The 139129-nt window shown below is 53.6% G+C and overlaps 5 protein-coding genes across 6 annotated transcripts; 3 read left to right on the top strand and 2 right to left on the bottom strand.

Moving 5' to 3' along the window:
• Positions 1–2246: 2246 nt before the first annotated feature.
• Positions 2247–11997, top strand: LOC147528195 (uncharacterized). The gene is made up of 2 exons (XM_086617754.1): positions 2247–2724; positions 11822–11997. Exons 1-2 carry the CDS (start codon positions 2247–2249, stop codon positions 11995–11997), a joined length of 654 nt encoding a protein of 217 aa, XP_086473880.1.
• Positions 11998–22079: 10082 nt separating this feature from the next.
• LURAP1 (leucine rich adaptor protein 1) lies at positions 22080–26468 on the bottom strand. The gene is made up of 2 exons (XM_086617660.1): positions 26256–26468; positions 22080–22959 (listed from the first exon to the last, which is right to left on the bottom strand). The coding sequence occupies exons 1-2, from the start codon at positions 26466–26468 to the stop codon at positions 22270–22272; spliced, it is 903 nt and encodes a 300-aa protein (XP_086473786.1). The 3' UTR covers positions 22080–22269.
• Positions 26469–27493: 1025 nt separating this feature from the next.
• On the top strand, positions 27494–41297 carry POMGNT1 (protein O-linked mannose N-acetylglucosaminyltransferase 1 (beta 1,2-)). 2 transcript variants are annotated; one of them, XM_009988392.2, is made up of 21 exons: positions 27494–27637; positions 30788–30896; positions 31301–31416; positions 31726–31791; positions 32222–32335; positions 32996–33113; positions 33415–33513; positions 34036–34163; positions 34735–34805; positions 35111–35186; positions 36634–36717; positions 36870–36911; positions 37124–37182; positions 37734–37806; positions 38102–38230; positions 38568–38693; positions 38843–38907; positions 39283–39327; positions 39490–39625; positions 40136–40245; positions 40537–41297. In XM_009988392.2, the coding sequence occupies exons 1-21, from the start codon at positions 27527–27529 to the stop codon at positions 40637–40639; spliced, it is 1980 nt and encodes a 659-aa protein (XP_009986694.2). In that variant the 5' UTR covers positions 27494–27526; the 3' UTR covers positions 40640–41297. The 2 variants fall into 2 exon arrangements, with proteins under 2 accessions (XP_009986694.2, XP_086473193.1); XM_086617067.1 differs by having other exon boundaries at positions 27494–27641; positions 30759–30896.
• Positions 41298–49866: 8569 nt separating this feature from the next.
• TSPAN1 (tetraspanin 1) lies at positions 49867–54101 on the bottom strand. Its single transcript, XM_009988391.2, has 7 exons — positions 54045–54101; positions 52619–52825; positions 52117–52191; positions 51280–51378; positions 50753–50890; positions 50191–50274; positions 49867–49920 (listed from the first exon to the last, which is right to left on the bottom strand). The coding sequence occupies exons 1-7, from the start codon at positions 54099–54101 to the stop codon at positions 49867–49869; spliced, it is 714 nt and encodes a 237-aa protein (XP_009986693.1).
• An 8878-nt stretch (positions 54102–62979) lies between these two features.
• On the top strand, positions 62980–136773 carry PIK3R3 (phosphoinositide-3-kinase regulatory subunit 3). The gene is given in 20 exon segments (XM_086617274.1): positions 62980–63249; positions 63251–63296; positions 67777–67872; positions 68119–68196; positions 77449–77469; positions 77472–77579; positions 80960–81161; positions 81529–81614; positions 126366–126477; positions 128802–128899; positions 130210–130222; positions 130344–130363; positions 130366–130523; positions 131341–131350; positions 131353–131465; positions 132237–132379; positions 133523–133699; positions 134539–134613; positions 134973–135143; positions 136572–136773. Coding segments are annotated over 20 exon segments (2199 nt in total).
• Positions 136774–139129: the final 2356 nt, after the last annotated feature.

The raw sequence follows: 139129 nt of genomic DNA, 5'->3' as shown, positions 1-139129 counted from the left end.
GCAGACGAGCAGCTCTGACCCCAGGCATCATGATGCTGGGGCAGGGGGACATCAGGATGTGTCTCATTGCAGGATATGACTCCACGCAGCTGCCCAGATGTGTTTCTGTAACCAGTCACAGCTCTGTCACTTGTGAGAAGAAATTTTAGGAGGCTGTAAAATGGTCCTGGGGGACAGATATCACTGTGCTGTGGTCCATGCACACTCCAAGGGGGGCAGAAAAGCTTTTTCGTCCACATTTTCTTTGCTCATGGGCTGTACAATCTGCCCATCACCTACCTGAGCCCTGGTGATTTTATTGTAAGGGAAAGATGTTGCCATTTTATTCTATACCCTTCCAACCCCCAGGTAGCTGGCAGGATTGCTGCTGGCTGGTAACACATACACACACACACACACACACACACACAAAGTTAATTTTTTGCTATTATTTCTCAGAAGCTCCATTTGGCTGCATTCAGGCCTAATGTGGTGACTTCCTTGCCCTCGTGACAGTTATTTCTTACATGGGGAAGCTGCATTTCTAAAAAAAAAAAAAAAAGTATATATGAAAAATAGACCTGTCATTTATTTTCACCTCTAAATATAGAAAGACAATTTCCCCCTCTCTAAGATTTCCTCTTTATCCTCTTTAAATAAGTGCCCCAGTGAAAGCCCATCGCCGAGGCGGACGCGGAGATGTGTTTGTAGGGAACTCGGACCAGGGACAGGCTGGCTCCCACCAGCACACCCAGACAGCTAACCAGGGAGGGGAGACGGCGAGAGAGCTCAGTCCCAAATCCCCCAGGCTTTCTGCAAACCAGGCATCCCGCCGGTGCCAAAACTTGGCTGGGCGGGAGCGGGGGGCTGTGGGGAGCATCGTTCCCTCGGGATGCGGGCGGGGGGATGGACGATGTCTGCCCTCCTCCCGCCAGCGCCCGCCATTCGGTTTGTCAGTGCCGGCAGCGCAGCTCCCAGACAAAGGCTGTGCTCGGCGCCCACGGCCGGGCTGGAGCCGGGGGCTCGTCCCCGAGGGGGCACCGGACCCGTCCGCAGCGCTGCCCGAGCCCTGGGACACGCCGGCCACCCCCGCGCACACGCGGAGCCGCCCGCCCCGCTCCGGCTGCTCCCCGCCTTTCCCTCCGCCTCTCCGGGAAGAGCCGGCGGCCGGATCGAGGCACGGCGTTCGGCATCCAAAGGATTAACTCCCCGGGGAGCAGCAGCGGAGGCCGAGCCGGGCGTTACCGGCTTCGCGGCGAGTTGCGGAGCGACCTCTCGGCAGCTGAATCCCCCTCGGGGCCGGCGGCCGGCGCGGCTGGGAAGGGCGAGCCGGGCTGGGGGGTGGGGGGACGGGAGGGAAAGAGGACGGGGAGGGGTGTGCACACACACACAGACAGACATACACACACACAGACATACATGCGCACACGTACACACGCTCACACACACGCACCGCCGGCGGGCAGCGGCACCGGACCGGTTGCTGTTGGCGGGGAGGTCCGTAGGGAGCCGAGCGCCGAATAAAACGAGCCGGAGCATCGGGGGAGCGGATCGGTTCGCTTGGAAAAGTCCTTCAGGTAAAAAATAAATAAATAAATAAATAAATAAATAAAAGCCGAGAGCGGCCGCTCCCGGGCTCGGCTGCCCTGCGGAGAGCGGGCGCTGGGCTCGCCGCTGCCGTGGCTGTCGGCTCTGACTCTGATTTTGTTTTTAAAGGGATCGATTGGGAGATACCGGGAAAAGAAGTTGGTGAAAGCCGGGCTGGCTGTGTGCCGCCCGCTCCGTCGCACCCCGGGAGCGGCTGAACTTTGTGGGGTTTGGATATACATTTCTCCTCTGCAGACACTTCGGGCAGCGTTACTGGGAGAGTCACGGCACCGCACTCCTTGCGCCTGCCAGAGCCAGTCCGGGGGATGGCGAAGGGGCAATTTCTGTCTCTCCAAGGATCGTCACCTGTGAAAAGAAGCTGGAGAAAGGCAATTTATCTTTCTTTTCCAGATGACTGAAAATACCTACAGGATCCTGCCCCTCCAGCTTTCATCAGTGAGTAGCTTCAGGGATAGGCAGCTGAGCAACAAAAATGATACCAGTCAAAATCATTCCAGCACCTACTTTTTCCCAAGGAACTTCATGCCCATAAGGGTTTGCTGCGGGTATTTCCAGGAGTGAGGACCGACATAACACAGATACATCCCTGCCGGATCATGTAAGAATTTGCAAATGAGAAACTTGCCCCAGCAAGACCTTCTCTGCCCAGTTTGCAGTACATGATTTGGTGTAAGCACAGCAATTCTCGCCTCTTTCTCTCCCTTTTAAACCTCTTGGGCTTGGAGGTATCTTTCCTCGTTGCAATTATGATTATTTGCAACATCAGTGCCATCAAAGATTGGAGCACTTTCCTCTCCCAGATCCTCCCCAGCGTTAACAAGACTCTGAACTTGGTACAGCAAGTGGAAGCCACCACCAGCTCGGTGGTAAGTGTCCTCCAGGACCCCGAACAGGACAGCTACCTGTCCAACAGCCAGTCGATGAACTCCAGCAACTTCACAGCTGGCCTGGACCACTTGTTCCAGTACTCATACTCGGACAATGACCAGCTTTACAAAGAGTACAAACCTCCTCCTCGGGACGCCATTCCTCTGCCCAAGGCTGTCCTCTACCTTCTCATGGCAGCTCTGGTGGTGGTAGCAGTGGCGTACGCCATCGTTGGGCATCTCATCAAGGACCTCCTTCATGACTTTATAGGTGAGTGCAGGCATTACACGTTTTGTGCATGTGGTCAAAAAGAGCCTGGTGCAAAGCCTGTGGATGCTGGCTGACGTCTCTCCTTTGGTCTGGGTGGGTTTTAGACCAAGCCTCGACCCTTTCACATTTACAAGAGTGTTAGTTTATTTGATGTGCTGCATTCTCCAAACCGAGCTATGTGTCCGTCAGCTTCCCAGAGAAAATCCTTGAGTTTAGCCCCTTTCCTAAAGAAATAAGGCTTGTGCATGTGTGCGTATGTGTATAAATGTGTATGTGCGTAAGTCTGTGCTGCCAAACGATTGTAAAGTCCATTGGCCAGTTTCTCCTGAGCTTGGATTACAAGTCTTCAAAATGAAAAGTTTCATGGCAACAGATACCTGAGCACAGGATAAAAACCCACTAGTGCATTGTGAAAGAAAAGCTGCCATATGAGCTTAACCCCTTATCAGACAGCAGAGAATCCACAGACTCCTAGGAAACAGAGCTCAGCAGTCTGGCTCCCTTGTACAGCACCCAGCACAATCATCACAGACTGCAACAAATCTGTACAATGATGGCCCGAAGAGTGCGCATTTTTACGAGGTTTGGCTTCCCGGCTCTTTCGTTTCATCCTGTTGCTGATGAACAAAGTCCCTCATCGTCAGGGACAAGACCTCAAATGCTCCGCTGGCTGCAGCTGCCATGGGCAGGCAGTGGTGCCAGCAGAGGTGCTTGGCTGCTCACGGCAAGCTCTTGGTGATACAAATCATGCTCTTTGCCTGATGATTTGTAAGGCTGGTGGTGCCAGGGCATGCAAATGTGCCTGATTCACTTCCGAATTGCTGGTACTTTTGGCCCCTGCACCCCAGTAACCAGCTCGCCATGTCCTTTGGGGGACAGGGCCCCACTGCAGGGAGCTGGTGGCTTTCCAGCTCGGACAGGGGGACAGGAGGGATCCATAGAGGGGTTTAAGCTCCTGGATCCTGCAGATGTGCATACCCCCTCAAAAGTTCTGGGGAGTGATGTCCTTTGCAGGGGAGCAGGGCTGAAATCCCTTTGCACACCCCTTCCTCCAAATGTGTCCCCCAGCCAGGGATGAAGTCCTGCGGGCTCCATCTCTACAGCGGGAGGGGGATCACACTCAGGAGCAAAATCCACGTGTTCATTCATGATTCCCCTTTATTTCCCTGCTCCTGGAGGAGGAGGAGATACACGCTGGCCAAACGACTGACAGGTGCCTGCGGGGCAGGCAGCATCCATCCCTTGCCGATGCGAGGGCAGTCCAAATCCATCGGGCAGAGGGTCCCAACCAGGCAGGGGCTGGCAGATCTAGGACACGGGTATTTGGGGAGGACGTATTTGGGACAAGGAGGGTCAAACCTCCTGGCAAGGAGCAGTGCTTGGGGTCTCACATGAGGCTCAGCCAGGTAAACGGCAGGGAGCTGCTGCTGAGGAGCCTTTCTTCACCCCAGCTGGAAGGGAACAGATACTGTCTTAAAGTGTTAAATATAACACTTAATCAGAAGCTTGCTGGGTCTCCCGCTCATCTGATTTAACATTGCCTTTCCAACAAAGGTAGGCAGCGGGGGCAGCACCTAAAAATATACGCGCTCCTGCCCTGAGATGCTCAAAGGACCAGGTCAGGGCAGGTTAGAAACCCGCCGCGAGGTGGGACCCGGGCCAGTTGCAGAGCCCCTGTGGAGCAGACACCTCCTGCCCTGATTGCTGGGGTCCCTGATGCAGGAGAGCGTGCATGGGGGTGTTCAAAACCACCCCTCGAGTGGGTACTGCAAAGCAGAGCCAAAATCCACATAGATGTTGTGGCCCCCAGGGCGGGGAGAGAGGCTGAAGCCACGGTCAGAGGCACCCGAGACCCTGCTGTGCTATTTCCAGCGCAGCACCAATGCTCCCTGGTGACCTTGGGCACCTTTTGCCCCAGTGTGGGACGGAGTCAGGGGGGTGCCCCTTTCCTCGCAAAGCCCTTTGCAAAGGGACTTCCACAGCCTTTCCCAGCACCTTGAGTGTCCCAAAGCTGGACAGGCACAGGGAGAGCCCTGGGATCTGCCTGCTTTTTGCCACTTCGGAAGAAGCCCTTTCCCACCTGAATGTCCTCACTAAGGGCCGAGCATCCTCCCTGCCCCAGCTGAAGGTGACAACGCTCCGAGTTAGGATCAGAAATCCAGATATGAGCTTCTGTCCCATCCAGAGAGGAGAATGCATTCCCCAAACTCTAGCAGCACCCCTCGGTGCAAAAGGCTGCCTCCAGCTTGTCCTATTTAGCACTCCGGGCCCGTCTTCACACCATTTATACGCTTAAAATGAGCCAGTCCTCAGAGGAAAGTGGATGAGACCGTGTTTGTTAACATTGCCAAGCAGCAGCCTTTAAAGAGAAGGTTTCATTTGAATGACTTTGCATAAAATGACTTCGGGGACAGGACAGAGGGACCGAGGGATAGTAAATAAGAAGCTGGTCTATTAGCTGCTTTAACACAATGCCTGGATTTATATACTCTGCAGCAGCTCCAGCCTCCACTATCAGTGTTTCTGTGCTAATCATGTTTAGAAGGATACAGAGAGAGATGGAAATAAGATGCCAAAGGGCTGGAGCCTGTTTCAGGGAGATTAAAGTGAGAATAGTTAATCGCTACTTTAAACAGTCACTCGGAGACATCAAGGATGGTTTGGACTCCTCAGTAACAGCTTGTCGGACATAGCTGGGGGAGTCAAAGCATCATCAAGCCCCATGTGCTCATGGGGGCCATGAGAAGTGGGTGCTGGGCTCAGTTCAGGATGGCAGAGGGGCTCTCAGGATGCTGCTGAACTCTTCCCCTGCAAAATCTGAACAGAGACACCGAAACCTCTCTTGCAGACACTTCTTAAAAATTCAATTAGAGCTTGTCTGGGCATCCCCGGGGGGAGATGGATGCTGCTGCAATGCCCAGTGGAGTGGGGAGGAGTAGAAAACGGGAGGCTGCATCAGAGGAGAGGGAAAGATGCATTGTTGGAGAGGAGGAAGGCAGAGTTCCCCTCAGCCAGGGTGGGGGATCCTGCCTGTCCTCATCCCCCAGAGCACCTGGATATGGATAAAAGGGCTCTGAAGGAGCCTGTGTTCAGCTCTTCCTGGAGACTCCTGGCCAAGGAAAGCCCAAAATACTTGAATATCTCTCTAGTCCCTCCCCGCTTGCTCTGAGCTGACAAAGTCTCACGTTTGTGACTTTCCTAAAACTCATCAGGCGCCTCTGCTGGGGGATGATTGAGAACCCCCCGAGGCGGGAGGACAGCTCCTGCGTGAGAGCAGCTCAGACTCCAATACCAGTTATGACAAATTGGGTCGAAGCATTTGGAAAGCGGCTTAACTCGGAACGCTGGAGAGCTGCCGGAGACGGCGCTGCGGCGAATTGCCGGCTTAGCAAATGACAAGCCTGTCACCAACGTATGAAGCGCCTAATTACTGCAATCCTTGGGAATCAGCCCGCCCTCCCTCCTCCGTCCCCAGCAGTTCACTGAACATCGCCCTTATTTAAAAGCAAAAAAAAAAAAAGAGAGAAAAAAAAGGGAAAAAAAGTTTGACTGGAAACAAAGCTGTTGCCATGGAGACCGCGGCGCGTGTGATCCCCAGGAAAGCATCTCGCCGCTTGGTGGGGAGCCACACGGAAAGGGTCTGTCGGTCTGCGTGGGAGCTGATGCTTTGTGGGAAGACCTTTGCTGGTGTCACCCAGTCCAGCCGAGTCTCCTCTGAGTTGCTGATCTCCACAGGAGACCTTGAGGAAACTTTTCCTTCGGGAATGGGCCCAAGGCAGGGGTGCTGACGCTGGCAGGACTGTGCTGGTCGATGGCTTCAGGACTGCTCAAAACCCTAAGCCAGTCTGGGGGCGAGGTCTTTCTTTTCTTTGCCCTTTTGACCCACCAGTTGTATTTTGATTTTTCAGCCTTATCTCCACATGCCACATTTCAGGCTTCTTTAGGAAAGCGTCTCCTTGAACAAAGAAACTGTGCATGAACGTAGTGTTGCTGAAAATAGCTTCTGGGTGATCCTGCAGGGACTCAGGATCCACTTTTAATTGCTCCCACGCAGAAACACAAGGCTCTTAGGGTAATTCAGCCTATGTCAGGGATCGCAGATAGCGTCTCAGTCCCATCAGAGAGGACTGACTTACATCTTCTTTTCTGGTTCTGTTCTGAGGATGATCCATTTCCCTCTCACAGTTATGGGAAAAGAAGAGACCGTGTGAGGTTCCCTTCTGTTTCCCTACCTCAGTGCTAACCCACCTCTGACACTAACCCCTCTGCCTCAGTTTCCCTTTCAGTACATGGAGGTGCATTAGAGGTTCCTTAGCCGCTGTTTTAGCGGTGCTGGTGTCTGGCAGCAGCTGCCATAGGGTGGCTTTCACTGGGTTAACTTCCACTCCCAGCTACTGTAATAACAGGCAGATACTCCATCCCTGCATCTGTGGGCTGTGGGCTGCAGCTCTCCGCCGGGCAAGCAGCCACAGTGGTCTGGCCCTCAGAAAAGCAGACAGAGGTGACCCCACTCTAGGATGGCTGCTTTCACCACCAAACCTTTGAAGCATAAAGCCTGAGCAGTGAGATGGCTCCCAGCGCACGCGATGCACCATCCCACAGTGGCGTTTCCATTCCTGCTATTGCGTGGTCCGCCGATGGGCTGCATCAGGTCCCTGGGGTGAGGACCGTGCCTTTCTACTCCTCTGCAAGTGCTGGTCTTCCTTGAGCTGAGACCGAGCAGGGCTCCTCACCCTCGGGCCATCTTCACTCTGCCCCCGTGGCCAACACCTAAGGCTGGAAGATGCAGAAAGCAACTGACCACCCCAGGAGCATCCCTGCCTCCCATGTACCACACCTGAGCCATCACCTCTTGGAGACCCGCTCTCTGGAGCTGCAACGCTGCCCTTCGGATGGGACTGTGATCAAATGCAGGCTTGGTCCAGGGTTATATTGGTGCAGAGAAACTATTTTTAAGAGAGTATTGTGATTAATTGAATGTCTTCTCTGTGTCACCCCCTTTCCCCACCAGACCCTTCATGCCGGTGACAGCTCTGCAGAGGGACAGTGTGCTTACCTGTCCCTCAGCAAAGCAGTGTGCCTTGGTGCTCAGGCTGCAGGACAGTTTTGACTCAGCCAAGAAATTTCTGCGAAACAGAGAAGGAAGAACAGACTCTGATAGCAAGTTAATTTAGAAATATGTGGATCTAGGGGAAAAGGGGGACTTCTTGGTAACAGATTACTACTGACAGAGGCAGAGATTCTCCAGCAGAACAAACCTGGCAGATATCTGCTGATTTTGCTAATGAATAAGCAGAGTCTGCCCTGCAAATGGGACAGATACGGTGTCCAGCTGCGACTGTTGCATCACGTCAAAGGCATGAGGGATACCCTTGAACTTGTGCCCGTTGGGAATGCTTTGACTGGAGCTGCTCCTGCCTTGCTGCAGGGTACGAGGCGATCGCTGGGTAGGGACCTGTTTCAAACAAAGAGGTCTTCTGCTACTGCTGCTGGGAAAAGGGCTTTTTTACCAGCTGTTTTCACACCCAGCTCCATTTAAAGCATGTAAAACTAGAGCACGAGTTTGATTGTTCATCTAACATGTTTCCCCTTCCGTTGCTTTTTTCCATCTCTGCAGGGAGTGTGAAGGTCTCACTCACCGGGTTGCATTTAAATTTCAGCCCTTTCTCCCTGCTCCCTCTGCTCTTCTGTCAGGGACATCTCTTTTCCAGTGGCTGAAGTGCCTCATGGACATCCCACCCTGTCACCGATGAATGCAGAGGACCTGGCCAACCCACTGGGGTGAGGCTGGGTGTAGAGCATCCCTGCACTCCTGTGCACACCAGCAGCAGATGCTGCTCCCTGCTGCCTGCACTGTAAAGGGTTTCCAAGCAAGGACACTCTCTCATTCCACCAGAGGGGTGAAACACGTTGGGAAATCTGGGCAGCCCAGATGGTATTTTTCTGCCCCCTTGGATCAGCACACCCTGAGGGTCCTGCTTCCAGGGATGCTGTCAAAGACTCAGGCAGAGCTAGGGAGGTGCAAGGGCACTTTGTATCACATCACATCACATCACTCTGCTGTTTAGGGAGAGATGATATTCCACAGCTCCTGATTTACCCTGTCTCTTCTACCCTATCTGCTCTCCCAGCTGCTTTGGATCAATCACTCCGTATTGATCTCACCCCATCTCAGCACTTTCCACCTCGCCTTTAGCCCTGCAAGACCTCCGCAGGCACGCTGAGCCTCGGCAGCACCGGCGAGCAGGGAGAGGTATCTCGGGGTCAGATGCAGCTCCCCCAGCCCAGCTGAGAAAGTCACTTTGTCCCTCTCTTTTATCTGAGGTGTTAATATACATGCCCATGTGCATGCTCTGATTTTGCAGCATGTGTTAAAAGTTCCTGCCAGGGACTGGTCGGGGCAGGCAATGCTTTTGCTTCTCCTTACCTCCAAAGTATGACCTTCCGCTGCCTCGGGAGCGTATCGTGGAGCCCTTGCTCACCCCAGCTCTGCCCTTGGGTGCCCCAGGTCCATTAGGTGGCCCAGTTCAGCCTGACTTCACTTCTAGCTACAACATGTGTGAACCTGAATGTGGACTTCGCTGTCAAAGAGGATTTTGTTTTCCTCTCGGTGCAAATTGTGTCCATTTTCTGTTGCTCATGCAGATCTCCTGCCAGATGTAAGGGATGGAGAGAGAAATACCTGTCATGATGCTAAGGGCTTCAGCTACCTTCAGTCGGTCACCACTGTCCCTCAACTTCCGACCTCTCACCACCCTCCATCATCCAATTAGAACCCCCTGCAGGGTTCTTATCCAAGGTTTCCAACGCACACTTGTGCTTGACGTGAGGTTGTGCATCCCATCCCATGCAAAGGTCCTTCCAAGGTTTAATCACACTAGGACCAAAGACGTGCAGGTCGTCTCTCCTCTCCCCCTCATCCCTCCCCAGCCATCCCATGGGGGACCCCAGGGGACCCCAGTTTCTCACCCACAGTCCAAGCAAGCCGGGGAGGAGCACACACGGCTGGGACAGAGGCGCCTGGCGGTGGCTGGCAGGGGAGATGAGGGCGCTGACATTTTTATGGTTGTCTCTGCAGGGTCCTGCTGGCAGGAGATCCTCCTCCAGCTCCACGGGGCCTCGATCCCTTCTTCCGCATATGGCAACATGCTGAAGTTACAGGCCATAAATGGCCACAAATAACGTGTAATTGTGTAATTACTTCACTCCTTACTTACACAGTCAAATCATAAAGGCATCGCAGTAAATACCCTCTAATGACAGCCTAATTACATCTTCCTGCAGATTACTGGGTAATTAGATCCAGCAGGCTCCAGAAATAATTCCCAGGGAAGCAGCGGTTCGGATTAGCGCCTACAATCCAGCCCGCACTTACCCGGGAATTAGACTGCACTGGCCTCACTCAAGCTGCCTTCCCCAGGCAGCCACGTCCCCTTTGGTGACGATGCTCTGCAACCCTTTTCCCACAGAAATGGCTTTTGCTGAGCCTGCCCGGTTCTCTGTTTCTGCCTTTACCACGGTGCCGTGCTCAGCTGCCTGCAAGTGTCCCCAAGGGCTCATTGCTTGGCCACCAAATGCCACCTCCCCTTGCTCGCAGCCATGCAAAGCCACGGTCTTTGCTTCCCATTGCAGCCTTCACCGGGTGGCTCCTGGGATGTTTGGGGACCTGTCACTTCTTCTACAGGTTATTCCATTTTTTCCCTGCCAGACCAGCCCCTGCTCCCACTGCAGTTTTACCACTGACGTCAAGGAAAATGAGCCGAGACCTTTAATAGTATTTGTAGGAGGCAATCTTGTTATTGCCTTCCGGATTCTCCTCGCACCAAGCGGCTGAGCAGGGGCTGGCACAGGCCTGGGAGATCTTGGAGGCAGGAGTGGGGGGTCCAGCCGGTGTGGACCCAGCCTGGCTGTGAGGCAGCGAAGCAGCAAGGCAGCGGCAGCAGCCGGTGGAGTGTTTGGCTTTGGTCTAAATCCAGTAAATCCAAGCAAAATGGAGGCTACAAAAGAAAAAGACCTAAATGAACCTCCTAGGCTCGGCTGGTTTCCTTGGGAAAGGGTTGTGATGGGGAACCCACGCTGTGGTGGGGGCTGTGGACCATGCAAGTGAAAGCTAAAGGCCTCAGTTGGGACTCAGGGCAGACTCAGGGCTCCCCAAAAGCCTTTGGATCACATCTTTGCTGAGTTGCCCAATCACTCTTACCAGCTCTGCAGTAGTCATGGGGACTGCGGTGATGCTTCTCCTGCTCTTCCCATCACGCAACTGACAGACCTCACTGATGTGGTTACGGAGGTGAACAAAAAGGGAAGATCAAGAAAAAACAGTCACTCTCTGGACATGACTCCTGCACCCAGTGTGGTGGGAGCTCTCTCCTTAGAGCCTGCACCCATGTCCAGCCAGCCCATGCCAGGCAGCGGGGCACAAGCCCCTCTCCTCCTTGCCTTGTCCCTATGGCAGAGGGACATCTCGGTCACATCACCATCCAGCAGTGACCACTGTATTTTGCAGGGGGATTGGTCACCCCAGGGTGGTGACAATGGCTGAATCAGCTCAGACCAATGTCCTGGAGCTCTGGGGACCTACCGTAAGTGCAGCCTCGAAGCTGCCCTTGGAGGTTTGAAGCTCTACCCTGGCTGTGATGTACTCCCGTGGCTGATAAGCCATGTCCTCGGCCGTGCCTCCTGCCTCATTTGGATGTCACACAGTTTTTTAATTATCCCCTCCATTTCCTACAGCAAAAACCCTCTGTAGGAAATACACTGCTATCCCGTGCTAGAGAGCCCAAATGCATGCTTTGCTTCGGAGACACTTCATTTTCAGTTTCAGGATTAGCAGGGTGATTTCATTTGCCTAAGCTGGGAGAGATTCCAGAAACCATCAGCCTGAAAACCAGCCCTGAGCTGGGAAGAGCAGAGACCCCAGTACCGGGGGAGTGGGGGGGGCTGAAGGGGCAGGGGTGAGCAAGAAACCCTCCTGGTGGGGTGAACACCTGGAGCACAGGGTAGGATGTAGTGAGGGGCAGCGATTTCCCAGCCAGCTTTGGCTCTGGGTCCAGCTGGAGGTAACCAGGGGCTCATTTTGTGCTTTTCCTTCCTCCAGACTGGATCTTTGGCCCCAGCCCAGATGACAACAGCAACAAGAGCGACATCAACTGCATCAGCAACAGCGTCAACGAGATGAGCGAGATGCCCGAAGTGCCACGACGCCGGGACCGCCAGCCCCAGGACGTGGTCATTGCCATCGGCGAGACCTGCCACCTGCCACAGCAGATGTGACTGGCACGGTGATCAGGCCAGGCGGAATGGAGCAGAGCAAGGGAGCGGAGTGATGGAGCAGTGGGACGATGCAGCAGGATGATGCAGGACTGAGTGACAAGAGGAAGGGATGGGCAGAACCAGCACCATGGAGCAAAGCCCTCCTTGCCCTGGGTTTGCCATCCTCTAAGGACCTTACCAGGGTGGGCGACATTGCCCCTTCTCCTGGGCTCGTCAGTCCTGCCCTGACATCTGCCCATGGGTTCATCATCTCTCTTTCTTCCCTGTGAATAGCAAAAAAAAAAAGCAAATGCAAAATACACCCACCAAACAAAGCTGGCAAGAGAAACAAGCCAGAGAGGAGACGGGCGGTCCTTTGGCGTGTGGCTGTCCCGCGGCACGGGGATGGGGTGGTGACAAGGGCAAAGGACACAAGGAGGCTGCACGAGAAATGGGATGTCCGTGTGTCTGGGGCAGACGCAGGACGCAGCGGGGAGCTGGGGCTGCAGCATGAGCCAGGGGCTGCAGAAAGGCACCGGAAGGCCAAATCCAGCCCGGTACATGGATGACCTGCCGGGGCCAACACTCCTTTCCTTAGTTTTGCAGCTCCAGCTCACAGCCCGTTTCGCTGGGTGTGTCCTGCGACTGTGGGGCAGAGGAGTGACAGTTCCAGCACCAGCCTGGGGCCACCTCCCCCACCTCTGTGCCCAAGGCCAGGCCAGGGCCACCACCTCCCTGCCACCACCAGCTCTGGTTGAGCCCAGCATCCCCTGACCAGGAGCACTCCTGGTCAAATCCCTGTTCTCCAAAGAAAGTGGCTGAAGGGGAGGGCAGGGACCCCAGCACTTCATGGGGGAAAATAGCCCCTACATGGCAGGGGGGTTGAAACTAAACGATCTTTGAGGTCCCTTCCAACCCAAACCATTCTATGATTCTATGACTGCATGTCTTGGACTAACCCCAGCGTGTCCATTCCCCTCGTCACCCCCAAACTATCTGCCACCACGAAGGGTGCTGGCTCAGCGCTGGAGTCAGCCACATGAGCATGCATTGATGGAGTGGGGACACTTCCCTCTTCTCCCTTGGGTGCCTTCCTGTTCCCTGCTGGGCACTGCCGCCCAAAACTGCCCCTTTCTCTTCCTGCCACTTCTCCCTGCCCAAAGGCATCTTTTCCCGTTGCTAATTCCAGATAGATCCCTGTTCTCTCCTTTTGAAGGGGCTGAGGTGAAGCCATCAGCAGCCAACGTGGGGAGAAAGCTCCCAAACCAAGTAGGAAAAGGAGCATCCTGATGGTTTCACTGGTATTTTAAGGCCAGCTCTTGCCCCACTCGGGGTTTTAAACCAGGATCCATCATTTCTCTGTATAGGAGAGCAGAGGCACCGGGACCAAGCTTATTTCTTGGTCCCGGTGCCTCTTGCTTATGAAGATCCCTTCGATCTCCACATCTTTCCTGAACTTAAAAAAAAAAAGGCTGTACTGATGGCCTAGAGGCCCAGTCTCAGGAAAAGGTAAGTGGTCAGGACTTCTGCCTCTGTGTCCAGGGAGGCAAGCCCTGCCTTTCCCAGCCTGAGTTACCCAGTGCACCCCTAATAGCAGGGGCCAGAGCATCATTTTCCCCTTCTGAAAGCAGTTAGGGAAAATGGACGTGGTTTCAACCTGCTGCTCTGGTGGCTTTTAATAAGAGCCATCACCAGTGGTCCCATGCTGGGGCTCTGTCAGCTTTGCAGCAGGCAAAGGAGGTAGTGACAGTACCACAAACCTCCCCCCAGTAATTAACCGTTCCCCATCAGACACACCCTCACTGCCACCATCGTTTTTCTCCCATTTTTTTGGCCCTGGGTTTGTAACACGGCTGCTCTGGCAGCTGCCAGCCGGTTCCTGCGCTGGGGCTGCCAAGGGGAACCAGGCAGCAATGCTACGGCAGCACAGGGGGATGCTGGGGATGATCTCGGGTCTGTCGGTCCCTGGGAATAGGGCTGCAGCAGTGGAGCTGGTTGTGGGCTGGGGAAACTGGGAAGGTCCAGATTCCTGGGGAACAAGAGATTGTATGGAGCAGAGGGACAGGTTGGTTTCCTTGCCCCTCTGCCCTTTCAATATCTGGAGGCTGAGCATTGGGGCCACCCAGGTCCCCCCAGCCACAGCTGCAGAGGGACAGCGAGGCTGTGAGTCTGGCACAGACACTGCTCCCAAAGGGACCAGTCCCTGCCATGTGGACAAGCCACTCACCCAGCACGACTGGTCCCCGTGCAGCTGCAGGCAACAACCTCAGCAGCTCGTCTGCATTGGGGACCCATCGCCCACCAGCTCCTGGAAGTGAGGTGGGGGCCTCCCTGAGGATGCAGGCAGCCACCGCCGCTCCAGCTGAGTTCTTGCTCTCTTCCCAAGACATCTCGGGTCCCACATGCTGTGGTTTGACCATGGGCAGCTGCTCCTGTGCCAGGCAGCATCTCTCACCCAGGTCCAGCGTGGCCGTCACCTACTCCAGGCCACTGTCCTCCGAGCAAGAAGAGAAGGAAGGAGCCAAGCTCCCTCCTGTGGCCGCGTGCGCCGGGTCCCACCGGGCTGCTCAAGGTTGGGAAGGGACTGGCAAGGAGCTGCCCTCAACCTGCTCCCCTCCCCGGCCTCCTGGAGCCAGGATCCTCCTTTGAAGCCCCTCTTTTGCAAGGAGGGATCCTGGTGCTCTGTTCGACCCTTGGACCGACCTAGCCCTCGGGTAACGTTACGGTGGTGTGCATGGTGGGGAGCCACCAACCATCTCCGTGACCAGCCACCTCTCTGAGCCGCAGGGTCACGCATGGTTGACAGCAGGACCCAGACTGGCACTGGAGCTGTGCAGGACCCCATGGCTGTACCTGCTTTCTCTGCTGGCCCCACTGGAACCTGTCACACACCAGGGCAAACCCACAGAGGAGAGCAGTTTCCCACACCACCTTCCTTCGCATCCTCCCGTCCCCACGTCATCGCTGGTATCTGGCATCTGCCGCCTTCCTCTTCCCCCTCATTTGGGGAGGGGAGCGCTGTTTGGGGGCTAGTACAAATGGGGCAGCAACCTCATCTGCTCTCACCCACCGGGACCCCCGCTCCGAGCTGGGCTGTCCCCCCCAGCCCTTTCCTTGTCCCCCACATCCTCTGAGCAGGGGATGAGGGTATGGCCATCCAACATCAGGAGCCCAGGGAGAAAGTCCATGGGAAGAGATGCCTGGGGCTACTTTACCCAAGGGAGGTTTTGGGGGACACTGGGAGGGAAGGGGGCTGATGAGAGTGCTGACCTGCTCCGACTGCTCCAAGTTCCTGTGCTTCTTCAGTACAGGAGATTGCTCTTTAAGTCCATCTTTCCTCCCCTAAGAGCCTTAGGGAGCAGGGGGGAGAGATGCTGGTGCTTTTCATAGCAGCTATAATCCCCGCTGTTCACACTGCCTGCGCCCTCCCACCCCAAAGCCCAGGGCTGAGCCTCTGAAACAGGGGTACATGCCCAAAAACTGTCTCAAACCCCTTCAGTTCCCAGCATCGCCTGTCCCAGGGCACAGATCCCAGCTGGGGCTTGTTCTGGGCTCAAAATCCCTTCGCAGAAGGCATTGGAGGGCCTCAAGCGTTGCATCCCCCCTCCCAGTTGCAGCACTCTGCCAGGGACAGACAGACAGACAGAGATGCATGGATGAGCACCAGAGCAGCTGCCCAGTCCCTCTGCTCTGCTGTGAGACTCATGGAGCTGGAACCAGCTCCGAGAAAGCTTCTGAGAGCAGGAGGAGCTGGGGTAGTCTAGGGGTTTCTTTCCTTTCTAATCCCTCCTGCCTTTAACAAGAGGGAAACTGAGGCACGGAGGGAGCAGGGAAGGGGCAGAGTGCTCCTGGCCCCGCAGCGCAGGAGCAGAGCCCTTTGCAGGGAAACCAGTGAGCTTTAAAGGCAGATGAAGCTTGGATGTAACCACAGAGACCTGAGCTTCAGTGTTTTATCGGGGTCATTTTGGTGCTGAGGTGGCTCGTTTCCCCTACTCGGGCTGTGCCTGCAAAGCCAGAGATGGTGTTTGGGCCATCTAGGCTTCATCCCTGGGGAGAGAGGGGACTGGGGAGAAGGGATGTGAAATGGAGCAGTGGGAGGTGCGATGGGGCGGGAGCAGGTGTCCAGAAGAGGCATATTCCACCTCCTGTCCCTGTCCTGGTGGCCAGCACTGTGTCCCCACCCCCAGCCCTAGTCCCAGTCCGCCCCAGGACTCATCCGTGGAGGACAGCAAATGCTGCAGCTGCTTCGCTCCCATTTGGACACATTCCTTTCCGGTCCTGCTCTCCATCCTTCCCCAATGGGGATATATTCTGACATCCTCCTGAGAGGTGGCCATGTAGCACAGGGCCATCAGCCCTGGCCAGGCAGTGTCCCTGTCCCCCCCACCAGCCCATGCTGCCCTCCTGCTGCCCAGTGATTTCTCCCTTAAGCAGCTCAGCTTTTACGTCTCTCCAGCCAAAAGTCCCCCCTGACTTTGCGCCCTGCCAGGGAAAACTCGACAAGTCTTTTAACCTTTTACTGTTTCTGTCTTACTGCCCACAGCAGATGCGATTTTCTCCAGCCCCTGGGACCAGGGGGTCTCTCAGGAGAGGGCAGGAGGGGAAATCCTACCTAAAATCTTTCAGACCCTGCCTGTACCACTTTCCCCCAGCTGCAGGGCTGGCCCCCATCTCCCACAGCCTCTTTGCAACACATTCGCTGTAATTTTCCCTTTAAACACTCCACTGGAGAAAAAAAAAACCAGAAGGTTCTTCTAGGTCAGGCTGCACTCAGACGGTGAAAGGAGATTAATTTCTCAGAAAAGCAATTCAGATTTTTCTTCTCCTCCCCGCCAGGGACCCAAGCAACGCTGGTGGGCAGGAGGCAGTGGCAGGAGCACACACCTCTTCTGGGCACACGCAGCTTTTGGTGTCACCCCTGGGGTGGCATGGAGCAGGGACGTCCCCAGGTCTCAGCCCCGCGTGGGAGGTGGGGGGGGGAGGACACGCACCCTCTTGCCAAGTGATGAGTCACACAGTGGGAAGGAGACAGGGACCCTCAGGGGTGAGGGTGGGTGCCCACCACCCAGGGAGAAGGAAGGGGAGAGCTGTGCCACTGCTCCTTTTGGCACTCAGCGTCCCTGAGCCTAAGCCCATCCTTGTCACCCACCCATGCTCATGTGCCCACGAGGCCCCGAGCAGTCACGCTTGTTTTTCATTCCAAAGGAGTGCTGGGAAGCTCTAAAGCTGGAGGATTAGTCTGCAAAGCAAAGGCCTGGACCGCTGCCAGCCTGGGCAGGGAACAGCCGGGAACGCGTTCCCCAACGGCTCAGCTCGCTCCCGGCTCACACTCCAGCTTTGTCCCCATGTTCACCAGCCTCATGGTCACTCAGCCATTGACACTGAGAGCAGGCTCAAGAGGGGAGCTCTGGGGTTCCCACAGGTGGGGAGAGGGCAAGAGGTGACCATGAGACTTCCGCTTGGCGCCTGAGCCGCCCTGGGCAGTCAGAGCATCCCTTGCCTGGTGTGGCTTCTCCAGTGTGTAATAGAAGTTGAGCACACACTGCAAGCGCTTTCCTTAGAAGATGGGCACTGGGTGGCATCTCTCCCTTCTCCTGGGCTGCCTCTTGGCACAAAACCTGTAGGAGGTTCCTGCCTTGGAGACCTGTAACCTTAAGACAGTGGGAAGGAAAAGCTGGAAAACGGCTAGAAATCCAGGACACAAGAACCCTCTGCTGGGCTGGTTTAACCCCGTACTAGGGGCTCATGGGCAGGGTGTAGGGAGTGGGCTGGGAGAGAGGTGCTGGCGGGAGGAGAGCTGGCTGATGAAGCCAGGCTGGGTGTCAGGTCCCCCAGGACCTGGACTGAATGCAGTCCTGAAACGGAGGCGGTTTTGGCATCACGAGGCTCTCCCTGGGGATCACTGCTTTGCTCCAACCAGCACCAACGCTGGTTCTTTCCCAGGAGAACACTCTGGCTGCCAAAATACATCAGGCTGAGAGCAAAGCTTGGGGCCATGACCAGCTCCTGCCCCATTTGTTGGCCTCTCCTGTCTCACGCTGCCTGCAATGGGTCACAGCAAGGTTCCCCAGGGGCTGGGGTGGCCTTGGGGGACAACCTCCACTGCCACTGGTGTCACTGGGTCACTTCATCGCACTGCTCTGGCTGGAGACTCTCTCAAGGGATTGGATTTCCACGCAGTTCACTCCACAAAACAGCCCGTGCTCAGCCTGGGGGAACTGGCAGGAAGAACGCCGACAGCCCTGGGTTAGACTTTCTTCATCTGGACCTTTTCTTGTCTTTTCACCTCCGAGTAGCTGGTGCCAGAGGCAGGGTCATGGCAGGGAGGTCTGAGACGAGCCTTGAGAAAAGCCAGTGCTTGTGCACGGCCCCAAGGATGCGTTTTAGAGCAGCCCTAATGCACAGTTTTCCTCCCAGCATCTGATCCTTGGGTGATGCACAGGGAACTGTAAAAGGGACAAAAGACCATCCGACCCACGGCACCAAGGAGGGTGAGGGTGTCAGGATCTGGCCCCATGGGCTGCACTTGCACCCACACATCCCCTATACCTGCTCCCCAGGACATTCCACGGTGATGCACCCCATGCCAGTGAGCCCCAGGGTTGTGTGGGGCCACAGGGCTGCCAGATCAAAGGCCACAGTGACTGGATGCTACTTCTCCTCCGACCATGGGGACCAGGCTGTTCCTCCCCTGGGGAAAGGTTATTTTCCTGCTGCCTTCCCACAGGAACAAACATGAATTGTTTAAATGGCTTCAGCGTTCATGGGACAGGTCCTTTCGGAGCCAAGCTGCACGCAGGGAGGGGAAAGCCCAGGGGACTTTTTAATAACTAGCAAAGGGAGCTATTAAAGTGTTTTACTGCCTTGTTAAGACACTCTAATCTCTGTGTATATCTTGGAAAAAAAAAAAAAAAACAAAACTGGCTTGCTGGTGTTTTTATTGTAACAGAGGTGGGTGTTTTCTGGCACTGGCCAGGATCCCGTCGGCTTTATCAGCTGGTTTTCTTACCCGATACTGGCGCTGAACAGCCCAAGAACAGCCCAAGGGCAGCAGCAGGCAGGGCCAGGCAGGAGAGAGGCCGCAGATCTGCGCTGCAGGCTGATTTTCACCCACGGGTGCTCTGCACCCCATCACCACACCCACCTTTCAGCCAGACGGAGGTCCCTGGGGCGTTTTCCCACGGTAGGTTTGGGATACGTTGGGTCTGCATGTGCCTGGGAAAGCCCAGAGGTGGGTGACCCCTCATCCCACAGCCCAGAGACGGGGCAGGAGATGGCAGGAAAACTGTGAGGTCTCATCCATCCCTCCAGCTCCAAGGGCTGGGATTTGGGGGATACCCAGATTTTGGTGCTACGGGCAACTGAAGCTCCTGTAAGCTAGGCTGAAGAGTCCATGCCCTGGGAAACCCCAGCAAAGGCTGATTCACGGTGATACAAAGACAACCGACCACCAGGGTCTAGGTTTGGAGGAGGAACGGGCTGGGCATTTTGTTTCTAAGCTTTTCTTCATTTTACTGTATTTTATTTTATTGTTTACCCCAGCCCAGCAGAAAATGGGGGAAATCTTGCCGAGTCCTGCTGGCTCCAGCATCCACCCCTCCATCTGCAAAAGCTCATGGTTTCAAAGCCAGGAGCCGGAAAGGATGCTGAGGCTGTGACGGTGGGGCTGGATAAGCAGCTTTGCGTTTGCTTTGGAAAGGCTGATGTTTGCATGAGCGTCAGCTCCAGTGGTTTTAAAGGGACCCACCCAGGAGCAAATCCCAACAGCCTGAAATCAGAGCTTTGGCTGATTCCACCCTGGGCTGGGCTGGAGAAACCTCTGTCCTACACCCAGACCCCCCTTGCACATCCTGGGTGGAGGAAGCAGAACAAGAGAAGCAAATGGAGATCCCAGTACAGCTAACAGGGCTGGAAAATACATCCTAGCAAGAACTGCCCTGGACATTTGGGGTAGGAAGGGTGAAGCTGCCATCTGTAGCTGGAGACATAGTTCAGCTGAGCTCAATATGCCCCACCTCCTGGATATCCAGCCTTACCAGCATCCTCACTGCTGGCAGATGTGCTCTGGTACCCAGCTGCTGGAGGAAGCGTGATTTTAGATGTCACCACCCTGGTGTGAGGAGGGACAGATCCCTGGACATGTGGTGTGTGCCTGCTTCAGGACTTGGGGCTAAACCTGCCCTGCCTGCAGTGCTGGCAGCTCCAGCGCGTTTCAGCCCGAGGCATCCCCCTTTCCTCCAGAAACGCCCGTAAGCTCAGCAAAGCACCAACAGCGTGGCCTGGGAGAAATGCTACCATTTATTAAGCCAGCTATTTTTTGTCGAGAACGATTTTAACAGCACTGGAGGACTTATCCCGTCTGCCCCCGGGACCCTCAGCTGATTCATCGCATGCAGGGCTAGAAGGAAAGCGGGGGACAGCCAGCCTCGGGGGATGCAGTAGCTCAGCAGCGGCGGTGGAACTACGGCAGGGAGCCACGAGCCGCTGGCAGGCGATGGCAAGCCAAGCACGGCTGTGCCGTGGGCAGGTGGGATGCTTGTGTAGGGCAATCTGGTCCTGGTTCACTGGGATTCCCCTAAGTTCTTGGCAGGTACCATCTCTGGGAATTTTGGATGTTATCTTGCTCCCCGTGTCCATCCAGGGAAGGCCTGAGGATCTGCAGGGGAAGGGAGGGTGCTCGAGGGTCTCAGCATGGAGGGTAGTTTCCACTGAAGGTGCTGCTTCAGAGATACAAAGCTGAACCTGTCGTGCATTCGACAGCCTTCCTAACCACAGCCAGCTCACATCTCGCGTCTAGAAAGAGTCACAGCCAGGTGTTCCCTCTCTCTTGGCTTCCCACTGACATCAGGAGATGTTGTTCCCACTCCCACCACCCCAGCAAGGAAAGAGCCAGGCTGTGACCCATGCAGGCAGCAGAACAACAGCACCACAGCGAGAGCAAAGCTATTACAGCACTCGGCCGGGGACAGACCCACTGACAGGCTGTGAAGCCAGGACCCTCCAGCCTTGTCCACACGCATGGAAGAGTCCCTCTCCTTGAGGCAGGGGGCTGCGGGATGCTCAGGTCCTTCCCTGCATCTTCTGGTGAAGGCAGCAGGTCCTGGCCAGGCTCTCACACAGCTCCATCTGCAAGCCATGCTCTACAAGTCAGCGAGCGGTGTGCTGAGAGGCATGGTGGGTGGACAGCAAAAGGCACAGGCAGAAGCCAAGGCTAAAAGGACAGAGAAGATGTCTCCAGGACAGGGTCACTGCACATCCACCCCAGCAGAGGAGTCACGTGTTTCTGGTTGCTGGTAGGGGCAGAGACCTGGCACATTCATCACACAGATGGAGAATCCCAGCCATCCCCCCCATCACGCTGCGTCAGAGGAAAGCACAAGCCTTTCAGAGTCTGAGCCCTGCAGGCTCTGCCAGGCTGCCCGGACGCTGCCACATCCCGGGTTTTCCACAGGACCTGGTCCCGAGGTGGAGAACTGCATTTCCATCTCCCAGCCAGTGCTTTGCCCTTCTCATGCGATCCCACGAGGAAGGGCAGTCTGCACCGTGATCCTTCCTCCGCAGGGCACGGATGAAGGCTCCCTAGTCCAACAGGAGCAGCTACAGTGACAGCCCTGATCACGCTTCAGATTGGCTTCACAAAGGTGATTAAACCAGGCAGGGCTTCACCTGCCGGGAAGGGGGTTTTAGCATCCACCATGTGCTGTGGCCAAACCCCAGGTGCCCCAGGTCAACTCTACCCTGGGTGGACACTGGCCTTGAAGACGATGATGGATGTGAGCATATCCCACAGGAATGCCCTGCTGATGGTCCTGCCCTGCAGCTCGCACCAAGCATGCTGGTGCCACCAAGCTGCGAATGCATAGGAGCAGCTCCTGTCCTCTCTGGGTAGTCAGTTTGGGGGAAGGGTCCCCAGTTTTTGCAGACAAGAGGCTGAAGATTAGAAAGAAGATGTCCCAGGAGTCCCGCTGTCACAGGTTTCCCCACCAACCCTTCCCTGCTACCAACACCAAGGACGAGAGAGGAGTGACCAGCCACCTGCACTCACCACCCCAGAGCAAAGAATTAAATTTTCAGGGACCCACCTCATCCCACCTCTCCCAGAAATTCGCTGCGGGGTGGGCACCCCATGCCTTAGGGCCACATCACCAAACACTGACAGGGAGGTCAGGGGAACAGTGCAACACCACCAAGCCAGCCCACTTCCCTCCTCAGCCCCTCCAGCTCTCCCAAGCAGAGCCAGGCGAAGCAGAGCAGGCAGCTGGGAGAGCTGGACTGGGAAGGCAAAGCCACAGGCTACAAGAACGTCACATCGTCCTGAGACTGGAGCCAGCGCCAGTGGGCATCGTACTCCAGGTGCAGTTTGCTGTTGAGTTTACAGTTCTCAAAGTCAGCCTCAGCTTTCCAAGCCTTCCCACCCGGGTTCCCCTTCCCCAGCCTCTCCCCAGCCCCCAATGGCAATTTGGTGTCTCTGCCTGGTTCCAGAGAAGGCGGCTGCTGTCCCAGATACCCGTTGGCCACCTGGGGCTCCTTAGCAAACCGGTGATCCTGGGGCAGCCCAGGTGGGGAGAGGTCCACGTGGGGCCACTCGTGCTCTGCTTTGCCCTTCTCTTGCTTTGCAAGACTCCTCTCAGGGTCGATCCTGACCCAATCCTGCTCCGCCCTGACCAGGGCTCTGCCTGGCACAGATGCGGCGGCAGTTTCAGCGGCGTTTTGGGAATACTCATCCATGTCATCAGCCAACGTGTCCAGGTAGCTACCGACGGAGATGCTGTCCAGCCTGTCGTTGGGGTCCTGCAGGCTGTCCCAGCTGCCCCGCCGCGAGGCCACCTGGCTCTCCACCAGGCTGTACTGGCTACTGGCCAGGCTGCTGCAGCGGCTGGTCAACGTGCTCCTCTCCTCCAGCAGCCACTTCACCGCCTCAATGCCCTCATTCACCACCACCAGCTGCTGCAGGATCTTCACATCGACCGCTCGCAGATAAGCCTGCCAGGGAGACAGAGAGAACAGTGTTTTTGGTGGGGACCAAGGTGACCCTGGTAGCCGAGGGCCCTGAGGCCCAGCACATTCCAGCAGAGGTGTCACCACGGTGGCTGCAGGACTCCCAAGCTGCTTGATGAACAGCATGGCACGGGAGAACACACTGCAGGGAACCATCCCAAGGGACCCTGTCCAAGACCTGGGGACATGACCATTGGCAACCAACAACTTATGGCACCCACCGGCTACCAACCCCCTCAGGGAAATAAATCCAGGGTGCTTGTGTCACTGTCTCCTGTGGGGACAGGGGTAAGCAAGGAACTGGAAGCACTGGGTGCAGATCTGAGCCCAGAGCATCCCTCAAGTCCCAGGAGGCAGCTGGCAGGGCAGGAGAGACCAGGCAGGAATGTGCCGGGACATTGCTCAGATCTGGCTGGACCATCAGCACCTCCCTGGGCTGTTGTGGCCGGGTCCCTTCATGCATTTACTTACCCCCTTCTAGGGTATGATCCAAGCCTGGTGACAGTGTGACACAGCAGGATTTGGAGCCTAAGCTACCCGAATCACTCCCAAAATACAGGAGGACAGTGTAAGGGACAGGCATTGCTGATGACAGCGCTTGCCTCACCAACTCCTGCCCCTCCAAGCCTGGGGAAAACTCTTTGCAAAACTCCAGTTGCTGCAGAAACATCTGTTTTCCTAATGGAAAGCCCCGCGTGCCAAGACATTCCTGTCTGTGTGATACTGGCCGCCGAAAGCCACTGGATTTCCCCTGCGCGGGACGCAAATATTTTGCCAGGAAAGGGAATAAGGCAGCGGCAGGGGAAGAGGGAGAGAAAGCCATTGCAGGACAGATACAGGCAGCCTGGGAGCTGCGGGTGCCCATGGACTCATCCACAACCACACCCCATTCCCATCCCCATCCCCAGCAAGCTGCAATGGAAATCCACACGGCCCCCTGGGATCATTTCTAAGCACAGCACCTGGTCCCCAGCATCCGGTGTCCTCAGAGTCACCCGCCCGCCCACAGATGACCCACTGGTCCCTTGGGACCCCCGTCTCTGGTCCCATAGCAAGCACAGCAACAAAAGCGTCTGAGGAAGGAGCCTGGGAAAACTGCAGCCAGGGCACCAGCACGTGACACCTCTCAGTCCAAGGAACCCAAAAAAAAGGGCGCAAAGATTTGTAGAGACCCGACATCAACCCCCATCCTCTCCCCCTGCTCCTCAAGAAGGATTTAAACAAAAAATAGCAGTGATGTGCCCGGATTGGGGCAGGAGCCAGCTTCAAAGTGCAGAAACTTCCTTTCTAGGCAAGTTATTTCAAAAACTGCCTACAATGGACTTTTCTGCACACGCTGCTGAAGCCTTGGCACGGAGAAGACGTCGGAGGAGGACGGCTGGGAACCTCTGCTGGGGGAGTTCCCCTTTTTTCCCTGCCACATGCAACTGTGGCTGTCAGAGATGCTGGGGGAGTTGCCCCGAGAGCAGAGGGTGGGAAAACGCTCCCCGCTTTCCATATCATTTGCTGGAAAGAGTCAGCTGTTGATTTGCTGCTATTTCAGGCCAGCCTGATCCCGTCTGTTACACCCCAAGAAACCCCCTCTCCAGCAAGGGAAGGTTAGTGTGGGAGGAGGCTGAGATCCAGCTGCTCTCTATATTCCTCCAGCTGTGGTGATGGGTACACCACATTGGCCTCGTACCCATTCCAAAGCTTGCGCAGTGCTCCCCACCAGGTACCCACCAGGATCCAGACCCGGGGTGGCAGCAGCATCTGAAGGGGAGGAAGGAGACCATGGTCCTGAGTGCGTGGCAGGGGGTGGAGACCCGCATGGATCCCTGCTCCGGGATATGACACCTTGCACTGCTCCCTGCCTCAGTTTCCCCATGTGCATTCCTCAACACGATCCTCCCTTACATCCAGAAATGTCCCCCCTTCTTTCAAAGGAGATTGTTACACTCCTCCCCATGCTCTCTAGGGGCAAGCAGAGATCCCACCAGTGGGATACAGTCTCAGTGCCCTCCCCAACATGGAAGAAACCTGCAGGCACCCTCTCCCTCCGAGACATCTAGCTCCAGGGATAAAACATCCTCCTCCAACCAGGAGGAGAGAGTGGGAATTTGCTGTTTTCTCCTCCCACCACCTCCTCCCAGGCCAGCTTCTCCTCTGAGCACTGGGTTTGCTGGTGTATGCTGCAGGGTGGAATTTCGGTTCCCGTCCATGGGGATGGGGAGATGGAGGGAGCCTCACGCTGGGCTTTTGGGCTGCTGACCTGGGTGTGAGGTGTCCCCACTTCTTCACCGGCCGTCAGGGCACGTTAAGGAAAAGCCTTTCTGAGCCAACATTAATAATGCACGGCCAAAGCCAAGCCTTGCAGACATGGGCAAGGCAAACACCACCGCTGCTTCCTTCTCCTCCTCCTCCTCCTCCTCTAAGCAATCCAGGGCCTGCAGACCTTTCTCCTCCGGTCAGAGGGCAGCCTGGAAGCTGGCGCGGAGGGAAGAGGGAAGCTTTTACACCGATGGGGAACATAGAACTGGCCAAAGCACCGGTGCAGAGGGCTCGGGATGGGGGGTTCCCCAGCGCCCCAAGGGGTAGGCAGGGGTGCAGGCGTATTTAGCCCATTTCCCTATGGAAACGGTGCCGGTTCCCGCCCGCTCGGAGTGTGTGTGCGTGGGAGAGTCCCTTCCCCCAGCAGCACTTGAACCCATTGCCCAATCTCGCCACGTTTCCCGAAGGCGCAGGCATCGCCGGTATTTCCTCTCTCCATGAAGAGAAGGAGGCGAGAAAGCTGCCACCGGCACTCCCACGGTCCCCGGTCCCCGGTGACAGTCCGACCCTTTACTAGCCACCGGAGAAGCCCCAGCAGGAAGCGAACCGCGGGAAAGCTCCCAGCGATGCTTGTGCCTTGTCACTCAGGGGGTGACACCCGTGGGAGGGGGAATCGCCACCATGTCCTTGGCGAAGGTCCCTGCCCTAAATCCCGATCCCGGGACACGCCGGGCCCCGCCGGAGCCAACACCGGGGGGGTGCGGGGGGTGAGGGGGACAGGATCGAGGTGGGCAGAGAGGTCCGTGGGATCCCGGGGGGAGGATGCTGCGAGGCCCCGAGGGCAGAGAAACACCGGGAAGGGGTATATGGGTGGGGAGGAGGGGTGTTAACCCGCACAGGAAAGAGCGAAAGGAGAGGGATCCCCAAGACGCAAGCAGAGCGCGGTGTGCTATTAGTGGGCTGTTACCGGGGGGGGCGGCAGGCAGTTACCGGGGGGTGGCAGGCAGTGCCCCCGGTGCCGCGGGACTCACCAGCTCGAGGCGGAGCGCCCGGAGGCGGTCGGCGAGCGGCGGGCGAGCACCGCGGACCGGAACCGGTGGTGCCGACGGTGCCGGCGGTGCGGGTGCGGGTGCGGGGGCGGTCTCGGCCCGCAGCCCCCGCAGCAGCCCAGCGGGCGGCCGCCGTCCCACCTTGCTGGCCAGCTCCCGCAGGTCGGCGGGCAGCGCCTCCCCGCCGCCCTCCATGCGGGTGGGGCGGCGGCGCCGCGCGGGGCGGCGGCCGCGCTGTCACCCCGCACCGAGCCCCGGCCCCGCCCCTCGCCCCGCCCCCCGCCTCCACCTGCCCGCGCCCCGCACCAGCGAGGTCCGCCGGGCAGCGCAGAGCGGCGTCGGGGGGCGGAGCCTGGAATGGGGCCGCGCTGGCTCCGCCCCCGCGGCGTCTCCGCGGCGCCGGAAGCGGCGCGGCCCAGCTGGTGCTGAGCGCTCGCGGGGCGGCGGCGGCAGCGCCAAGCTGGGTCCGGCCCTGCCCGGCCCCGGCCCGCCCCGCCCCAGCCTCCGCCTCCCCGCACGGACCGTGAGTAGCGTGGCCGGGGCGCACCCTCGGGGCTGCACCGCCCGGCTCCCGGCCCACCCCTCGAAGCGCCTGCCTCTGCCCCCGCCTCCCCCGCCGCTGCTCCGGGAGGGCCGCCGCTCCTCGCTGCCTCCGTCCTTGGACGTTTGGCTCTTCCTCCTCACCGGGAGCGCCTGGGTCCTTCTCGCGACCCCTCTCCTGAGTCCTGGGTCCCTCCGAGATACCCGCCCTCCTCCCTCCGGCGTCGCCGCCGTCCTTCCCCTAAGGGCTCTCTGTCCCCCGGTCCCCCTCTCCCCACCCAGGCGGCTGCTGGGCGGTCTCCGTCCCGTAACTGGTGCTCCCCGCCCGTCCTGGCGCCGCTGGGGAGGCGTGTGGTCCGGCTGGGCCCCTGGTTCTAATGGGCATCCCACCCCCGGCCCGGCAGGCTGTGCGGGAAGCCCGCCCTCACCAAGCACAACTCCCCTGCCCCAAGGGTGCCAGTGTCTCCAGCAGGACTATGGCCCAGCTCTGGTCCCCATGCCTGGCTGTGCCCCTGCTAATGGGGATGATGCTGCTTCACGTATGGCCGCCACTTGTGCCAGGCCCTGTCTTTGCTGGGGAGAGCGTTTGAAGGCACCAACCTCACCCTGCGCCTGTCCCATCCCGGCAGAGAGCCCTGATGGACATGAGAGCAGAGCAGGGCGCATCCTGACCCCTGCCCCACGCGGCTGCCTCTGTGCCGGCCCCTGTGGCTATGGACGAGTGGAAACCCAACCCCGCCATCAAGCCCCACAAGAAGCGGAGCTGGTACCTTGCCTGGAAGTACAAGCTGATGAACCAGCGCGCGCTGCGGAAGCTGTGCCAGGTGAGTCACCTGCAGGCCTGTGGTGGATTAGGGAGGATAATCTATAGGGTTTACAATCTTATGGAGCAGCTGCATGGGCGGAGGTGGATCTGCTGACAGGCCTGGGTAGTCTAACATGCTGGAGAAGCATAACTTGTTCCCCAAAAAGCTACCTCCACTGGCTTTGCGCTCATGTGAGGAAGGGTCTGCCGTGTCTAGCAGCTCCTTCCAGCTGCAGGTGGACCTGTTGGGTGGCTATGGCAGCACATACAATCGTTCAGGCATCCTCAGGAGGCTTTCAGCTGGAAACCTGACTGATTTCTCCCCATCCTGGTTCCAGACCTGGGCCGAGTGCAGCAGGGCTCTGCCTGCAGTGAGAAACCATCCCTGCCCCGTTTGGTTTGCAAACCAAGCCTGATATAAGGGTCAACAGGTGGACAGATAAAATAGGGCTGGATAACAGGATCTCATGCCCTAGAGGCAGCTGGCGTCTGGGAAGGCTGTAGGCGTGGTTGCTTGTGTTGTAAAATGGCTAATCCTCAGCAGAGCTGGCGTCTTGGGGGGTGTCTGGTGGCATAAGGACAGGAGGGTTTGGCCCCATGGCAGAGAGCTGCAGAAAAGTAGCCATTCCTGAGATGAGCAGAGCTCAGTGAAATCTGGCAGTTGGTTTCTGTGGGAGGGAGCAGGGGAGGGTTTCGCTTGTGCCTGGGAGGACAGAGGCTCACGAGGGCTCCCTGGGGAAGGAGACTGCTCAGTCCTGTGTCCGCTGGGGTGCTCAGGGCTTAGGAATGGGCCTGGTTGTTCAGGCAGACATTACTCATCACATGGGGGCAACGGGCTAGAGCCTGACTGCTGTCATCTCACTCTTTCGTGGCACTGGTGTGGCTTAAAACATAGGTGAAAATTAGTTTAAAATATGTAAACTATAGCTGCAGCTATGGAGTAGCCAAGTCTACAGCAGCTGGGCCTCTATCAGCAGCTCTGACTGAGCCAGCCTTGCCAGACCTGGCTGCTGGTCCCGCTTGGTGCTGTCTTGTTCGCTCTGGTCACCTGCGCTGCTTCACTGCCTCTCCAGTACTGACCAGGGTGGAAGGTCTGGGCAAGTTGGTAAGGTAACCTTGCTGCCAGCCACCAGGCACAGCCTGCTCCTCACCACGAGCTCAAGGCTCTATTCTTGCCTAATTAAAAGCTTTCTGTGCACAGATCGCAAAAGGTGCTCATACTCCTGAGTAAACAGCAAATCAACAAGCCAAAATGCCATGGTGATGTTTACGTTATCATGTTGTCTACCTGTCCATCTCTTGTCTTATTGCTGTTTTTTCTTCTCAGTAATCTTCCTCAGTTACTTCTTGAACCCGTTTGGCTGCTTGGCAGAGATAGCAGCAACAGGTAGCTTTGAGGAAGTACCTGGCCAAGTAGGACAGGGATCTTTTTAGTGCCTCTCACCAAGGGCAGGCCTGTGTGTGATCTCAACCCCATACCAGACCTCAGACAATAAAGGGTCTTAGAGCTGAATAAGGCAGATTATTAGGAAGCAAGCTGTTGGGTTGAGGGGCAAGAGAAGTGTCTCAAAACCACCCAAGACCTGTCTCAACATCCCCTTGCAGGGAGACCAGGCTATGAGCAACCTCCACTGACCTTTCCCTTCCTCTCCCTTGATTGCTGTGACATCCCCATGCTGAGTCTCGAGACGCTTCAGGGAGGTTAGTAGGACCCTGAGCTTGTGTTGCTGAAACCGGAAATCATCCAATACATTCAAAGTGTGGCTGGGCCAAGGATCCAGAGCTTTTGGGCCGTGGGATGAATCTGTCAGCCGCACACAGCAGTCAGATTTGGGCCTCTGTGGTGGTTCTGCTGTGAGCTGGACAGACCGTCCTGGCATGGAGGCTGGTGGTGGAGCCCTGCAGTGGTGTTAGCTTCAGGGGTAACGGCTGCTCAGGGCTTTGTGTCTTAAATCCAACGGTGAAGCCTTCCCTCCCTGTGTGACTGTCCAGGGCAGCTTTTGGGCTCCCTGCTAGAGCTGTTCCTCAGCTCCTAAGCAGGGCTGTGGCTGCTGGGCAGGGACTTTGTCCCTGAGCAGAGGTCCGCAGCCGTCACATGCTGCTGTCATCTTTCCACCATGAAGGGGCACCTGGCCCCAGGTTATTAAGCTCCCTTGGACAAGTAAAGAGAGTTTGCTTCAGCTGAGACCTTATCTTTTAACTCTGCATCCCAGGCCAGCACTGCAGCTCTAAGCCCATCCTCTTGGCCATGGCCAGACATGCTCTTGCAGCTTACAGCTGCAGGCAGATCATTTCCCAATGGGATGTTGGTGGTCTGAGTCTTCCTGTGTGGTTCTGTCTCAGAAAAGGTCCTTTCAGCATGGAGTAGTTTTTACTTTAATCTGGGTCCAAATACCAGGAAAAAGATTGAAATTGGAAAAGCGAGGAACGAGATGCATTTAAATAAATACAGGTGCATGTAGGAATGTTGCAATCTTTTCTTCCTCTTCTTGGTCTGGGAGCAACAGGGCCATGGGCAATGGAGATGTTCATGTCTGGGGTTTCTATGGACTGTTCCATAGCCCCTGGACCTTCCCATAGCCCTGTGTGTCAGCATCCACGCAAGTTGTCTAGGTTTGCTGCAGACAGTAAGGCTGCAGGCTGTTCTCTGTAGCCTGTGGCACCATGATTTCATGAAGTCAGACCTCAGCTTCTTCCCTTTGCTTCACTTTAGTCACACAGCATCTCCTTTCCCTCTGAATACCCTGAATACATCCTCTAGTTGCAGAGGGAGAGATGAGGGTAGTGATGCTGCAGGAGAGGCAGAGGTTAAAGGTACTGTGGGAGCTGTAACTCTGAATTACCAAAGTCTTTGCCTGCAGAGACCTTCAACCAATATTTCAGCAGGAATCTGCTCACAGACCTGGAAGCAGGGATATGTTGGAAGTGGGTTAGTTTCTCATATATCAGGAAGTCCATGTTCTCAACCTGATGAAAGCATTTCACCCTAAAACTCAGTCACCTGTATTTCTTTCTCTTTGCCTTTCCCCAGAAGAAAACGGGGGAAATGACAGATGCTTGTGATCTCTTGCAAGATCTCCTTGGGGTGCCTTGCAGCCTCTGCCAAGGAGGTGGGCTATCTTGGGGTTGTTACTTATGAGTTGCTAATGCAAAGCATCCTGCATTGCAGACAGGTGCTGTCCTCTTCCTGCTTGTGACTGTAATTGTGAACATCAAGCTGATCTTGGACACCAGGAGAGCTGCTTACGAGGAGGAAGAGGAGTCTGCACAGGACTACGGTGAGGGGCAGCATCTTACTTTTCTTTGAAATCAAGAAAACCGGAGGGAGGGAAGTAATTTATTTAAGTCAAGGCGAACTCATGACCAGCTACAGCAGGAAAGACAGGTCTGTGCATGTGGGTTTAACAAAAATAAATAGAAGAGTCTGTTCTTATTCCTGGTCTGTCTATTCAATGTGCTTCAGCACGTTTGGCTGCAGAGGTCTGTATTGGGATAGCTGGGACCAGACCTGTTGCCATTTTGGATTTCCCTTGCCTGCCATCCTCATAGATTCTGACCCATAACTTGCTGGGCTGGGATACCTGGTGGGCATGACCTCCTGGAGGCTTGACTGGGCTAGCACTGAGCAGGGACAAGCCAGAGGTGCCTTGGCTGGTTGTGACTGGGCATTTCTCCCCTATAGATGACGAGATGCTGAATGTGGAGGTCCCTAGGCACCCTGTCAACAACAAGAAAGTCTTGGATGTCGAGGTGTACTCCAGCCGGTCGAAGGTCTATGTGGCTGTGGATGGGACAACAGTAAGTGACAGGTGCTGACTGTTCCAGTCAGTAGAGGGTGGATGGAGTTGAATGGGTGAAGCCTCAAGCAGCAGGTGGTGAGAGCACTTCACTGGCTGCAAAAAGGTCAGGAGTGGATCTCCCTCCTGCCTCCAGGACTGCGGAGGTGTTGTCCTGCATAGTCTTCTACTCTGGCATCCACCACTGCCATGAGCAAAGCCAAAATGTCACAGAAGAGAGACTTGCCCTGTGTTTGGGGGCTCTGCTGTACTGAATCAGCAGGGAGTAAGAGGTCTTGGCATATAGTTCTCATTGCTTCTCCACTTGCAGGTCCTGGAAGATGAGGCTCGGGAGCAGGGAAGAGGGATCCACGTCATTGTCTTAAATCAGGCTACGGTAAAGCATCCCCACATGTCTGCATTTATCTTTCTTACTGGGCAGTGTTTGACCTTGCTCTTTAACTCTTGGGTGCATGAGGCAAAGGGCATGAGAGATGTCCCCGAATGCTTATTTGCCTGTGGTTTCCAGAGCACAACATGGTCACCCAGAGGATCCCTGCAGTGTTTCTCTTGTGCTTGCATAGCTGTCCTTGCAGGCAGGAGAGGAGTTGTGAGGTTGGGTAATGCTGTCCTGTGGACCTCAATGCACTTCCTGTCATGCGTGAAGGCCCAAGGGCTGAATTTGCCTGAGGACTAACTCCCTGACATACCAGAAAAGTAACTCATCACATTGTTCAGGGACTGAGTCTTCCAAGACAGATTTCCATAATTCTGTATGTCCTGACTGTATGGCATTTAAGATGCATCTGATGTTTGAATACCAACAGGGTCATGTGATGGCCAAGAGGGTCTTTGACACCTATTCTCCCCATGAAGATGAAGCCATGGTACTTTTCCTCAACATGGTTGCCCGGGGCCGGATCCTGATCTTCACCGTTAAGGTATGTGACCTTAGTGCCAAAAGAAAAAGTCACCTTGAGACAGGATGCCCTAAAGCTCTTCTGGGCCTCCTCAATGTCATCGGGTGTTCCCAGGGCTAAGTGTCACATCCCCACTGGGCTCTGCCTCCCTGACAGGACCACCTCCCTTGTCCTCTCGCTCCCCCTTGTTACTACAGATACTGCTGTGTGCCCAGCAAGGCAGGAGAGCAAAAAGCAGATGTATCAGAGCCCGCAGCAATAAAAAAGAGGTTAGATGGAGAATGGACATGAGGAAAAATGAAAATGGGGTGGGAACCTTCTAAGTCCCAAGTTCCAGGCCGTTGGGTGAGGGGAGCCTGCGGTGGCTCTGAGTTGCTGTGTGAGAAGCAGTGTGATGCTTCAAGGTTTCACCTGTGTGAAGTGTTGCTGAACACATGGCCCTGCTTGAGAACTATTTGATCTTGGGGAAACAAAAGTCTGCCTCTTCTGACCTCACTGTGGGTCATCTTGAAGCCACGAGCAGGTTTAGTGGCGCAGAGACTGTAGGAACCTGCTCTGGAAGGTGTCTGGCTCAGATGGTTTGAGGGTAGATACAGGCCCTGTATCTTTGGTATTGACAGGAGACTTCCCTTGTCTGCATTGGGAGCCAGACCTCAGCTTCAGGGTTGTGTTTCATTCCAGGACGAAGGCTCCTTTCACCTCAAGGACACAGCCAAGAATGTCCTGAAAAGCTTGGGAAGCCAAGTTGCACCATTCCTGAGCTGGAGAGACATGTGGACATTTGTGGGAAAGAAGGGAGGTGAGTCTTGCATGGGATGGGAGAGGGTTCATGGCCTCTTTCTGGGGGAGAAGCTGAGTGAAGACAAACCCAGCTCATCCCCAACATGCTGTATAAGCAGAGAACAAGTTACAGAGAGCAGACAGCTCCGTTGCTGGGGGTGAGGGAGGGGATGGAGGCAGAACATGTCCCTGCAGCAGCTCACCAGAGGCTAATGGGAAAAGATGCCAAGGTGCCACTGTGAGCTACAGCCTCTAGTCATGCCTTGACACAGCAGGGATGGGCCATTCCAGACAGTACTGACCCTGTGTCCCTGCTCCAGGGGAAGTGTATGGGGAGAAGCATGCCAAATCGCCTGCCCTCTCGACATGGGGTGACCCTGTACTGCTGAAGACAGAAGTTCATCTGACATCTGTGGAAGGTAGGAAGTAAGATTTGCTCTGTGGTGCCAGGTATCTCTGGCACATGTCTGCCTGCTGCTTTTGGTGGTTTTGAGTCAAAGCCGTGAGTCTGTTAGCAACATCCCGGGATGGACTTAAGACTGTTTGAGGTGGGGATGGTAACTTTTAAAATGGGGCCAGCTTCCTTTCTTTCTGCTTCCATGGCAATTCTGGGCATGATTGTTGAGAGAGGTGAGGATGGGGAAGTTGGGGACACAGTTGGGCCATTTGTCACCTCTCCAAACCAGGCCTGGTCCAGTCTTTTCTGACTGTTGCCTTTGAACATGGACCATTGCTGCTCAGAGAGGCCATGCGGTGGGGATGGCTTCTGAATGGCTCCTGTGGTTATATCTGGCATCTAGAAGTGTTGCTTGTTCATAGTAATAAGGTCTGGCTTGGTGATGGCTGAGCCCAGGGAGAACCATCCATGTGGCAGTGCAGCCTGGAGCACACAAGGTGAGGCCATGGGGATGTTTGATCTGTTTTCTCCTTGGTGCCTCCAGATGCTGAGTGCCATTGGCCCGACACAGAGCTGAACCGCCGCCGGAAGAGGTTCTGCAGCAAAGTAGAAGGTTATGGCAGTGTCTGCAGCTGCAAAGACCCCACACCCATTGAGTTCAACCCTGATCCTGTGAGTGCAGGTGCAGAGTGTTCAGGGAAGGCTCTAGGAGGGAGGGCTGGGCTGGCCCACGTATGTGGTGCAGCTCAGATGCAGACCCCTGTCCTTAAGCGCCCACTGAGTGGTGAAAACTACCCTTGGGCAAGATCTTAATCCCAGGAAAGGTAAGGTGAATACCATGTGGTCAGCTCATGCTGGGGAAGAGGAGTTCCCTTGCCCTGTGTCTGCCCTGAGCTGCCAGGTTGCCATGGCTCTAGGGACACCAGTGTAGGCAGCAGAGCCTGTATTTTTGGAGACAGAGCAGCTATCATGGCCTTTGGGCTGTCCTTGGTGCAGTGCTGAAGGGTTTGGACAAAGTTCTCCGGGTGGGATATGGGAGCTGGGTCTGAGGTGGTGTGAAGGGAGGAAGCTGGCAGGGACCCAGCAGTGCTGAGTGGAGTCCTGGCTGGTCGATGTGGTCCTGAGCAGAGGGGTAGGACTATGCAGCTCCACTCTTTAACAGGAGGGCTGATCCCTACCCCTTGGATCCTGCTCTTGGTGGCATGGCCTCCCCTAACCCCACTCACACGTATTTCTCTTCCAGCTCAAAGACAATAAAGTCTTCGATGTGCCTGTAGCTGTTATTGCAGGGAACCGCCCAAACTACCTGTACAGGTAAGCACTTCCAGGGGACGTGGCTTCTCTGCTATGTGCCATGAGACCAGGCATGGCCCGAGCCCTCCCCTTCGTCCTGCCAGCAGGATCCAGCCTCCTACTGGGGCTGCACAAGCAATGTAAGTGGACCTGCTTGGACAGATCTCAAGGTCCTTGGCCATGGGAAAGGGAAGATCCCAGGGATAGTAGGTCTTGTTCCCTTACCATGCACCCTTTCCCCCACCCCAAGGGATCCATACCCCTCTGCTGAATGGCCTGGGTCCACTGGGACTGTGCTGTGCTTAGGCCTCTCAATCTCTCCCCAGGATGCTGCGCTCCTTGCTGTCAGCTCAGGGTGTCAATCCGCAGATGATCACAGTCTTCATTGATGGGTACTACGAGGTGAGAGCACTCCTGGAGGTCTCTGTAACCAGGTCCTTGGTCCCCCAGCTGAGAGGACATGGTGCTGGCCCAGTCTTTGGTGGGTGGTAGGCTATGAGCCTCTTCACCCTTCCTCCTGCTGTGGGTCGTGCTACTCTTCCCCACCCCTACACCAAGTCAGTCAGCTGAGCCAAGCCATGGGTGTGGATAAAGCTGCCTTGGCCTTTCCCAAAGCCCATATTTTACATCCCCGCATCAGAAAGAAGCTGCTGTGCAGAAGTGAGACAATCATGCTGGGCTCTCCTCGTCTCCTTTTCTTGCTTGATGAGTATTGACAGCCCTTTGAGTAGGGTCTGGGTGTAACACTGCCTGTCCAGCTCTCTCACCAGTCCAACTGTTCCTGTCCAACTCTACCACCTGTAAGAGGTGAAGAGACTAAAACTAGTCTGTTTTCACAAGGATCATGAAAGCTGGGGCCAGGTAGAGGAGACATGGCCCTTTAGAGGCAAAGATCTTCCCATCAGCTCTACCTTAAAAAGCTCTGGAGGATTCCACTGCAAGCCCTGGCTCTCTGGCAGCGGGATGTGATCTGGGACAGGCATATGGGATCTTAGTAGGTCTCAGGAACTTGCTAGCCCTCATCTCTTCAGCAACCCATGAGGTATTGTCTGGTTGCCTTGTGACAGGGACAGGGAGGGGAACAGGCATTTTTCTTGCAGGCCTATCTCACCACTGCCAGGTTGTGGGGCTGGGGGAGCTGGTTTGTCTATGCAGGCTCTTGCTGCAGCACATCAGAGTGGTTAAAGATAGCAGCATCCATTGCCATGGCAACTGGAACAGCATCCCTCAGCTACGAGGGGGCAGCCTGGATGCTCATGCTGCCATGGTGGATACCAGGGAAAGGGGGAATGGTTGGTGCAATGGGAGCTCCTTCTCTCTTTTGTGACTAGGAGGTGGGATGGGCAGTATGGGGATGGAGAAGACTTTGCTGGGACCTTCTTGGGGCAGAGAGATGTCGGCGCAAATAGGGATTACTTCTGATCCCAGGGTCAGAGAGGTCCCGTTCTTATCAACTGTGAGAGAAAATGAAGTTGATTGTGGTCTCAACATTAAGCAGCTAGTAGGTGTTCTGGCTATGCCTGTTTTCTTTCTGCACTTTCCATGGGGTACTGGGAATTTTGGGCCTCTCAGACATTCTTGGATGCAACTTTGGGTCTGCATGCTAGAACAGAAACTTCTGGCAATACTATAAGTGCTGAAGGGCCAAGAGGGTTTGGTGAGTTCCTTACTGCGGTGTCTACAGCACAGCATCGTTTTGAGCCTCACTTCTTCCCAGCCACATGCCACAGCCACATTCAGTGGTTTCCACAGGTGTATTCTTGTTGTCCCAGGGAGCTGACAGTGGCAGAGGTGGGAAGAATGTATCCAAGCCCATGCATTTGATGACCTTTGTACCTTTCCATCGCAGGAGCCAATGGATGTCGTGGAGCTGTTTGGCCTCTCAGGAATCCAGCACACTCCCATCAGCATTAAAAATGCTAGAGTTTCCCAGGTGAGCAACCTTTCCCAGATCCTGAGAGAGTTATTTCCTGTGACCTGGGATATCATTTGAGGCAGGCTTAGCCCCTCATCTGTGCCAGGCTACTCCTCCCTGTGGTCTCGGGGTTGATGCTAACACAAACAATGATCTGTCTTTTCTTGTAGCACTACAAAGCCAGTCTGACTGCAACCTTCAACCTGTTCCCGGTGAGTGAGACCTCTGCTTGTGCCCTGTCAAGCTGCTTGCCTGTGGGAGCAAGATAGCACAGGATTTGCTTGGGAGAGTGGCATCTGTGACCCCATCTCACAGGAGCTGGAATTGATCCTGCAAGGCAGGGAACCGCACAGACGGGAGACACTGCTTGGTGTCCATGCTCTATCCTGGTCCTATCCTTCTGACATCTCTTCTTGCCCTATAGGATGCTAAATTCGCTGTGGTTCTGGAGGAAGACCTTGACATTTCTGTGGACTTCTTCAGGTAAAGCTGTGGGTCCCTGAGCTCCTATTTGGGTGAGGCATTTCCTAGAAGCTCTCTGGCTGCTCAGGAGAGGCCAGATCCTTGCTGTGCTGTAGCTCTCCTATCTGAGGTTGAACAGTCTCCAGGCAACAGCCATAACAGAGCTCTGCCTGCAGTAAGTCTTGAGTCCACTGTCTTGGCACTTAGTGCAGGGTGGCTTTGAGGTCTGGGATCTCTTCCTGGTTTTCTTTCTGGGTATGCTGATCCGTTCTGTACACACACGGTTAGGACTGCCCCATTGCAAGAGGACAGGGACAGCATCTGTTGGGGCTCCAGTTCTTCCCTAAGGAGGTGGGACTCTGATGGAGCAGGAGACAATATTGTGCCCTCTCCATGGTGAGATGCAGCTTAGCGTGTTTGGGTACTTCTCCCCTGATCTCACACCAACATCAGGCCAGGAGATGGGTTAGACTGTCCCAGCAGTTGGGGTGGCTTGTCCCTTTGTGGATAATTTGCCTTGGTTTGCCTGGGGGAAGGATGTTTGACCAGGGACCAGCAACTTCTTTCCTCAGCTTTCTGAGCCAGTCAATACACCTTTTGGAGGAGGACGAGAGCCTGTACTGCATCTCGGCTTGGAATGACCAGGTGGGTCAGGGAGGACAGTGGAGCAGGGACACTTCTGCCCTGTGTTGTTCCTGTACCAGGCTGGGGTTCAAGTTCTGTCTGTAAAGCGGGGTGTCCATCATCCTAGGTGGGTCTGTCTCCCCAGCCCTAAACTGTTCAGAAGTACCCCTGCAAATCGCCACCCTGTTCCTGCTGTGTGCTTCCCAGTGGCTGTTCTCTGCTCCCCATGCTGGGAGTCTCCGTGGAACAAAAAGCCTCCTATTTTGGCAAGGTAGGGGTGCATTCAGGGAGCTGATTGCTCCCCTTAACATCACAGGGCTATGAGCACACAGCCGAGGACCCCTCGCTCCTGTACCGTGTGGAGACCATGCCAGGCCTGGGCTGGGTGCTCCGGAAGAACCTGTACAAGGATGAGCTGGAGCCAAAGTGGCCAACCCCTGAGAAGGTGAGTACCCTAGAGGGACCCTGTCTTCTGCACCCCCATGTCTGCCCATCAACAGTCCCTGATCATCACCCAGTCCCTGTGGGTTGGTGATGGAGCTCTTGGAGGAGCCCTGGCTCTCCCTGAGCGTTCACTGGGAAGGATCCCCAAGCAGAATGGATTTGGGACAGACAGTAATTGAGGACCCCATAACCAGCCACACACCTGGCTGGAACAGCTCAGACAGGCTGGGATCAAAGAGGCTAGAGCTGGTGCAGGCAACCGGAAAGGTCCCTGGGTGGCCACACTACTGAATCATGTCCTCCAGACTTGAGTGTGAGTGGAAGTTTCCTCTCCTCAGCTCTGGGACTGGGACATGTGGATGCGGATGCCCGAGCAGCGGAAGGGCCGGGAGTGCATCATCCCTGACATCTCACGCTCCTACCACTTCGGCATCGTGGGGCTCAACATGAACGGCTACTTTCACGTAAGTGACCTCCTTGAGCCCCATCCTGGTGCTGAGCACTGCCTCAGCTACCTTTTCATTTAGTGGGGATACTTGAGGTGACCTCCAAATATTGCTGACTCCTAACTGAACCTCGTTTTCCTTCCCTTCTCTCTCTTTCTTCCTCCCAGGAAGCCTATTTCAAGAAGCACAAATTCAACACAGTTCCAAATGTCCAGCTTAAAAATGTGGAGAGGTGAGTGCTGGTCAGAATGAGATCTGGATGAAACAGTTGCTTGACCTGACCCTTGTCTCCTTGTGCTGGAGACGTCTTCCTGCCTTCTGAAACAACAGCCATAACCTCCAGCCCCAGCACACTGCAATTCCTTGCAGTGTTTTTTGTGCAATTGGGTTCAGCTACTCTGTGCTCCTGGTGGACACGTGGAAGGGTCACGTTTTTGCTGCCACATTCTCCAGGATGCATAGCAGTCCCTGCTCTCTATTCATTGGCTCCAACCTGCCTTTAGTGTTACAGTGGGGCAGTCTTAAATTTGGATCGTCTTGGGATGTTTCGTGTTTATCAAACTGTCTGACTCTGCTCTAATCTCTCTGCTCTCTCCTCCTCCAACAGCTTGAGGAAGGATGCCTATGAGACTGAAATTCTTAGGCTCCTGGGGTAAGTGCATGCTGGAAGTTTGGGAGAACAGGGCACACCAGGGTGAACCAACCAGGACAGAAGAAAGGGTGGAGGTGGCCACTGCTTGCCTGTCAGAAGTACTCTGCAGTGGGAACAGAGAGGAGGTAAGGTCCTCTCTCACTCCCTGTTCTGTTTCCACAGTGAGGCTGAGGTTTTGGACCACAGCAAGAACCCCTGTGAGGACTCCTTTGTGCCCGACACTGAGGGCAGGGTCTATGTCATGTTCATCAGGATGGAGCAGGAAGCAGATTTCACCACCTGGACTCAGCTTGCCAAGGTGATGCCCCTGACATGGCCCGTCCTTACTCCTGCACTGAGCTTGGCATTGCTGGGAAACACCTACCTGTTGTTCTTGGGTTTGTCCATGGCCTTGGACGCAGCTCAGCAAATGGATTCTTGCTGCCCTTGGGTAGTATTTAAGTTTTTTGTGTTTACGGAAGGCCGTGGGTCATCCAGGGCAGATGCTTGGCTCAGTGGAGATAAGTCTTACGATCTCCCTGTGTGGGACCTCAGAGTCTGAGCTTGTCTGGGTGGTACCATTACTTGCATGGAGGTGATGGTCAAACCCCCTGTCCTGAGACAGAGGTGGGAATGGGTTCCCCCTCTTCTCTCGCTGATGGTGGCCAGAGGGGTGCTGCCCTGCGCTACCTCGATCAAGGTGCTATCCCCCCTCTCTGCTGTGTCTCGTGACGGGTGGGGGTAGTGGCTTTTCCTTTGGCAGGGGACACCTGGTCCTGGTGTCTGTCCCCAGGCTCTGATGCCTCTTCCTCCCTCCCCACAATCCCAGTGCCTCCACATCTGGGACCTGGATGTCCGTGGGAACCACAAGGGGCTGTGGCGGCTCTTCCGCAAGAAGAACCACTTCCTCGTGGTGGGGGTCCCTGCCTCCCCCTACTCGTGAGTATCAGGGGCACAACACCCTCGGTAATCCCCACCTCCATCCTCATGGCACTGTCCCCTGCACAGGGCACTGCATCATCCACTTTTGTCCCAGCCCAATCCTGGGGCGTACCACTCCCCTTCTTAATCATTGTGGTGGGAGGCAGGGAGACAAGATACATGCCCAGGGCTGGAGGATGTCCCACGGGAAGGAGATGATGCCAGCGAGGCAAGCAGTGCTGTTAGGAGTTGGGGTCCTGAGGGAGACCACCACTTCTGCCTGCTCCTATCGAACCTCCTCACCTGCAGGTCCAAGAAGCCCTTGTCGGTGACACCAATCTACATGGAGCCCCCTGCCAAGGAGGAGGGGGCAGTGGCACTGCCAGCCGTTGCTGCAGCAGAGCAGACGTGAGACTGGCATCTGGGAAGCAGGGGGGACCAGGAGAAGATGGACACCTCCACAGTGCAGAGACAGAGTTGGCAGCAGCTTTCGGAGGCTGGTGACCAGACATGGACCCCATTTCAGGCTGCAAAATGAGACCTCGGGCTCCCTCCAGCCCCCTGTTGTAGTCTCCCTATCCCTCGCATGGGACAGGGTCCTTCCCATCCCAGGAACTTTTTTTTTTTTAACACAGACTCTTTACTAACGCTGCTCCCGTTGCCCCCAGGCTGGACAAGGCTGGAGGAAGGAGATGCTTAGCTGGGGGCTAGATGGGGCCTCAAGAAACACCTCTGCTTCCCTTTTTGGTCCCAAAGTCCTGAGAAGGCAGCATGCTCATGTGCAAGTGCTGCAGCCTTCCAGCTGGGTGTTATTTATTAACTCTTGCCTGGCTGGCTCTGTGCCCAGTGGTGAACACAGTGTTGAAGAGGAGATCTTCCAGCATCTCTTCTATCTCCTGCACGATCGATGCACCTTGAAGACTATGCTGGGTTGGACACTTCTTCCTGCACACTGGCTTCGCTGCTTGAGCTGCAGCGACTGGTGCAGCCCAGCTCACAGGCAAAAGGGAATGCAGACAGGGAGCTGAACTTGCTGTGGACGTGTAGGGGACACCCCATACCCAGCACAAGGGTGGTCAGGTACCCATTTCCTTCCTCTGCAGTTCTGGGAGCTGGAGATGACTATAGATGGAAATGGACCAGGCTGTGTGCTGCAGCTCTGACCGTCCTCACCCACCTTCTCTGTGGGGAGCAGTCCTGCCCCTTGAGTTGTGGGAGAGGAGGAGAAAGTGCCTTGCAGAGCAAGATGGGAGCAGCCAGTGGGTGTCCCCACTGGCTGCAGGGGCAGGATGGACCAGGGCCCTCTGGAGTGAGAGATGCTGCGCTCTGGCGTGGTCCTCGCCTGTGGTACTGTGCCCTGTCCCTCCCTCCTTTCTGGCCAGGTACCCCCAGCTTTTGAAGGCAGAGGGGATTTCTTCTCCTGAATTTCCACCCTGATGTGGTACATTGCTAGTAGGGAAGCTGTGAGTTGAGCCAGGAGGGGCAGCCCGGCTCTCCTGCTGTGGTACACCCCTCATGCAGAGAGGGAGAGGGTCCCTGTCCTCTCTCCTGTGCCTTAGGAAGGACCCCAGGGCCCCCTCCCACATCCAGCCACACGGTACTAATGTCCCCCCACCACTGGGGGGCAGTCTTGGTCTCCTTGCTCAGTACACCTCCCTGTGTCATCCGTGCAGCAAGAGATCTGTTCTCTGCGCAGGTTCCTCCGCCTTGTGCAGGGATGCTACACTCTGGCTTGCCCTTGGGAGGAGAATTTGCTCCTCAGCTCTTTCCCTCTTCCCCTTTATCTTCTCACTGTGAACTGAGCATTGGGGTCTATACACTACACTAACTTATTTATTTATTGCTTGTGGGAAGGGGAAGGTAGCTGGAAAGCAGCATGGAGAGCTGGCAGCCCCCAGCCTGCCCAGGGCAGTCGTGGGAGGTTTGTCTTCTGTCCCCCTGGTGTCACCAACTGTCCCCCTCCTTCCTCCCTTGCCCAGCTTAGGAATAGTTGTGAACCTGGGAAATCTGCTCCTCTGTAGCCAAAATGAGCCTGTGCAGACACAGCACAGCTCTAGTGTGGCCATGGAGACTCTGACCCTTGCATGCCAGTCCCAGCAGCAGGAATGAGATGGATGTAGGAGGGGAAGAAGAGGGTGCAGGGTGGCACCCTTGAGGCTGCAGTACCAGGCTTGCATTCAACCCAGCCCTCCTCTGCCACCCCCAGCACTGCCCTTTGCTGGGGCTCTGCTCTGGCAGCCCGTGGGCAGGTGACCTCTGTGCTGGCCCTCAGGGGTGAAGCAGGTCCTTTCAGTGCGATGGGAAAGGGACTCAGTTTCTCCCTGGGGAAAGCCGCTTGATCCTCATACCCTGCTTTGGAAGGATTCCACAACTCTCCACCATGATGCCCTTTGCTTGGCATCTCTGTTCCTAAGGCCTTGTTTCCCTGCTCCCTGAAACTAAATGCACTCCCTTTCCCTTCTTCTCTGACAGGGCTCAGGCTTGGCTTCCTCCTGGGGCTGGGAAGGTGATCCCATGGCTGGGGAAGGGCCAAAGAGCAGTTCCCCTCTCCTCCCTACTGTGCGGTGAGCAGAGGGCCATGGCTCCCTGCTCTCAGCCACAGCAGGGCTTGGCCCGTGGGCTTCAAGCTCTCGCCTCTCTGCACCCTGTGATGGGCCAGCTGGGTGCTGCTCTCCGTTCCTCCAGCAAGGCTCCGGTGCAGTGGCCGTGGTAGGGCCAGGTGCGTGGGCATCTCCAGGGCTTGCTGCTTTCTGAATCGAATTATTTTTTCAAGAGTAAACAACTGCAACGCTGTTGAGCCTCATGTGTTTCATGGCTGGCCTCCTGTGTGGGCCAGGGCTGTGGGGTCCCTGGCTGTGGCCACCTGCTTCAAAAAGTCAGAGCCTTGTCCTCTGTGGCACCGCAGGGCTGGCTGTGGGCTAACAGTGGCCGCAGGGCCCTGCCCTTTGGCTCCCACACCAGCAGAGGTCCTCCGTGCCATGTGGTGCCGGAGCGGCTGCCACAGGTTTGTGTTTCCTTTTTTAGCTTTTTATCACTTTTATCTTCAGTTCATCAACTGACGGAAACTCTGACGAGTTGCCTGGGGACTCACTCGCCGTAACCAGCCCCTGTGCCGCCCCTGGCACCTCCAGCCACCATCCTTGGTGAAACACGGCCCTGGGCTCTGCTCATTCCCTGGCTCCTGGTTTGGCATTCCCTTGAAGGTGCTGCAGGGTGAAGCAGCTGCTCATCCTGGGGTGGGGGCAGTGAGCAGCCCCCCATGGGGCTAGGCTGCATTTCTGGCTTCTTGGCGGGGATTTGAGTTTCTTTCCTTTGAGGGAAATGGGGTCCTGGAATCAAGACCCCCTGCCCAAGGTGACCGCGGAAGGAAGGGACATCATAGCAGGAGAGGACTGGGCCCCTGCCATCAACCAGCCACAGCTGGAGCTGAGACCTGGCAATTCATGTCGTGCCACACCAGGGCCAGCCCCATCCTACGCTGCTCCTGAGCTTTCAGCCCCTGCCTGGCTGTGACAGGGGATCGTAAAGGAAAAGCAGGGGCTGCAGGAGGGACCTCCAGCAAAACCACCTCTGCAGTGCAGCAGCCTCCCCTCCCCGCGGGGCTGGCTGCGGGCAGCGGTGAAGTGAAGCCGAGTGAGGAGCAAGGTTGGTCCTGCCAAGAGAAAAAACAGCTGCAGAGCCTCTGGGTCATCTCTGTGTGGGTGACTTTTGCAGGAAACCCAAAAGACCTCTCCAAATTTCTGCTGCCATGGGGCAGGGAGCCCTGGGAGGGCTGGGAGTGCACCCCTTTCTGGGGCAGAGACCACAGAACCCAAATGAAACTGCAATGGGAGAGTGTTGGCCACCAGCACAGACCAGCCACAACCTGCATCTTGTACCAGCTGCCTCCTGCTCCCTGCAGCCAGGGTGGGCTTCTTCCTACATGGCTGCCACCCCCTCTCTGGGAACCAGGCACAACTTTTGAGGGGGCACCCCCTTGCCAGAGGCTTTTCCCCCAGCCCCAGGGGCTTTGCTCGACAGTGCTGGAGCAGGCTCCAACCTCCTGGCAGCCTCACCGTCCCCATCCACCTCCTGCTGAGGCCAAACCCTGCAGCGCTGAGCCCCTTCCAGGGCACCGTGGGCCAGGGGAGGATCTGGCCGCTGGGACCAATGCCTATGGGCAGAGCCCTGCAGGCTGATTTGGGCTCAGGTTTGAGACCCACCACATCTCGCCCGCCTCAAGGAGCTGGTATTTGCAAACCAGTCAGTGTATAGGAGTGTCCTCTCCTGAAAGGGAGGGATGATGCCAAAAGCAGGTTAACCCCCTTGAAGGGAAGCACCTGTGCCAGCTGCTGGAGAGCTTTGGCTCATCTTCCCTGGCTGATGGTGATGCCAAGGTTCACTGCTTGAAGGAGTTTGTTAGAGGAGTGGTGTTGCTCCCCGTCATGCCCTTTTTGGGGGTCCCACTCACCTATCGGAGCATCCCTGAGTGTCTGGGTGCCGACCGGGCAACTGACTCATTGCCTGCCCTCTGTGGGCAGCCCGACCCACCAGCTTCCATGGCTCAGCCCCACACGGCACCAGCTTTATTTAGCATGCAGTGCCCAAGTTGCCAGTTCCCAGGTCTCACCCAGCCCCGCACCCCCCCTCAGCCCAACCGCCGGGCTTTGTGCAGCTGTACAAAGGAGAACCTGTCTGGGCTGCTCTGCGGTGCAGGAGCTGGCTGATAATTAAACAAAAGCAAAATAGCCTTGGCATGAAACTTGACCTTTCTGAAGCTGGGAGCGGGGGCAAAAGAGAATTTTGCATCATTTCTGGTGGTGATTATTTTCATGAATTATGTTTGTTTGGTGGGGATCTCTGTGCTGGGGGAGGAGGAGTCCCTGTGCTGCGATGATGTGCTGGGATGTGGGACACAATGTCCAGGCTGACCATTCCCATGGCACATTGGTCCCTCTGTGCCCCACAGATGGAGAGGAGCACCCTCCAGCCGGCATCCTCCAGGATAACAGACAGTCCTCTCAGATGGAGGGATTTCAGTGCTGGGGCGATGCCAGTGCCTAGAGTGTGCTGGCCCTGTCCGTATGTGGGAAGGAGGCAGTGACGCTGTGCCTGAGCCACCTTCATCCCAGCTCAGGGAGCTGATCCCCAATTCTTGACACCCTCTGCTTTATAAAGAGCCCTGCAATGCCCAGGTGCCCAAATTGCTCCCAGGAAGGGGCTCTGCTTGGCTTCTCCCCTTAGCCCCAGCTGCGAGGGGTCCCCCTCCCCTGTGCCCATCCCCATCCCTTGCTGCGCTTCCCGACACGGGGCTACCACCTCCTGTGCCCACACCCAACAAAGCCCGGTGGCAAATTAATCTTAACTGAGTACCCAGGATTGTTGCTGTGATCGTTGTTACGCCGTGTCCTGCCTGATGCAGTGTTAATGATTAACAGCCCAATTTCAATGTCAGCTCCTGCCTGCTGCCTTTCCAATCGCCTTTCCATCACCTCCTCTGATATCCTGACGAATAACCCAGGCATGGAAAGCATCCTTGGGGCTGGGTGGGCACCCAGGATGATCTATCTCTGGGGCAGGGAAAAGGAGGAGGAGAAGGGGATCCAGGGAAGAAAGCTGTGCCTCATTTCTTCCGCCTGCCTGTGTTCTTCGAGGGTGTCCTCTCCTCCCCAATCTGGGGACGTCTCAGCCAGGCTGTTATGGCAGGCAGGGGGAAATCCCTCGCAGCAGGCACTCCTTGGGCAGCTGATGCCAAATTAGTTTACTTTTGCTTCCTGTTCACTCCCTTTATCAGCACAAAGCAGTAGTGCTGTGATTCCTCCTCCCACTCATGATGACCCTGTCCCCCACCAAAAGCTAACTCCCAGGAGGAAGAGGGCAGCTCGTTTGCTAAAGCCCTGAGTGCTGCCAGCACACACAACAGGGTGTTGCCTGTTGTGCCTCCGAGCAGGTGATGCTGGTGGCAAACGCGCCCTGCAAACCTCTTGGGACTTTGGCCCGTGCGCGGCACCCATCATGGAGGGGCAAGACATGAGCCAGCTCCCTGTGGGGCAGGCTCCTCAGGTATCTACCTTCCCCAGTTGGTTGGGGGTCCAGCCCCTCATTTCTCCCACCCTGTGCCCTGCGGGATGCTGCCAGGGGGGTCGGATCTGGCCCACGCAGCCCAGCCTCCCACCCACACACCGGCCCCTTCTGTGTTGGCTCCGAAGGAGCAGCTCAGCCTTGAGCCGTCCTGGGGAAATTCCCCTCGTGGGCTCTGGAAGCAGCTGTTTTCCACGGGGAGGTCCAAGGCCGCTGCGAGAGGGGGAAACGCAGTGACATTGGGCTGGTCCCCATCGCAGTGGGGCTTGTGGGGTCGCAGCAGACGGGATGAGACCGGAGATGCCACACAGTTCCCAGGGGCTCCAGGCAGGTGGGGATCTGCATGTACTCCTTTTTCCCTGTACAGAGCAGACCTTGGAGCATGGGGACCAAACATCACCAATTTGCTGAGCCTGGCCCTGACGGTGACCCCAGCTCTGCTGCCCAGTGTCCCCAGCACAACCGGGTGTCTCCCCCGACCATCCTCATCACCTCCCCAGCCAGGAGAGGGGCAAACACAACCCAGGCCAAAAGCAAAGTCTTCCCCAGGCCCAGCCACCCTGCCCATTTCTCCCGCCGGCTCTGCTCATCCCGGAGGGTTTTGGCACCCACACAGGGGTTGTTGCCCACGGTGAGTGGCACAAGCCATGGCCAGGGAGCACCACAGGGTGTGTGGCTGGAGACAGCGGTGTTTGGGGGTCAGGTGGTGCTGCCGGCAGTCCCAGCCGGGGAGACTTTACCCTCTCACTTTCCCCCACCCTGTGTGACGGATGGAAAAGAGGAACCCCCACCCTGGCACACACCCCAACAGCTGCTCGAGAACCTTCGGCCCAAGGACGCCTTCCTGGAGGCAATAAGGAAGTTTCTATTTGCTACCACGTGCCCCTGGGGACTTCTTGGCCTCACCCTCCGATGGCACAACTATCAGCTTTTGGGGTGCTGCCAGGCACCCCGGGGTGCAAGTCCGCGGGAACCAGGCAAGTCTAAGGGTTACAAGGTTCAGAGGTGTCTGGCGGCACCCATGTAGGTTGGTGGGGATGGGGTGGTGGGCTGGGGCATGTCCTGGGGCTGGTGGGGGGACCAGCTGGGATGGGGTCTCCTCTGGGGATCCCAGAAGCTCCGGCAATGCCTGAGCAGTGGGAAGCAAAGAGCAGGGCCACAACTGGGGAGGCTGCACCGGCCTGGCTGACCCCCCGCTGCCCTTCGGCTGCCAGGGGAGCCGAGAGCCAGGAAGGGTGACGGAGAGGAACCAAATCCGGGAGGAAAAACTGGTCCTTCGGGTTTCCCAGCGAGCGGAGGGGAGGAACTAAGCTGGTGGTTGCAGAGTTCTTGCCAAAACTCAGCGCCACAGAAACTGTTCATCCTGTCCCGGTGAAACCCTGCGGCAGGGAAGAGGTGTGAAGCTGGGAGCCCCCGGCCAGCTGGGCATCGCCCCCGAGCCCGCAGGGCTCATGGCAAAAGAGCCAGCTTCACAAATCAGCCCCCAAAAGGGGGAGCAGAGGGGGACACAGCCGGGCCAGGCGTGCCCAGCGGCGCCCGGCTTGGTGCCAGCTGGCAGTGCTCGGAGCCATTTGGCACCAGCGTGGCTCCCGGGCACCATAACACCTCTGGGAAGGGCGCTGGGCAGTGCCAGGGTTCAAGCGGCTCTTGTGCTCAGAGAGGTAAGAGAGGAATAAAAGCCCTGACGTCACCCATGAGATCACTGGTTTATGGTGGAACTGAGACCTTCGCCCATTAAGCGAGGAGCAGAAGGTCGTTTTCTGGCAGCTTCCACCCATGCCTCACCGTGGGGCAGGGCCAGAACCTACGTCCCCGGGCCTGAGTCACCCTGGGGTGGGGATCGGGTCCCTACGTCTGTCTCGCTGCCACCCGGCTGTTCCCGCAGGCGTGCTGGGTGCCGGATGGTGCCATGGAGCTGCTGGACTCAGAGGGGCCGCCGTGGTGCCCAGCACAGCCCCGTACCTGGTGCAGGAGCTGATAAGGGGCAGCTGTGGCAGGCACGGAGGCGGCATGGCGGGCGGCTGTTTGCACGCTGGCCTCCTGCCCCGCTGCTGGTCGCCCTGTCCTTCACCGCCACCACCCTCGCACTCTGCCGCACAATAGGGGAAGTGGGGGGCCACGTGTCAAAAATAGGGTGAAGCATCCCTCGAGAGCATCCGCCTCCCCAAACCAGCTGCCTTGGCCTTGCTTTTGAAATGGGGAAACTGAGGCACAGCGAGTGGATGCTCAAGGTGGGATAACTGGCTGGTGCTGAAGCCAGGGTGGGAGCGATGCTGGGAAAAGAGGGTGTCTTGAAACTCCCCCAGCCCACCCATGATCCCCCACGCATAGAGGGACCGTGAGTACAGCACATGGGTGGTGTAGGACCATGCTGGGGGATGGAGACGCTTGGAGATGGGGCTGGCAGAACCCACCCAAGCACCCCATTTGGGGTTCCCAGAGTTGATGGGGACACCGGTACACCTCCCCCCAGAGCCAGCCCTGCCTTTCACTCCAAGCTGTTGCTTGGTCCGTGAACTGGAGCTGCTGAGCGAGCGGTGGCTGGCGAACCGGAGCTGCTGAGTGAGCTGTGGCTGGCGAAGAGGGCAGGGCAGCTTTGCAAGGCTAATGGTAGCCCATGCCGCTCCCCGGCTGTTGTGCAAACACCAGAGTCTGTGTTTCCAAGCAGCTGATCAGGTGGGGAGCCGCAGGACAGGCAGGCTGCAGGCAGGGCTCTGCTGCCTGCACAGGGCTGGGGAGGAGGGGAGAAGAAATAAAGGCAACCCCTGGCCCTGCTGTGGTTGCCCAGGCAAAGGCTATTTATTGAAAGCAGCACCAAGATCGACACCAGAAAATAATTCATACCCAAGATGAAAAATTTATTTGTTTTTCTTTACAGTATGGAGAAGGGCTTGGCAATGAAATGACAGGGGGTACGGGGCAGCCCCGGCCCCTGCAGGGCTGGGGAGCAGGGATGGACAGGGCTTTCTTCATGCCAGGGCTGGGGCAGAGACCAGGCAGCACCTGTTTTAGAGGACAACACACTGACAGGGCCAGGGCTGGCAGAAAAATGAGCATAGGGGTAGATACATACTCGTTGAAGGGTGTAGGTACCACATACGACACCTTGGCTGGGCACCAGCCCCAGTTCAGTGGAGGGATGCTTGGGGGGGTGGTTGGCCACAGGCCAGCCTCAGTGCCAGCCCCTGCATCGGGACAGTGGGAGAGGTGCAAGACCATGTCTGCAAGGGTTTAATCAAGACATCGCCGCAGGGTCAGTAGCCCTGATCCGTCCCTGTGCTGCTTTAGCTCCTGCTGGCATCAACAAAGCAGTCAAAGCAGCTTTCCCCAACCCTGCTCCCCTTCAAAAAAAAGCCCCCGAATCTCTCTGTACAGACTCAATGTGCCACATCAGTACAAAAATATACACATAAACTCTACAGATCCCAGCTCAGTAGATCAAAACACAGCTACAAATCACAGTGCACAGGACAGCATCAGGCTCAGGGAGCGATGAGGTCCCCCCGACCCGATGGCATGGCCCGCCATGGGCGCACCCCGGCGTGGTGGGGGGGCAGGTCATCCTCCTGCCTCGCGGGGTCATTTCTGATCCAGGTGGCAGTACAGGTACATGGAAACTGCCATGGCCGCAATCTGGGGGCAGCAAGAGGCAAGTCAGGTCCCCTACATGTCCTCCCCAGCACAGGTTTGGGTCACAGCCCATAGCATCCATCCCCAGCGCATGCAAGGAGGAAGAGCTGGGTGCACCCAGGGAAGAAGGCTCAGTAGCCACTCTAGGGCAAATGGTGGTCCTTGGGGCTGCACCAGCCCTCTGCAGCCCCTCGGCCACCCACGCTGGTCCCAGCCCCACCACTCAGCTCCAGGTAGAAGGAGGAGGCAGTACAGCAATGCTCAGGCACTCACCTCCAAGGCAGCAATGCCAGCTGCCACGCCACCCACCGCACCTGCATGAGTCCTGATTTCTTTCAAGATCTGCTTGAAACAACCCTGCCGGAAGAAACCACACAGGTGAGGACCAGCACAGGGTAGTGATCCCCTAAACCTCTGGGGAACAGCATCCCCAGAGAGGGAGGTACGGTTCTCCAGCCCAGAGCTGCACACCCATGGAGAAGGCCTGGAGGCCTCAGGGGGCAACTCTTCTCAGCCGCTTCTCAGGCAGAAGCACAGTATCAGGCAGGAGGAGGAGGGAGAGACAAGGAAATCACCCAAAAAGGCAGAGTGGTGCCTGTCTTCATGTTAAGCTCCAGACATGCCACCCTGCTAGGACCAGAGCAATGGCAGCAGCTTTGCTTGTCCCCACCAAGGACAAGGCAAGGCCATCACAGCATCCCCCAGGACTTAAAGCCCGTGGGATCACCACATCCAGAGCTGGGGCTGGAGCTACAGGACAGGTCTCCTTCCCCGTGCCAGAGCACACGCCAAACCAGGCTCTGCCAGAAGGCGAGAGCTTCTGGCGCATCCGTACCGAGACATTGCTTTGTGCGGCGAGCGTTTCGTTGCAGGGCTGCACGTTATCACAGCAGGGCACTGGGTAGGTTTCATACTTGTTGTACCAGGGGGAGCCAGTGAAGTCTGTGTAGTTATTCAGGCCACAGCAATGGACCTAAAGAGGGAGAGAGAGGAAGGGATGGGGAGGGCATCCCGCAGGTCTCCCTCCTGAGTCAGACACGCTCTGGACCCCGCTGCCCCATGGAGGGGCTCACTCAGCTCAACCTAGCTCTGGGGGGGTGCTCAAGGGCCTTCTTGTGACCAGGATTTTTCCCCGTATTCCAGCACGTACAGCTCTCACCCCAGCAACGGGACCACTAGATCCAAAGCAGGTAGGTCCCAGGCACCTGAGAAGCTGATGGGGTGACGATAGCTCTACACAACCAGGACTGTGATGATGTCCCCGTCTCCATCCCCATCCTGCTGGCCCACCCAGGTGTGTACCACCAGGTCTGGTCTGGGAGCATCCTGACCCACGAGTGGGGGCCCCAGGGCTCAGCGCACCTCCGTCATGGTGATATTCCAGATGTATGTGAAACTAGTATCCGACCCATATTTCTCCTTCAGCAGAGGGCCCACCGTGGTCACCAGCAGCGTCTCTGCCTGGAAGAGGAAGACGAGAAACACCATCAGAGAAGGTCCTGGGGAGCACCATGGAGCCAAGAGCCCCTACACTGGTCTCAGCCCATGGGGAGGAGGCTAAACAGACCCAGCACGGCCAGGAGCACATTACACCGCATCCCTTTGGCCCAAGGGCAGCTTGGCTCCTTCCCCACTAACCAATGCTTTATGGCACCAAGGCCTCTTATGACCAGTGAGTCATCTGATAAGCAGCGTAACCAAGGGAGCCAGGAATGACGCTTGCCCTGTGGTTGACTTCTCCTGTGCCTAATGAGGCAAAGTCCACTAGGGTGGGAGAAGTCACCTTTCTCCCCAGGTGGTTTCTCAGGTGCCTAATGAGGGGTTGAGTTTGCTCAGCATGAAGCATTAGGGACTTCCTCTCCTGTGTGGCTCCTACCATCAGAGGTAGACAGGTATTAAGCCTCAGCGGTTACAGGACTAAGTGGTTTGAAAGAAAGAAGTGGGTGAAACTTGTACAAAACCCTCATTTCTTTAGGGCAATGGAAACCCTTGTTCCCTCCACCCCCCAGCCAGGCCACCCCAGCCTGCCCACGTAGCTGGTGCCAGTGGGGACCAGCATCCCTTCCTCCCGCAGCAGTGCCCATCTCTCAGCTTCCCCATCCATAGGCAGCACTGCCAGCCCTCTAAAGGCTCCTGTTTTCCCAGGGGGTAGGACAGGTCTCAGATTATCCCAACCCAAAACTCAGATATACCACTCACAAGACCTGTGTAGACCAGAGCCACCACGGCAGCAGCAACTTCGGCAATGAAGATAATCAGCACCACTGAGAAGAACTAGGATACAGCAAGGGGAGGGAGGTCAGAGCAACAGCCAGAGTCCACAGGGCCCCCAGGAACCTATCTGCTTCCCAAGGGCCTCAGGACCCTCCCTCAGGGCTCAAGCCCTGTCTCATTGCTTTCAGCTCTGCTCCAAGGCAGAAGCAGCACAACCTTGGGGTCCTCTAACCCTCCATCGGCATGGGGCTGTCCTCTCTGGACATGCTCCAAGAGAGACCTCTGCTCAACACCAGCTTCTGCTTCCTTTCAGCCTTGCCTGGAGTAGACTTTGTGTCCAGCACTGCCTTTCAAAGGTCCACCCAGCCTTCCACCACAAGGGAACATCCAAGGAGCACAGCTCCACAGAGAAATCTGTCCCTCGCATCTTCCCCACCAGAGACCCAGCTCAAATGAGGCTTGATGAGGAGGTAAGTCAGGTCCATACCATTATCAGGAGACACTTGCTGTCCTTCTGGGCACCGCAGCACCCAAGGAAGCCAATCACCATCAGGATGGCACCAATGGCGATGAGGAAGTAGCTCACATTGACAACCTGAAGGACGCTAGAGGAGAGCGCCCCAAATATATCCACGAATGACTCTCCATCCACTGTGACCCAGATGCCAACTCCTAGGAGGGCCCCGCCACCAAGCTGGGAAGAGAAAGACAATGTCAGCTCCCAGGCACGCAGAGATCTGGGATTTGGGGAAGGTCCTGGCACAGGCATTTCTACCCTTTGCAAGTTTTCGTCGTACCAAAGCAAGACTCCGTGGCCAGTGAGGACAGCTCATGACCTTGCCACCGTACACTTGGGGTGGCTGGATGGGTCATTACCCCAAAACACACCCCACCACCAGCATATCCCTGGCTGTGGTGTCGCAGATGACCCCTTCCCCAGCCCGAGGGATTGCAGTGCCAGCAGCGGGGCAGATCCCCCCATGCAGGGCAGCCAAACCAGCAGTGGCAGTGCCACCAGCCACACCCTGACCCCAGAAGAGCCCACATGGCCAGCCCAGACACTGGCCACCATCACACTGTCACAAGTTCCTCCCCACGGGGAAGCTGCCCACTCACCCGGGGGAGCAGCTGAGCAGCCCCTGGCTCCAGACGCTCACACACTCCTGGCAAGGTCAGCTCAGCGCTGCCTCCAGCCTCCCCAGCCCTACCCCACACCCACTCGACCTTCACCAGCCCCAAGGCTCTGCATCCTCCCTTCTCAAGGCTAGATCCCACTGCACCACCATCCAGGTGGCTCCATTGGTCCTGCAGAACCAGGGTAGCTCTCAGAAGCTCCATTACCTGTTGCCCTGGGTGGGAGCTGAGGCTGTGGGTGCTCGGGAGACCCCAAATATCAAGAATCCCAACACTACAGGTTGCTGTCACACACATTGGCTGCTCCCCTACAGAGACAGGTCCCCCAGGTAGGGACCCAGCAAACCCCCTAGAGCTTCAGCACAGGGGGTGGACATGGGTGGCTGATGCAACAGCCATTGGCCCCAGAGCCTAGTGTGGTCCCCTGGGCTTCAGCCAAAGCTGGGCACACCACTGGAGCGAGAGACCCCCGCAAGCCCAGGGCTTTAGTCCTCAGCTTGAGGCCAGAGACCAGATCTCACACCCTACCAGAGTCCCAGGAGCACAAATCTCACCCACACCCAACTGTCTGCATCCCCCGTTCCGTCCCCCATGGAAAGGGACATGGCACAGGCAGGAGACCCCACATGAACAGGCTTCACCCACCTCATGCCCGGCTCAGGGGGCTCCCAAGGAGCTGCTCCCGCAGATCCCAACCCCTCATCCCAATTTCCCCAGGCAGACAAGGGGGCTGCCAGGCTTGGCCCCCCGGACAGAGACAACTCCTGGGGTGCACTTACGAATATGGCCAGGTTGAAGATGATCATGATGACCTTGATAAAGGTGAAGCACCCCATCTTTGCGCCTGGGGAGAGCAGAGAGAAGTTATCGGGTGAGCCCCCAGCCTGGCCCCGGCACTGCCACTGCCCTGCTGCGAGCGGGGCTTAGCCCCACTCCGGGGGAGTCTGGGGGCTCCCCACGGGCAAAGAGGGGGAACCCGCGGGGTGCGCTCCCCGAAGCACCCAGCCCAGCCTACCTGAGTGCAGAGCAGCTCCCAGAACCCCGACCCAACCCGTACTGCCGCCCCCGCCTCGCCGCAACGCCCTTTAAACGGGCGCTGCCCCGGGGCCGCCTCCGCCACTGGACCCCCCCCCCCGCCCCGCCCGGCCCGGCCCCCGCCGGGGCCACCCCCTTGGGGGTGGCGAAGCCACGCGTGTCCCTGAGTGCCTGGTGACTTGCTGCCCTCTGTCGCCGGGGAGTCTGGCCGGTTGCCGCCGTCACCCATCGCCGGGGCCTCTTGGCATGGGGTGGGGGAGATGGTGTCCCCGGCCCACTGCTGCTGGGAGCTGACAGCCCTCGGGGGCCCGGACATGTCCCCCTGCTTCTGTTCCCCAGAGTCCCCCCCCGACAGAGTCCTGTGGAGCCGGATGCTGGGACCCCTGGGATGGGGGCTTTCGGGGGCAATGGTGTCAGTCCCAGGGGAACTTCACCCCACAGTGGATGCTGCAGCCATGGTGGGGGTACCTCCCCGCCACCCACCCCCACAGGCACTCGGCAGTGGTGCTGGGCACCGTGCCCGGGATTTTCCAGCCACAGACAGCCCCATGGGTCACACTCTGCCACCCACTCCCATCATGACCATGATTGAGCCACCCCGTCTTCCTGGGCTGATGCTGCAGGTGCACTGCCAGCCCCACTGCTCAGGACCACTCGGGCAGGGGTCTCTCCAAACCCCAAATCTCCAACCTCCCGGGCCAAAACAGAAGGGGAGAGGAGGGCAGTGGGGAACGGCTGTGCAAGCTGGTTTGCAAAGCCACAGCTGTAGGGGCCATCTCTGAGCGTTGCGCAGGGAGGCAGATTTTCACTGGTGGGCACACAGGAGGGTGATGGCAGGAGAGGACAGTCAAAGCCCTGACAGATGCCAGCACTGGAGCAGGTCAGCAGGGACCTGCCATGGCCTAAGGGCTGCCGAAAGACATTTTCTTTGGAAAGATGCTTTGAAGCAGGGCTGGTTTCCCACGGAGCGGGGCTGTGACAGAAAGCCAGGCAGCACATGGGGGAATGCTGCATCCCCACACCTGACCATGCGGGTGGTCCTTGGCCCGTCCAGCACGCGTTGCCCGTCCACACACACACATGCTCTGCCCCATGCCCGGATTCCCTGTCCGCCATCCCAAAACCCTACAGCAAATTCCCTGCCTGCCCATAATGATACATTTCAGCAGGGTGAAGTCAGCCCCATTGGGCTCCAGCCAAAGCCCAGTGGCATTTGGGGGAAGCCTTCAGCCCTCTCAGGCACCCAGGGTATTAATGCAACCTGCACCAGAGCCGGGGGCTTTAACCCTTTCCGCCTCGCTGCCGGCAGCCTCAGCCCCTCCCTGCAGCCGCCTGCCCAGCGCTGTGACCCCAACTGCCACAAAGCCGCTTGGAGTGAGGGGCCAAGCCTTCAGTCCTCTCCTGAACGGGAATCACTGCCCACTAAATGTGAATGAAGACTCCCATCGCATCATCCCTCACCCGACAGTTGCCCCATCCCAGCTTGATCCTATCTGCTGCACAGAATCCCCACATCCTGAAAATAATTTTTTGCATTAATAATAATGCCAAAATTAATAATAATAATTGGCATGAATACTCGCTCTCATTCCCAGTCATTCTCAGCTATGGGAAAAACTGAAGGATGAGCTACAGGCTGCTCCACTCACCTCCCAGTGCCTGGTGCCACAGCCTGGGGTTTGGCCGCTCCCCAGCGTCACCCATCCAAGCCCCATTAGGGACCCAGGGCTGGATTTTCTGGCTCTCCAGGAAGGCCTGGCCTGACCACGGCAGGACGAGCCCAGTGACATTCCCATGTCCCTCCTGCCCTGCAGGACCTCACCACCTTTCCACTGTCCCCATTCCAGCACATGGCCAGGCTGGACTTCGAGCATCCCCTTACCTGGATGACTGTCACTTGGCGTGGGTACCACAGCTCCTCCCCAGCCACCAGGCCCTGGGAGGCTGAGAGCAGGAAAGTGGCCATAAGTGGTCACCCCGAGGTCCTCTGTCCCCAGCCCAGCTGCTGGCCCATGCCCAGGGGAGCACGGGAGCCAGGTACAGGTCTGGTGTCAGGATCCGGCCATGGTGTCTGCCCCAAGCACTCCTCCTGCGGCTTTTTTTCACGGAAAAGCTGTAAGCTGTGCTCTCAGCCTCATACCTCTCCCACTTCGTGTCCACATTTGGAGCATTCAAGTGCTGAATACCCACCCTGCCGATGGTCCTGGGCCATAGAATCATAGAATCATTGAATGGTTAGGGCTGGAAGGGACCTTCAAAGGGTATCTAGTCCAACCCCCCTGCAACAAACAGGGATAGATGCGGGCACGGCCTCCCCCATCCTTCCCTGCCCTCTTTCCCAGCCAGGGCTCCAGCAAGGCAGCACAGGCAGCTACCAGGTGCTCGGAGGAGGCATTTCGGAGCATCCATCCATTCCTCTCTACAAGCAAATTACCCTGTGATGCTAACGAAGCATCTGCTTGGGAATATGTGGGAGGGAACCTAACTGTTCTGGGTCCAGAGAAGGGCCACAAAGATGACCCAAGGGCTGGAGCACCTCTCCTATGAAGACAGGCTGAGAGATTGTTCAACCTGGAGAGGAGAAGGCTCTGGGAAAATCTTCTAGCAGCCTTCCAGTATTTAAAGTGAGCCTACAAGAAAGCTGGAGAGGGACTTTTGACAAGGGCATGTAGTGCTAGGATAAGGGGCAATGGATTTAAACTGAAAGAGGGGAGATTTAGATTAGATCTAAGCAAGAAATTTTTTGTAATGAGGGTGGTGAAACATTGGAACAGGTTGCCCAGAGAAGCTGTGTCTGCCCCATCCCCAAAGGTGTTCAAGGCCAGACTGGATGAGGCTTTGAGCAACCTGATCTAGTGGCAGGTGCCCAGGCCCATGGCAGGGGGGTTGGAACTAGATGATCTTTAAGGTCCCTTCCAACCCGAACCGTTCCATGATTCTAGAAACTGGGGTCTCGCACACAGCAGGGCACAGGACACCCCGGCAGCCCTCCCACCAGAGGGGCTTTCTGGAGCCTGTTCAGCCCCCTCCATGAATTAGCAAATGTTAACGAGCCTGAGAAATCTGCCAGTGAGTGGGGCCAGGTGGGTACTGAGCTGGGCTCCTGTGGCTTAACACCATCCACAAGGACTCAGCTGGCACAGGGGACGTCCCCTCCATGCCTGTTTCCCTCCTGGTAAAGCACCAGGTAACAAGCCCCAAAAGGGCCAGCCTCAGAGACTAGAGACCAGCCCAGCCCAGGCTTGATGGGATTTTGGGGTAGCCCCATCCAGGTGAGCACCTTGCAAAGGGCTTTGTTGTGTGTGTTTTGGGCTGGCAGCATCTGTTGAGCCGTCTGTCCAGTGTCCAGTCACCTGGAGAACGGTGTATGGATGGACATGCTACACTGTGCCAGAGCTGAACCTGGGCATCGGATTTGCAGGTGGAAGTTACTGAATGTTGCAAATTTGTGCTGAATTCATCATGTTGTTCCTCCTGCTGGGGAGAGATAAAAATGGACAGGAGTCAGAAGTTCTTGAAAATGAAATATTTCAGTTCTCACATTTGAAAGGGCTCAAAGCATTTTGGCTGGAGAATTGGGGAAATCACTGATTCCCACACACTGGGAGGGACCGGGGAGTGGGACCACACCGACTTCCTCACAGCTGCAGCTCCTGCCTCGGCGGAATCCTCCCCATTTCCATGGCTATGTGCAGAAACCACAACCTGAGTCCAAAAACCAGCAGCTGCCCCATCTGCTTCCATGATGTGTGCCATGCGGGGACCGGGGTGTAAATACAGGGGCAATAAGCATGTCCCAGTGGCGCGTCCCCCGGCGTGAGTCCCGCAGAGTAAGGATCCGGCCCTGTGCCTGACGTAGCTGATTTTAATCATGATGCTGTTTCTAGCTGGGTGTTAATAATGCAATTAAAGAGGGGCTTGATGGCATCTCCGTGCCTCTGTATCGGGCTGAGCTTCTTCCCATGCACTTACCCCCCTCAGCAAATCCCTCCGTGCTGCCCTGCCACTGGCCACCTGCCCGTGCCCCTCCAGATAAGGTTTCTTGTTTCTCGCATGTGTCCAGGCTGGCAAATCCCTCCGGAATTAATTAACAAGGGCCGTGCCGAGGCGCCAGCTGCTGTAAAGCCAAGCCGGGTGGGTTCAGGGATGTGGAGAGCTGCGCTGCGAGGTCACGTCAGGACAACCCCGTGTCCGAGTGCTGATGCTGTGGAGGCTGCTGCAGGTCAGAGCCGTGCTGCAAAGCCTTTGCCGTCGTCTCACCAGCGAGGATGGCCAGGGCTGCCCAGCTGATGGAGCTTTCTCCCACCACCAGTCGGGGTGCAGGACCTGGGGTGCCCAGCTCGCGGCTCAGTGCCAGGGTGTGCTGGTGCCTGCTGCCCAGGGAGGTGGCATTGAGGGGCTGTCAGTCTCCACTGCTGCGTGGGCCGGGATGCCCTGCTCTGCCCTGCGGTCTCTCCTCTGGCACTGGCTCTAGCAGCTCCTGGCACCTTCCATGCTGTGAAGCTTCAATCCTCCAGAGAGGTGCAGGGAGGAGCCCCAGCGCCAGACCCGGGCCATGCCCCGAGCCTTTCCATATTTTCCCTAGGTTTTTCCAGCATTTCCCTCCCTAGGTCACGGGTACCCGGGTACCCCAGCCCAGCTGGGCAGCTCAGCAGTGGTGGCAAGAGCGTGGCTGTAGGAGCGAGCAGCAAGCGGCTGCCCGCAGTCGCTGCACTGGGAGGTTCTTTGAAGAAGCACTTGGCTCTTCCTAAATCAAAACCCACAGAGGCCAGAGCTCACTCCTGGGCACCCTGGGGGAAAAAGCAAGAGAGAGGGAGTTTTTCTGCTTCTAAAGAAAAGAGAAAGCAAAGCGTGGCCCCCTCCTAAGGGGGAAACAGACATGAAACCAAAAAAGCCGACTCCGAAATGTCAGCGGAAATCAAATATCGTTTCTCTCTGATTTTCTCCAGCTGGGAAGGGCTCGGCCCAGTATTGCAGCCTTACTTACTCCAGCCGGACGTGTTAACAACTCTATTTATGCTCTATTTATTCACAGACGTGTGGGTAACTTCCCCGGCCGCTGCCAGGAAGCACGAGGTGAGCACAGCCAGCACATCTCGGGGCGGGATGAGATGGCACTGGGCAGCCCCTGAAGCAAAATGAGGAGCAGTGGAGCTGTCCCTATCACTTTGGGAAGGACGATGCCAGTAGCCAAGGCCAGTGCCTGCCGACCATCCCCTGGAGATGCTCCCAGCAAGGGCTGTCTCTCCAGCCAGGAGGGGAGAGGGGCTTGCAGCAGGCACAGGGACCTCAGCAAGGAGACGTGTCCCTCTTCCGCTCCATATCCCATCCTGGCAGCACAGACAGCGAGCAAAGTGGGGTTTGAAGGGGAATGTGGGGTGCAAGGTGCAAGGATGCCTCCTCCTGCACACCTGGCAGAAGAGCAACAGCCAGTTGACTTGACAAGTCAAAGGCAAAGCTCTCATCGCAATAAGCACTGCTCGTTAAGCAAACAAGGAAGGATCTGTAGCTCATCAGGGCCTGGAAGGCAGCTCCTCTGCTCGCTCAATAAACAACATTGAAGGCCTGAAGCACCTTTCACTTCTTCATGGGGGCTATGTACCCACCCTGGGGGATGCATCTACCTCTGGGCTGGAGCAAGGTGAGGGGTTAGTGGTGCAGGGTGATGTGGGGGCATTTTGGGAATGGCCCTGTTATGGTGCAGTTGGGGTGTGGGTAAGGGGTGCTCTGGGGGATGTTTCGAGGCAAACAATGAGAAGGGGGCCCTGGGGCAGGAGCTGTCTAAGCTGGGGTGATGCTCAGCCCCGTCTGGTGGGGAGGAGGGGCAATGGGACTGAGCTCCAGGAGGAAACGGTGCTTTTGGGTTTGGGGATCCTGAGGCACATCAGGAGGGGAAGATGTCTACTGCTGGAAGGGAGAGGTCCCACTCAGCAGTCTGGGAAGGGGAGATGGTGGGTGTCATGCCAGGGTGTTCTCCTGCTCCTGTTCTCCCGGAGCCCTGGGACTGTGTTGATTCCTGGCTTGTATATGGGGTTGATCCTAGGCTAGGAAGGGTGGTAATAGCAGATGGTGATGCACCCATCAGCCTTGCCACCTCTAATCCTCTCCCGGGAGGAAAACACATCCTTGCCTTTCCCAGGCAGCCCATAGAGTGCTGGCACCATGCTCAGCCTTGTTCAATTTGTCAGTCCCTGTGGGACAGGCTGGGGACACCAAGCAGGACTTTAGGCACTCGGCACAACCCCTTTGTTCCCAGCAGAACATCGGGGACGTGCATGGGGCAACCCCTTCCAGGGGCGCACCACTCGAGGAGAGGGCAGCATCCGACTGTCTGCAGCCAACTCTGATTCCATCTCAGCAGCTGTGGTGGCAGCGCAGTGCCAGCAGAAGTGGGTGTGGGAGAGAAAAAGCCCCTTTAGTCCCTGAAGGGCAGAAGCTGGGCAGGATCCGGGCTGGGGAGCAGGACGGTGAGGACTGTGTGCTGCCCAGGGAAATGCAGCTGGGTGAAACCCCCTGGGATGCTGCTGCCCTGCGCAGTCAGGCCACATGCTGTAGGGGAAGGAGAGGGGAGTTTGTTGAAGTTACAGCCGAGAAGGACTGTACATCTCCTGTATCGCTCTACTGGCCTCTGTGCCTCAGTTTCCCCAGCCCTTCCGCAGCTCCTGGAGTTGCCCCATTGGACCTCGTGCTATCCCTGCACTGCTCAGCACTGGCCTGGTTTCAGCCAGAGTGCATTTCCCAGAGCTCGTGTTTTAGGTACCATCTATTTTTAGGATGCCCAACCTGCAGCAAAGACAAGGAGCAACTGCCAGTTTGAAGTCAGTATGAGAAGGATTAAAAAAAAATAACCCCAAGCCTCCGCACCTCTGGGAGCATCACATCAACCTCACTGAGCCTCATGAATGATCAAACATTGGGACAGCTCCTCTGTGCCCCTATGTAACTGGCTCTGAGGCTCACTGAGACACAAACCATCCCAGGGCAAAGTCACCCCCAGCATGGGTGTCCCCTGGCTGGAAGTGAGCTGAGAACTGATGCTGTTGTTGCATGTGACCATGCTGCTGCTGCCATGATGTCGTGTGTGTCCCTGCTGTGGCAGAGCTTGGCCCTTGCCGTGTAAGCACTGCCAGCCCCCTCCAAGTTCTGCCCTGTTGTATTTTAACTGGTCCTTCGTTAATTTTTAAGGAGCCTTGTCACATGCAGGAGCTCTCACATCATTGCCCTGTGCTGTTTCATGAGGTGCTCAGCCCTTACCCGCCTGGGGGATGTTTTTGGGCAAACACTCAGGTGGAGAGTGAGGAACCGGAGCATCCCTGAGCTGGGATTCTCCATGGCACCTCTTGTGTGTGTGTTTTCTAGGAACGGGGTCCTCAGTGGGTGGTGGGCTGGGTGCTGGGGTGGAGGGGTGTTCATGGGGTTCTGGTCCTCCCCTGTCCTTTAGCATCCTAAGGATGGATGGAGGCAATTTTGGAGCGGAGATGCTGCATCTGGGGATGAAATCATCCACCTACTCCTACAATTCCCCCTCTCCCCGGTAGCCGGGCAGCCCCCACCCGCCGCGTTGCGGCGGGGTGGGGGGGGTGCCCGGCTACCGGGGGTGGGGGGAGGAGGAGGAGGAGGGACGCTGACATCACCGCCGGAGCGCGGCTCGGGGGGACCGAGCCGGCTCCGCTCCCGTTCTCCGCTGCTGCCGGGGGAGCCACCGTGTCCGGTAAGGCTGGAGGGGTAGCGGGAGGGCTCTGGGAGGCGGGTGGGTGGATGGATGGACAGAGGGACGGACGGCCCCGCAGCTGCCGCTCATCATCCATCCATTTATCCATCCCTTCATCCATCCAATCCTCTTCCCCGGGTCCTGCGGGAAGCTGGGGGGCAGTGGGTTGGCAGCAGCATGGTCTTTTGCCTCCCGGAGAAGATGTCTTTCTCAGAGGAATATTTAAAAGAAGAAAGGAAAAACAACAAAAAAACCCAGCACTAAACCCACCCAAAATTCCTACGTCTTCATCTGCTGGCTCCGTGCAGCAATGCCAGGCTGGAGCTGCCGGAGGGGAGCTGCGTGTGGCAGGAGGTTTCTCAAGCACATATGTCTATTTAAAAGCCCGTGGTGTGATCTCTTGCCCTACTTTCCAGACTCTTGCTGGTACTTTCCTTGCATGCAGCGGGTGAGAACTGCTGTTGGGAGCAACCCAGGAAACGGGAGCTGAGCTGGCTGCTGGGTGCTTCCCGCTGGTGGAGATTGGGATTGGGGGATGAGGCAGTGGGGGTTGGGGTCGGTGTCGAGACAGCGATTCGGTCGCTAATGCATTGCCTTCCTCTCCATCAGAGAGGAGGAGATCCCAGCACCATGCGGATGAGATCAGGCTGAGGAGAGGACAGCACGTTTGTACCCAGCACCACAATTAGCTTCGTTTGCTCCAGTGATGAAAAGGCTCAGTACCAACACCTAAGCCAACCCTGCTGAACCCTGGGCACCGGTGTGGCTCTGAGGCGATTTTGGGGCTAGAGAGGTCAGGAACCACTCTCCAACATGGAGATTCTCCAATACTGAGATTTTTTTCTGGGAGTGCTCCCATCCTCACCGTAGTTGCCCCAGCCCGGCCATACCTGCCCCGTGCAGCCGCTCTGGGCCCCTGATGCCTGGCCAGATTCCAGCAGCGTGACCTGTGCTACACCATCGTCACCATGGCCTCCTCGGACGGGCTGCAGTACCGGGCTCTCTACGAGTACCAGAAGGTCCGGGAGGAGGACCTGGCACTGTGCCCTGGGGATGTGGTGACAGTCAGCAGGGCTGGGCTGCTCAGCAGCCCCGACTACAAGGACGGGGACGAGCGCAGCCCCCAGGGTTGGCTCCACGGCCTCAACGAGCGCACTAAGGAGCGCGGTGACTTCCCCGGCACCTACGTGGAGTATCTGGGTCCCACACGCGTTGTTGCTGCTGCCACCAAGGCCAGGGCCACGGCCCTTGCCTGCGCCGCCCGCTGGGACTCCCGCGCCCCGGGGTAAGTGCTGGGGAGCAGGAGGTGGGAGCCCACGGGTAGGTGTCTCCTGCAAGATGGTGAATATGGTGTGGAGCCTGGATGGATGTTTGCTTTTGGGATGGCTCAGTGGGGGTCCAGCCCCAGAAGGATGAGCTGCCCTGGGAATTATTCACCCCAGTGCATGGAGGCAGCCACAGGAGGGGCAGGGGGTGCCCCAGGGTATCGCTCCCCCCCAGGCAAACATGCTGCAGGGATTGATCCTTGCCAGCATCCCTGGCTGGCTGCTGTGCCAGCATGGGATAGCCAAGGGAGTCTGCATCTGTGAGAGCACAGGAGACGATGCAGGAGCCCTTTAGCCTCCCATGGAGGAGCAGAAAGCCCCATGGCAGTCACTGGGCACCTCTTCTTCCAACTGCTTTTCTCCCCACTTCCGCTGCGGCACCCAATTCTGGCTGCTCTCAGTTCCCCTGGCAAACGCTGGCCCCCAGCCAGCTCTTGGCCTCGCGGTCACTTTGTGCCAAGCTGAGATGGGGGATGGCCTGGGCCCATGGTGGGGTCAGTCCCTGGGTGCTGCAGCACAGCACTGGAGGGAAATATTCGGTAGGGCCCTTCCCGACATGGGGCCCTGGCCATTTCTCTGCTGGGATCTGCTGAGCTGGTGGAAGCAGCTCTGTCCGCACCACCGCTTACTGTGACCAAGTGCATTGGGGCGGGGAGGGATTTCGCAGCAGTTGCATAATGTACCCACACTAAAAAAAAAAAAATGTAGAAGAAAGAAACCCCCCTTGCAGCCAGGCCAACCACCATGACCTGGTGGCCCCAGCCAAAGTCACGATGCTCTCCTTCCCTGGGATGTGATAGAGATGTCGCTGGGGGGACAGTGGCACCACCTTTAGCAGCAGCTGCCCAAAACCTGCCCGGCTGCTGACCTGGTGCCATGGGCACCCTGCTCACTCAGTTTGGGACCAAGGCACAGATGTGGTAACTGAAGAGGCTGTCCCTCCTAGGCTGGCTGGGCATGGGGAGCACCTTGTCCCCAGCTTTAGAGGGGCACCCACAGATAAGGAGTTCGTCCCTCTCCAAGAAAAGGTTCAAGGCGCCCCTGTCACTGTGATTTAAGAGGGTGAGGACCACCTGCCCCTGGACTGAGTGTGACAGGACTCAGCTGGTGTGGGGCAACTCCTTACCCAACACCATCCACCACCACATACAGGATTTGCTGTGTGACTCCTGCAGCTCAGCCTCCCCCAGGATGGGAAGGCAGGGATGCTGGGACCCACCCCTGCCTCCCCTCACCAAAACAGAGATGCTTGCCCCTGACGGATGCCCAAGTGTGCTGAGGCAGCTGCAGTCTCAGGTTGGCAAACAGCAATGTGCTGCCATCGTGGAGGGGAGGAGACTGCTTCTTGGAGATAATTCTCTCTTCCCAGCCAAACTCACTGGCATGCAAGGAGCCTTCTGCCCCTGGCTGTTTGGCAGGCAGAGCCCTAGCAAACTCAGTGCTGTGGTGTGAACAACTTGGGTCAGACCAAAGCAGACCCAAGGGCTCTCCAGCCCCATTCACCAGGATTGGAAGGAAGAAATTCTTCACTGTGAAAGTGGTTGAGGCACTGGAACAGGTTGCCCAGAGAAGTTGTGGATGCCTCATCCCTGGAGGTGTTCAAGGCCAGGTTGGATGGGTCTTTGAGCAACCGGATCTAGTGGAAGATGTCTCTATGGCAGGGGGGTTGGAACTAGATGATCTTTAAGGTTCCTTCCAACCCAAACCATTCTATGATTTTTAGAAATGGGAGAGCATGGAGCCACCCTTTTGCCTCTTCCCCTGTTGCCCATCACCGTTGCCTTGCACCTGCCTCACACAGGGGCTGGTACGGGCTCATTTCCAAGGGGCTGGGATGTGCCCAGGGGACCCTGGCCCACAGGCACCTGCGATGTGGCAATGCCCCATGGATCCAAGTGCGTCCCCCCAGCAAGTGCAGCCTGGCTGAAGAGCCTGGCCCCTATGGAAGGTCTTGGCGGAGGGCCTCCAGCCCTGCGTGTGCTCGGGCAAGAGGCTAACAACTTAAAATTAAAAAAAAAAAAAGTAAAACTGAGATTATTAATTTTTTATAGAGGAAAAACCCACTAAAGCCGGGTTTGAGGGTGGATTGGGGAAGGTGCTGCCATCTGCAGGACATACTTTGGCCGTGGCCTCTCCAGCCCCAATGTCGGGGGGGGATGTTGGGTGCTACCTCCCAGGTGCTGTGCCGTGGGGTGCCCCTCCGTGGAGTGCCTTTCATGGGGCGATGTCGGGGGTGCATGGATGCCTCGGCAGAGGACACTCGTGGCTCATGACCACTTCTTTCTGCAGCAGCGGAGCAGCGTGTGCTGTTCTATGTCAGTTCAAACCCAAACCTCCCAGCTGGTGGAATTTCCCTTAGAGTAAAACCCTCTAACATGCTCTTGAAAGAGAAGGGACTCTTTTTGGTTTTCCCTTTTTTTTTCTTTCTTTTTTTAGAAAATTCTTCCCTACTGTTTCCATTCCCAGATGGAGGTTTTGAGGGACATTTGTTTGGCCGGCCCGAATGCTTATTTTTCTGTGACAGTGGCGTACTGCCCTGTGGGCCCTCGGTGCCCACTGAGCCCTTGTGCCGGCCAGGGACCCGGAGCAGGGTGAAGCCACGGGGGATCCCTGAGTGGGAGAGAGACACTGCATTTCCCAGCCGTGTCCTGGAGCCAGGGCTGGCTCTGTGAGGAGGAACAGTCTTTTTTTTAATTAAATAACATCCTAAAAATGGCTCTGCGGCAGATCAGAGTCCCCAGGGGACTTCCCAGGAGCTCAGTGGCTGTTTGGCCCTTGCCTGGCTGTCCAGAGTGGCATCGCTCTGCTTCACTCGAGGTCTGAGGCGAGCGGTGTGTGAGGATTAAGGTTATTTTTTGCAATCACCACCCTTTCCCTAAACCATTGGCTTGGGGGCCAAAACCCAGTTTTCCCTAATTAAAAAATCACCCATGCAGTGGGGATGTTTTCCATGGGGTCTCAACCACCCGCTTTGCTTTAAACCCTGAAATCTTCCCTGTTCCCACCCGAGGTACTCACACAACCCCGTTGAGTGGTGGAGAGGACCCTCTTGCTGGGCTTGGGAGGTCACAGCCATGTCCAAGGACCAGATGAGCCACCCATGAGCAGGAGGTTTGCATCCCCCCTGTTCTCCAGGGAGTACCAGGGCACACCACAGTGAAGATCAGAGCCTGGATACAGCCATCATGGCCAGGTTGTGTTTTTGCAGAAGGTCAAAGGCAGTGTGGCCCTTTTTCTTTCTTATCATTCCTTAAAATTGTTATGGGTTTGTTGGCTTCATGAGGGAACTCTCTGCCTTCTGCCAGGCAGGAAAAACAAAAATAGAGTGGACCTAATGCAGGAGTTGGCCATGCTGGACCACCTCTCTCTGTGGGGCAAAAGTCACACTCAGGTTTTATTTAATTTCCTATAATTTTGTAATATATTTCTAGCAGAACAGATCCACTTGCCACATAAAACAGTCAAAGAGCTCTTGATGCATCTGCCTTTCCAGGTGCTGGCCACACCCCAGTGATCGCACAGGGCTCTGATGTGCTGTGGCCAGTGGCAGCTCCAGGATGTCCCCTGCTCCCACCAGCCCCTACCCGCCACCCTCCAGGGGGTTTGAGGCCACTAAAGAGAGGAGAGGGGGAGGAATCCCATCACTGCACTGTCAGGGTCTCTGTCGGATATAACCCACACAGGAAGTGTTTACCAGCTGGGGCAATAAGGAGATAAGGAGGGAGGGAGGGAGGGATGGATGGATGGATGGATGGATGGATGGATGGATGGATGGATGGATGGATGGATGGAGTGTGCCCTGGGGTAAGGAGAGCTGCTTTCACCTGTGCCAGAGGATTTACTCCTCTCTGGCAGGTTCTGGGATGAGACGTCCTTGGTGTAAAACCCAGGAGCCAACAGCACATGGAGATTTGTATCATGGGAAGCCTGGCCCATGTTTGGCTGAAGGGCTCCTCGAGGGCCAACATGTGCAGCTGAGTCCTCCCTGGACTTGTGCTCAATCCTGTTGTAGGCAGCAGAGAATCCACATGAGTGGGAGCTGTGTCCATGCCGGATATGGGTCTGGCCCCCCAGCTCCTGCCTGGTGCCACTAAGGGCTGTGGGGTGATGAGAGGGGACAGTTCTCAGTGCCATGGGAGGGGAAGGGTTTCAGTCTGAAGGAGCTCCACACTCAGGGTTAGATGCTGCCTGCTGGCAGGACACGTGCCCGAGCAGGTCTTTGCATCTCAGCAAACGACTGAGCCCCCAACGGTGACTCTTACTGCAAAAAGAGGATGAAATAAGGGAGAGTTTTCCAAAATTGGACACACGTGAGCCGAAGTGTTGGTTGTGGCTGTGCCAAAGCAGCAGCTTGATCCTGTCCTGGGTCAGCTGAGGAAAGAGGCTGGAATTTCTTCATGCAGGAATTTCCAAGCCCTTCTCTCTCTCTTTCTATCACAGGGCTTCTCGGGCAGGCAGAGCTCCCTGAGCATCCCACCCTTCCCGAGCAGGCACTGCCGACCGTGGCTAGGCTCATCGAGGCTCTGGAAAAACAAGGTACAGGCAGCCGCGGCATCGGTCCACAGGGCGTATGTGGGTGCATGAGTGTGACCATCTGCTCTGCCAGTGTTTGGAGATGCCCCAAGAGCATCGCTAGAGCCAAACCTCTCCCCACGCACCCCGGTACCCATGCAGCATGGGCAGGGTGAGGGAGCTTGGTGGTCTCAGTCCCTGCCTGCTTCCATCGTGCTGGAGGGAGGATTTGGGCTCAGGACTGACCACTCTCTCCTGGCTGCTCCCCAGGTCTTGACAGCGAGGTGCTCTACAGATCGACCCCTGGCGTGCTGGGGGATGCTGAGCTGAAGCAGGCTCTTCTGGCAGGTAAGTCCCAGAGCCGCATCCCTCCCCATGTCCCGGTTGGGACAGGGGCTGCAGAGGTGATGCTGCCAGGCGAGCGATGCTGTCCAGGTGCAGCAGGGATGGGTGACTGGCTCTGACCTCATTATGGCCCTAATTACAGCTCTGGGAGGCCCTGCCTGCATTCGAGCCCCCTCTCTGCTCCCCTTAATATCCTGATGTGATGCTGCAGAGAGGGATGCAGGTCCAGGGCTGGGGCACTTCACGAGAAGCTCTATTTCTTTTAGGCAGAAAAATATTTTGTTTTGCAAACCTTTAGGGTTTCTATTCAAGAAGCGGGACAGGGAGAAAGCCTTTTGTGGGTGAAACTGGGGAAAAAGAAAGCTGGAATAAAAAGCTCATTTTTAGGAGGACTGCGAAGCATTTTGCAGGACTGGAGAGGCACGAGCAGGAGTAGAGAGGAGGGAAAAAACCATCTCGCCACCCCTGCTCCTAAATTCACGGTTGGGATGGCACGGGGGCGTTGAGGACGTGATGGATCCAGTGTGTCGCTCAAATCGGGAAGGGGGGGGCGGGGGGGGGGGGGCTGCGTCGAGCACCTCCGTCCTCCCGGCCGCGGTGCCCAGCGGGCGGCACTGTGGGCACCGGCCACGCTCCAGCCCCGCACGGTCCGTCCGGTTTTGGCATCGTTTATCTTGTCCATGTCCCCTTTCTCCGCCCCCGCCTGCCCTTGTCCCCGCATCCCGGGAGCTGCCGGCCGGGACCTGCGGGGGGTGAGGGTGCGGCTCTGCCAGCGCCGGGAGCCGACGGCAACCGGGCTGTGTTGCTGGGGAGAAGGGCTGTGATGAAATCGCTATATTAAGCAACATGACCTCATCGCTTCCCCCGCGCACCGGGAGGCGAGTCCCGCCGGTGGCGGGCGGGGGGGACGACGGGCTGCGGAGAAGGGAGAGATGCGGGAGAGGAGATGCTGGGGGTCCCGGGGCTGCTCCGTCCCCGCTGCCCGAGGAGGGCTCTGCTCCCCAGGGGATGATGGGGGGCACGGTGCCCCCCCACCACCCCACTCTCCTCCCCTTGGAGAAGCCTGGGGAAGGCAGCGGCAGTGGGGTCCCTTCGCACAGCCTTGTCCCCCCACCCAGGTTTCCAGCTGATCCCTGAAGGAGGCAAAGGCATCCCGAGAGCAGCCCCTTGGCCTCCGCTGCCCCAGGCATTGGTGCCCAGGTTGGGCAGGGGCAGCGATAGCAGCATGAGAAGGATGCTTTGCTTTCCGAGCACGAATGAGTTACAAGGCCTCCGTCCTCCCCGTGCAGCCGGTGCAGTATCCCTGGCAGCACCGCAGTGTTCACCACCGAAATCCTGCCCAGCCCTTGGCGTCTCCTCCAGCCCAGGGGCAAACCCCACTGGCTTTGCTGGAACCTGAGCCAGAGCTGTGAAGTAGCTGCTGGGGTCCATTCAGGTTTTCATCTCCCACTGCAGGACCCAGCACCGGGCAGGAAAATGCCATCAGTATTTTTTTGTCAAACCGTTTGAAAGCCCTGAAGAATTCCCGACAGGCCCAGAGTGACATGATGCTGCCAAGCCCCCCATCTCCTCTAGGACCTAAACAAGGTCTTTTATTTGGCAACTCAGGGGGCTGCCCTGTGCGTTCGGCAACACCAGGGCTGGGCAAAGCAGGAGCTCCCCAGAGCTGACTGGAATGGGTAGGACATGTCACGTGTTTGCAAGCTCTCAGCTGGAGGAGCTGATGCTCAGCCCTGCCAGGGTGATGCTGTGCAACCCGGATGGGCATGATGTTCCTGCCAGGGCCAAGCATCCCAGCAGAGCCCAGGTTTGGCAACCTGCTTCCCCCACAGCCTCCTGCGGATCAGAGATGGAGCGGTGCTTCCCCAGGGTCCTGCTGAAGACCAAACTGGGCTGGGGAAGGCAGGAGAGCGTCTCTGCCTTTAGCCCCCATACAGGCCTTTCATTGCATTTGATAGGGTAAAATATCCCTGCCAAAAAATGGGAATTGCATGCCCCATGCGCAAGACAGCAAGGTGAGGGTCATGTTTCTCTTCCTCCCATGCTCCTCTCCCTCCAGCACTCCACCTCTGCTAGCAGCCAACCTGCAAAAGTCAAGCTCCATCTTGGCGGAAAGGTGAGAATCAGAGCCAGGGCTGGCAGCAGCTGGAACTGAACCCCATCTTGGCTGGAGGGAAAACTGGGTTCTCACCGAGGGTTTCAGCTTCCCTGCAAATACTCAGATCCCACTGGGGTTTGGCAGTGCTGGCAGGAAAACTGCAAGGGAGCACAAGGGAAAAGGAGCAGGGGCTAGAAAAGATGGGTGTTGGTTTTCTAACCCCCAAATCTCAACACCTTGGAGAAAACAGGGTGTTTTCTACATTGAAAAGGGCATCTGAACTTTGGTGGGGAGGAGGAGGTTGCTTCTCTGGGTACAAGGAGCTGTGCAGGTCAGAGTGGTTCCTGGCTGTCCCAGGCAGCCCATGGGCATCGTGTCCCCAGGCCAGGGCAGTGCAGGCACCCATCTGAGTTGTGCTCATCGAACCTTTTCCTTGTCCTTGGCCCTTTCAGAGCGCCCACCTGTGGGAAATCTCTGACCAGGCAGCCCCCAAGCCAGACATCGCCCAGGCTTTGGGATGAAGCTTTCCCAGGTTTCCCATCCTCACGGGTGCTGCGGCAGCATCAGGCATGGCAGGCTTGGATGCAGCGTGTCTCCACGTGGCTGTACAGCTGGGCTGGAGTTGTCCCTGTCCCCTGCCCCAGCGCTGGTGACGTGGCATCTGACCACTGGCTAGAGCCTGTGGGCCAAATTCATATTTCCATGTTGGAAGATGCAAGAGAACATACTTATGAGGGGGGAAAAGGAAAAGAGAAAGCAAAGACAGAGCTCATTGATAAAGGGGGAAGTGAATCGATCACCCACCGTCACCCAGCTGAGATGCCACTGGGGCCGGCAGATGGAGCATGGACCAAAGGTTGGTGTGGGCTCGCAACCAGCTCATGCTGGCTCCAGAGGAGAATTAATTGTTAAGACACTCAGAGGGTAGATTTTGATTAGATCTAAGGAAGAAATTTTTTATAATGAGGGTGGTGAAAACACTGGAACAGATTGCCCTGAGCAGTTGTGGATGCCCCATCCCTGGAAGTGTTCAAGGCCAGGTTGGATGTGGCTTTGAGCACCCTGATCTAGTCGAAGATGTCCCATGGCAGGGAGGTTGGAACTAGACGATCTTAAGGTCCCTTCCAACCCAAACCATTCCATGATTCTGTGATTCTATGACACTGTGTGCAATTCAGACCCTTATGGCCCCGATGAGGCCAGCAGGACCGTGCGACGCCACCGAACACAGGAGTTGGAGTCACGTGGCAGCGCTGAAAACGGACCTTAAGGAAAAGCCACGGCCCCGTGTGGGACTGGGAGCACTCGCTGAAGGGTTTGCAGGTGATGAGACAGGCAGGAGCCCTGCTGCAGCCGCAGGGAAAGAGTTACGGGCAGAAAAAGAAGAAAGTAGAGCTTAAACAACAGCGGGCAGGGTGCAGCACTTGCCCCGCTGCCCCCAGTGCTCCCGGCCATGTTCTCGCTGTGGGGCGCTCTGTGCGCATTGTGCCAGGGGCTGCACCCCGATTCTGAGGGCTTCCAGCCCCCTCACTCCTGCTGTCCCCGCGTGGGGCTCAGGGGCTGTTTGGAGCACAGGAGATGGGGCAAATCACCTGCAAAGACCCCAGTTCCTGTGGACATGAGGCATACAAACCCCTCCAGTGCCCGGGGGTGATATCCCCTCACATCGTGCTTGCTCGGGGTCTTGCCTGCACCCTTCTCCCCCTCGAGATGTGCCAGGCAGCCTTCTCCTTCTCTGGCTGGTGGCAGCAGAGCTGCAAGTGGGCTGGTGGGTGCTCGAGCCCTTTGGAGCTGAGGACCCAAGCTGGGTGGGGATGGCTGCAAGTCCTGCGTGTAGTGGCCAGGCAGCGCTTTGTCACAACTGGGTAGAGATGGGCTGGATCCTCATCCCCCCTCCCTGCTGGGGGACAGGGTGCAGAGGACCCTGCAGGGCCATGCCCCAGCTCCCCTGGGTGCCCCATATGGCTCAGATGGGGCTGAACTCATCAGGATGATGGCAAAGCACTGAAACCTCCCACATTTTGAATATCCTGTGCCCCGACCTGGGCTCTGAGGTCCAGCTGCAGCCACGAATCCCGAGCCCCTTCCCTGGCTGCATGAGCAGCACTTGGAAAAGCTCCAGTGTTGGTAGGGCCAGGCAGGAGCTGCCTGTCACCCCAGGGTGCCGGAGCGAATCCGATGGCAGCGCGAGGCGGATTGGAGCCGGTGTCTCCAGGCGTGCGGTGCCTGCGCTGCCATCCTGCCCGCTTTCATATGGGGCCTCGGCACAGAACAGTCTGCCTGGAGACGGGCTCACGTGCCTGGGAATTAGGTCAGGCCTTGGTGGGGATTAGCGGCGGTGGTGGGACCTGGGGCTTCACTGGGGCTGCCGGGAGCTGCTGCTGGGCAGACAGGGCTAGTCTGGAGTGGGGAGCAGTCTGGGGTGCCCTGCACCGCTCCCCCTGTCACAGATGCCCAGGGAGGGAGCGCATCCTCCTCCTCATCCCTGGGGTGCCAGAGGGGGTTTGGAGGCCCCCAAGGGCTCTGGTTTCCCCCAGCCGAGCCGCTAACTCCACTGTGCTGATTTTACTCCCGAGCACAAGGCGGTCGGCGCCTGCCGCACTGCTTTTTATTTATACCTGCAGTGGAAATAAACCCCGCGTCGTCAGAGCCTGGCAAGAGGCATGAGCTCATCTCTTATATTTGGTGGTGATGAAGGAAGGGTAAATAAACAGCAGTGGCGCAGACGGCCCTGCTAAAGCCATTGGGGAGACGTGGGGTTGAGCCTTTGCTGTTCCCTCCCGTAGCTGCAGGGGAAACTGAGGAAGGGAACAGCCCTCAGGAAGCTGAGGCAGGGGAAGGCAGCCTCAGCAGGCGCCCTTGAAAGGGGTCCCAGCACCCCTGCCCTGGCAAACCACGGTTACACCAGGGGTGAAACCCAGCTGGGAGGGTGTTTGAGGCTGCCAGGATCTTCTGTGCATGGGCAAGGGGTGTCCTGGAGGCTGTCAAGTCCCTGGCACAGGGCACCACTGAGCTGCAGAGGGATGTTACAAAGATGCTGAGTCCAAGCCAGGGAAATATTCCCTGATTCAGTGCACAGTTGCCCAGTAAAACCCCACCACGGGATGCCCAGGAGCCTCAATGTCTGGTTGGGTCTGAGGGTTGTGCAGGTCCTTGTGCAGGCAGCATCCACGTGGATGGGAAAGTATATCCCCCAGGCCTGGGCAACAGGGACACCTCTGCAGAATCAGCTGATGCTTAAACTTTAGGAAGCATTTCTTTACTGAGAGGGTGGTCAAACACTGGAACAGGCTTCCTAGAGAGATGGTCAGTGCCTCAAGCCTGTGGTGTTGAGAGGCAATACCCTTAATAACATGCTTTAACTTTTGGTCACCCCTGAATTGGTCAGGCAGTTGGACTAGATGATCATTGTAGCTCCCTTCCAAATGAAATAGTTCTGATCTTTCTATTCTATTCTATTCTATTCTATTCTATTCTATTCTATTCTATTCTATTCTATTCTATTCTATTCTATTCTATTCTATTCTTAAACCTAAAAAGGTCGGGAAGGAGTAGGAAAGCTCCTGAGCCTGTATTTAACTCAGCCCCAGGTATGGGTGGTTGGGTGCCCCTCTATGACGAGGACCATGCACCCAAGGGCATCACGCTGCGGCAGTACTTGGTGGCCAAGGTCCAGCTTAGCCTGTCATGCTCCCTGCTGTACCCTGCTGCGGGAGGGGCCATGGGTGCTGGGCAGGGTCTGTGCCCTATCACCGGCTGGGTAACAGCTGGTTACCAGCACCCATTGAAGCTTCTCCTTCAAAACAACCCCCCTCTACCTCCTCCCTGCCACCTCTTGGTTAAACATCCTTCACATTTACCGAAACTCCAGGCTTACTCACGCCTCCCCGGCTGGCTGCAGCTGCCTGGAGAGGTTCTCCATGTTTCCTGCCCAGCCTGACTCAGCCCAAAGCCCCAGCACCCCTCTGCCTCTGTGGGGAGGAGGCTGAGAGCACTCATTGCTTTCCCTCTGGGCCAGTGGTCATCTGGCACACCCCTTCCCCAGCCCAAAATATATTCCTGCTTTTCATTCCCCATGGGCAAGGGATGCTCTTCGCTGGTCCCTGGCCACTTGCTTTATCTGCTGGCAGGTCAGCAAGCTGGTTGTGTGCCGGAGGGTGGTTGGTATGGGGTTGAGGTTGGGGTTTTGGGGTGTTTCAGTTCTATTTGTGGCAGGCGGATGGAATCTCTCCGTCATTCCCCTGGGGAAAGGACTGGAACATCTGGAGAGGCAGCGGGAGAGCCGTGACTCATCCTGCAGCATCATTAACTTCTTATAGCTGGTTATCATCTCCCTCTGATAAGGAGAGAGCAGCATCCGTGGGGTCAGGCCGGCGGTAATTGGTGGGAAGGCTCCAGGGTTAAACCCTTCCCCAGCTGTCAGCCGAACCTCCTCGAGCTGTCGGGGCACAGCCGGTGCTGGGGAGCAGCTCGGAACACCCCCCAACTGTGCTCTCAGCCTAACAGCGAGCCAGCTCACCACAGTGGCTCCAGGGGAAGGAGGGGACCTGGGGCAGGAGGATGCCACTGCATCTCCAGGAGGATGCGGGCAACAGGCTCATGGCTATTTCTAGCCAACGTGCTGAAGAAAATGGTGCCATCAGCAACTGGTCCCAGTTAGCAGGGTATGAATCCCAATGGTATCCCATCACACCTCTCTCTGAGTGTAAAGATGTTTTTGAACCTTGCTTTGAAACCGGCCGAGCCTTGCCTTTGAACCCCCCTCCCCAAGCCCATGCCTAATGATGCAAACGAGCTAATTAGGCCTCGGTGGAGCCCCGGGCTGATCGCCTGGGGCCAGTGCCCGGCAGCAGCCCCTTCCCTGCGCAGAAACAGCTTGTGGCTGCTCTCCTCAATCTGCGCCAGCATCCTTAAGACAAGTGACAGGTCCGTGCAGAGCCTCTGTGGCAGGCAGGGGGGAGCAGCCAGGCTCCCCCCGGATGAGAAGGGGTTTGAGGTTTGCTTGATGCGTCCCACTGATGGGAGCAGCTCTCTACAATGCAGCTCAAGCAACGAGACCCTGCGACCCCCCATCAGCATCCCTGGGTTTTTAGCCATGCACCTGGGGGTTTCATCCCAAAACAGGGTTTGGAGCATCTCACAGGATCCCTGACCCCGCTCTCCTCCCCCTGCCTGGCTGAGCCAACCTGCCAGCTCACTTCTCCAGGGTGAGTGCTAGCAAAAACGGGGAACTGGCTGTCATGCCCCCACAAACCCCACTAGAACTAACCCTTTTGGCTAGGTGAGAAGGTCCACACATGTGGCTGGCAGACGGGAGCATCAGCATGGACCAGAGCGGGGCTGGGGTGCAGGAGGCGAGAGCTGGCACAGCCCTGCCCGCCTTGAGGGTGCTGAGAATGGGGTGGCCCATGCGGTGATGCTGTGACATCGAGGGGTGCCAGAAAGGCAGCACCTGTCTTTGCCCTGGGTTGCATTCGGCCACGCTGGACGGCTGCCTGCCCCAGCGCAGCGGCATCTCTGCCGGTCATCCCTGAGCTGCCCTGGGACACCATTCCTGGCCGGCTGAGTGCTTGCTCCTGAAAATGAGGTAGCGTCTCGTCTCCAACAGCTGGGTTAAAGGCTTCGCTTCGGGCATTGGTCAATCTGTTTTCCCTCCAGTCTCCGAGCCAAACGGCAGGCCATAAGGGATCCGTCATGGCTTCTTGTACCCGCACAGGAGGAGGAGGTGGGAAGGCTCCAGGCTGCCTGGCCCACAGCAGGGATGCCTCAAGGAGAAAGAACAAGGTCAAGGTGCCCAAAGCCAGCCTTTGCCAGGAGTCGGGGAGCTGCTCCCCATCCCAGCCCCACTGGCCAGGCACCTCCAAAGCCTTGCGCTAGGAAACAGCGTTTATCTGCTCTTTTGGGTTTATCATCCAAGAAAGGAGTGCGGCCACACGCAGGCAGCTGAAATGTTTGGAGACTCAAGGCATTTTCTGCTGGAAAACGCCAGGCTGGGAGATGAAGCATCTCCCAAAATGGCACCGATTTCAGTAAAGCTGTGTTTGGGGTAAAGACCCAGAGAGGTGGGAGGGGAAGGGAGCTCAGAGCAGAGCAAGGCCACCAGCGTCTTCTCAATCACAACACACTGGGCCATTTGGGGCCTGACACGTCATCTTTAAGAAAGTGCAAAATTTGCTTTTTCAACATTCTCATTTAGAAGAAGCAAGAAATTCAGCTTCTACAAATGAACCATTTCAAATGATCGCAATATCTTGGGATTTTTATTATTCCCCCCCTCAAGATTTCTCCTACAAGGAGAATTTCAAATATTGTGTTTGGCTCCGTTCGAATCAAAGCTAGATTTTGAAACCTCCAGATCTTTGCAAAGGCACCGTCACCCTCCGGGCAGGCACCTCTCAGGCCGGCCGGGCTGAAAGACCTCCAAGACAAATGCATGAGGCAACACCAAAGGATGCTGAAAGGGCTCTTCCCCTTGGACCCTGGTGAAGCAACGTCCCTGTGCCAGCCCAGCCGCGAGGCTCAGCCGGATCATGGGACATTTCTGTTCAGAGCGCTGTCCCTGTCCCGAGCCCAGGCTGGGCTCAGCCTCCCTCGGATGCTTTGCCCCAGTCCCTGGAGCATCCTTCACCACCTCCTCGGGGGAAGCTGCCTTTTAGGACTGGGAGAAGTGATGCTGGTTGGGGCACATTCACAGTGTTTCGGGCTCACTGGGGGATGACGTGTACCTTCAGCAAGGTGCAGTGCCTGAGGACTGTAACCCCATTCCACAGATGCATTTTTCCAAGCAGTTCCTCCAGGGCTGGGGTTGGCATATGTTGCCTGGCCCTGACAGCTGGAAGGTGCCTGGGGCAGCCACTCAGCCCATCCCATGGGTGCTATCCCAGTGGAACAGTGAGATCCCCCACCCTGGATGTATGGTGCACACGAGGTGGAGATGCTGCCTCATGCTCTCCATGGACACATGGAACTCAGGATCAGTGGAAACAGGGACAAGAATATTTGCTGGGGGGGTGGCAGTGAAATCATAGGCTGCCGCACCTGGGGAATGGCACAGAGGAAGATCCGCAGGGACAGGAGAGCTCCGAGCTCCACGCCAGAGGGACAGCACCATGGGCTAAGGGCTCCAGCTGGGTAACTCCCTGTGTCTCTCCCTGCAGATGCCTCAGCTGTGGACATGGACTGTACGATGCCCAGACGCTGTCAGAGGCCCTGAAGTGGTACCTCCAGGAGCTGCCGTCACCCCTGATCCCTCCAGCTCTCTACAGCGACTTGGTCCACATGGCTCAAGGTAAGCATGGCCAGGCTCCCTCCATGCCTGGGACCTTTGTGGGGTTGGAGGAGCTTTGGGAAGCCCCTAGAAAGGCTTTCCAGCATCTCCAGGGCAGCTCGCGACCCCATCCCCTGCCTGATGCTGCACTAAGGGCAGGTTCCAAGAAGGACCACTGGGAACATCCCCTGCACCGGAGCAGCTTCTGGGAGATGCTCTGCGAAAGCAAGGGGAGACCTGGTGGGCAGCTTCGCCCTGGCTGCAGCATAGTTCTGTCCTGCTGCAGTGCCCGGAGGCAAAGGAGGTGCTGCCTGCCAAGGCCGGGTGATGTTGGCCCCAGAAGAAAGCGTTATTATAATATTTGGCTCTGCTGCCTGGGAATTTTTTACTGTAATCTCGTTAACTCTTGGCTTTATATGGGCATAGAGAATTCTCTGCTTTTTCAGCTTAGTGCCGTTAGGAAGTGCCTTTAGGTCTCTGCAAGCCTTCCAGCCTCTGTGCAAATGTAGGAGACTGTCAACGTTTCAGTTTTATTTGAATTTTTTTTTCAAATAAACAGGGCAGGGCTCATACCCAGCTCAATAGAGTCCCTGCTCCATCCCAACGGGCAGCCTAGACCAAAACCCATTTCAAATGAGTCCTCACGGAGCCGCTCAGTCCCTCCCAGCCTGAGGCCCCATGGGCATCACCAGATACATATGAAGCCCTTGCCCACCATGTTAGCTAGGACCCGAATCCCTCATCGCCAGGATTTCCAGGATTTCCCCTTTCGCAGCAGTTCTTGACTCGCTGCTGGCCCGCTGAAGTATCCTCCATCCCTGTGCATCGCCTCCCTGTCCTAAACCAGATTAGCGCTTGGGCAGATCATGCTCTTGGCTGCCTTTAGAGGCACTAGAAGATCGCCTGTGGCCAGACCAGCTTGGCCTTTTCCTACCATGTCCTGGTGGGAAAAGGCAACGGGCTCTTTGTGGCCACTGGCAAGGCAGGAGAAACACACGGAGAAGATGAAGGGTAACCCACACCTCGTCCTCCCTGCCCTGAACAGAGACACCGAGCCAGGAGAAATACCCATGGGGCCGGCAGTACGGAGATGCTGCCTTCCCCTCACCCTTCCGAGAGAGGAGAAATCAAAGGCTGCCTCCCTTCCAAGGATAAAAATGCAATTAGGAAGCAATTAGCTGGGTTGCCTCGTTAAGCGACTTCAAAGGGAAGCGCCTTTCCCCACAGCCTGCGCTGGAGCGGGCTCTGCTCCTGGCACAACGGGTTCAGGAGGAGGAGGAGGAGGAAGAGGAGGAGGGAAAGGGGGCAGGAATGGAGGCAAAACCAATGAGGATTTCTCTGAGGCTTTGAAAAATAAAACAAAACACAGGTCTTTCAGGAGACGGTACTGGTTTTTGGCAGTCTGTCCTGCAAGCAGGCTCCTTCTGCTCTGCTGGAAAGTGGCAAGCTGACCACCTGCAAAAGGAGGTCAAAAACATCCCAAATTCCCCCTTTAGCTGCAGACCTTTCCCCTGCGGCATCCCCTGGGTGCCAAAAAGGTGCAAAAAGCAGCCGACTGGGGTGGGGGAGGCCTGGAGCGAAGCCAAACATCCTGTGTGAGCAGCTTGTTGGATACAGGGACACACAAACACCCCGTCGCCACCCCAGCCAGATTGCAGACTTGTTTCAGAGGGGATCCCGGACCCCTCACCCCTCTGGCTCTGGTGCACCACGGCCCCAAGGATGGATGCCGGGAGCGAGCTGGGCATTGGCCAAGCCTGAGCCCTGGTGCAAAGAGCCGCAGGGAGCTGAGTCAGCCCTGGCCGAGCCGCGCTTTGAAGCCGGCTGAGAGCAGCACAGCCCTGGGGACCTCCCCGTCCCCCGCAGATGAACGGGCCAGGCCAAGGCGAGGCTGGAGGATGGCTGGAGAGCAGCTGTTTCCCGTGCCCGGGGCAGGACCGCGGCCCCGGGGTACTGAGCTCACAGGTCACAAGACCAGGGAGCCCCGGCCAAGGCTGCCAGAGGGCACTGGGGACATGGGTGGGAATGTTGTGGGGCTGCTCAGGGTGCCCACAATGGGGGTCCAGCAGCACATCTGTGATGTGCAGCACCATTAGGTGCCTGCTTGTATTCAGGTGGGCAATTCAAGTATCACTGGAAGTAGTCACCCCCTGATCAGTCCTCCCTGCTGCTACATTTCAGGGGCAAAAGAGGCCTCACTGCAGCCATGCCTGTAGCTCTCAACCCAGCTGCAGCCTTTTTTTTCTCCTTAAAAAGCCTTTCCCCTCCCAGCTTGCTTCTTCTGCAGGGAGGGGGGCTGAGCCTTTAAATTTGGCAGGTCTTCCAGCTGGTGCCTGTTTTCCCACTCTGCTTTGCTCTGCCTTTTCTGTGGCTTTGCTGAGCACCTGGGCAGGGCTCTAGTCATTCTTCTCTGTTGGAGCAGTGGTGAGGGGTGCTTAGGTGCAGACCTGGCCAGGTGAGCAGCTTTGTCCCCCATGCTCCCTCCCTGTCTGTGCTAAGAGGGGAAATAATAGAATCATGGAAGGGTTTGGATTGGAAGGGACCTTAAAGATTATCTAGTTCCAACCCCCCTGCCATGGGCAGAGATACCTTCCCCTAGATCAAGTTGCTCAAAGCCTTATCCAACCTGGCCTTGAATGCTTCCAGGAGTGGGGCAGCCACAACTTCTCTGGGCAACCTGTTCCAGTGTTTCACCACCCTCAGAGTGAAAAATTTCTTCCTTAGATCTGATCTAAATTTCCCCTCTTTCAGTTTAAATCCATTGCCCCTTATCACTATATGCCCTTGTCAAAAGTCCCTCTCCAGCTTTCTTGTAGGCCCCCTTTAAGTACTGGAAGGCTGCAATAAGATCTCCCCAGAGCCTTCCCTTCTCCAGGCTGTCCAGCCCCAACTCTCTCAGCCTGTCTTCATAGGAGAGGTGCTCCACCCCTTGGGTCATCTTCGTGGCCCTCCTCTGGACCCGCTCCAGCAGCTCCATATCCTTCCTATGTTGGGGCCCACAGAGCTGAACGCAGTATTCCAGGTGGGGTCTCACGAGAGCAGAGCAGCGGGGCAGAATCACCTCCAGTGTGCTCATGTCACCCTACAATCTGATCTGGGTGGTGTGAGTAGGTAAATGGGACTGGCAGCCTGCAGCGAGAAGTGGCTGAGATCCCCAGGGCATCACTTCTGGGTGCCCTGCGCTCCCCGGGGTACTCCTGTGTCCACTGCCTGTTTGTGGAAAAGGATGGGCTGCAAAGAAATAGTCATGGTTTTGGGGGTGAGAGGCTGAAGTCAGGTTTTTGGGGGGCTCTGTGGGGAGCCCAGCTCATGCCACATGTGCCAGGCTACAGTGAGAGACACGGGGATGCCCCAGCCTCCCAAATTGATGTTTCTTCCCCACTGTTTCCCCTCCACTGCAGAGACTCCGGGCCTGGAGGAGTGTGGCCAGCGAGCCAGAGCCCTGCTGGCCCCCCCAGCGCTGCCACAGCCTCAGGCACTGCTCCTGCGCCAGCTCACCCTCCACTTCTGCCATCTCTGCCAGGGCACCCGTAGGAGCCGCCTCTCGCCCCGGCTCCTCAGCGAGCTCTTCGGGGAGCTGCTTCTCTGCCCTGGGACAGCCAGGTGAGGTGCCCCTGCCATGCACGGGACGGGGTGGGTGAGAGAAGGGTGCCTGTAGCTAGGCATGGGCACACTGGCCCCCAACCAAGCTGGTTTTGCTGGATGACAGCCTGCCAGTGGCTCAGCCCCGGAGTTTTCCAAAGGGGGAGGCCATGGCTGGGAGCCTCCATCCCAACTGTGATCTTCTGACGTCACACCTGTTCCCACAGTGACCAGAGAGACTGTGACACAGGGGACTGGGATAAGCAGCGTCACCCTAGTTCCAGTAGACATCCATCGGGGCTGCTGGCTCCTGTCCCAGGGGCATGCGGGTGTTCGGGATGGGGTTGGGCTGCTGGCACCCTCATGGACCATCCCCTTCTCCCCACAGCACTGAGGCGAGCCCCGAGCTCCGTGCAAAGATCCTCGAGTCCCTCATCGTGGCTGGCGAGGTGGCAGAGGCACCGGCAGCCCCCGGTAAGAGATGCCCAGCTGGTGGTGGAGGGGGGGCAGCAGAAGTGAAATTTGGAGAGACGACAGCAGCAGGTTGTAGGACAGTTTCGGTGGCTGGTGCGGTGACGGGAAGGCGTCCGTGTCCCTGCAGCAGTGCCCAGGGTGCGCTGGCTCTCTGGCCAGGCATCGTGTTCCCATTTCCCTCCCTTCTTTCTTCCCAGAGAGACTGGTTTTGGGGAATTTCTTTGCAGCTGTTTTCTTGCTTAATGTCTGTGTCACTGCTCTTTGGTCTTGGTGTGGTGCAAGCAGATCTCGCTCCCCCGTTTTGGGGGCTCGGTGTGTGTGGGTGCTCTCGGTCAGGGGCTGCCGCGCAGGGTGTTTCGGTGAGCAGGGATATGGCTGCAGTCTGGGAGGAAAAAAAACTGCCAACACAACCATAAAACAGCAGGATGGTGCTGGCTACAGGATGAAATGCGGCTTTGTGATTTTTGACTTGCATTTAGTTTCCATGTGTGCAGAGTCGCACTGCGTCCATCGGTTCATGTCCCATTGATGTCCAAAACCGGAACGCGTGCCCCTTGTACGCTCTGCAGCGCTCCAAGGATGGGAGGCAGCGGTCAATCCAGGCAGGGATGTACCTGGGAGGAAGGGAGGATGCTCAGAGCAGCACAAACTGCAGACCTTGAGGACCACAGAGGTCTATCCCTGTGGGATCCCGTCTCCCAGCAGCTGCTGAGATCAGCTGTGTCCCCATACCAAGCTGCCCAGAGCCCCGGGAGACACAACCGCTTCCAGCCCTCCTTCTTGGAGATATGTCGGCGTTGGCCCTGGTGAATCCTGTCTCCTTGTGATATATCGGGGTCCTTGTCATCACCCTGCCTCCCTGGGGGGTGGCCGGGCCAGGCAGGATTACAACTCTTAATGTTCCTCATAAATCAGCCCTTTCAGACCTGTCACCTTATTATTGCTCTCCCCCAAGCTCTCGCCCACGAGTTTGTCGAGATCCATACAGCTCTTCCACTTGCTGATCCAGATGTTGGGCAGCTGCAGCCCAGCAGTCCCCAGGGTCCCCATTGCTGTCCCTGGACCCTGCACTGTCACCAGTCACTCCCATCCCAAACTGAGTGGAGGAATTGGGCAGGACTCCAGGGTCCTCATCTCCTTCTGGGTCAAATCTCCTGTATGGGCACATCCTGACGTGGGCACCGCACAAGCATGGGGCAGGGCATGGGGCACCTGGGCTCCCCGCCCGACAGGCTGCCTGTGGGACAAGTCCTGCCGCCTCCCTTCTCTTCCTACCTAAAATCGAGGATATTATTACTTGGCTGTCATCACATTAGAATGTTGGGAAGCTTAATTAAATGCCTGCAAAGTGTTGTGGAGAGCTGCAGATGGAAGGGGCTATATATAAAGTGCAAAGAATTATTATTAGCAGTGGGGTCCGTGCCCCAGCCCTGCTCCCACCACCCCGACCCCGCTCCCCCGCTGCTCCCACGTCCTGGCACTGCGATTATTTTTGTGCGCGTGTGGAGTTGTGGTTTTATAATTATACGTGTAAAATTGCTATAAATACCTTGCAATAACATGGCGGGTGTGCGCTCATAGCACGGGAATAGGAGTCGGTAGCTGACACGGAGGAAACCATGGTATGACCTCATTCTGACTCAGGCATAAATATACCTCGTGCGAGCGGGCAGCTGGGGGGTTTTGAGGCAGCCGGAGGGGTTTTGGGGGCTGCAGGGACAGCAGCTGCCTTGGCAGTGAGGGTCGTATTTTGGGTGAGATCTGAAGCTGCCTGCTAACCCCAGGGAGGCTCCTGCAGAGTCGGGGTCCCTCCTCTCCCATGTGTCCTGGGGCTGATGGAGGAGGCTTGGATGTGAAAATTGTCAAGAATAGAAAGGTAAATTGTGAAATCTGGTGCCTGGAGGGGCTTCCTGGGGCGGATTTGCCATTGTTGTTTGCCGCATCCCTTCCCGCACGCACCCGTTCCTCTTGGGGGAGTCTCTGCAGCTGCCCGTGGACGAGCTGCGAAGGAGAATGGCATGGGATGGGTCCATGCTGGCTCCTGAAAGCTCTTCCCAGCGACCAGGAGTTGCAATGGTGGGGTCACACTGGAGGCACCAGTTTTGCATGGGGCCATGCACTGACTTGCACAGGGCAAGGCCACGGATTGGTGCCAAAGCCAGGATGAAGCCTGGGGCTGTGTGGCCACATCCAGGCCACCTCAGTGGGCTCTCCAGCGAGCCCCAGCTCAGCCCAGGGCCATGGGGGGATATTCCTCAGCCCCATGGGGACGTGGGGGGCACACAGAGCCCACAGCAGGATGTCAGAGCCCGGGGGAGACCATTTCCCAAGTGGGATGAGGGGGCAGGGGAAGGCGAAGGGAAGAAGTGATGCAAATATCAGCTCAGCTGAAGGAAGATGACTTCATCTCCTTTTCCTCTCCCGGTGCTATTTATAGCCACTTTAATTTACTCCCCTTTGCTTTATTATCTCTCCAGCAAGCCGTTAGCCCTCAGCCAGCAGGATGCCTTTACTCACCACACAGCACAGACTTGTGCAAAAAAACCCCAAGCAAACCACCATCAAAAAAAAAAACCCCAAAGGCAGGGAAAGGCAGCAGAGAGCTGGGGGCAGGAGCATCGCTGTCCTGTGGCACAGGTTTCTGGAGAAAATGAGAGGATTTTGGCTCCTTTTGGGGAAAAGCGTGAGAATTGGGCAAGGGAGATGTCTCCTTTCCTCCTTCATAGTAGTGGCTGGAGGGGACAGGACGAGCGGTGCCAGGGTCCCCCCCTCATCCCAGGATGGGGACTGCTGGAACCCACTGAGGCAGGCACCCCCAGCAGCGCCAGGACCCCCAGCAGGGTGGAGATCAGGCTCCAGCACCCAGCCCAAGCACCTTGAAAACACCTTCCCGAAGAGCAGGTTTGGCAGCCCCATGTCATGGGGAAACTGAGGCACAGCCTCCCCATGGAGTCACTCTCCCAGCAGCTCCCAAATCCAGCTCCTGGGGGGGGTCAGTTCCCAGATCCCCAGCCCTGAGCCCAGCACCACGGCACCCCGCACCCCAGTGCTCAGCAGGGATGGAGGCCGTAGGGCTGCAGTGGTGCTGGCGGCGGGTGACGTCCCGTGGCATCTCGTGACGTGACACACTGGGCACTTCCCAGCCCCAGCCTCACACGGGTGCCTCTGTGACAGCACTGCCGCCGAGCAGGACTGCCGTGTGACACTAAATTAGAAGTATCTGGCTTTGAAGCTTTTAATTAACATTTTTGCTGTTTGTTATCTTCTGAATCCAAGGGAAAAGCCCGTCCTCTCATTCTTCCCAGCTCCGCATGTCGGCGTGTCACGGCAGACGTTGCTGACTCGGATGTGCAGGGGGTTGGGAGGGAGCAGAGGGCTTGCCAGGAGGTGCCAGCCCGGGCGGTGCAGACCCCTGCCTGCCCAGGATTCTGGGGATAACGTGTCCAGGTGCTGCCCTGCTGGCGTGGGAGCATCCCCCCGCAGCCGCGAGCATCCCATGCTGTGGCCTGGTGCGTCGGCCGCGTGGTGCCTCTGGTTTGCATCGCCCCTTGGTGTTTCATCCCGTCCGGGCTGGTGATGGGGAGGCAATGGGCTTGTTACCCACTTTTCGGGTATCAGGATGGGGAGGAGGTTAAATGCAGCCAGGAAAAAAAACCAACCCAAAAGCCCTGAGTGGAGGGTGGTGTGGGGAGGCCATGGCCAAGTAGGACCCTATGCTGAGACACCTGGTTCTGCCTCCCCTGATGATCTGCAAATAATACAGAGAAAATAAATTAATGCTCTGGAAGCGATGGCGGAGGGGGGTAGAAAAAGGAGCAAAAGCCTACCTAGTGATGTAGAGCAGCTAAAAATAACAGACCCCCAAAGGCACGGGGAGAAACACAGCAAGGATCCACTCTCCTGCCAGCCCAGAAGGCAGCCTTGCACCTCTCCAGCTGCTCTGGCCATAATGCAGCCAAGTCCAGTGAATCTGGAGATGGGGAAAAGCCTTCAAGATTGGCGGTGGCTGAAGATGGGGGGGGTCCCCCAAGCACCCAGGGTGGGTGCCCAGCTGGGAGGCAGCCGCTGCCTGACCTGCTTGCAGGCAGGGATGCTGCGGGGAGAACTAGGGGTGCTGCCTCCGCAGCTAATTTTAGCCCATATTCAATTAACCATGGAGCGGGAGGGGATTGTGGCATCATGGCAAGACCAGCCTTTGCCTCTCCCTGACCTGCCCCACACTCGCTGCCAGGAGGGCTTGGAGGAGCAGGAGCAGGGGCCAGGGCAGACCCTCACACCGTGATTCTGGGCTGAGGAACTAGGAGTGACCCTGTGCCGCAGTCCCCTTCCTTCAGCAGGATGTGAGGGGCTGGGACAGCCCGGGAAGGATGCCTCGCAGCAGCCTGGGGACATGGGAGTGTAAGGCCTTCGTCAGCATCTTCCCATGCCTCAGTTTCCCCTCTTGGCTGGCAGAGGTGGCCTTTGCCAGTGGGGTTTCGCAGGGTGCCTGTAATGCTCCGGGCAGGCCTTTTCCCAGCACACCAGGGCTCTGGAATGCCTTGGGGCAGGGAGCAGTGACACCCAGCCGGGGATGCTCCAGCCAACCCAGACCTGCCACGCAACCCAAGGCAGCCCTTTTCCTAGGGGTCACCAGCTCTGACCCCTTCCCATCCCCAAGCTCTGCAGGTGGCCGTGGCTGGGCCACCGCTGGGCAAAGCCGGGGCATGAACAACCACATCACTCCGGGACCAGCAGCTTCCCGGAATGCTGTGGGGACGCGGGGTGACAGCCCTGTGGTCCCTCTCTCCCCACGGCAGCCACAGCCCAGCTCCACCAGTCCCAGTGTCAAAAGCACGGCACGGTCCAGCCCTCTCTGTGACAAGGGGATCAGCTCCCAACGGAAACATGGCTCGGCTGGGATTGAAACCCTTTTCCTCCCTGCACTGTGTGGCTGGAGCTGATAACAGGCTGGATAACCCCAAGCATTGTGTGTGCCGCCGGCCCATGACCCACTGGAGGTTTCGCTGCCAAAGAGGAAACGCGGCCGCTTGGCTGGCCGGGATTTGGAGGGAGCGTCCATGTGTGCCAGCGGTGGGGCACTGGGGCTGCCCTGCCATCTGGGCAGCTTTCCTTTCTTTTTGCGGGCATATGAAGTTTTGGGATGGCTCCATCAACCCTAGCTGGTACAAGCCCAGGCCACTGTGTCAGGACACAGCAGCTAGCTCTCGGCTGCATGGCTGTGGGAGCTGCTGGCCTGGAAAACCCAGGGGTTCAGGGAGGTTGTCTGGCACGGCCAGGCTCAGCCCTCGGGCTTTGCAGGACTCTCTGGACCAGGCTTCTCACCTGGGACACCGATGCTGGAGGTGCCAGAAAAGAGCAATGCTGCCCACAGGGGATTTCATGCTGGAGCTGGAGGGCTAAAGGGTGGCTGATCCCTCCATGATCCCACCTGGACCCTGCCTCCTCCAAAAGCATGCCGGCTCTGCTCCGAAGGGGAGGCAGGCTGTCCGGCACACACGCCCGAGCGGCTCTGGGGAAAGACAGGATTTGTGCTTCCAGGAGGGACAATGAGTCACGGGGGAACGGCAGCACCGTGCCAGCGGCTGAGCGCGGGACCAGGCTAAGCGGCGACTGTCGGCTGCTATCCAGGAGGTCAGGCAGAAACGCTCTCACAGGCCTTGCCCGGCTTTAAAATCTATTAACGTCATTCTGCCATTCGAGCCGAGAGCCGCACAGGCAGCAGAAATGTTTGGGCACGGCTCAGATCAGAGCAGGATTTCAATTACAGTAATCAAAGGTGACACAGATAAGAAACCCCTGGTCTATGAAGCCGCGACAGCTGTCCTCTGGCTCAAACCGGCACCCATCCAGAGCAGCTCCATCAAAACCACTGAAGTGGCACCAGGGTAAAATTGGATTGCGAATCCATTTTCATCTGCCGTGGTGGAAAATGCTTTCCCTGCACTCCTTGGGGGAGAAAGCCACCTTCTCCAAGCAGCAGCAAGGGGAGAAGGTGCCAGGCATGGAAGAGGGGACATTGCCCCCAGTAAAGGCACGTTTGTGGATGATGGAGGCAGTGGGAGGAACCGCTGAGATGCTGGAGCATTGCAGCTCTGCCTCCTGCTTTCCCCTCTGCCTTCAGCCCAGCCCTGTGGGGATGCTCATGGCAGATGCAGGGATGCGCTCAGCTCGATGCTAGGCTCCTGGAAAGGATGGGCAGCCCTCTGAGCCCTGCAGCCAGAGCACCCCAGACTGTGCTGCAGGACAGACCCCCCAGCAGTGCTGAGGAAAGCCTGGGGAGAGGGTCAGGAAATCAGAGGGGGAGAAGAGCCCCGGGGTGAGCAGGAGCTGGCATCCTTCCCTCTCATCCTTGCAAGTGCCTGACTTGGTCCCATTGAGCAGTGCCATGGGCATGCTTCCAGCAGATGACCTGCTGTTTGCACTGGCGGAGGCCGTGTGGGAGCACAGGGTGAACATGTCGGGAGCGTGCCCACCCTTCCCACTGGCCGGGGAGGATGCTCACAGGGTGATGCCCAGGGGAAGCCACCTCTTGCTCCTGCCTCTGCGTGTCCCAGGTCAAACCCCCCCAGTGCTTTTGTTTCCTATAGTTGGGATTTGCAAATCTGTCAGGTGGCAGCAGGGCGGCAGCACCGTACAGCCCCATGCACCCCAGTGCACCGGCCGGGCTCCCCTGCCTGCTGCCTCCGACCCCCTCACCCCTTTGGGCTCCCACTCCGGCTCCTCACCACCACCCCACAGACCCACTGGTGACCACCACCACCTGGATGTGGCCAAGCCATGGGGGCACCCCTGGGATCCTGGGCACACAAGGGGCCCTTTCTGCCCCTGCCCTGGCATGGCAGGAACTGGCCAAAACACAGCGGCTCTTTCTGCATCCGCTGGCCCCACTCCAGCCTGGCTGAGTGTCAAACTCCCGGCCATGGCGTGTCCCCCCCGGTGCCCCCAGGAAGCGCAAGCCCTTTCTCGAACACTGGGGGTTTGTGCAGGGCGGCGGGGCTGAATGGCGGGTCTGTGCCGGGCAGGGGGGAAGGCGAGCCGCTTGCCTCATCTGTTTACCTGGAAGTGGAGATCGCGGCCAGGCCCGGCTGCTGCTGCAGCGGGCACTCTTCTGCTGGAGCTAATGAGACGGGGAGTGCTGCGCTGCATCCATCTCCGGGCATCCCACGGCGGGGATGTGGGCAGGGACCTGGTGGTGGTACTTCTCTCCCTCAATGTGCCCAGGTGGTGCCGAACCTTCCTGCCTGCTGTGGGCAGAGAGCTGGAGCCCAGGGAAGGATGCGGGGGATGAGGGCCAGGCCACCAGAGAGGTGGGCGATATTGCTGGCCATCCTCTGCCCTGCAGCACCACTGTGCCCACGGCTCTACAAGGTCCCCCCGCATGTGTCCCGAGGCTGTCTGAGGTGTCCTCACACTGTCCATGGGTCTCCTTCCCCTTGCATTGTGCCACTGGACTGGCAGAATCCCCATCCCGGCTACGTCTCCTTCTGCCACCTGAGTCCCCACCAGACTGCCAGTCCCCATAGTGTCATTGGTCTCCATCCTGACCACGTGTCCCTGCACCATCCTCTGCTCTGTGTACTGGCTGTGGGACCCCACGTCGGCTGTGGATGCCTGCACCAGCTCTGTCCCCATGCAGGCGGTGTGTCCCTGCACCATCTGGGTCCCTGTACCAGCAGTGTCCCCAAGGGGACACAGGAGCCACTTAGCAGCTCCAGGAGAGAAGGTCCACCATGCAAGTGGGTGGGTTTTGTCCTTGTGTGAGCCGGGACTGATGGCCATACACAAGCTGCCGGGGAGGGAAAGGGGACGATGGCGTCTTCGTCAGCACGTGGATGCGCGGGGATTAATGAAGCCAGCTCGCTGTCCCCATAGTTCAGGTTGCCTTATCTGTGTGTATCTGTTCCTACCCGGCCACTGCTAGAGCTGCTCCCGATACCGCACAGCTAATCCCAGAGGCTGCCAGGTAGGGCAGGGACCGCTGCCTCCACCCACACGCTGCCTGCACCCACAGGGACAGCTGATGCTGGAGATAACCAAAGTCCGAGGGCAGAGGTGCAATGAGTTTGGCATTCTCAGTGTCTGGCAGCAGCGCGCTCAGGGTGGGAGGCAGGCGCTGGCACTGCCTCTTATCCTGGCATCAAGGCTCAGTGACCTTCCAGTTCTCCCAGCAAAGCTGCGTCTGCCCAGTTCATCTCCACCCATCAGCTGAAAGAGTTACTGCCCCTTGGCCAGGGCTCAGGGACTGCACCAAGTCTCTGGGAGCTTGTGGCCATGCTTTGGGGTGGCCAAACAGATTTCTCCATCTTTTGGATACTTTTCGCATTTGGTGAGGGGTGCGGGTGGCGAAGGAGCTGGGGTAACCACAGAGGCTGGCATCTCGCCGAGCAGTGTGGCACCACGTCATCCTCAGGAGACATGAGCTGCGGTTAGACTGTTCGACCTCACACCACGCAGACGTGGCTGCAGTATCCTCGCTGAGCATCCTCGGTTCTTCCCAAGTACCTGGAGGGCCCACGAGTCCTGGCTGCCCGTCCCTGGTCCTGTCGGTAGGGTGCCCTCCCACTGGCCTCTGGCACCCCTCATTCCTCCATCCTGCCTTGGCCTTCATGCCCTGGGGCGGGAGGAGCATCCGGGGCTGTGCTTTGGCATCACCCCAAATTTCCGACCTGGGTGTGCACAGTGCCATGGCAGAGCCTTTATTTTTTCAGCTGCTTCCCTGTTTTCTTTGCAATCGGGCTCTTTCGCTGGCCGATGGCTATCGCGGGGGTCATTTGGGGAGGCCTCAGTGTGCCGCTGAGCAAGCAGCTTGCAGCATGGTGCCCAGACCGAGGACCTCGTGGTGGCCTGTCCTGTCATGTACTCCACATCTCGGATGGCTCTGACCCTCCTTGGCCATGGCACAGAGGGAAAAAAAACATCTGACCTGGGCTTAGGGGGAGAGAACCGAGCGAAATGCCTTCTGTGAGCCGTGCAGGGCAACTTGAGACAAAGCCTGAGGGAGTTTGAGTCTCAGCGAACCCCAGCAACCATCGTGTGTCGGGGCAGTCGAGAATATCCCAACTTTGTTGCGGCTTTTCAGTTCAGTAGCCAAATTTTGATGTTCCCCACCCGCTCCCCTCCATGAACAGCCAGCCGCTCGTTGCTGGCTCTGCTGGCCGATTTCTTCCATTTGAAGAAGTGCTGGGAAGAAATTCATTTGGATCAAACCGGAGGGGGTTTTGGTAATGGAAAACGCCCCGGCCGAGCTGGCCCTGCCCAAACAGCCTTGCTGCGCCTTCAGCAACGGCTGTAACCCGGGAGTCGCTGCACGTTTCTGAGCCGAGCTCTGCTCCGCAGCCTCTGACAGCTGTTTCTGCAAGAGCCTTAAACTGAAACATCTGGAGCGTTTCAGAAAGAGAAACCTGAGTGTTTTGAGGTCCAGAACAATTCAAAAGATCTAAGACAAATTCATGAGCCATCAGGCTTGACCTGAATCTGGTCTTTTCAGTGAGGAAGCCAAAAGCCCTCGTCCAAGTTGTTTCCTCCCAGCTTTCAGTGGGATTAGAAGCATGGTGTCCTGCACTGGCAGGCATTCCCCATGCCGAGCACATCCAGCCCCCGAAATCCCTTAATGCTGGCCCCAGAGTCCATCTCAGCATCCCGACACGTGCTGCTGCCATCGCTTCCAATTTAGACCTTCTCGTGGCAGAGATGGGTACAGAAGCACTTTGCAGTATGGCACTTCCCCTCCCCAGGAACTGGCACCGGCGCTTGGCTCTTCTCGCTTACCAGCTCCAAGGAAGAGCAAGGAGCTTGAATTACTTTTTTTCTGAGAAGAGTGGATGTGGTTTTTAAAAAGATAAGGAGCAGTTGTTCTGCTCTGCTGAGCCTTTTGCCATCTGGGAACAGCTTCTGGTTTCCTTTGGATGCTTCTTCCATGGGCAGTGTCGGCAGGGCTGGGAGAGGGATGAGGGCATCGCTCAGACTCCCGAGGATGGGAAGGGTGAGGAGATGGAGTTGGGGGGACACACAGGTCTGTCCCCATGTGTCCTCTTTGCAGGGATGGGGGAAAGTCAGCCTGGGCAAGTGGAGAGCTGGTTTAGGGAAGGGCTTGGAGCAAACCCTGCTGTGCCGGTCATGGATGTCCCCTGGTCAGCCCCTCCATGTCATGTGCCCACTCTACCTGAGCTGGTGCCTGCCCGCAGTGATGGCCACAAGCTCCCACGGCTGCTGCTTCTCACAACGCGTCCTCCAGCCCAGGGGTGGGGAAAGCCACGGCTTCTCCATCTTCCCTCATCTTCCCCTCCCCAGGAGAAAGGTAAAAACAAAGAAGTCAACGCCAGGGCTGGATCACCTGAGGTCTAAAGTGGGGGAGAGCTCTAACCCCAGCCCCCTTTGTGAGGTCTCCGGTGTCTCGTAGGGGGTTGTGCTCCTTTAGCTACGTTGTCCCCAGGGAGGCCACAAAAAGTGTACCCCAGCGCTCCACTGTCTCTTCCCACAGAAGATGGGGGAGAACTGGGTCTCTTGGGCACAGCATTCTCCCACTTGGAAAACACCCTGCAGGGCTCAGCTGGGGGTATGGGCATCATCTCCCATGGCCCCGCATGGCTCTGAGCTGGTCGTGTGTGTGCCGTGTGTTGGGGTCCCCCTGGTCCCTGCCAGCTGCTCAGTGGCTCCATGCCAAATGATTCCTACATGGTGGCTTTGATTGGTGTCCCCATGGCTGACGCCTGGTTTGAGGTCACACTGCTGCCCGGGCAGCCCGTACCATCCTGAGCATCCAGCACTCGAAACCACAACCTCTGGGTGAGCATCCTGCCTGGAAAGGCTGCTCTCTGCAATTAATCCGGGCACGGTTTATGCTAACGACTCTCCCCACTTTAAATTATAAATGGCCCTTGGCATGTGTGCACACAAACACACGTGCGCGGTGCAGAGATCCTTTAAGGCCATCATTAGCCGTAATTAGCGGGATCTGTCACTCATCTTTGGCAGTTAACGATGAGCCCTGAGTCAGAGGAATCCGGCGGCAGATAAAATAAACACGATTTCAAACAGTTTGGAAATAACAAGCCCTCATTAATCAGACAAGCCCCAAAGGGAAGCGCTTGGAAAAGCAGCGGCTTCTTTGCTGTTGCCGAGAGCGGGGCTGGGTGGGCTCTGTGCTAGCTCCCCTGTCCCATGCCCTCCCCAAACCCCCTCTCCAGCAGGAGCGGGAAGTAGGATGCTTTGTCGCTCACTGACTTCATGGCAGGGCTGAGGTGTCAGAGCCATCCGCTTGAGCAAGAGGCCTGAAAACTGGTAAAACCCACCCAAAAGGGCTCCTGCACAGCCCCTCTCTGGGTCAAAGCAGTCCAGGCAGGATTTGTCCCCGAGGTGCAGTGGGGGTGGTTGCCAGTGTCCCACGGCAGAGCAAGGGCTCAGCTCCGGGTGCAGACGAAGCATCTCTGGGGCAGCACATCCCACGGCCTCCACTCACCCCAAGACATGAAAGGGTGCATGGGAGGCAGCGGGAGCATCCCCAGGATCTGGCCGCACAGGGCAGGGCAGGGCAGGATTTGGGGAAGGGGCTGGTAGGAGGGAGGTTTCCTCGGAAGCAGGGGGAGCTGGGGGAGGCTTCTGGCTGTCACAGCCACAGCTGAATCACAGCAAATAGGAGGGGAATGGGACATACGAGGCTGGATTATATTACAAAGGAGCAGTCCATCATGGGGTATTTAAAATAATCTGCTTAGATGCACAGTAGCAGATTGGAGCGCTAAGGGAATTGAAGGCGCTGTGGCTTTGCAAGGCTGGATCAGATACTAGTTAAGACGCCGGTTAGGACAGCACATCCCATCCTGCTTCCCTGCCCCAGGGGACAGGCACATGGCACCCGCGCCCCTGTGAGGCCACCCCCGCCCTGCCGGAGAGGCACTCAAGGTGACACTGGCCACATTGGGATGGATGACAACATCCTGTGGCATCTCCCTGGGACAGGTGGCAAGTTTGGGTGATACCAGCACAGAGCCACGGGCTGGATCACACACAGGATGATGGGTTCCCACAAGGGGCCAAGCCTGGAGAGGGGTGAAGGAAGTGTAACGGGTGCTCGGGGGCCCAGGAGATGCTGGTGTACCTCAGCAGCTTCATGCCGCAGCCGGCTGCCTGGTGTAAACAGCTTGGACTGGGGGATGCCAGGAGGGAGCTGCACCCACGCTGCCGACGGATGGCAACTTCCTCTAAGGGCATCCCCGAGACATTTGCGGTGTGGGGTCCCCAGCAGGCTGGGATGGGGTGTCACAGGGGATTGCGTGGGGCTCTGGGTACTTGTTTTGACGGGGGAGCTAGGCTAGGGCTGCTCTGAGGACGGGTGGCCCCATCTGCAGGGATGGCAGCAGGGCTGCTCAGCCCCTGCATGGGCTTGCAAGCCTCACAGCATGGCCAGTGGCTGCAAAGGAGGCGGCTCACTAATGTCACGAGCTAGGGGATCCTCTGCCGTGGCGTCTACGTGGGTAGGAGCGTGGGCTGTCTGAGCATCCCAGAGCATCCTTGCACCACTCCTCTGAGCCAGGCTGACAGCTCAGCCCCAGGAAAAGCCAGATCAGCCCAAGAGAGGGATTTCATTCCAGAGGGATGATTCCTATCCTGGGCAGGCATTCCCCCAGAAGAGCATCCTTTGAGGAGCAGATGGTTTCCATCTTGGGCTGGCAGTCTTGGCACCTCCAGGCTGCTGTTGATGTGAGGGGGTTCAGTCTGTGGTGGACTTGCAGAGCCAGACCCAGCAGCAGACTCTCAGAGCCAGGGCAGAGATGCTGGACATGACCCCAGTGTGGAGCTGCCTGTTGTGCTGCCCATCCCTTTGCTCCCAGGGAGGGTAAGATCCAGCCCACATGCCCACAAAATCTGAGACCGCATGTCAGATTAGGCCAGGGGATGACCTGCCCTCTTCTTGCCCTTAACCTGTGCCCTCTGTCCCCCCCTGACCCGCTGCAGTGCCACGCTCAACGCAAGAGCTCACTCCTGCAGGTTTAACCGCTGTCCCCAGCTCCCCTGAGCATTAATCCAAGGGAGGATTAAGGTAACGAGCTCCTGGAGCTACCCAGCCCTCATGCCTCCCGGGATGGACCACTCTGTCCTGGCCCCAGAGAGGGCACGGTGCCCTGCTGTCCCCCTGGGACTTGCTGCTGTGCCCCCCGAGCCCCCCAACCTCTCCTCCGCCAGCATGCATCTCATCGGGTTGCACAGCACGTTCCTCTTTCCCCAAATTAGGGCCCATGGGCCACTCCTGGGGCCTTGGGGGCTGCCAAGCCTCTGTGACCATCTTCCCCCTGCTCCCTGCAAGCAAGCCTTGGGGCGGGGACCAGGGTGGGTATTAGCTTCTCCCCCCTTCCTCCCCTGTCCCTCAGCTGCTCTGCTCTGGGTCACTTGTTCCTAGATAACTCTGGGTTCGTGGGTTCGTGACAACTAGTTTAAATGCGTGGAAAATACCTTAATCCCTGGTAAGCCCCTGATCCCTGCCTACCTCATGCTCCCCGTGAGAGCCCACCACTCTGGCCATAATCCCCAGGGAGAGGTCATCTGCATACCCTCCAGCCCTGGGACAAGGGACCCTTTCCAGGGCACCCACGAGCTCCCAGGGCTGGCACGTGTGTACTGGTTAGCCTTGCCCAGGGAGAACTCTGCTCACCTGCAGGGGACAGGGACCCTAGAGATGCTCCTGCCATAGGGTGGGATGGCCAGGACAGGGAGGGTCACAAGTGGAGCTGCCACCTCCTGCACCCATCTCAATGCCACCAGCTCAGGAATATGGCTCTCAGAGAGAACGAGGTATCTGTTACCTATTGTTATATAATTATGATTTTTTTTTTCATTTCCATTTGCATTCCTGTATACTTCACAGTGAGCGGAGCCCCTCCACATCACAGCCATCCCCACAAACCCCTGCCCATACCCTGCAGGGAGGCTCCCTGGGACATGGAAATGGAGAGGCCCCCGGCTTGCGGGGTGAACGGGGGCCCAGACTCTGCCCCCAGGCCCATTTCCCTCACCACTGGGAGCTTCTGCTGCCTTCACCTGCCCTGACCCGCGGCCTTGCGAGCTGTAATCCCCCTCCTGCTGCACCCGCAGCATCGGAGGCTGCCAGCGCCAAACCCATCCCAGAGATATGGGGGCACAGGGTGGGGTGGTAATAAACCCTTATGACACCCTGGGGAGAGGAGGAGGAGGAGAAACAAAAAAAAATCTCAGTTTGCAGAAGTGTCCCCTGTATTTATAAGAAGCAAAGACGATGCTGGGATAGAGGCTGAGCTGAGCTTTTAACCAGCCAGATTACACTTAGCAGGAACATTTACCTCTGCCTCTAATCCGCCTGCCACAAAGACTTGCTAACTCCTTCCCGGATTTAACTGGAAGGCTTGAACTCTTCCTGCAGAGGAGAGAGTTAAGCCCAAGCTGGTGCTGGAGGGCTGCGGGGGCCAGGGTCAGCACCCCTCTCCCCAGGCACATCAGGTTTGGGCTGGAGGATTCAGCCCCAGACTCAAATATTTTCCGGCAAGCCGGTCAGTCGGAGAGGGACAGGGACCAGGAGCCCCTCTGGCAACAGGAGCTCAGGGCTGGTGAGCTGGGCTGATGCCTTCAACGTGGGCCTGTGCAGAGTGAAAATGTGGATGTGTCCAAGCAAAAATCGCCGCTGCTTAAATGCAGAGTGGTGTGAGAGGAGAGCTCTGAAGGAGCAGCCGAGCAGGTGCAGCTCCTCTTGTTTTCGGCTGGATTTTACAAGGGTATGTAGCAATAGGACAAGGGGCAATGGCTTTAAACTGAAAGAGTGGAGATTTAGATTAGATATAAGGAAGAAAGTTTTACAATGAGGGTGGTGAGGCAGTGGAACAGGTTGCCCAGAGAAGCTGTGGATGTCCCCATCCCTGGAAGTGTTCAAGGCCAGGCTGGATGAGGCTTTGAGCAACCTGGTCTGGCAGAAGGTGTCCCTGCCCGTGGCAGGGGGGTTGGAACTAGATGATCTTTGAGATCCCTTCTAACCTAACCCATTCCATGATTCTACAATTTCTTACAAGAACAGAAAACAGGGGCAGTGGTGCCCGCTGGTGGGCACCAGCACTGTGGCTGCGTGCAAGCAGGATCCATCCCTTTCTCAGTATTCCCTCGAAGGATGCTTCGCCTCTATGCCAGGGAGGGGAGAGACAAAAATCTCAGCCCTTGGCCCCACAGAGTGCCCCTGCAGCACCCCACAGCACAGCGACCCCCACCACTGCCGTGGGCTGCGGTGTCCTGTTTGGGGATTTCAGTGGGAGGTTTTGGGGCAGGGGGAGAGAGACGCAGCGTGGCATGGGCCAACATCACCGAGCCGGCCAGTGTCAGGCAGCATGCGGCCCCAGCAGCGCTGCCAGCACAAGCCCATGCAATCCGCCAGCAAAGATGGCCTGGCCAGGAGAGGGGCCAGCAGAAGGGCTGGAGCAGCCACCAGTGCTGGCGTGAGCCTGGCTCTGCTCCACAGGACCCGGCCCGACGGGCTGCCTGCCCTCGGTCCGGTGGCCAGGTTTCAGGCTGAGCTGGGAAGGAAGCGTGAGGCAAGAGAGCAGAGCCAGGGCTGAAACCTGCCCTGACTTCTGGGAACCCGGCACTATCGGAAATTTCCCTCCCAGCATGGCTGTGCGGGAAGGGACGGCGAGTCCCCTTATCCAGACCTGGCAGGGTGTCCCTCCATCCGGCAGAACCTCCCGGGGTGTGGGGTGGCGCGAGCCTCCGGTGCAGCCTGTGCCAGGGTGACACGAGTGGCCATGGTGCCGCCACCACTGCCCCGTCCCTGACTCCTCGCACAAAGGCCGGAAGCCAGGCGCAGCCGGGGGGTTTTCCAGCTCGGTCACAGCCCCAGGCACCAGCGGTTTCTGCCACAGTCGGGGCTTTCCCTGCCTTTCGTCTGCCGGCACAGCCACCGGCCCCATGCTGGAACCAGCCTGAGGGGCTGGGGGGTCCCCGGGACATGGCAGCAGCTGTAGCAGCTCCATCAGGGATTAATGTTCACAGCATCACTGTCAAGCGTTATGCTGGGCAGCAGAAAGCACCTGGAAAGAGAAAATCCACCTCGTGCTTCCAAACTCGGAGCCGGGACGGGTGCCGGGCTGGTCCTGGCCCCGCCAAGAGGTTTTCTGCCCTTTGGGATGTGTCTTGGGGCAACTGGCTGCTCCCGCTGCAGGGTCCCAGCAGGGACCGTGTGCATTGGGCTGGGATGGCAGTGGGGGTCTCCTCCAGTAGCATGATCCGGTCTCCTGCGTGCCAGCTTCCAGAAATCACCTGAAATCCTAAGTCAAAGGTGACCCTAGCACCTTGAAGGCATCTATGCAGGTTTCAAGCCCACCTCCTATGTTCGCCCCTGTGGTGGGGGAACTCTACAAATGCCACCAGGTGCACAGGACACCCTGCCACCAGCTCCATGCTGGGATAGAGGTTGTTGCTGGAGAACAAGAAAGCGTGATTTGGTCACCACAGCTTTTGGGTGATGACGATACGTCCCCATGGGACTGTCACCTTCCTAATCAAAGCACCCAGCTCCTGCCTTTGCCGCACTTCGTTAGCTGCTGCCCAGTGGCAAGCGGATCTGCACCATCAGGCTGCAAAGAGCAGGACCTGGCTCTGTAGAGAAGCAGGTTTGCAAGCAGGATGGAGTATGTCCCCCCACCATGCACACCCTGGTCCCCTGCCAGGGCTGGTGCCTGGGGGTGCAGATCCAGGGTTAGATGGGGACCCCAGAAATGGTGAAAACTGGCTCCGGCTGGGGGTTTTCAGCCAGTGCAGAGGCAGTTTAGCAGGGTCCGGGGTGTGCGTGCACTTGTGTGTGTATGGAGCCCACCCCCCTTCGCCACTTATATTCCTCACCCGCTGTGTCTCTAACAAGCAACCCACCAAATTTCAATGCCTTCACCCAAACAAACAGCAGCAACCTCTGGGAAACACTTTTCCCAGGGGCTCGGGGCCAGGGCAGGCAGGGCTGCGGACACCCCCCACTTCCCTCCTCCAGGCTGCTGGGCAGGGGCCAGCTGGGCTCCCGCAGCCCTTTCTGCAGGCAGGGCTAGTATGTTCCTTCCCTACAAGCTGTAGACAGCCCAGCTGCCGCTTACTGTAAATCTGAGTAAGTTCTTTCAGGCAGAGCGTCTGAAGTTCCACAGGCAGCGAACCGACTTTATCCTTCTGGCACAACCATCCGCCACAGGCATCTCCCATTTCCAGCGTGCCTCTTGGCTTTCCCTGCACCACCCATCACGTGTCAGCCTCCGTCATCGGTGCGAAGCCGCTTTCCCAGGGCTTCCCCACCTTCCTGCAGGCAGACGATGTCTCAGGGAGAAGAGCTGTGTCCGCAGTCACCTCCCTTTGCTTTGGCTCTGGGTGTGCAGGAAAGCTGGCAAGGAAGGATGCTGGGGCACTTGGAGCTTGCCAGCACGGTCTCACAACCCTCTGCCCAGTCATTCTCTTGCTGCTTCTTTCTTCCATCGCTGCCCTCCGGCCAACGGCTGCAATCTCCAGCGGAGGGACAGAGTGATTTTTCTGCTTTCTTGGATGAACATGAAATCTTTGGCCCTGTGGTGGCCAGTGGATGAACCTGAAGGACCACTCAAGCATTTCTTCAAGGGCTTCAGTGGAATTTACGTCATGAAGATGCCTACTCCAGCCCTCTTCATGGATGGGCAACTCCAAGCACTGGGAAAAGGCGAGATGTGGCTTAACCAGAAGAGTTTCTCTAAGCCCTCGGATCACATTTTGCATTTCTCTCCCTTACCCACAAGGATTTTCTCCCTGCCCTTGTTAAGTGAAAACCACTGAGGGTCTCGTGTCACCAGTGACTGCGAGACTTGAGGCTGCAAGGACCGTCCCACACCTCGTATCACGTTTGCGCCCTGAGTCCAGAGGAAGGTGAGGCACACACTGGAGATTCAGCCCCGTCAGTAGAACCACCAAGAAGCAGAAAGCAAGGAACCAAATTGCCCAAGGACAGATCACCTGCCACCCCTGACCCAGCAGCCTGGGAGCATTGCCCCAGAGCAGCCCTGCCAGCCCCACAGTGTCTCTGCATTTGGTTCACCCCTTCCAGCGTGGGAGAGGATGCACTGCAGACACAGGCAAGGGATTTTCCAGGGTGAGACCTTGCTCCTCATCTGTTTTTTTTCAGAAGCAGGCGGCAAGCCTGTGAATCAGAGGTATTTTTCAAGTTGGTTCCTGCAGTGGAAGTGATCAAAAAGTGTTTATACACCCGTCTGGCCCAACGGCTCATACTTATGGAGCAGAAACTTGCTGTCAAGGCTGGTAGGATGTGGTTCCCCTGTGATACGATGACAAGTTTTTAAGAGGAAGATGTTGAGGCTGCAGGTGCCTTTCCAGGGCAGAGCCATGCTATGGTTCAGGCACATTGCTGGCAAGTCACTGGGCCGAATTCATGCTGCCTTTCTCTCCATGGAGGCACAGGAGGGCTGTGTCCAGCAGCAAGCTTTTCCCTCTTCCACTTGCCCAAGAGGGTGCTCCCAGCATCTCCTCCACCCCTTGTCCTCTCCTTCCCCTTCCCACCAGTTTGCAACTCCAACAGCCAATCTGTCAGAAGAAGAGCAACGAAGCTGGTGAAGGGTCTGGTGCACAAGTCTTATGAGAAGCAGCTGAGGGAACTGGGGTTGTTTAGCCTGGAGAAAAGGAGGCTCAGGGGAAACCTCACCTCTCTCTACAACTACCTGAATGGAGGTTGGAGGGAGGTGGGGTGTCTGTCTCTTCTCCCAAGTAACAAGTGACAAGGACGGGAGGAAACAGCCTCAAGATATGTCCAGGGAGGTTTAGATTGGATATTAGGAAAAATTTCTTCACCGAAAGGGTTGTCAAGCATTGGAACAGGCTGCCCAGGGAAGTGGCTGAGTCGCCATCCCTGGAGGTATTTAGAAGTCGTGTAGACGTGATGCTTAGGGACATGGATTAGTGGTGGACTTGGCAGTGTTAGGTTAATGGTTGACTTTATGACCTGAAAGGTCCCTTCCAACCTAAACGATTCTATTCTATCCTATCTCTGGCTCTCCCCACCTCCCCATGGTCCCCATGCTCGAGCAGGCATCCAGAACAGCCCTGCTGCTCCAAGTGAGGTTGGAGGACATACATCCCCACAGGAAAGTCAGGCTCTCCCAGTGGCACCCTCCTCCAGCCCCCAAAAGTGACGGTGACATGAACATTTCTATTCAGACCAACCATTTCTTCAGGCATTTGTAACACCCTCTAATGTGTTTTTCTCTCTCCTTTGGGGTGGAATTATTCTGGCTTTGTGCAAAACCAACTCTGAAGCGCTCAGGGAGTGGAAACCTCCCATTATACTTTTGAAAAAATAATATAATCTTCCCTCTCCTTTTATGAAGAGCTCTCTCCCTGATGGCTCGGGACTGGAGGTAGGCATTTGATGTGGAAATAGCCCTTGCTGAAAGAGCCCTTTTGATGTTTGATTTTCACAGGGCCAACTCCAAACCAACCGTAGGGGACATTGGCCCCAAAGGGTGCCCAGGAAGGACACGGGGCAAAGGAGAGTGTGCTGCCAGACCCTATCCTGCCTGCTGTTTCTCTGAGCAACAGGCAGGTCTTTCCAGGCTTTCAAAGACAATAAAACCAGAGGGATTTCCATTCATGAAAACTGCCCATGGCCTGATTCAGCTCCAGGACCTAAGATGGATGCCCAGCCTGCAGTGAGCTGGTGTGACGGATGCAGCTCTTGGCTGGCCAATCCCATCACCCGCTGGGCTCCCCAAAACTCCTGTGCTGAAATGCACCCGCTGTGGGGAGCCAGGCCATGGGGCTGTAAAGATGATATGCCTGAGCTGGGTGTGTGTGGAGGTGCAGGGAGGTTAGCCAGAGCGCCGCAGACCCAGCCGGCATCCGCAGGCGACAGCATCTCCATCCTTGCGGCAGGGGCACAGGGGCCGGTGAAGTGGATACTCACTTTGGGACCAAGCTTCTGTCTTGGGGTGCTTCTGCTGACAGGGAGCCTGGTCACCCGTTTGCCTCTTCCAGTCTGACATCGGCCCTATCTCATCATTTAACGTTTTTAGTATCCACCAACTTTGCCTCCTGTAGTGCAGGAGCAAGTTTTTCTTTCCTTCCCCTGTCTCTCTACTGTTTTCTCTCATTTATTTCCTCAAAGCACTTTTAAGAGGCTGTTCGTCCGGGAGGTACTGCCTAAAACAAAGTCGTATTGTGTACGTTTGGTCAAAGCAAGATAAGAGTTTCCAAGCACCGGGGCAGTAGAGGTGGCTTCTTCAGGTGGCGGCAGCTCTGACAGAGCACACAGTGTTCGGGATGTGTTAACCCACCGACCGGGATTTGCATAGGTACAATACCCCTCTTCACTTTCTGGCAGGTTCTTGGCCTGGAAACGGTTGTATTAAACCTTAGACCAGTATGTTGGCCCGGTAAACAGTACTGTACTATTTACTTTGTCTCTCCCCTTTTTCTTTTGGGAGACAATAAAGATTTTTTGCTTTGTCAGCAGAAGGCAGGGCAAGTGCTCACCCTTCGGGGCATCCCATCCCCCAGGGAAGCCGCAAGCACACAGCACTCTGGCAGCTGCCGGCTTTGCCTTCTCTCGGCAAAGAGCTCACATCCAGCACGTGTTCGTGGCGACGAGAAACAAAGTTTTTGCACTTTGATCTCTACCAACCTACGTGTTATGAGAGAGACCCAGCCACCTTTTACCCAAAAGCTTCATCCTTGGTAAAATCACAAGATGCTGCTAGTTTTGTCTGAGGTACAGAACTGCCGGACATCTGGAAATCCTGGACATGAGCACTGTGCCCCTGGCACAGCTCAGCCCTAAGGCACATGCTTACCGAGACCGACGACGTTCCTGGGAGGCAGGGATCAGCCGCACACACATGATGCACCATCGCTCCGTGCATGCGCAGTAAAGCTGCTGCTTCCAAACACTCTGGATGCACGTTTAGAGGACATCTGTGCTGCGCAGGCACTGATGGCCTCAGACTCCCAGCAAATGACTGAGGGACGTACCTGGTGTGCTGGGAAGCCAAACTTCACGCTGCAGTGGCTGATCTGCCAGCACATGCCCGCCGATGGCTGTGCCACTGCAGCGGGGACGTAGTGAATCTGTGAAATTTGGGGGGTTGACGGTCAGAAAGTCTCCTCTGGTGGTGCAGAGCGGCGTGGTGGTTTGCAGGGACGAGGGGGGTGTTTTCCTGCATGTTTCTAGAGGATGTCTAAGGACTCCACAGGGCAAGTGTGGCAGCAGAGACATGGAATGAGTTCTCAGTGCCCTAAAGTCCCACCTGTCCTGCAGAAAATTAATATTCCTCTCTTGGGAGCTCAGAGTTATTCAACCAAATTTCCCCTTTGGGTTTGGAAATTTTCAGCAGAGAAAGAACCTTAATACAAAGGACAGACAAAAACAGGTCTTCAAGAAGCTGATCTGCAAGTTGCCTTTGCTCAAGCCCTCCCTGCCCATTGCCTTGGCTGGACAAGGAAGGCATCACATCCATGGGCTGGTTTTAAATGATTATCCTACACAGCCCTGTTTGTTTATTTCCCCACTTAGCGTTCAGAGGCCATTCTTCTTGCACTTATTTACTGTTAAGCAAAGAAAGACAGAGAAAATGATCTCCAAAGCAATAGAGCCATGTTTCCATTTGGGAAAACTTAGAGGGAAAGCGCGTGTAGCTAAGCAACAATGCATGATGGTAAATGGGTTCATCTTCCAAGGCATGAATTGCATGTGGATAACTGCAAGGAAAACAACTCCAGCCAACACGGTGCCGACGTTTGAATTCTTGGCCTAAGCGATTAATAAGAAATGAGATGACTTTTCAATACCCTGAGGGCTCCCTGGGTTGTTACGGGATTTTTTCTCCCGCTTTCAATCTCCACCCAAGGTTTTGGGTGAGAGTCTCCGTTACCGCGGCTGGGCAGAGCTCTAAGTACAGATGCGTTGCACCAAGGTTCTCTAGAACCCAAAAAGCCAGGGAAGGGGACGGGGACAGAGGAGTCCCATGGTAGGACTGAGGATCCAGCCATGAGAAACTTCCTCCTGTGTAGGGCCAGAGCGAAGCTGGCATTCGCTTGTGCGTTAGCACCAAAGCTTGATCTCAACCCCCCCAGCAGCACATAGAGACGGCTCCGCTCACTCATCCTCCCTGTGAAACTAGATCATCTCCACTGTGAGAAGAGTGGAGTGTTTTGTACCGTGGGGTAACATTTTATGGATATATGAGGGTACTAGTACTAGAGTAACATTAGCTATGGAGTCATAAAATTGTTTGGAAAACCAGGACAAGAGAGTTGCTGGAAGATAAAAAAGTGAGGTCAGATTTGGCCAGGGGCGTAACATCCACATCACGTAGCTGCTGGGTCATGGGTGACAGTGCTGGCTCAGCCACGGGTGAAGGGCTAGAGAACCCTTCAGCTTTGCATCCCAGGGCAAGCAAAAATACTGTGTTGAGGGTTTTTTTTTCATAATAAAAGCAGACCTACAGAGTTCAAGCTTTGCATTTGCAGTAGTGACTGATCATCTGGACTTTTCCAGAATTCCTCCTACCAGGAATGGTGCCACCTTCAAACCAGTGCCTGAAGGTCACCAAGCAGGACGCAGAGAGCAGGAACGAGACCTCGCTTTTCCTGGACCCGCTGTTGATTTCCTCTTCCTGCCGCTTGCATCACTGGCTGCGATCAAAACATACACTGCCATGTTTGTTGAAGAGTTAGTGCAGGGAGGTATTGGGATTATTTCTTTCCTCCATGAATAAGTTCTACAGTTCCTCTTAAAATCAGACTTGAGGAATTTACAGAGTGGTTATTGTACATTCCTTGGGAAAAAAAAAAATCTGAGCAAGTAGTTCCAGTGCATTAAAGCAATGAATGGAGGAAGTGAAAAAATATTTTAAATTCCTATACAGTGTAACATTTCAAAAATGTCCTGGGTTAGGACATTAGAATTGGGAGTGCCTTTTTGCTCTCTCTTTCCCCCCCCCCCCAATTTCTCTGAACTTGTTACAAGTCTCCTTCCATTTTGCTCACCATTTCCAAGCGACTAAAGAGAGAGAGGCCTGGAATGATGACAGAGATGTGAAGTGCACAAAGGGACCGGAGTGTGGTCCGATAATTCTGTAATTGGAGCTGCTCGAGGCAAAATCTTTTTCAAGCCAGTGTAAATGGGGATCGCTGAAACCCTTAACAATCGCTCTGTCAGGCTGCTGCTTTAATGGATTGCTCTGTTTAACTCTCTCTGTTTGTCACTGGCAAGATGACAAGAGAAATTAGTGTTCTGGAAAATATAAGGTAATTGGCAGCTCCCCAGCCCGGTTCCACAGCCCCGCAGACCCCGGGGTGCCGCAGTGCCGGAGCCCGGCTCACCGGCTGCTCTGTCGCCTCTGTGGAGGAGGAGGAGGGGAGCTTGCAACCTCCTGCCCTTCCCAGGGATAGGAAGACCTGCAAAAATACCCTGCAGATCTGGGATGGACCTAGTGAAGAGTGTGTTGGGAGAAAGGGGGGGGTCCCTCCATGGCTGTGGGGTCCCTGAAGCACCGTGCACAGCTGGGATCGGGGTGGAGAGAGCACCTGAGTGTCCTCCCAAAGGCAAAGTCGCAAACCCTTCATCAGCTGCAAACCAGCTTTGTCCTCTGCTTTTATACCATGGCTACTTTTATTTTTTTAAGCGGAGGGGGTTAATGTCAGTCTTCTGCGGGGGCTGGGGGCAGGGTGGGAGCACTGGCTGTTAGAAAAGATGTGTCCAGCCTGCGTGTGAGCGCGAGTGTGCGTAAGCGCGTGTGAGTGCGTGCAAGTGTGCACTGCTTTGGAGATGCTCTGACACCTCCATTGTTCGCAGCCAGCCTCTGAAATTTGGCAGCGATGATGGCCTGAGGCTAGAGATGTACCTTTCGTTTTTCCCATGAAATTCCATTCTGGTTTGGCTGAGTTATAAAAAAAAAAAGTTTGAAAATCGCCATTTCCCTTCTGCTGCCTGCATTCCTCAGGAAAACTTTGGCAGCCTGTCAAAACAATAACTGAACGTGAACTTTCTAAAGAGCTGGCCCGGTGCTGTCTGCCAGAGCAGCAATTCAGCACAGCTCAGCGCGGCGTGTCCTTTCCCTCACCCTCCCATGCCCACCCCCTCGCACACCCATCCCTGGGCACCCTTCGGCTCAGATGCATCCATCCCGGGCACCAGCAGGCAGAGCATGGGGTTGGCATACACTGGCTGGCGGCAAAAGCCACACACACCTCCTCTCCCCTTGCAGGACAGCAGCTTTCCACTTCCAGCCCTGACCATTACTCCTGCAATTTTGGGGGTCAGAAACCTCTGAAGCAGTGAGGAAAGGCCAGTCCAAACCTCGGTGAGGAATACTTTCAGTCCAGCTGCAATAACCTAGGTTGTAGACATTCATTTATAAGATTTTTTTTGTAAATGTTATTTCCTATGCTAAAAGAATGTTGTTTACAATGCAAAGCCAAGTGCTTTTAAGTTAGGAAATGCCTAATGTATGATTCCTCGCAAGCTCAACCCTGTGTGCTGGCGTTGTGCTACGAACTTTACGTACGTGAACCCCTATTTCGACCTCTTTCTTTGTCATGTGGGCATGGGAGGGAAGAGGACATGGGCTGCTCCGACAGCTGTAAATAAGACGCTTCCTAACATATAAGTGTTTCATTTGAATGTTTTTGCAGACCACATATTATTCTTTAATACAGGTTTTTAACGCAATGTATAATTTTCAAACCAAAGCACCCGACTTTGGCGCACTTGCCAGAGTTTTTCCTCACCACAGAAATGCAGCTGCATCTGGGGTGGAGCAAGGCAACTGTTTTGCAGCCTGTTAGGACACAAAATGACTCTAAAGCACAGAGGAGGAAGCACAGCCCTTGTTAAAAACACCCATTACATTTCACATGAAGGTGGAGGAGGATGCGGGGAGGGAAACTGCTGCTACTTCTTCACCCCCGCAGGGGTTAATACTCTTAATCTGGTGGCAAATGCTTTGCGGTCTCTGGGGTATTTCCGGGGCTCAGATTGTACAATCCAAGGGAAAGATGGTGCTTGCGCTGTCCCCGTGCTGCCAGCACCGCGCTGGTTCAGGAAGACAGGATGAACCTCTGCCTTTCCCACCACCTCTCCTGCCAGGAAGCCCCAGGTTCAGCTTGCAGCACACTGAGCTGCGCCGAGACCCCAGAAGCAGCGTCTGAGCTAAAGCAGACCAACACTCCTGCCTTCCCTCATCTCCTCGTCACCAGGAGGTGAGAAACAGGCAGGAATAATCCTTTAACTAAACCAAACTGCCACGGCTGGTTGTTCTTGTGCTGTTACTTGCAAGATGTGGCTGCCCCCGTGGGAAGCTGGCCACCAATTATGGCAGATACTCCACAAATCCCAGCGTCCGTGCAGCACAAGGCTAGTAATTTCATGTAGCGTTCTACTGCTGGCCAGGGAGTCATCCTCTCCGAAGCGAACACAGCTCTACCTTCTACAAACTCCCCTCCAGCAGGCCCTGAGCTTGTGCCAACAGTGAAGCTAATATTTGGATCTCGGGAGTGGCCAGGAGACTCCAGCCTGCCCCAAAAATCTCTCATCATTTTAGTGTGTTTGGCTGGGAGTGCTGTGGACTCAGCCCTCCTTCCTTTTCCACCCCTCTGACTATAAAAGCCTGTTGTGGCCTACATTCAGCTGTCGGATATCACATTATCATGGCTCGGCAAAGAGGAAACCAAGCAGTTTGGCACAAATGGCTTTTCTGTGTTCAGCCTGTTCCAGCGCGGGTCCGTTCGGCTCCTCCTGAAGCACATGGAAGCGCTCAAAACTTCTATTTAATCTTGCCTTGAAATGCAAATTGTCAGATGCAAGGAAGTGAAAGTGAGTGAATGCATGGCCGTTGACGTGGGGACATCAGGGAGGCAGCAGATGCTGTGCTCCCTTCTTGCCCTTTGGCCTTGGCATGGGGCACCAGGACCCTTTCTCGAGCACCATGCCCCTGCTCATGCATTGTCATTATCGCCGTTGTTTTATTTCAGTGCTCAAATTTATCTTTTCCCCACTCAGGGTGATCTAGTGCTCAACCAGACCTTGAGCATCTCTGAGCACTCGGTGTGCTCCTAGTTTTCTTTCTGGAGAGATGCACAGGCAGAGGGGATTTTGCAGTAAGGCAGCACATGTGCCTCCCTCACCCCCCCCGGCACACGCTTGCACACAACCGCTCACCCCTACTGCAAGGCAGGCGATGTGGTAGGAAAGGGAGCACCCCGTGCGTGTGTGTTGGGAGCCAAGTAATCCTGGATACATTACAAGCACAGTTTTGAGAAATAAAAACACATTAATATTCTGTTCTCTCAAGGCATTATCCTACTGTTTACCATTACACACAATCCTTTGCCTTAAATTGCATCTTTGATTAAAGCAGCAATGAGAGAAACCAGTGCTAATAACAAAATGTATTCTGCTTTAAATCACTAAAGTGCAAACATCAATAAGCTGTAACCATCAGTGCCGCCATGAAAATCAAGGAAACCACCATGGGAAACAGCAAGGATGAAATCCACTTTGCCAGCATAAAAGCCAAGTAATTAGGTCTTATGAGGGTGGAACTTATAATGAGGTGCAGGAAGGGGGAAAATGAATTTCAACCCGAGCCTCCCTCCCTCCTTCCTCCCCTGCCAGAGCTGCTAATCCAAGTTTGGGGGCTGCGGTAGGGATGGCTGCCCCATTTCTCAGCACCGTGGGGTCTGCAAAGCTGCATCCGCATCTCCACGTGCACCTGCTGCCCGGCCCTTGCAGGGCTGCTCTGCAGTCCTGCCCCGCGCACATCGGTGGGCAGCAGATGGTTTGTACCCACAGCACCAACTTAAATTTCACTGCGAGGGGTGTGTGATTTGGGAGGGGGGGGCATTTCACTTTGAGGAAGCTCAAGCTGATATATTGTATCAGCCCAAGAAATTTGATTTTAAAATTAGAAAAAGGAATTGTATCTGGTTATCGTGGATTAATCAGAGTTTGTGGATGGGGCTATCAAATTGATTTATCTACAGTTATTCAAATCAAAGCCTTGTGCTCCTCTGCAGGTGTCCATCCCTCAAGGAGCTCTATTACGGGAGCAGTGCTGCTCTCAATTGCTTGCCGTGGAAGTTGTGATACATCAGCAAACTTCAGATCCTCTGCACCCAGCTCTTCCTACATACTCTGACATTGGGTATAGCCTCTCAGTTGTTCAGTGTTGCAGTCACCCTCTGCTTCACCTAAGCCAGGAGTATGTTTTGAGGAGCTTTCCACCTGGTGCTAGAGCAGGAGAAATTATTCATAACTTTTTCTTCCACGCTTTAAAGTGCAAATAAAGCGGACAACTTCAGTGCTGGGTTTTCTAACGTTCCCTGACACCTCGGCAGCAGATGAAGGTGCTCGTCCTTCCCTGTGCCTGCAAAACTGGTTGGAATTCTCCAGAAAGGGTTTTTCCTTAATTTCTCAACAGCTGTCATTTTGCCTTTCTTTAAGGATGCTTCGCCGTGCTAAGACCGAGGCTGGCTGCCGAGCTGGCTGCAGTTCTGCCTCCCGCCGGTGCCTGCGGGCTGCGGGCGCAGGGTCTGGCCGTCGGGATGTGGCTGGCAGGCAGGCTGCGGTTCGGTTTCGGATGTGTTTGCAGCTCAGATTTATCCCAAAGGTTGCAAGAGGCAGCCGGCCGGTTCGGTGCCTTTTCCTCTGTTTTTTCCCCCCCGGGTTGTGTCACTAGAAAGAGCATTGGGTTTCCCTGAGGGTCACGTTCTAGTTGGCGGACGGTTACGATGCTCTCTGAAACACGCGGGTGATTACTTGGCGTACACAGGGGGCAGCCGCCGGGGACCTGCAGAAGAGCCCACGCTGCCAGCAGCAGGGCAGGCAGCTGGCAGGTGGTGCGGCGGGGTCAGCCAGCCCAGGCCCCAGCCGGGGACCGGGACAGCGGCTCTACCCGCCAAAGACCCCAGCCCCAGCGGGGGCCCGGCCCTGGCAGGAGGGCAGCAGGCAGGCGCGGCGCTGCGAGGCACCGGCCCGGCGGGACGCGGCCACCCGCGGGTGTTGGCAGGGGCAGCGCTGGGGCCGGCTGTGGCGGGGGGTGCCCGGCCGCGGTGCGAGACCCCCGGGAGCCCGCGCGCCCCCTCCACCGCGTCCCCCTTCCCTGCCTCAGCGCTCGCCTTCCTTTGTCCCGCTTAGTAACCGGGGCTTCCAGCCAATCGCCGTCGAGCCGGCCGGCTTCGCAGCCAGCTGATTGGGTGGGCCGCCCGGAGCCCTCTGCCAATCCCGGTGCTCGCTGCTCTCTCAGACAAAGACAGCAGCTCTGGCAACTGGGCTCCGCTCCCCCCGCCCCCCGCGCGTGCTCCGCGGCAGCAGCCCCTTGGCGACGGGCCAGCCGAGGGACCTACCACCTCCCCTGCTCGCCTCAGAAGAGGGGGGCACGGAGTCGCCAGAAAAGGCCGCGGTAGAGACGGCCGAAGTGGCGAAAGGGAACCAGGGAAAAGTTGGGAAAGCGGGGAAATATATTTTTGGTTTGTGACAATCTTTCTTTCTGGGAACGTCTCACCGGCGTGAAGAGGGACGTTTCCCCTTTCTGCTTTTTTATTCCCACCCCCTCCTCTTCCTCGTGGAAGCGCCCGCTCGCACGCCGCCCCCCCCCCCCTCCACCGTCATCTTTGAAAGGGTTAAAAAGCCGGTGCGAGGCCCCGCCCCCAGGGCCCCTCTCGCGCGGTGCCGGGGGGGCGTGGCCTCGTCCTCGGCAAGAGGCGGTTGGCGACGGTTGGGCCCCTCAGAGCCTCTTAAAATGAAAGCGAGCGGGGCCGGCAGCGCCGCAGAGAGCCCGGGGCCGCGACCTGACGGAGCTGCCCGGGGCTGCCGCCTGCGCCGCGCGGGGCTGCCAGCTGGGCACGGCGGGCCGCGCCGCCGCGGGCTGCACGCCCAGCGCTGAGCCGAGCCGGCGGGGACCGCGGGCCGAGCGACCCCCAGCGCTGCCCGCCCCGCTCGCGCTCCGCGCCCGCCGTTATTGTTGCCCGCCGCCCCCTCCTTTCTCCTCCTCCTCCTCCGCCGGCGGAAAGAATTCATCCAGAGACTGAAATCTCCCCTTTTTATCCGCTTCTTCCCACCCTCCTTCCCCTTTCGTGCTGGGGTTTTGTTTTCCTTTCCGCCCGGTGTTTTAAAAATACTCCGAAAACGGCGATTTTTAGAAAGAATTCAGGAAAGTGGCTTTTCTGTGGAAAGGTGTCTTTTTAAACAAAAAGAAGCATTCTGTATGTATTTTATATATATAACTATCTATCTTAGTTCCTGCAGGGCAGCTGCTGAGGTGGCTTGTGTGGTGGGTTTTTTTTAATTAAGTTTAATTTTGAGATTTTTTTTTAGTATTTTTTCTTTTTTACTAAAAGTGTTATTTTAAAGTGGGGTGGATCCTTCTCGGCTGCTTTTTTTTTTTTCCCCCCCTCTTTTTTTTTTTTTTTTTTTTTTCCCCCACCCCTCTCCATTAAAAGCCGAGAAAGCCCATCTCTTATTTATAAACCTGCCGGGACTTGATTGTCGCGATGTACAACACGGTGTGGGATATGGACCGCGATGACACGGACTGGAGGGAAGTGATGATGCCCTATTCCACTGAGCTGATATTTTACATTGAAATGGACCCTCCAGGTAGGGAGCCGAAGCCTGTGCACCCCTGCAGCGGGTCGGGGCTGCCTTTCGTTCCTGCCTTCTCTTCCCTGCCTGTTCTCCTTCTTCTTTGCAGACTTTTCCCCTTTGGAAAAGGAGGGGGAATCTGCAGAGGAGGAGGGAAAGAAAAAAAAATACCTGTAGTTAAACTTTGATGCCTGCGTAAACTTTTCAGGGACTTGAACCCACTGTCTCCTGGGCAAAAGTATTTTAATACTGTTTTTTTTTTGGGGGGGGGGGGGGGGGGGGAGGATGACTGTGATCCGTGGTGCCTTTTGGGAGATGGAAGGAGGCAGGAGGAGGAGAGCGGCTCACAGCCGCGTCTCCTTTTTTTTTTTAAGTCTTTATTGAAAACCGTATATTTCAGCTGTACTCACTTCTAGAGGAGCGTTTTTATTAGCCTCTTCACCTGTGTGCCTTTATGTGCCTGTTACACTTTGATGGCAGTGATTTACCTACCTCCATTCAGTTCCAGTTTAATTGCTTTTACAGTCTCCGAGACCCTTTTCTTGCCAGCTTTCTCCCAGCATTGACAGATGAGGTGTGTGTTGTCTCTGGATTTTGGTACTGAGGGGATAATACTTGGGAACAGGCTGGAATCCATCTTTGGTGGCACTGTTACTTTGATAATGGTTAATAACCTGGTTCAAAAGGGTTTGGTGCAACTTTTTTTCCCCTTCTGATGGGTTGCCAGTGCTGAAAATTAAGAAATGCTTTGTCCCCTTGCTTGCCTGAAGTTTTTAGATGGGACAAAAAGTTTCTTTTGTGTCTGTAGAGTGAGGAAAGGCTTATAAGAAGAGATTGAGTCTGTCTTTGGTATTGAATTAAAATAGGCATAAATGGGTGCTGGTGAAACTGTATCTATACCTGTAAGAGTCTAACAGGCTGAGGACAGTAAGATAATTGAAGGGCCTTTATGTTCTCAGGTCTCTGATCTGTACAGCCAGAAGGTATGGTAAAATATACATCAAAAATCTTAGCCTGCAGAGAAATTGATAGCAAATAAGTGCTTCTAAGTGGTATCTTCTCTGTGGCATATACTATCAGACTTTCAAAATATGCTTTTCAATCCGGGCTTGAATCGTGGCTTATATCTCCCAAGTGTGGTTTAGTCTCTTTGTTTCAGCGCAGTGAGCTCTTTTTTCTCTCCTTAGGTATGTGGTACTTTTAATTAAAAGAGGAGGAGGTAATCAGCCTGAGATTTTTGGATCTCAAGGACCTGTACTCACTTCCTCTAGTAACTCTAATGCTTTAAAAATTGGACAGATCTCAGACACACAATACTGGCCACTGCTCATTAAATTCTTGTATAGCTGACGCTACCTATTTTTAGATGTTACTCCTGAAAGCATAAAGTTCAGTCAAATCTGTTTGCCTGCTTCTGTGAATTTCAGAGGGGATCTTTCTCCTAAATGCTTTTGATTTTAACTATTCATGAGGTTAGTATTTGTATTTGCTTGTTTTGAGCAAACAAAAACCCAAATTCCATTATAAGTGACTTAAAACAATTGGTGTGGGGTTTTTATTAAAAAAAAAAAATGAAGCCCCTTAACTGGATTAGTTCGAGGTGGCTGCTAAAAAGGTCTGGCCTAACTGAACTGATCAGAAAACAACTTTTCAGTATTTCTGCAGGAATTTAGCCATGCAGCCTTTGGAAATTTACATCAAGAAGTGGCACTTCTGTCATTAATAATGCCAATATTTCTATTGCTGAAGCCCTCTTGTCAGGGTTCAAGGCTCTGCGCGGTCCAAACACCAGTTAGTAAAAGAAATTAATGTTACATGCTGATCCCTGAAGTGTTCACTAACTTTGTCTTTCATATTTTTAAACTGGAAAAGCCAGAGCTGGAAATGATGCATGGGATGGTTCCCATGCGTATGTCTTGATTTCGTAGAACTGTAACTTTTAAATTGGAGAGGGAGGGAGAGAGAGTGTGGCGGAGGTGGTCTGCTTTTTCCTTGTCCAGAGGTGGGGCGGGAAAGCGTTTTCTGGTCTGGGATGATAGGTCATCCCTAAGGGGAGCGTGGAGGAATTTATTTGGAACGCTTAAACACTCGGCATGCCTTGGGATAAAGTCACTGCGTTTGCACCCGGTAACAACCACAACTCCATTTGGCCCACTTCCAACAAAAATTTGTGAAGGTTTTCAGAGCAGCGTTCCCCCCGCGCAGCGGCTGGAGCGCCTGAGCAGCTGAATGGTGCCAATATGTTGTCTCAGCAGTGCACAGACCAACAATCCGTGGTGAGCGTCCCCGCTGCGGAAGGAGGCAGCGCTGCCTTTTGTCCGTGGGACTTGCATGAGGAGATCCCGGTTTGGTCTGTGCGCTGTGGTGCTGGGCATCACCCGACACCCGGAGCCGCGTGTCCCCAACAGTGCGTGACGGCTCGCGATTGCGTTTTAGCAAGTCTGAACTTCAGGCAGAAGACAAAAGCAAGGGGAACGTAATGCGCGCTGTCACTCGTAACCTCTCAGTCAAGGGTGGGGATACTGTTTCTTGTTAAGGGCCAGCAGACCTTTAATTTATCTTGGCAGGTTGTCTTAGTGCCACCTTAGCGTTGCCCAGTAATAATGCAGAAATAAAATCCTGTGATGGCAGGCGGCCCACAGTGCAGCCGTAGCTTCTGCCAGGCCTCAGTGCACCTGCACTGGCTTATCAGCGTGCTCCAGTTTTCTGTCCAGGGTTGTAGGTGTAAATGGATGCTCAGAGCAGGTCCTGAAGCCTCTCTGCTAGAAGGCTTGCTCGTAAGTTCAAAAATAATATTAAAGTTGATGCCTCTCTCGCATGTGAGTTTTCCCCAACTCCAGCAAAGGCAGGGTCAGGCAACAAGGGATTGCTGGCCTTCTGCTAGCTTTTAATCCACCCTAAACATAGGAGTGGGACAGTTTTCCTAAATAGAGTGGTGGAGCTAGGGATTCAGTTCTGCCAGCCCTGTGAAGCACGCCTTAGAGCAGTTCAACTAGCACAGGAGCAACAGTGGTGACAACCAGCAGGGCAACTCCTGTTGCCTAATGCTTTTTTCTTCTGCTTGCCTGTCTTTTGGCATAATAAAACCCATCACTGACATAAGGTAGGATCTATGTATGGCAAATAATACGGGGTGCGACTAAACTTTCAGTGTCTAAAGGCAAAACTGGAACCATCAGTTGCATATAGCTAACCTAGTAGCTTCCAAACTTTCTAATCCCGATTAATTTAGAGTATCATGGCCATAGCAACATCATATGCTGGTTCTGGCATTAGGAAACTGGCTGTCAGGGGTTCATTCATGTGTGTGTTCTTGCTGTGGGTCTTGCTGTCTGACAAGACAAAAAAATAGGTTACTGGATTGAATTTAATTTTATTTAATGACATCTGTTCAGGTCTGCAAAAAGTTGTTACTGCCGTAAGTTAAGTTTTTGAACAGAGGATGTTGAATCGATTGCAAAAGTTAGCAGAGTACCTAAAGCATAACTACCTGTGTTTTACCTCACTTCTAATAAGTAGGACCAAGTAATGTCTTTTCCCTCTCTAGATCTGGGATGTATTTTCAGTTGTGTTGATGATAAAATGTGTAATCACTGAATACATTTTGTCACACTTGGATGAAGATCAGTAAGAGTGTTCCACTGGGATTTCAGACACAGATGTCAGCAAAGATATTTGGCTCAACTACAAATTAGAGGTTAGTTTCATTTGTGCGGGTTACAAAGAAAACTGCAAGTTCAAAGTAGGCTTACTGAGGCAGAATGGGCTGTGTCTGTTTGTGAGCAGGTAACAGTGTGTTTGTCCTACAGCTCCATGAAAGCCACCTTTTTTTAAGCCTGTCAGGCCCAAATATGACTGATTGCTTTATAACTTGATCCAACCATCTTTTTTAAGAATATTACTCTTCCTTGTCTCACGTGCTGAGACTGCCTGTAACAATGCTGTTGTTACAAAATCTTTTAATGGGGGAGAGGGGCAGCAATAATCCATAGGCTGCTTAGGTTAGTCTACTTTGTAAAAGCAGCATTGCCAGTGTATGAGTGAGACAAGTATTCAAGGGGAGAAGTGTATTTATTCATTATAGCTTCTATTTTCTTCTCATATATAATTTGACAACCCTTGTTTTAGGGGAGCGATACTATAATTGTAATTTGGAAAACATAGGGTTCTGATCTGAAGGGCAGTGTTTACTCGGATACTAGTCATGCTGTATCATTATCAATGTTACAGTGGAAACTGAATGTGGCTTCTCAGATGGGTTTTGTGGTATGCAGTAGCCAGATGTAGATGAATGCTACATGTCTATGCCTGACTAGTTTTCCAGTGGGAGAACAGATGCAAATTTTAATGGCATTGTCAGTATTGTCCTTCAACTTATCTGAGCTGACTTCAGAAGCTTATCAAAGTTCTGCTCTTACACATCTTAAAAAAAAAAAAAAAAAGTAGTTCTACTAGTGCATGTAATCAAGACAGTAGCAGTGTGGCAGCAACTGTCTTCATTGCAAATTTAAGTCTTGCTGAAAGTCAGGTTTCCAAAAAAGCAGCTGTTGGGGGTTGAGAGTTTCCTTATTACAGAAGAGAAGTTTGTGCAGACTGTTCTGGGGTAGAGCAGGGAATAAATAAGGCTCATTCACTTGTGTTCTGCGTATCCTGGAAAACAGTTTGAATTGGAATCTCAGCTCTTATGAGCAGTGTGATGTGAAATGCTCATATTCTGTTCTTGTTACACCTAGATTTCTCTACTGGCCTTTTCATTTAATGATTGCTGTAACCATTTTTTTATTTCTGATTGCACTTTCAGGTTGCTTTTGCATTCCTTGCATTTGGTTTTCATTTTAATGGCTCTAACTGTTAAAGAATATCACTCATCAGCTTTCAATTAAATATATGAACATGAAAAATAGCATCATTAATATAAAGCAAAATGATGCTTTGCTTGAGATGGGAGAGCCTGTTTTAAAAGGCTGACATTTTTGTTTATCAGTAGGCTTTCAGATAATGTAGAAATAGTTGGGGTGGAAAGCTTGCTGAAGGGAGTTGTTCATCTCTGTTCTGTAAGGCTGTAGGTTTATGCAAACTAGAACGTAGGAGAACGTTCTGAGAAGAAACTAAACTCTTCCTGTGTTTGAAGGCAAAACCTGCAGCAAGTGTTGTTTCTGCAATTGTTGTTTGGAACAACTTGTGTACTGCATGAGGCCTATAACTCACAGGAATTAATCGCTGTGTGGCTTCCTTCTGCCTCACCTGTTTAAAAGGAGAAGACTCTTCTTGGAGTTTCCTTTGGGGAATATTGTTTTCCCAAGCTGCAGAGTTGAATTCTGTCTTTGCCATTGCCTGCATGATATCTTAGTCCAGAATGAAGCTATTGAGGCTTATCTTTGCTCTACAGCTTGGGAAAACAGAGGCATAGCTGGCCATACACATCTGTGCCCAGTACTAAAGCAGTTGGATGCCTTACATCATCTCGTGTTGGTTGTTTAGTGAGTCACTTCTTGGGCAGAGAACTAGAGAGCACTGGAAACAGCAGCATAAAGAATACTTTTATCAGCATTCCCTGTATGTTTTAAAGCTTAGGCTTTATTATTGTCAAAAATACTGTTAACTATGTTGAAACAGATTGCTGTAAAACTTTGGCCCCGTTAAAGCAGTAGGAGTGTTCTAACTGGATTTTTGGAAACTCATTTTTGTAAAGTAGGTTGCTGAGTAATGCTTAAAGAACAGACTCTGCTCATGTACTAAGTGCCCCTATGGAAATGAGTCAGATTTTTCTTTTTTTTTCTGCTTTTTATCTCATTTCTTCTGACAGGTTAAAATCTGCACAATAGCAAGAATTCACTTCTCTGCATAATCTAAACTACAGCATATGAGCTGGTGCTGAGTCCCCAAGCAATGTTGAGTGGATGTTACCTCTTTAGAAGAGATTTTCATTGTCCTTTATCTTTGCCGTGTCCTTCACTCAATAGACAGAGATTTTGCAATGTTTCAGTGAATATATTCCAGTACCTTAAATTCTTCTAGTTCTTCTGAAGGAAAGTGGCTACCTACAGGGAGTTTTTTAAGAATTCATACAGTTCAAAAGAAGTAAAGTGCAAGTGGTGCCTGTTGTAGCCCTTCCCAAAACAGACTCCAGCTACCCTGCTGGACACTGACCAGCTGCCTAGTGAATCCTGATGCTGAAGCACAATATGCTTTGAAGCTTTCCTGTGGCTGAACAGGATCCAGGTTCCTCTCTGGCTTTGAGTCCAGCAGCACACTCAAGATGGTCACCTTCCATCCAGTGCTCTTTGAAAAAGGAGATTAAATACTTCAACCACTTCAACCTGTGACTGCTTTCAACACTCACCCAGACTCAACCAGTTTTTGTGAACTGGAAAAATGTTATTTTAATGATAGTTAATAGGAATGTTACTTCTAAAGTCAGATATCTCTGAAGCTGAAGCGTGGTTATTTAGAAAAGGCTTGAAAAACATCATGTTAGTTTGGACAAATCAAAAAAACTTCAATCCATATCCACCTTCTTGTTTGTTCTCTTGCTACAGAATAACTTGAGTTTTGGGTTGGTGTCACATTGGGACTCTTGTACTTCAGGTCAGTTTTCTCCTCCCGGATACAAACTTTCCATTTCCTTCTGTTAGCTACTACTTACTCTCTGTTGCTTTCCTCTTTTCCCCATGAAAGAGAAATATCCACAGGAGCCATTTTTTTTCAGGGTTCTTACCTCCTGTAGCCTTACCCTAAATTTCAGCCTCTGTAGTCCCTAAATCTGTTGCTGCACATGGTCATCTTTGCTTTCAGAGGAATTCTTTCCTTCTTTGCATCTGTCCCCTCAAAAAGCCTGAAACCGGAGCTGCTGCAGTGGAGTTAGAAAAAAAACCTGCTGTAATGAGGGAACACAACTCGCTGTTGGGTGTATTTTTCTTTGAGTGTGGGCTGTAGGGCTTACACTCCAACACCTGCCCCAGGAAAATGTTTTAGAGGTGAGACTGACAATATTGTGTATGTAAGTTCTGTTGTCTGTTACAACCTGAATTTGTACATTGCAATTAAGTTTCCCAGGCTGTCAGTATTTATGCTACACTGCTCTGTATCATTATTTTGGGGGCATTATAGGAATCTAGATTGTTGGCCCTCTGAGGAACTGTTCCAAAATATCAAATCAGAAGTCTTTGGGGTTTGTGGCATCTTTACTCTGATTCATCTCCTGTCTCCAAAAGGAGTCTCTCGAAGGATACAAGGAAGTTTGAATCAAAGATGAATGTTTAAGATCCTTTCTCTTTGAAGGGTACAGCATAGTCTCACTGATAGTTTTGGGAGAATGAAAGAAGTCCAAACTGCTACTGTGAAATGGATTTCCTTAAAATATTTTGAAGATCACAGCATACTGGAGTGAGGAGATTGGATGCATTTCTTCTGTTACACCTTGAGATCTCAGCATGAGCAATGGCTGTGCAGTCTGAGCCTGGCTTGACAACTTCATGCCTGCTCTGAATCTCAGCTTCTGCTGAGAGCACTGCATGGGACTGCATTAGTTGGGACTTCTGCCTCAGTGGAACTTCCTTCAAGATCAAGGTTCTTAGGAAAGGTGATGCATGACAAAACATAGAACAGTTTTCCTCTGAATACTTTTCTACCTTCAAATTTCTTCTGGAGTGTTGATTTGTAATCACCTTTTTGCACTTTTTGATCTTGATTTAGATGGCTCTCTATTAGCGATTTAGGTGGCGGTGAAATATTTCTACTTTGGTAACTAGAATATAGTTTGACGTAGCACAAGGACAGGTACTGTATGAGGAATGATTTCACATACTGCTCTGAAAGGTCTGAGCTAGTGGTAAGCTGAAATAAAATGCTGCTTAGAACAGCAAGAGTCACATGTATTTACAGCTGTATTATTTTTTTACGTAGGCTCTTGTGCAGCAAACTTCTCAGTAGTGCTGATTATTTCTGTGAATTTTTTCTCCTGTGAGGTTTGTACCTGACGTCTGAATGGATGGTTAGTCTTTGAAATACCTAGGGAAAACAGCCTTGGGCTGTTTTTGTTTAAAATGACCTTTTCTTTTGGCTTTGGTAGGTCTCTTAGCCATAGTGTGTCACTGCTCAGGCCTGACTTCATTCTTCATCTTCTACAATGAAAAGCTAGTTCTTTGTGCTTGATCACTGTAGCTCTGTGCTTGTCCTAAATCTTGTGTTTTCCTTACTCTTATCCTAAATCTATCTTTATGTATTGACCAAAGAGTATTTAATAATAGCTTTTTGAAGACTCCCTGTTGAGGGGTAGAAAACATGCTATGGTATTTCTTCTGTGAAGGCAGATGAGGAATGGCTTTAGTTAGTAAGTGAAAAGGAGGATCTACTTGCTCCTTGCATTTTATATCTACTTTTATCGTATAGTCTTCTAGACTGTGCATTACGTTGGATACTAGAAAGTACAATTGTTCTTATCAAACATTTCAGGTTTTCATGGACAATAAAATGTCTGCTGCTAACTTTCATCCAAAGAGTTGGTAAAATCCTAGGTCAACTGGTTAGGAGATAAAGCTATTACTTCCTGAAGTGAGCTGAGCATGTGATGCTGGGTACTAACAGTCTTTCTGAGTGATAAAACAGGACAAAACTTCTGAAGCATTGTTATTGGTTTGGTATCCAGCTTATTAGTAGTGTGCTACTTAGGCCTGGTAAGTAAAAGAGGACTTGTCCTTTTCCTCTTCCTCATGTTAACTTTGGGACAGTCATCAGCGCTGTTGGTCATGGAACCTCTGACACTGCTGCAGCTTTGCAGCCATTAGGCGATGGTTGAAAGGAAAAATGTTTTTCATCGAGCAGTGAAAGTAATTGGGAAGTTGGGTTTTTTGGCTTCACAGCTTCATGCAACGTCTGGAATGAAGAGGAAATACGGTGTTACTTTACAATACAGAAGTCAAAGATCTGTGTTGTTTAAACATCTGGCAGCGAGCATCATCTGTTTCTTCTGTCTTAGCCCATGTAGTAACAAACCTTGCAAAGTAGCAAGGGGTGCTTGTGAAATGCCCAAAAGAATTCTGATTTTGAGCCAGCCTCTTCACACACTGTTGTTGTGTCCACAGTTCCGCAGGTGTTCCATAGCAGATAATCTTTCAACCTGTGCGGTAGCTGTGGATGCTTGTGAAGAGCAGAGTGCAGCAGAAGTCTGGCAGGCTGTAGGAGGTGAAACAGTGATTGGGAGGTGTGGGAGAGGGCTGGATAGCTGGGGAGTTTTCAGACAAAACAGATCTTTATCAAAAAGCCAATTAATCAAAACTGAAATATTTCTTAAAGGTGTTGGTTTTTATGAAAGTTCATAGAAACACAAGCAAAGCTATAATGGGAGTGTTTTCATTGGAAGCCTGCCTGGCTTTCTGCCAACTTGTCTGCTGTTTTCTGTAACGAGATACTGAAAGACTTCAATTCTTTGAATATGTCTTACTCTTTGGCGTCTCGCCTGCTTTGGGGGAGGAGAGCGAAAACGTGAGCATGCCTGAGGTTCTGTGGCCAGCAATAATGCGATCGAGTAGCTTCCTTCTCCGTCCCTTGAGGAGTTCTCAGTGCGCGTTAGCTGCCCTTTGAGGAAGGGCAGCTCCGAAGGGCATCAGTGCTCGGTGCTTTGCGAAAGGGGTCTTGGCAAGAGAACTGAGGAGCTGAGATGTGGAGCTGCCAAGATAAGGTACCTGCCAGCGGTGGGGAATGACCTGTTGTCAGCAGGTGTGCGCGACCCTCCGCTTTGTCAGCTGAAAAATCTCTGCAGAAGCGTGGTGCCTTAGTGCTCTGGCTTGCACACGTAGTACGCAGTTTCTCTGAAATTATGTGCAAAAAGCACCTTTATTCACCGTATGCTTTTTTTCTCAAGGGCATCTTGAGTAGCAGTGACAAGGACAGGGGTTTTGAGGGAGGGAAAGATTTTGAGACTTTGCCTTGAAAGTGTTAAGAAATTGAGAAAAGTGTTTGAGAAATTGAGTAAGACTACAGAGAGTAGTTAAAGATTGGGGGATTTTTTATTTAAAAAAAAACTAGCCTGCATTTTCATTTCAAGCCTTCATCTATGCCTCCAAAGGGAAAACCCTTCTGTTCTTAAGAACTATGTCATTAAAACATTAGCTGGTCTGTCTGTGGATTACTTGCATGTTTCCATAGTAATGACACTTTTTGGAGCTTTATATTATAATTTGTAGGGTATCTACTGAATGCCAGCCTTTTTGAAGCTCAGGAACTGTCTCCAAAATCCTCTGATCGGTTTTCTGCTTGTCACAATGTGGAAGGAGAGTAGATTGAGAGCATCAGAAAGAAGGCTAGTAAACAAGCTCATGGAAGTGCTGAGTGACTTGAAATTGACTTTATCAATAGACACTACTTGGTAGCTGTGATTATTCGTTAAGAGTAAGATAGAGTTTATACTGCATTTAAACCTGCTATGCTTTTAAGTATCTGGTGTACAGCTCTTGGAAAACACTAGAAGAAATAAGTTATGGAACCATTCTTAGACTAAGTGGCATCTGCCTTAAAACTGCAAATTAGAGTTTAATTAACTGGCAGGTTTATCTTGTGTGCAAATACTGCAGCCAGAGAAGAAACAGGCTGCTTGACTGGATGCCATGTGGGATGTAGCACTTGGAGACCCAAGACATTCATCTTTTTCACTCTGCCTGAATTAGTGCCATTGAAACCCTCACAGATAGGGCTCGGTGGCTCTTAGGTCATCTAAACTTGTGAAGTTTTTGATTCAAAACCTGACTGGGAAAAGTGCATATCTCATGGGAGTCACGATGTACTTTGAAGTTAAATTCAGGATTAATATAGCCCACTATTTTCTACAAAAGACCTTAGTTTAAAAAAAAAAAAAAACAACAAAAAAACCACAACACTGCTAAACTTCAGACACTTGCCAGCTTTTTCGGTTGTCTTGGTGTTGGAGGGTACTTTGAATTTCAGGGAATCATGTCAGTTAAATCTTGAGTGGCCTTTTAGAAAAAGCAATTCAATGCAGTCAAGAAAGCATCAGAAAAATTACCTTGGCAAAGCCTAATCAATAGATTTTTTTCTCTCTAAGGACCTGCTCCGCAGATCTGCAGAGTGGCTCAGCCAAAGGTACCTGCTGGAGCCGGCACAGCAGCCTTCATCGCCCTGACGTCAGTAACATCCGATCCCGGCCCCGGCCCGCATTGGCTGCTGCTGCCTCTGCTCCATCACCAGCTCTTTTTATTTCTCCCCTTCTAAGTGACACTGATCTGGATGGGGATTGAGCTCAAGCTATCCCGCTTGGGGAAGCTAGAAAGAGGGGACTGGAGCTGCTAGAGAAAGGAAAAAACCAGAGATGCCTGCTAGCGCGTGAGCGAGAGCCAGTCTGCTCTCACCACTGCGTGCCAGGCGGTCACTGGAGGCTGACCTGATCTGGGGAAATGCACTTCTGCGGGAGCAGAAAGGGTCCAGCTGAGCTGTTGCCTTTTGGGTTTGGAAAGATCTGTGCCGTAAAAGCTGTCCTAGAGAATCTGTAAGGGAAGGATGCTCGTGTATCGTGCTAACAGCAAGTTCTTTATTAGAATGGATAGATCCGTTGTGCTGTTAATCACTTGAGATCAATGTTCTTTCTCTCCCAGGAAAAAGGAGGCAAGAAACCATCAGGATCGTTCACTCTAATCAGAACTTGTTTAGAGATAAAGTAAGATTGTGCCTGTGGCTAGATCAGAATTGGACCCAGTGACATGGAAAGAAACACGGCTGCTCTTGAAGCATTTCTGTTGACTTCAAGCCAGCCTTATTTTGTTTACTCTAGGATTTTTAGCTCTGTAATGTTCATCAAGGTATCTAAAACCGGATTTTTTTGAATTTAAATCAGAATCTGTAGACTCTTTAAGGCTCTCTGTAGCATCTCGTAGAACATCACAGGATTTCTCCTAGCAAGGTGATGAATACTGTCTAGGTACTAGTAAAAACTATTTTAGGATGCTTCTTCCAGCAACCCATTGGGCCAGTGTTATGAGAGCAGCAGTAGGGTGGATGCTGCACTGTTACAGTAGACTTGCCATGCTAGTACAAAATGCTCCCCTGTGTCATCACAGCTTCTGGGCTGTGGGGTTTAAACTGCCTTCGTGCTCAGTTCTCATTTGTACAGACTATGGTCATATCAGACTGAGAGGGTAGCCAAGAACTCTGAAATGGGTGGGCATGTCAGTCTACTGGATAAAGCCATAGCAAGGGCCTGGTTCTGTATCCAAGTCAGGAAAATCTATATGGCTCAAAGTATTGAAAGTAAAGAATTAGATCCGTAGTTCTCTGGAAACAGGATCCACCCTTGCAAATACTCTTGTGTTTTTTAAATGTGCAAGCTATTAAAAAGCATTTTTCAAAAGTCTGTTGCGAAAAGGACTGGCTTCCATGAGTCAGGTTTTACAGGAACTGGTCCAAGCCTTATTCTTGTCCCTAGAATTTCCTTCAATTTCTTGTGCAGAATGAAGTTCCGGAGACAACCCCTGACAGTGACAACTGTTACCTACCTGTTAAGGGAAAGAAGGAAAAAAACTCACCCATAGGAAGGACACTTGGTGTAATGTCTAGTACTCTGTCCATACACTAAACTCCTGTTCTTCACCTTTCTGGTCGTTGTTACTTGGCTTTTCTGTGCCCAGTGCTTTGGAGTGAGCCCTAACAAAGCTGCTAAATAATTCCACAGTATATAAAGGAACAAGGCTTAATCTTGCAAGGAGGGCTAGAGAAGTATTCAAGTACTCTAGAGAACACTTGAAAGCCTCTTCTGGAAAGCCCCTATTACCAGTGTAAAACAGGCTTTTAGACTGTAAAATACCTTCAAGTTTTTGATATGTCCAAGCCTTAACTTACAAAACCCAGTGAAATAATTGCTGGTGCTGGTATAGTTTTCTGAGAATGCTCCATGCTATTGTGTTATTTTTACATGAGTCTTCACGCACTTGTTGATGACACAGAATCTATGAAAGATTCTGGAGTAGATGGGAACATCTACAAGTTTTCTGAGGTCGGTTTTACTGCCCTATGCAGACACTGATGAGACTCAAAACTGCTGTGTCTATCTTGTCACTTAAAGTACATTGGGTAGCACAGCCCAGACATGAGGTGGGAGGAGGGAGGACCTGAAGACACTTTCTAATTCAGGATCTTTGAACTGGGAAGATGGAACAGCACAGGGCATGGTAAATACAATTGATTCTTCAGGCTTAGCCTGGATAGGTGCTCCTCTGAACTTGCAAAAGTAGGATGGGGCTGGGAGCTTCAAGCAGAGTGGGGTTAGAACTGTGTCTTACTCTCAATGGTGCTTTGTACAAATATTCAGGTGCTATACAAACAACTCTAGTAAGTGAGCTAGGAGTAACTGAAGCCTCCTAACCAGGAAGCTACTTCAGTGAATCCAAAGGTTTTTACCTTCCTTTTATCTAGTGAGGCAATAACAGGTCTCGTTATATGTGCACACCTGAAAGTTCCCAGCTCACTCCATAAAAAGAACCTGTATGCTACAGTTTAATGCTCAGTCCCGGAGAATGAATGCTGGTATCTGAATCAGGTGTTTGGTCAGCAACCCCAGGGTGCAAATGTCTGGGTCAAGGTTCAGATTTAGTTTATGTTGGCTCAATTAAAGTATCTCCTGGTTTGTCTGAGAACAGTGAAGTTACTGTGTCGGATATCCAACATGAAATGGTATTTGAAACTGCAGTTGGAACACTGTTTTCCTCTTCTTTAATGTGGGAGGTGTGGCTCAGAGGTGTGCAGATGGATGGTGCCAAGTAGCACACCCCTCAGTGTTATGCCATTCTGCACTGGGGCTAGAGATCAAAATCTTCTTTCTGCTCCCTTTAGTTGTAGTTCTGCTTGTACGCTGCAATTGTGTGTGTCTGAAAGATGACTGTTGTCAGTGTGTCAGGCCTGCTCACTGATGCTTGTGTAATCTGATGGCTTGGGAGCACGAACGTTCAGGGTCTGACTTAAAAATGTGCTAGTAGCAAAACAATGTGTGTAGCAGCTTCCTTACTCTGAATTCAAATGTTACTTGTCCCTGTAAAACACTGTCTTATGAAGTGCATGAGAAGTGCTCAGTTTCAGTGGCAGTGTTCTTGATGAAGCGTTCAGCCTCTGCAAAGCAGGGGTGAACACTGAAGACGTCTTTCTCGAAGAAAATAGCGTAATGCTTTTCTGCTGACAGACAAGTCTCTACCAATACATGAGCATGCCTGTGGCTGCTGAATGCTCCTGATAGAGGGCTTACGTTCAAGACCATGGAAAAGCTGTTTGAGCAAAAACTGACCAAATCAAGAGCTTCAGTGGGTTGTATGCAACTTATATTGTGTAACCTGTTTTGAGAACAGAAGTAAAAAGCCTGTTTGCCTTGAATTCAGAACAGGGAAATTCTGGGCAGGTATGCACTAGACCTACAGATGTGCAGTTCTGCCTGTCTCTGGGAGACTTTTTAGCATTCCCTTTCCTATGGTAAACATTTCAGCTATGTAAAGTGGTGCAGACGCTCTAATAATGACCTAATGTCCCCTTTCCCCTTCCTTTATCCACTTCCTTTATCACCTCATGTCCTGTAGTAATCAAAGAGTCATAGCTTGTGTTCCTGACAGGAGCCTAAATGGGAAATCTAGGATGAGACATGAACCTTGAGTCTGTGGTGGATATACTGCTGCCCAGGCACCGCTTCTCTCACTAGCAGTGTTCTTCCCTCTGCAGAAAAGCCCACCCATTTGCTCTTAAGGATTGCCATAAGGGCTGGTGATGCTGGAGTTTTTCCATAGTGGTGCACAGTGCTCTCCAGGCTGTGGTTTTCAAACACAATACACCTTTAACTTGTTTGGAGGTTTAGGTGGTGATTGCCCTTACAGACATGCCTGAGCCAGTCTTCCTTTTAACAAAAACTCATGTTTCCTCATACTCCTTCCTTTTCCCCTCCCTCAAGCGCAGGTTTGGTTTGAGTACTAGGAAATCCAGGATCACAGTGCAGCTGCTGACTTAAAAATTCTTTAAAAAATTACAAATTCCATTTACTTTGAGAGCGCTTGAAATCCAAGTTCAAGATTTGCATTTTCTCTCCCTTTTCATTGTCGTATTTCATTAACAGTTTAGTGATTATTTCCCCTGTTTACCTTTCTTTGATCTATTCTTCATTTCAGCTCTTCCTCCAAAGCCCCCCAAAACAATGACTTCAGTCAATACGAATGGAATGAAGGACAATTCCAGTTTCTCTCTGCAGGAAGCAGAGTGGTACTGGGGGGACATCTCAAGGTAAGCAATATTACTAAAATATATTAATTAAAATATATTAATATATGTTATTAAAAAAAGAATAAGCCTGTTAGACTTTAAGAGAAAACGAACATGCTTATTTCAGGAAGCATTTACAGGAGGGAAATGCTTCAAGACTATACTTGGCAGAGCACCTAAATGCAGGTATTTGACTGGATTCAGGACTTATGTTTAAGTTGTGTAGCTGTTCTGGAGCAGATATTGCCTGTCTCGGTGACAGTTATTTGGGTTTCTGAATTTCTCAAGATACACAAAGTCTTTAAAAAAAGAGAAAATTATTTCGTTCAAAAGAAAAGTGCTGCTGAATGTGCTAGCTAATAAGGTTTTGTAAGCGTGCAGTGCTGGCATTCATGCAGTTCAGCAAACTTTCAGTAGGAGGCTTGCTCAGAATAAAAGGAGTTGCATTCTTATTTTTTGTTTCTTTAACATTTGGTTAAAACTGTGTCTGTATTAATTTCTATTACATGGTGGTATAAAAATAGCTCTTACAAATGGCACCATCACCAGCTATGCTAAGCAGATGATACAGACTCATACCAAATAAAGTAAGTTTTACTTCTTAAGGAAACCCTTTTCTATGCACTTGAGAAAATAGATGGCTTGGGTTAAGTTCAGAAAATGAAGTGCCAGTGTCTAATATACTTAATTGCATAAAGAACTGGTGTCCAGTCATCTCTTCCTTCTTAAGGCACTTCGAAGAGTCTAGGATTTGGAACTTTAAGGGGAAATATGAGCTTGCTGGGGGTGTGATCAGGAATTGTTCAAGCTTGTGCACATAATACTTTGAAACACTTCGTCAGATAAAGGCAAGAAGACCGTGTTTGCCACAGTAGTTCATTGAAGTGCTGAGAAGGGAAATAAAGTTTTCATATCTTTATTGTACCACCCTTATCTTTTTAAGCAAACCTGCGTAGATCTTGCTTTTGAAGGGCTTGGCAGTGTTATTTTTCTGTTAATTCTAAATCGGAGCAGAGTGGCAAAACCCAATCCCAAACTCACTAGGCAGGGTTTGTTTAAAACTGCTCGGTATTGGTTTATTGACTGTGGATTTGTTCCTCAATTAACAGTGCATGTGATGGCAGGAGCTAATGCAGTACAAATCATATTGGAGTGGCATTATTAGATTAAATGTGATACACACACGTTTAAAGATGGAATTGTTTATGACCCTGATCTGACAGCCAGCAGGTACGAACTGCATTGCGCTGTCAGGGCAGGAGCCGTGTTCTTCAGTCGAGAACTTGGGGCTGAAAACTTTGTCGCAAGCTCCAGGGTGCAACTTGCAGGCATAAGCCCAAGCCCTTAGATCGTATCTGTCCATTCAAAAAGGAGGCGGCTGTTTGAGTTAACTAGGTCCAATCTGTAAAATGTTCTGAGTAAGTGGATATGCACATGATATTTAATAGGAGTCAGTTTTACTAACAGAATGGTTTTCAGGTAGCTAAATCAAAACTAAGGCTATTTTGTAAGAATACTTTTGTTCCTTAGTATTTGAACAAAAAGCTGCTGTTGATTTTTCTTTGTAAGATTCAAGTAGGCTTCCTACTTCACTTAGATAATGTTGAGGCTACCTGATAAGCTTCGGTTTCCAAGTAATTGTATTAAAAAGTGCCTAGTGCTTCTAAAAAACCTGTGAGGAGCCCTTATAAAGGGAGATATGTAATCTGGGTGAAATGGTCAAACCTGCAAGACACTAACTCTTCAGCTGAAATCATTTTCTTAATGCTTACAGGTACTCACTTTCACTTAAAGATTGCTTGATTTAGCTTAAAGCTCTGGACTGAGTATCCTTTTGCTTCAGTTGTAAATAAAGAAAAGTTGCACTGAAGCTAGCAAGGTTGTAGTGGTTTAGAACTGCTGTAAATAAGATGGGAGTTAAGCCAATAATGAGTCTCCTGAGACTAGAACTGTGCTAAAGTCTAGACACCTTTGAGCTGTGATGCTAGAGCCTGTTTCTTGAGAGGTCAGGACAGGCTTCTCAAAGGGCACCTGTTTCCAGTGTGGACTTTAAAACCTGAGCACATTACAAGGAAAGTTTGTGAACTCTGAGACACAGCCACTACTGTTGCTTAAACAGAGACTTCTTCCTAAGTGGCGGTTGACTGCAGCTGCTATTTTTTTAGTGTAACGCACAAGTTCAGATGGCCTAAAAGACTGGAGAGCCCGAGTGTGAAAGAAGATTACCTGACGTTTTGAAGATCAAACTCCTTACGTATGCTGGTGTTACTGGCTCCGCTATTGATACCTGTGGCAAAGATTGTGTCCTTAATGCTTCTAATTTTGCCTTCCTTTCCATTCTCCAGGGAAGAAGTAAATGACAAATTACGAGACATGCCAGATGGAACATTCCTGGTGCGCGATGCATCAACCAAGATGCAGGGAGACTACACCTGACATTACGGTAAGTGTTCAGCAGTTGTAGTTCACATAGTAAAACCCTAAGTAGGTAGTTGCTATACCAGTGACAGCAGTGGCTGTGTAAAGCTGACGTGGCTCAAGTTGATAGATGTTCCCAAAGGTACTGCAGATCACAGAATGAGCAAATAAATAGCCAGATTCCATAGCTGGTTCTGTTCTGTGCATTGAATCCTATCCCTCACTCAGCACTACTGTAAGGATCTCTGTGTAGATTAGATGAGACTCAGGGAGAAGAGCCACTCAGTAATGCTTCATAGTTTTAGAAACTGCTAAGGTAAAAGGTATTTAAACTAGGGCTTTGATTAATGGGAGTGTGTTGGATATCTCATCAGCGTGCAGCTCCGGAGTATTGAACACAGTGTCTTTGTAAAAAGAGTATCTTGTGCTTTCTGATCTAAAGTTTAGGAAATATTGAATTGGAGCCATGTTCCTGTTCTTCATTAAAATTGTCTGCAAGTGGCAGACTTCCCAGAGCTGCCCCCAGTCCTGTCTACTGCAGTTAAGACAGCAGACCTATGTGACTAGCTGCTGGTGCCTTGCCCAGCCTGTCCAGCCGCTTGCCTCTGCCAGGCTCCGGAGGCTGATTATTAGAGGCAAACAAACGGACAAGGTGTGTAAGCCACTGTCTCTGTAGCACACCTTTGAGAGTTACTATGATGTGGCAGATATTTGATCTTGCTGTGAAATTCTGTTGTCTTAATGGCAGGTTTGACCCCAAGAGTGTAGCTTAAATTCTGCTTTGACTCCTGCCTTGAAGTTCACAGCTTGTGCAGTAAGGTTTGGCATGACTTGTTTATTTTGCTGAATGCAGAAGTCTTTAGGAACCAAAATTGAGAGTGCAGGAAGGACAGGATATTGTCTAAACAGTCTGTTGGTGGAAAAAAAAAAGGAAGAATAAGCACTGTATTTGTGGAAACCACTAGAATGTATAAATCTGGCTAATGTAGAGTCCTAAACTTAAAACCATCTTGTAAGGATTTTGTTTAGGTTTGGGTATCCTGTATTAGCATCCATAACTCGATAGTTTTGTTAATCACTGTATAAATGTGTACTCGTTTGTATACTATTAGTAACCTCAAATTGCAGGAAATTGTGGGTTGGGTTTTCATACGGCTCCTTTATTCAGCCTTCAGGATCCTCCTTTCCCTTGCAAAACTTCTGGCAAAGCTAGGTCCTAAACCCATAGCTGGCTTCAGAATGAACGCATAAGAAGAGTTTAGTTGGGATTTGTTCTGTTCAAATATATCTGCTGATAATTCTGTGTATTGACTCTTAAACAACAAATACCTGTAGAGATCACTGTGAGGTGCACAGCGTCAAAGCCACTTGCCCAGGAATGTCACTAGTGTCTTTGTTAGCAGCCTTAGTGTTGAAGAGGGATGGGAGGTACAGAGTAAAACCTCTGAATGACTGTACTGGCTTTACAGGAAGGGTGGCAACAATAAACTGATAAAATCTATCATCGGGATGGAAAATACGGCTTCTCTGATCCACTGACGTTTAATTCAGTTGTGGAACTGATTAACCACTACCGCAATGAGTCTCTTGCTCAGTATAACCCGAAGCTTGATGTGAAGTTGATGTATCCAGTGTCCCGGTACCAGCAGGTAAGATCTTCATTGGACACCAATAATTATTAGTGCAGACAAGAAAAGAAATTGCAACTGTGTATATGATTTTATTTTCTCTGTGAAGCATAATTTTTTTTTAACTGAAAAAAGTGAATTTTCACATTTGTCTTCACTTTGCTTGTAATACTGGATCTTCCACATTGTCTAGCCAATTAAGCTTCTCCATTTTATGAAGTTTCTGGTCTCCACTAATCAGTCCAATAGAGAAGCAAAACCCTGACATGCAGCAGACTTGAGCTTCTCTGAGAAGCCTTTTTTTCCCCCCTTGGACCCTCGTGAACCCACAGGGTGCTGTTCTAGACAGTGTTGCCCTTGAAGCACATATGAGCCATGCAGCTGCTCACTCTGCACAGCCATCTACATTTTTTCAAGAATATTTTTAAAGTTTTATTCAGCAGCCCGAGACGTTGTCCGGCACTGAGGAAAAAGGACTGTAGAGCTTTTGGGAAAAAAAAAAACTCTGATCTTTAGCTTCAGATTTCAAGCAATTCACTTCTTCCTTTCTTCAATAGAGGATATTGGTCTAGACCTAGGCTGTAGTGTGTTTTTTTGGAAGCTTAGTAATTTGGCATAGTTCTTGGTGTCCCATAGTTCCAGTTCTTCCTGTCTGTAAACTGTGGAACTTGTTGCATGGAGGAAGGGGGATTTAGATACAGTGGTTTATGTTCTGTAGAAACCTGATTACAAAATGATGCTAATAGCTGTAAAATGCAAATGTGCATAAGTGGACAAATGAATACTCTTAAGGAAAAGCTGCTTTGCTTGAAGACTTAATAGCTTTTTGTATGTACAGGATCAGTTGGTGAAGAAGATAATATAGATGCAGTAGGTAAAAAGCTTCAAGAATACCATGCTCAGTATCAGGAAAAGAGTAAAGAGTACGACAAATTATATGAAGAATATACCAGAACATCACAGGTTAGTTCTAGTTGAGCTATCTGTAGAGTCTGTTTCTTGTTTTTAAAAAGTAAAGAAAACTATTTTAACCTGTTATGGCTAATAAAGGCAGTCCAAGGTCAGAAAATACAAGGAAAAAACTTAGTAAATTGTGGAATAGAGCAAGATCATTTCAAAGTTGATGGAAACAGTGAATATGACTTGTTGCTCATAGTCCTGGAGGTATGGTGTGGGACAAGGAAGAAAGGGGAGCTGAGCTTCCTAGTATAAGGTAGGAATAAGTATAATCACCTACAAGCTTTGCACTGCAGTCTTCTTCCTTGACTGCTGAGTATTTCCAGCTGCTGTGTGCTGCAGTGAGAGTTGCAGAGGGTTTTGTCCAGGTTTTATGAAGTCGTGTTCAAATCAGATACCAGATATTATGCATTAAGGAAGTGCGAATACAGTATTTGGACTGCTTCTTGTAAAATAAGATAGTTCATATATGGGAAGGCAGTTTGCTGGCAGTCTTCCTGCAAACTAAGATGGAAAATATGACTAAAATATTTGAGGGGTTTGCAGCCTAATAGAGAGCATCATGTGGGGGGAGGAGGGTAGACTTACAGGGAGTAAGTCTTCTCTATACTTCCCTGACTCTACTTGGCGTTTGACTAAATTTCAGACCGATTAATCACTTTTTGACTTGTGGGGGAAGAGAAAAGTTCATGTTCTCAGTCAATTAGGGAACATAATCGAGTCTTGCATTGTCATCTGTACCATGAACAAATGATGAAGGACTCTTTCCTCACATAGGAAATTCAGATGAAGAGGACCGCAATTGAAGCATTTAATGAAACTATTAAGATATTTGAGGAACAGTGCCACTCGCAAGAGCGATACAGCAAAGAATACATAGAGCGATTTCGCAGGGAGGGGAATGACAAAGAAATTGAACGGTAGGCGCTCAAGTCATGTTTGCTTACAAGGAAGAACTAATATCCACATGGACACTTCATGAAATTCTTTTATGTAACATTGCATTATATAAAACACTTTGTAAACTCAGTATTGTCTCTGAGACCTTCCCTCACGGCATGTGAACCTTCAGTAAAGCCCTCTTCTGTTGAGGAATCGGATTGTAGACAGAAGAGGTGGAAGATCTCTGGATTATTCTCTCGACTTCAGTAAACCATATACTGTGATGAGGATCAGGAAATAATGGTTGCATTTGCTTATCCCACTTCTATTTGGATTTGTTCAGAATATAATTTAGAAAAATCTTTACTTGTAAACTGCAAATGGACATAGATCTGGTAAATCTCATAGTCCATAGTCAATTTTAGTCACTTTCAAAGAAGATCAGTATTTAATTGCCACTACTTGGTAGTGGATAGTGGTCATCTAAAAGAAATTCAGTAATGGTCTCAATTAAAATTGCCCTTCTGTGAAGATACTAGGAGAAAAAGCTGTATCTGGGCCTTTGAAGAAATACCTGGTATAATGCCTAACTTGACTCAGTGCTTTATGAATCATGGTAGAGTAACCTTAAGCAGATTTTAGACTGAAACAGTTACCTGTCACAATCTTACTATGCAATTGTGGTCCTTCATTTGACTAAAGATCAATTAACAGGAAAAATAGGTTATTCTCCTGAATTTTACCAAAACTGCAAACTAACCTTGAATGAAGAGATAGGCAGTGTTACTTCCTGGTAGCTCTTGATCAGTAATTGAAGTCTGCATTTGAAATCTTGCTAGTACTGATACCTATGCTGGGATTGTGTAATTGATATACCAAAAAATGAATCTGACAGTGAAGGAGGAATCTGTTCTGGCTTATCCTCCTAGAGATATTTGTTCCTGCGTCTCTGCCAAAAGGAAATATATTAAGGTAAACTGAAGGTTCAAACTATGCAAAAGGGTGGTAGGCCCTCTGGCAAGAGGTCTTTTCTGGCACTCTTAACAGCAGTTTTCTTGTTAAAATGAGGCAGTCAAAGGGAGGAGCTGCTGTTGTGGTAGTTCTTGTGATACTGTTATATAAGTGCTACTGGTAAGGTTCAGTCCTCTAGACTGGTTTGACCTCACTACTTATGTTTGCAGGATAATGATGAACTATGAAAAATTAAAATCACGCCTGGGTGAGATCCATGATAGTAAAATGCGCCTGGAACAAGATTTGAAGAAACAAGCTCTGGATAACAGGGAGACTGATAAGAAAATGAATAGTATCAAGCCTGACCTAATTCAGCTCCGCAAAATCAGAGATCAGTATCTTGTGTAAGTAAACCTGACCTGTACCTCAGAATAGTATTTCTGGTGAACCTGATTAATGACTGCTTCTAACAGGATAATGGGAGTTTAATTTTCTGTTCGTAACCAAAGTTCTGAGAGTACTAAGGTACTACATTCTGGCATGAGATGTCTGAGTAAATTGGCTGTCTCTTTGCGACTTCATTCCTTTATTTTGCTGTTGTCAGACTTAAGAGCCTGCCACAACTAGATGCGCATTCTGCAACTCCTGTAAATAAAACATTTAAGATAAACAAGTTATAAACAAAACCTGTTCTTGCTGATACAACAGAGGTTAGTACTACTTGTGCTGGGTGCAGCAGATGTTGCTTGTACCCACCCTTGATTTCACTGATAGCCCTGTTATCCAGCTCCTAATTTCCTTGGGCTGGACTCAGTGCGTTAGGATTCTGGAAGAAGACAGAGAAACACTCTGTCTCAGAAGGTGATGTTAGGAGGCTAGAAGAAGCCAGTGACAATACTTGTTTTGTTTTCCCAAGAGAAATAGCTGTCACAATTTGTATTCTTTTCTGGACTGCACTGTGCAGAGGCAGAACCTCTTCTTCAGCTTAACCCTCCTTTCTCCATTTAAGAGGCTGCTTCATGGCTCCTTTTTGCTGTGTCCAGTAAAGGAGGCATCTCAGAAGATGATACAAGAAAGTGCTCATATGGAATCTATGGTCTTTCTATGGCTTTTGCTGCTGGAGAACAAACTAAGCTCCATACTGTTTCTTTGTGGGACCTTGTGTCTGAGCTTCAGCTTGCTCAGTAAGAAAACCTGTATATGTACGCTGAAGTAACGTATTAATGCTCTCTTCTTCTGGCAGATGGCTCAATCACAAAGGAGTGAGACAGAAGCGAATAAATGACTGGCTGGGGATCAAAAATGAAAATATTGATGAGTAAGTGTCACTATACATATGATTTTACTGAGAAGTGTTCTGTAAAGTGTGTGCTCTTGTGGAGGTCGGTAATACAAAACACTGGTTTCTCAGTAAAGGACTGCAGAAAAAGGGACAAATTCTCTAGGGGAACTTTGTCATTTGAGGCAGCAACTCTGCTGAAACATTTAGGATTAAACAAAGTTGAAACAATTAAGTTCTAAGTTGAATCCTTTGATATATGTCCATTAGGAGCCTGACCTCCCAATTTGGGTGGGTTCTGGTATTTCTTTGGATGAATTCTTTAAAAATAAATCACTCTGCTTGCTAACTCCTTTACTGACCATTGTTGAAGTTAAAATGTATATCCTCTCTTTCAGCACGTACTTTGTGAATGAAGAAGATGAAAACCTGCCACATCATGATGAGAAAACTTGGTTTGTTGGGGACCTCAACCGTATCCAAGCAGAAGACTTGCTCTGTGGAAAACCTGATGGAGCATTTTTAATTCGGGAGAGTAGCAAGAAAGGATGTTATGCTTGTTCTGTGGTGTAAGTCTGTTTTCCTTTTTATTCTAACTAGATTAATAAATCTCTACCACAGCTCTTTATTTTGGAGAACACAAGCCAGACCTAGCCTAGGCCTGCCCATTGGAACATGTTGCATGTTTGCAGGAAGTCTAGCATGGTAAAAGCTGTGTTGCAAAAACATGCTTTCAATGTGCAATAGCTGTAGTCCTAGCAGTCTCTTCATTCGCCACAAGTAGCTAGTACAAAATTCTGAAGTATCCCAGTTTGAAGCTCTACAGTAATAAGTAAATTAAGGTGAAATTCTCCCATGTTCTTCTCTGCCAAGGAACACATGGGAAGAAGAAAAACAGGGCTGTAAAGCTGTAACATCTTCTGTTCTCATTTTTAGACATGGCCAACTCTAGATTCTTTCTCTTGTATGTTAAGATAACGGTAGTGCTTCAGGGAAGACATTATTTGTGCGCAGTAGTTTTTGACATTCACACAGCCTTGCATTGATTTCTTGTGTTTCACTTCATTTTATGCTGATGTAATGAAGGTCAGAAATACTTTGATTCCATTATCTAAAATCCTTCAAGACGTTCTGGAGTGCAAAATGGTTTTCACTGATTTATTTCACATGAGGTTAATTGCTTCTGAAAGCAAGTCCAAGAAATGAATACGTGAAGGTGTATCACTGCAAGGTAACTGAAGATTGTAGTGTCTGCTGTGTTCAAGACACTGTTTGTTGCAGTCACTGAAGTGGGGGTTCATCAGATGCTATCGCTTGGTTGGTATCATACTGCAAGCTAGCAAAGGGATGGCATCACGTAACCTGTTCCCACATGTGACTTGGATTGTAATAGGCTCCAGTACAGGGATTACATAATACTCAATCTTTCTGGCAGATCAGTTTTTCTAGCAGCTTTGGAAATACTGTGTTGCAGTAACTGCTTTGCCAAGTTAGGGACTCGGTCGCTATGACTTCAGATAATGAACCAACTTGAACCCATGCCACGCTTAACATTAAAAAATGCACCCTGAAGTTCGGTGCTGTATTTCATGAAATACTCTGTAGGTCCTGAGAATTTGTGGGTTTTGGCTTCTTTGATTAGTGGAAAGGTTTCCAGATAAGTTGAGCACAAAGTAGTTGCTGACTTCAGGTGCGTATCTTCTTGCTTAAGCTCTTGACTTTTTTTCAAGTAACATTTGGAGAACAGCGCAGTAGGGAATTGCACTGCTGGGATAGAAGAGGCTTCTTATGTGGATCACTATGTAAGAGTGTTTAATCACATGCCCTGAAGCAGTGTTTCTTCACAGACTATATTAATCTCCTCTGCTTGCATCTGCTGCCTCCTCTGTTATGTAATTTAGTGACTGGCAGGGTTGCTGCATTAGTTAATTGTTAATAGACTGTCACTTTGGGTTTGTCCTGTGATGTTAAAACTCTCCCATTTCCTTTCCTTGCAGAGCTGATGGAGAAGTAAAACACTGTGTGATCTACAGCACTCCAAGAGGTTATGGCTTTGCAGAACCATATAACCTGTACAACACACTTAAGGATTTGGTTCTTCATTACCAGCAGACATCCCTTGTCCAACACAACGATTCCCTAAATGTCAGGCTTGCCTATCCTGTCTACGCACAGATGCCCTCCTCACTCTGCAGATAAATTTTGGGAGGAGGAAAGTGTTGGCTATCTTGGATTCTTTTCTACAATTTTTATTAGAACTTGGAGGGCATTCTTTCTCCTTAGACTGCTTGTTTTGCACAAGAAGTGATTCTGTGAATGTGAATCAAAAAGAGGCCTAGCAGCAACAAGACGACAACTTGGGTGTAGGTGTCCTGGTGCTACCTTAAAAGCTCAGCTGTGCTTTTACACTGATACTTTGTTTCCTTATGAGGGGAATAAACTCAACACAACACATACAAAAATACTGGAAGCAAAACATCGTTTTATGGAGATAATTTTTTGCCAGGCACCTTCAGTGGAACTTCTAATTGGATTTTGTTTTCTCTTGTTCTTGTAGAGACAACTTGAAGCCTCTGTTTGAGGTATCGGTAATGTCTTTCAGTCTTAAACTCCCAAGAAACTAGGGGGAAACTCTACCACAGCAATTCTTCTCTGTTAATTTTAGCAGCTTCACTGCGATTCAGCCGAACTTCCAAAAGAGGGCATGTCTTGAGTTAGCATGGAATTTGGTGAGAGAAGACCAAAGGAATTATGGGAAAGCTTCAGGTTTTTATTTAAATGGAAAAATGCTTGTAAAGAAAAGTTGCTTTATTTTTTTGCCAACAGTAACAAAGTTTTGGTTCCAATGGCACTATAGGTCTTCACTTAAAGGAAACACTTATAACCAAATTGAATACACCAAAACTTTGTTCGTTGCTAGACTGAGCACTTACGGGGAAGGTTGCATTAGCATCCGCACATACTTTCTACACCAAAACTTGAAACAAATAAAAGGAAAAGCTAAACATTGTGTGGCTTCAAAATGCTAAATTTGTCTGATCTGATGTAATTGCTCACTCTCCTCTTTCTTTACCCCCTTTCCTCCCATTCCTCAGCTTGGGATTCTGTTTTCAGTCTTTAATGACACTGTGCTTCAGAATGTAAACTAGAATGAAGCTTGCACTCACCTGTTGCAGTTCTCTTACTGAACAATGACAGACTCTTGTAATGCTCGAGTTTGGTTTAGAAGAGAGAGGTGCAATTGAATGCTTCTGGATGATTTATTGTACTAAATACTAAATTCTTGAAGTGCAGTCACTTCCAGTTGTATAGAAGTGAGCGTGCTAATTATAAATATCTTGTTTTGTTCTTTGCAAACTAAGTTCTGAACTCTCACACCACTGCAGCCAAGCAAGATTTTACACTGGTATAATCTAAGTTCCCTCATGGTTATTTTGGACATGGTGCAAAACACAGGAAGGGAAAAGAGCCGTACTCCTCAGTTATTGGATGTCTGATACTATCCTTTGGCAAGGGTTGCTGTCAAATGCTGGAGTGGGTAGTCCTGGGCTTCATCAAGTGTAGCAATCATCCAATAAATCCCCTCCCTGGAAGGTATACAGAGCAGCTTCTTTCTATTCCTTAAGCTTCTAAAATGAAAAAGAGCTAAGTTTGGCAAACTGAACTACTTGGCATCAAAGCACAAGTGGCAAAGTAATTGTTCAGCATGCAACCTTGAAAGTTACTTTTGTTCCTATTACTGGAAGCAGTTCCCTTGCAATGCACCTATTGTGCAGGACAGGAAAGCTGGTCAGTCATGCAGGTCTGAGAATGCTCTGGACCTGTTTCTGACCCTGGGGCTGATATCCTGTTCAAGTTGGGGGGGGGGGGGGGGGGGGGGGGGGGGGGGGGGGGGGGTGTGGTCTCTAGTGCCAGGGTTGTTGATTAATGTTTACACTATAAGTATTATTTTGCTGAATGTCATGGATTTGTAAGCGGGGAAGTGACAAGGCTGGAGCACTGGCAGCCATTGCAGGAAGGGTAGTCTGATTGCCTGGCATGCCTGTGAGATGTTTTATTTTGCACTAATGACCTCGATGCATCCCAGGCACTTTATAATCAGCCAGAGCACAATCTTCAGGTAAAGAATTCTGTAGAAGCCACTTTTCTAATTAAATGAAACTCTACAAAACTTAAGCAAAACTGAGTGAGAGGAGAAGAGAATTCACGCAAGTGGCTATGTCAAAGTGACCCACATCTGCTCGTGTGTCCCTCTCTCCCACTTCCCCAAGAAAAAGAATACTGAGACATTATCTTTGCTCTTAGTGAAAATCTTGACCGGATTCCTCAGTGGTATATGGAAATTTTTCTTTTTAAAGAAACTTGTCCTACCTCTTGACTAATTTGCAGTTCTAATCTGGTAGCTGTAAAGCTGTCATTCTCACGCCTCTTGTGCATCTAGCGTTCCCTTGGTGTTGGGCTGAGTTCAAATGCCCAATGAGGGCAATCGGTTCAAAGGCACAAATGATAGCCAAGTGCCTCATGCTTGTGGAAAAACCTGTGTGAGAGGAGTGCC

The sequence above is a fragment of the Tauraco erythrolophus genome, chromosome 10 (genome assembly GCF_009769465.1).
Source record: "Tauraco erythrolophus isolate bTauEry1 chromosome 10, bTauEry1.pri, whole genome shotgun sequence".
In the NCBI taxonomy this organism is placed as follows: domain Eukaryota; kingdom Metazoa; phylum Chordata; class Aves; order Musophagiformes; family Musophagidae; genus Tauraco; species Tauraco erythrolophus.
Note: the sequence above shows the minus strand (reverse complement) of the source record. Positions and strands in the feature narration are given on the sequence as shown.

Excerpts from the sequence above, each read along its gene's own strand:
- TSPAN1 (XM_009988391.2), bottom strand. The coding sequence starts at position 54,101 with ATGGGGTGCTTCACCTTTATCAAGGTCATCATGATCATCTTCAACCTG. Across the intron at positions 51,379-52,116 it reads CTCTGGTCTACACAGGTCTT|GCAGAGACGCTGCTGGTGAC; the intron begins GTGAGTGGTATA and ends TTCCTCTTCCAG. Across the intron at positions 49,921-50,190 it reads CTGGCATTGCTGCCTTGGAG|ATTGCGGCCATGGCAGTTTC; the intron begins GTGAGTGCCTGA and ends TGCTGCCCCCAG.
- POMGNT1 (XM_086617067.1), top strand. The coding sequence starts at position 27,527 with ATGGACGAGTGGAAACCCAACCCCGCCATCAAGCCCCACAAGAAGCGG. Across the intron at positions 33,114-33,414 it reads ATTTGTGGGAAAGAAGGGAG|GGGAAGTGTATGGGGAGAAG; the intron begins GTGAGTCTTGCA and ends TCCCTGCTCCAG. Across the intron at positions 37,807-38,101 it reads TCTCGGCTTGGAATGACCAG|GGCTATGAGCACACAGCCGA; the intron begins GTGGGTCAGGGA and ends TTAACATCACAG.
- LOC147528195 (XM_086617754.1), top strand. The coding sequence starts at position 2,247 with ATGATTTGGTGTAAGCACAGCAATTCTCGCCTCTTTCTCTCCCTTTTA. Across the intron at positions 2,725-11,821 it reads CCTCCTTCATGACTTTATAG|ACTGGATCTTTGGCCCCAGC; the intron begins GTGAGTGCAGGC and ends TCCTTCCTCCAG.
- LURAP1 (XM_086617660.1), bottom strand. The coding sequence starts at position 26,468 with ATGGAGGGCGGCGGGGAGGCGCTGCCCGCCGACCTGCGGGAGCTGGCC. Across the intron at positions 22,960-26,255 it reads GGGCGCTCCGCCTCGAGCTG|GCTTATCTGCGAGCGGTCGA; the intron begins GTGAGTCCCGCG and ends TCTCCCTGGCAG.